The following is a 144,179-nucleotide window of genomic DNA, read 5'->3' on the forward strand; positions in this document are numbered from 1 at the left end:
GATGCAATCAGCAGAGATAGCTAAACTGAGGCCCAACACTTCAGAGAGACAAAGACAGAGAAGGAAAGGACTGAAGCACTTTTCAGAAGGGCTGAAACACTTTTCCATGTCAGTAATACCATGTCAGGAGTGCTCTTTAATTATTTTTCTCTCCAAAATAACAATGTGTGAAGTTGTATGAAGAATGTTTGGTAGGAAACACCAATTGTGTGTAAAGCTACTTCTGGAAGTTCTATAAACGAGCTCTTCAAGCAACTTACAGAGGTGTGAGGTCAATTTCCATCGAATCTTAATGGGATTTGTGCATCTGTTATTTCAGTCCTGAACAAAATTCTAAAATTGTTGGTTTTCACAGGAGCATTGCTTAACTGCCTTCTTTGTACTGTAATAAAAAACATCAAAGTCCTTTAAATACAAATCAATATAATGGACAAAATTACCATTTGAAAATTGTAGGCTACTATAGTAATTTAAAGAAAACATACTTAATCTTGCTAATCCCTATTCAAATAAATCCAACAACTACTTTAAGAGGCACATAATGATCTAATGTACTCAGCCAGCTCTGTGTCTCCTTGAATAACTAAAGGGGACAAAACAAAACAAAATTCCAGCCAATAGCCAGATGGGGATATGGCACAACTTAGTAAATTAAAGTAAGATGGGAGACAGATGGAGGCCTTTTCAGAAGTCAGATTTTGGTAGTTGGAAAGGACAGTGATACTCTGGCTGTGATAAAATCCCAGCAGATTGGACTTAAAAAAGCTGTGGGTAATGTGTGGTCACAGCCTGACATTAAAAGTCTGTAAACTGTTTGTGTAACTCCACAGATCTCCCATGCCTCAGATAGGAATGATTTCTTGGGAGCATTGCAGGGGATTTTGGGCTGAGCAGTGCTGGGACACTCGGGATCCATGAGGATCAGGAGGATCAGGAGGGGTTCCACAGCCTGACTGCCTTTTAGGGCAGACACTGAGGTCCTTCTCCCTGCCCAGTCCAGAACTTCCAGGCTCTTTTCTCTCCATTTCAATGTCAGTGAGCAGAGTCACTGCAAAGTGCTTTCCCACACTCCCCCTTCCACTCCTTCCTTTTCAGCATCGTGGGAAATACTGAGCCCACACTTTTCATGAGTATTCCCTAAATGACTGAGTGTTCGTGTGGGGGGATCAGTTACACCATCCTGCACTTTGAGGGTTTGTTGCTGTTACAGTATTTCCTCTTTGGCTGCACTTCTTTCCCTGCTCTCCCCTTTTTGCTGGAGGTACAGCACATCATGTTCACATGGGAAGCTTCTGCTTTCTCCAAATCCTTCGTATCTCATCAAGCTGAACACGCTGGCAATTACCAGGTGGAATGCTGGCTGCCCTTTTGAATTGACATAATTTTTCATCCAGACTTTCAACCTGCTAACAAAGGCACTCATGGTTACCTGCCAAGGTGCTATTCCCTGTCTTTTCCTTTTCTGTAATGTAGTGATTTAGGTGCAGTTTATATTAAGATACCACAGAGTGAGGGGATGGCCTCAGTATAGTTTATCCTTCTATTATCTCAATTCCACCTCCAGCCACAACCATTATTTCATAAAAAAAAATAAAAATAACTGAGGTTCTATAGCTCTAAGGAACTTTAAAGGAAGGTACTGTGATCTACATGGCACATCTTCCCAAACTGGTTCCCAGCCTTGCTCTGCCTCATGTGAAGTCCACTACAGGCTACAGGTACTTGAGCCTGTATTTCTTGGGTGACACACCACCTCTCCTCTCTTTAGTTCTCCCTGTGGACATCTAGTTCTTTTTCATTTTTTTTTCAGATTAGCAGCTTTCCAAAGGCAGAGGCACTTGATCATCCTCTCAGCTTCACCAAGCATGTTAAGTCTGTGCTGCACATCAACAGATGTCACACTGTTTGATGGATTATAGTTTAAGAGCGAAAATATGGCCATGCTAATGAAAGAGACACTTGTGAAGGTGGGAACCACAGACCATGGAACATTTTGTAGTCATTGACACAGCTTGGCAAAGTCCTATTATTTATTTACAGCTGCATTTTACCCAGTAGCATGAGCCTGATTGTGGTGGTAGGAGGGTGAAGGAGGAGGAATACTGATGATGCTTGTAAATGCTTCAGGTCCTTTCTGTCTCAGAATCTCGCAATGGGTAAGGTTGGAAGGGACCATGTCCACTGCTCTAGCTGTGATAATTGCTCTCTATCTGAGCCATGCACTTTCTTTAGCAAGGGGTTTGAGTTGTGTGGCTGGGTGTGACCTACTTCAACCACCTTTGCAATTTCTGAATTTCCCTGTTTACCCCTTTCATTGTCAGCTTGTTCACTGTTGCTTATAATCAGCAGGCTTTGCTGCCTCTGTGGTTGGTTTCTCCAGACACAATTAAATCATCTTCAATTGACATCTGGCTCTGCTGAGGTTTGGGTTGCATCTTCTTGGCTGCCTCAATGTCCTCCTTGATTTGGGATTCTGATCACTGCCTGCCCAGGCATGGCACATCATCAATGGGTGCTTTCATTCCTGAGGACTCCCTTGTGCCTACAATAAGGCAGTGAAGTGTTTCTGGCTCTCACAGCTCTCCGGAAGGTTATTTCAAGGCAGCCTCAGCTGTTGTGCCTGTTGTGCATGCTGGAGCCTCCAGCAGGACTGCCCTGAGCTATAGGAATCTCTAACAGTCCCCATTCCTATGCAGGAGGACTGTGAGCTCTCCAGGGCTGATGTCTTCACCTTCACACCCAGCCAGAGATCTCATTTGGAGTGCCCCTTGGTCCTTCAGTGGCTGATAAAATTCTGACAAAAAACTGGTTCATGGAAGAATTTGGTTTCTTCCTGCTGTCCATGATTTTGCCAAAGAGTTAAAGCAAGACCTGGTACCTCTCCTGTGCCCCTTCTCTCCTCTGCTGTTTCTTATGGCTTAACCCAAACTGACAGCTGAGCCCCAGGCAGTCTCTCACTCACTCCCTCACCAGTGGGATGGGGGAGAGAATCAGAGGAGTAAAAGTTTGAAGAGCCATGAATTGAGATACAGACAGTTTAATAGCAAAAACCTTCTGTGCCAGCAAAGAAAAGCAAGGAATTCATGCACCACTTCCCATGGGTGGGCAGGTGTTCAGCCATCCCCAGGACAGCAGGGCTCCATCACATGTGACAGTGACTTGGGGAGACAAACAACATCACTCCAAACTTCTCCCCCTTCCTTCCTCCTCAGCTCTGTAGGCTGATCATGATGCCATATGGTATAGGACATCCCTCTGGTCACTTGAGGTCAGCTGTCCCTGCTGTGTCTCCTCCCAGTGTCACATGAACCTGCATCCCCCTCGCCACTGTGTCAGTAGGGAAGCAGAAAAGGCCTTGATACTGTGCAAGGGCTGCTCAGCAATGACAAAAACGCCTCTCTATTATAAACACTGCTTTCAGCAATAAAAAACACTGCCCTACACCAGCCACTGTGAAGAAATGTAACCCTACCCCAGCCCAAAGCAGCACACTGTTACAGGGCTTTCTCTCATTTCATATGTTACAAGCTGTGCCATGCACACTGATCGTCTGCAATGCTTCTTTTAATCCCTTAATCTCAGGTTTGTGAAACATTGCAGGTGGTGACAAGAACAGGGCTCATCTTTTCCATGACATGCCCTTTTGTTTCTGGTGAACAGCCCTGTGCCTTTCCTATGGATGCAGTTGGCCCCTTGCTCCTGGGAAGAATTTTTGCTTTTTATTGTTGTAGCTTTTGGTGATGTGCATCCTCTTGGTCTGGGGCCTAACAGCTCAGGTATATGCAATCTCACAGCCTACAGCTTTTCTCTGTCAAGTTCATTGGCTCTAGTGGATTAAATGACAGGCACCCAATCTAGAGTTGGAAAGTTTGGCACGGCCAGTTTTAATCTTCATACTAAATTTCCTGAATTTTGTGGTCCCGTGCTTGCTTGCCTGGCCATGGTCAGCTGTGACAGTCACGAGATGGTTTCACAAGTGAGAGCCTTGAAAGTTGACAGATGTTCTTCTCAGTGTGCTTGAAGTTGCTCCTTTCTTTCCAGCAAAGACCCACCACATTCAACCTTCACCTCCCAGTTTTTCCCGCTTTGAGCTTCTCGTGATTCTTTCTGGTTGGAAGCTCTTCAAAGTATTCATCCAATCTGTCTTGATATCACTCCTTGTAGGAAAGGATTCCCCCTTTCCCCTGGGTTTTTTATGCACTTTCCCTCTTTGCTCTGGTGTTTCCAGCACATGCTTTTTGGTGCTTTCTAGACACCACATTGCAGATGTGTTCATTCATTTCTGCTGTGCCCAGTGTGATCTCTGCACCCATGCAGAGGCTGCCATGTATCTTTATTTTCTATAGCCCAACAGGAGACATTCTGCATGCCTGTAGGATGCTAAACAAAATGTGTCAAGAGCTGATCAGATTGAAGATGTGGGGGGTTTCTTTAATATGCCAGACTAACAAGGCTCATTATTTCTTTTAAGTCTGTTTTAAATATGTAGGATTTTTTAAAATCTCTGACTTCTTATGCAGAACATTGATCTTTGGTAGATCATATATGTAAAATGTATAATTTCTGAAGTAATGTTCTTCCCTTCTTACCCTCACTCTCAGCTCTCAACTCCCACCACCAAAACCAACAAAAAGTGGCACTGACTGTGCTCTTTCCCATTTTCCTACCAAGAACAGGCCTTTATCTGATTTATTTTTCATGGCATGCTTCCACGTTCCCTATATTTAATCTTTTACAGTCGGTGGCTGATCTGTAGTAAGATTTCTAAAGTAAACAAAGTAAATTCATACAGCCCTCCAAGAGCACTGTGCTCTAGGCTGGGTGTATTTTGGAGCTGCTTCCCAGCTCTGTGTTCAAAGCACTTCCAAAGTCAGCTGGAAGCTGGTGCCCCACAGTGACCCACGAGGAGATGCAGTGGCTCAGAATTGCTGCTGGGCTTAACTTCCCAGGATATAACCCAGGGATCTTCTGCTCTGGGCAGAGACTGAGCCTTGCCCTACAGGGGCTCTTCCAACTTGCACTAAATGAGAAATCTGTTATGTGTGCCAAGGTGGGGAACTGTATTATTAAGTTCTATATTTGCTCTGATCCCATGCACAAAGGCAATCTATTAATTGCACCCTTCCTTGATTAGACAGTCTTCTCCCAAGCACCTGAGCTGCATGAAAGTTCAGGCCCTGCCACAAGAACCCTGAACAGGCCCTGGCTGCATGGTGTGAGGGACAGAGCCCTGCCTGGCAGGGGCTGGAGCTGCTCTGGTGAACAAACTTGTTTAACAGAAGAATATCTACATCCTCAGTTTTGCATCCATGATCCTAACCATATAAAGAGAAATATTTTTTAATCTTGTGGGTTTGGTGCAGAAATCTTTGTATCAAGCTCCCCTGATGATCAGCGTGTCTAATTGTGCATTTCAGCAGTACCTCATTTACACCTGGACTCATTAGTAAGAGCTGATTTACAGGAACAGCCACTGCTGGAGAGACAGGGATCCTCTCTTCCTTCATTTATCTCCCTGGACCTTGACTAAAAGCACTCCTGGGGTGAAGGGAGCAGGCCCACAAATAATTGATATCCAGCATTACTTGTTTTCCCTGGTGGAGCTGCCAGATCAATCAGCAGAAACCAAACTGGGGCCAGTTTCAGGGGGCTGCCGTTTGTTTGCCATCCCTGTCCGAGCTGCCTGGGAAGGGCTGCAGGGGCTGCCGGGGGTGCCAGCGCTCCCTAAACCTGGACGGGCTCCTGTAGGAGCATCGGGGGGTGGGACAGTTGGGATGGATGGAGATGAGAGATCTCCGCAGCCAGGTCGTGGAATTGGTGTTTATTGCAAAGGGCCTGGGGGCAGGGCCCTGCTGGGAGCTGCCAGCCACAGCTCAGAGCAGGACTGAGAGAAGAGAGGGGGAGAGAGGATGAGAGGGTGAGAGAGTAAGAGGGTAAGAGAGCAAAAGCATAAGAGAGTAAAAGGGGTAAGAGGGCAAAATTCCCATTACAATACCATAAATCTTCTTCTGTGTTGAATATTCTGATTCTCACTAACCAATCTAGTACAAGATACAAATCCTAGAGCATTTACATCCAGCCTATAAGAATCCTTACATTACCATACTGTGTTACATTTTAAACCCTAAAAACTCCTCTTTGGGCCCCTTCTGCCGAGCTAGTAGGGTCTGCTCTGACCCTTGGGCCTGTCTGCAAGCAGAGAGTCCTGTATCATCAAAAGGGGATCACCTTCAGCCTGCCACAACATAGTTTTCCCGTTGTTCAGTAACTAAGGGATCTCAAAGTTTGCTTTCATTTCAATCTCGCTTATAGTTTCTATATTCTCAAAATCTTTTTGCCAGACAATCATATTTATAAGGCTTTCCTGTTTCATCTTCCCCAACAGGCTCCGGGTCTGCTGGGGATGCCAGCGCTCCCTAACCCCGGACGGGCTCTGGGGATGCCAGCGCTTCCCTGCCCCCGGACGGGCTCTGGGGATGCCAGCGCTCCCTAAACCCGGACGGGCTCTGGGAATGCCAGCGCTTCCTGCCCCCGGATGGAGCCGCCGCCGTGTCTCACAAAGAGGCGAGAACAACTCGGATTCACGCACAAGGTGAAATGGCAAGTACAACTGTGAAGCTCGAAAGGGAAGTGGCAGAAAGCAGAGCACAAGCTCCTGCTTGTCATTTAGCACAGACGAACACGAGCGCCACCAGAACAACAGAATGATCCGATTAGCGAGCGCCCGCAACGCGACAGGAGCGGGTCTGCAGAGGCAGGGAATCTGTCAGCTGTCATTGCAACACCGCCGCCAGTGCCACAGTGCATTAAGTGGGAGCGAGGAGAGGTGGTGTAACAGGTGTCATTGCAATAGGGCTGAAAGGGACACTGTCACGGATTGCAGACCTGAAACGTGACCTCTCCATCTCCTGCGTGGGTTGTGCGGGCGGTGCAATGTTAGATTGCACTGAGGGCTCCTCTGCCTCGTGGCTCCGTGGTGACATCCAAGAGTGCAACAATCCTGAGCTTGTGAAACTCAGCACTGACCTTGTTTACAGTCCAGAATAAGCAGAGGACTGTGTTGGGTGCGAATATCTCAAACAAAGTGTCTGGTACGACCATGCTTGGGACCTACCAAATCTCTGCTGCCCTAGAGTGCTGTGTCTGAGATCAGCTTTAAAAGCACCCAGACACTTTTAACTTGTCCTTCCCTTGCCACATTCTCTTCCTTCCCGTAAGGCAAAAAATGTATTCAATTTCAATCAGAGTGTAAGTTACACAGGTATATTATACAATGATGATGATGATAATGATGATGATGATAATAAATGGCATAATAGCTGTCTTTTTTACACATACACAGATGTGAGTGCCACCACATGCTTACATTATAGAAAATACTCAGTATATGAACTATCACCTAAGCATGGTTTATCTGGTCATATTTTTACTCTGAAGGGTAATCAGTAAAAATAATGAACATTGATAAATTGGAAAGTGTTTATAGGGTTTTCCATGGGATCTTCTGCTCAATAACTTGCATAAAACAAAGAAGGTATGGTTCACATGAAGGGCTGGTGTATCATGTTCATTTTCCACTTTCAAGATGGTAAAGGCCATTTCATTAGGCTGCCACTAATACATTCATTTTATTATTTAAATCAATCAGCCATGGGTTATTGAGCTGTCTTGAGACTGTGCCTCAGATGCAGAGATGTGCACCCTCACATGTACCTTCCCCAGGTGGCACAGACACACAAATTTCTCAAGAAATCAAAACATTGAAAACATTAATTGGTGGAGAAATTACAAAAAGCTTGGTCCTGGAATGCAGTGCTGAAAATTGCACGGTCAATACCAACATGGGACTGGATTTCTAGAACTGGGGAATGTAGCTCTTGTAGACCTTGGCAGCTTGGCCTCTGGGCTGTGTCCTCCCCAGCATGACTCAGGTTTAGCCAGGTGGATTGGGCTGACTGCAGCATGGCAGAAAAGCCAGGCCAGTCCCTATCTGCACGCTGGCATTTCAGTGGATGTGCTGCAGAAGGGATGAATTTCCAATGTCTTTTGTGTGCTGGGACCCCATAACACCACCAGGTGAAACTGTGCTCTTCACCAGCCAGGGAAGGGATCAAACTCCTGTGACAGGGGAGATATGAGCCTTCCCTGGCCATTTCTCAGCTGCTTCCTGGCGTGCTGGTGCTGGGGTGAGCATCACAGGCAGGAGCAAATTGTGGGTATTGCACCTGCCCTTGCACAGCCACCCTTTGGAGGGATGCAGCCTCATCATGAGATAAATGGAAAGCTCTAGGGATGGAAAGGCCTCCTGCTTCACCTCCTAAATATGCCCTTCTTCAGGCAGCAGGAATCGTGGAATTACAGAACTGTAGTCACAGAATGGTTTGGGTTGGAAGGAACCATAAAGATCATGTTCAGCCCCCCTGCAATGAGCAGGGACATCTCCAGACTAAAGGAGCTTGCTCAGAGCTCCACTCCATGTAGTGCCTTGTTGCAATCCGTGCCTTAAAAGCAGCTTTTTTTTTTTTTCCCCAGAGAGATGACAGAGTTTGCTGTGACTTTTTGGGCACCTGTGCACACAGCATGGCTTGTTTGACCACAAGCAGTGGATTAGCATGACCTTGAAAAATGTATCCTACTTATTAAAAAAGAGAGTCTAATTATTCTCAAATACAAGACAGTGGTTGGCAAGAGAGAATTCGGAAGGCTGAGGAGCCATAGATCTCCCACAGTCACAGCCATAGATTTTCCAGTTTGGAAAAAGTCAGTGACAAACACAACAGCTCATTTGTCCCCCAGGCAGAATTTGCCTCCTGACTGTTGTAACTGTGCAGGGTGTCCAGCATTTGAAACCCTCCTGGGACAGTGTAATGGCTTTACCCAGCTGGCACCTGAGCCCCAAACAACCACTCACCCACTCCCCACCCACCCCAGGGGGATGGAGTGAAGAATCAGGAAAGAAAAGCAAAACTTAACTGTAAGTGAAGATGGATTAATAATTAAATAAATTAATAATTAAAACAAAGTAAACTATAAAAGAAAATTAAAGTGATACTACTATTAATAATAATTGTAATTAAAAGGAAAGGCAGAGAGAGAGAAAACCCAAGAAAGACAAGGCATACACAATACAAAATCCTTGACTTAGTATAAACACTACTTAGCAAAAACTTAAAACATCAGTGTGTTATCCATATTATTCTCACCATAAATCCAGAACACAGACTTGTGCCAGCTACTGTAGAGAAAATTACCTCTATTTCAGCCTAAGCCAGGACAGACAGGCAGCTATATGCAACCTCCAATGCAGGATAAATGCAAATAAAAGAGCAATTCTGTCCATGTCCTCCTTTGCTCTTGTCCGGGTCAGCCTTTGCTCTTGACCTGCTGCTGTGCACAGCTGTGCTCCCAAAGCCCAGCAAAGCCATCCAGACAGGGAACCAGGGGGAAAGGAGGTGCTGGATGTGTGAGCCCAGGACCATGACAGCATCCTGGGCAGGACAATGATTCCTCTGAGGGGCTGAGAGCCCTGGCCCAGGGGCTGCTCAGTGCAGCCTGTGGGTCAGAGCCACCCAGAATTTGCATTTGCTGTGCACAGGCTCCTTCGGTGCTGAATGAATGGGAGTTTGTGGAGCAGGTAATCTCTAGGGAGGGTTGGTGAGCATCTCCCACTCCAGTAGGTGCCCCTGTGTACCAGGTCCCACTGACACCAAACACACCCACCCTGTAACTCCCCTGGTTTTGAACTTTTGTAGCAGCCTTTATGCCTCAGAGTGTGACCTGTCCTGGTGCAGATACAAGCAGTTGGTATTTCTTGGCACTGTTGCTGTGATGGCATTAAAGGATAATGCCCTTTTTCAAGCTTCAACTATTCCTGCAAAAAATTTCCCTTCCTGGTATTGCAGGAAAATGGGTGAGGGAAAATATGGACCCCAGTGGTGTATGAATCCATAGGAGACCTGGCCATGGTCTTGGGCTTCCTTGGTTCTCTAGTAAGAACAAGTCTTCATCTCTTTTGTTTGTTAAAAAAAAATGAAAGAAACGATCCAGAAAAGGGACAAATTTCTAAAAAGCAAAAACTGCAAATACAGTTGCTTTAATTTAAATATCATTATATTACAAAAAAATGTAATCCTAGACCACAGATACTTTAAATGTAGCAGTTAAGTGATTCCTAGTTCATGTTTCAAAGCTAATTGCAGCTTGTTGAAGTTCTGGAAACTTCTACATTGGAAAAAATCAGTTTTCCCCCCTTGGAAAGCTTTCCCCAGAGGTCTGCCAGCCTTTCCAGCAATAACAGAGAATTAAACTGTCTTTACATTAAAATCATGACACAGCATAGAAATCAGCCTCCCCAGGGAGCCCCAATGTCTGTGGGAGCATTCCCTTAATCCCAGGCAGCTTTTCCTTTGGGCCAGGAGCTGAGCAGTCCCATTCCCACCCCATAAAGAGCTGGTGAGCCAGGCACTGAAGGGCTGATGCAGGGATTGCAGCCCTGCTAAGGGTGCCTCAGAGGATGGTTATGGTTCCACATAAAAAAAAAAAAATATTTTCCCCCATGTACTTTGTTTTTGAAGTGAAGTGATTACATCAAAACAAATGTGTACTCAAAGAAGCTTACAGCTGTGAAATTAGGCACCCATAATCTATGAAATGCCAAAATTGAGATTGCCTAAAGCAAGCCTAATGCAGCCCTGTGCTCATTGCACTGATCCCAGCAGCCTCCACACTGCCTAGTAATCTTATCTTTTTTTTTTTTTTTTTTCCCATGGAATATTCCAAGCTGGAAGGGACCCACAAGGATTGTTGAGTTACTTCTCTCACCCCTACAGCCTTAGCTCCTTGGCAGGACTGAATTCCCCTGACATATCCAGGAAAGCTGATCCCTGCCCCTGGAGCAGACAGCTCCGAGATGAGCAATCCTGACAATTCCTGCTCACCCTGCAGAGGGGCTCCTCTCTCTGCACGGGGAGGGAGCAGCAGCCAAGCTGTGCCCACCACAGAGGAGCTGGGCCAGGTCACCAGGGACAGCCTGGGCTGGCTCCAGAGCTGGCTGCCACCCCTGGCTCCAGTGCCACCCCTGGCTCCAGTGCCATCCCTGGCTCCAGTGCCATCCCTGGCTCCAATGTCACCCTTGGCTCCAGTGTCACCCCTGGCTCCAGTGCCACCCTTGGCTCCAATGTCACCCCTGGCTCCAGTGTCACCCCTGGCTCCAGTGCCACCCCTGGCTCCAATGCCACCCCTGGCTCCAATGTCAGCCCTGGCTCCAGTGCCACCCCTGGCTCCAGAGCTGGCTGCCACCCCTGGCTCCAGTGCCATCCCTGGCTCCAGTGCCATCCCAGGCTCCAGTGTCACCCCTGGCTCCAGTGTCACCCCTGGCTCCAGTGCCACCCCTGGCTCCAGTGTCACCCCGGGCTCCAGTGCCACCCCTGGCTCCAGTGCCACCCCTGGCTCCAATGTCACCCCTGGCTCCAGTGTCACCCCTGGCTCCAATGTCACCCCTGGCTCCAGTGTCACCCCTGGCTCCAGTGCCATCCCTTGGCTCCAGTGCCATCCCTGGCTCCAGTGCCACCCCTGGCTCCAATGTCACCCCTGGCTCCAATGTCACCCCTGGCTCCAGTGTCACCCCTGGCTCCAGTGCCACCCCTGGCTCCAATGTCACTCCTGGCTCCAGTGTCACCCCTGGCTCCAGTGCCACCCCTGGCTCCAATGTCACCCCTGGCTCCAGTGTCACCCCTGGCTCCAGTGCCACCCCTGGCTCCAATGTCACTCCTGGCTCCAGTGTCATCCCTGGCTCCAGTGCCACCCTTGGCTCCAATGTCACCCCTGGCTCCAGTGCCACCCCTGGCTCCAATGTCACCCCTGGCTCCAGTGCCATCCCTGGCTCCAGTGTCACCCCTGGCTCCAGTGCCACCCCTGGCTCCAATGTCACCCCTGGCTCCAGTGCCATCCCTGGCTCCAGTGTCACCCCTGGCTCCAGTGCCACCCCTGGCTCCAATGTCACTCCTGGCTCCAGTGTCACCCCTGGCTCCAGTGTCACCCCTGGCTCCAGTGCCACCCTTGGCTCCAATGTCACCCCTGGCTCCAGTGCCATCCCTGGCTCCAGTGTCACCCCTGCCTCAGTGTCACTCCTGGCTCCAATGTCACTCCTGGCTCCAGTGCCACCCTTGGCTCCAGTGCCACCCCTGGCTCCAGTGTCACTCCTGGCTCCAGTGCCACCCCTTGCTCCAGTGCCATCCCTGACTCCAATGTCACCCCTGACTCCAATGTCACCCCTGGCTCCAGTGTCATCCCTTGCTCCAGTGCCACTCCTGGCTCCAGTGTCACCCTAGGCTCCAGTGTCATCCCTTGCTCCAGTGTCACTCCTGGCTCCAGTGTCACCCTTGGCTCCAGTGTCATCCCTTGCTCCAGTGTCACCCCTGGCTCCAGTGTCACTCCTGGCTCCAGTGTCACCCCTGGCTCCAGTGTCATCCCTTGCTCCAGTGTCACCCCTGGCTCCAGTGTCATCCCTGGCTCCAGTGTCACCCCTGGCTCCAGTGTCACTCCTGGCTCCAGTGTCCCACGTTGTCCCAGGGGCTGTGGCACCATCTTCAAGCACCCCTCCTCCCCACCCTGGTGTGGGCTGTCATTGCTTCCCATGAGAGCACAGGGATAGCTGGACATGAGAAGAGGCTGGAGGCATCTTTTAGCTCTGGAGTGAGAATGGGCTCCCCAGAAAATAAGTGTGCAATTGCAGAGGGAGTGTGGGCAAGGAAGGTTTTTCCAGCAGCACACAAATGTGCTGTTGGCCTTCTTAATTAGATCTCCCATTACCCACAGTCTTTCCACAGGGAAAGCCCTGGGGCTGAGCTCCCCAGCATCATCCTGGACCACTTCTTCCTAGTCTGACAGCCCAGCTTGGAGGGGGGGATTCAGCTGTTCACCTCAGGGTAGTAAATGGGTCCTTTTATAGCCTGGCTGTGCCAGCAGTCCCTGGTCAGCAGTGGCTGCTCGGGTTCCCACCAGACCCAAGGGCTGCAGAGGCCTCAGAGGGGAGCAGCAAGGATGCTCTCAGAGCAGGGGTTGGTTCATCTGTCCACTCTGTGGGGGTTTTCTTCTTACAGAGAGCCCTGCCCATGCTGTGCTCACCACCCTGAGCAGAACCAGGTGGCTGTGATGGGTTGTCAGAGCAGGAAAGCCACTGAATTGAGAGGCCAATGTGATTTTTGCACCTGCACTAACACATAGCTCACTAGAAAATGCCGACAATCAAACAGGAGCAGGGGGGAAGGGGTGCTGTCACCAGGTGCTCATTCCCTGTAGCACCAAAGAGTTCAGCAGTGGAGACTGCAGGGACACACAGACCTCTGCCATTTGGCTGCCAAACCCCTGCAGACCATGAAATCACCACCTCCAGACCACCAAATTGTAGCTATGATATTTTCTGAAAAATCTTTTCTTTAAGATTTTTCCTCTTGAGAAGCTGAGGGGCCTCAGGAACAAAATGTAAACAATGATTATCTACTGCTGTGGAATGCAACAGGTGCATCTGGGATTGGTCTCATGTGGTTGTTTCTAATTAATGGCCAATCACAGTCCAGCTGGCTCGGAATCTGTCTGAGACACGAACCTTTGTTATTCATTTTTTCTTTTGCTATTCTTAGCTAGCTTTCTGATGAAATCTTTTCTTCTATTCTTTTAGTATAGTTTTAATGTAATGTATATCATAAAATAATAAATCAGCCTTCTGAAACGTACAATCAGATCCTCGTCTCCTCCCTCATCCTCAGACCCCTGTGAACACGGTCACACCAAATCACCACCCCCAGACCATGAAATCACCACCTCCAGACCACCGAATCACCACCTCCAGACCATGAAATCACCACCTCCAGACCATGAAATCACCACCTCCAGACCACCGAATCACCACCTCCAGACCATGAAATCACCACCTCCAGACCACCACACAGACAGGTCCTGTTCCACCCTGCCAGGCTCTGCAGGCACCACCACCAGAAGCTTGTGGCCAGCACTGCTGCATCTCCATTGGCTTTCTCAGCTTTGACCCATGGAAATGAGACCCTGCTTTTTGTATCAGTTGCTTCATCTCCTTCACAGGTAAGAAGACAAGTCTGCAGTGCCAATCCAAGCAAATTATTAATGATCTTTCATTTTTATACAACCAGCTCCAGTGCTCACTAGAGCAGGCTTGCTTCCTGTTTGTGACTGTCCTGCTGCCTCTGTTGTCAAACAATGTTGTTTTATAACAACATTTGTGTTGAAGTGGATTATTATCGGGTTGACTACCCCTTGGGGTGCAATGAAAAGCATTCATTAATGCTCAGGGCAGGAGGGCTAATTACTTCTTTATAAAAAAACCCGTGCTAATTGCCAATAACTATTTTATTGAATGGGTCTCATAGAGATAATTTTGATTGTGTTTGATTTCCCTCTCATGTTGTAATGCTTAATGCTTAGTCCAAAGGAGCTGGGAACAGCTAGGTTATCCAGATGAGCATGGGGAGGAACCCCAGCAGTACAAAGACCAGTGGACCATGCCAGCCTATGCTCAGTTCAGTGCTCCAGCCTGCTCTGGTGCTGGCCAGGATTTTCTGGGTCTTACACCTTCCTGCTTCCACCAGGCAGGTGGAGACTTGTTTTCTGCCCTTCCCCAGGGCACAGCATTGATTCTGGCAGAGAATTCTGCTCTGGCAGGGCAGAGGGAATGTACAAGGCTCAGGCAGGCTCCCTCCAGAGCTGAATTCCAGCTCCCCTGCAGGAACAAGGCAATACCTGGCCCTGCCAGCACCAGGAATGCACGAGGGCAAAAGGAGAGGCACACAGCAAAAGGAGAGGCACACAGCAGCAACCCCTGGGCCAGTGTACCCATTCCTGTACTTGGGAGGAAAACTCATTCACCTGATCTTTGGGTCACACTGCACTCCAAGATGAAGAAAATTCCAGATAATAATTTGTTTGCTTTTATTTACAGATAAATACAGGGCTGAAGATACCAAAATGTCAACACAAGTCCTGACCAAGTCCTTTCAGTTCTGTTGAGGAAGCAATGACTTACAAACACTGCATTGAAAGCAAACCCCACAGAAGTGCAGTCAGCTTGTGGAGGGCAGAGTAGGAAAGCACCAGGGTCCAAAGGCTCCTGCAAAGCCTCAGGAGGTGCCATGGGCTGCTGCTGGCTGTGAATTTCCCTGGGTGTACTGCACTGCAGTAGCTCCCAGCTGTCTGACACCTACAGACTCCACAAAAAGGCTGCTCTCACCACCCAGGGGATGTAAGAGGTGCCCTGGCAGGGAACAGTCCCTTCCAGACCAGACCTCAGACCCCAGGCTGCAGAGCTGAGCTGCTGAGCCTGCTTACCTTGGAGCTGCTGTCAGACTCACCATCAGATTGAGCTGCTTCCCAACTCCAGCCACTCTGACTGGAGAAGTTTTTTTCCCTCTTTTTCCTTCTGCTGTGCCACCCCATCAGTTTTACAGGGCATCAGTCTTCTCTCACATCATACTTTCTGATTCTTTCCTCAAAAAGATAAAGCACACAAACCATACCCTCCATATGCAAGCCAGAAAGCTCTCTTTCCCCCTGGAAATCACAGTTTTAATAATATTAATGTTTTAACTTGGTTGAAGCATCTCCATTTCAAGAACAGATAGGGCTTTCAGAAATGACTTTTTTCAGTGCCCTGAGAGGTTTTGAGAGGGCCAGATTAACAAAAAGTTGGTAGTTTGGCACTTTCTGAAAGCATTCTGGAAATACCTCCAGGGGTTGCCTGGAATCTACTGCTTCTGCAAGTCTTGGCCAAGTATGGTGAATAAAAAATAGCATTCAGGTGATTGAGTAGCTGCTTTGGGAATGTTTGGAGTTGCACTGTTGCACAGTGCACCGGGATAGAATCACAGAATTACAGAATGCTTTGGATTGGAAAGGACCTTAAAGTTCATCTTGTTCCATCCCCACCCCCTTGGGTGAGGCTGCACAGGGCCCCATCCAGCCTGGTCTGTATTGCCAGCTGGGGTTATATGAACAAATCACAATCGGGACAGGGCTGCTGTGGAACTGCCTTGAGCTGGTTCATTTTCCAGCATCACTCTCATTCCATGGTTGTGACAATGGGAAGATGCCATCAGCTCATATCCCAGGCAGCAGACAAAGGAACTTAATGTTACAACTTACTTTATGAGTTTTTTGACCAATCACACAGAGCAAAAGCACATTGACAGTAGCTCTATCCAAGCACTATAAGCACACGTACCTTTGGTTAAACAATGCTTGCTTATTTCAAATACAATACCTGCTTGTAAGCCTTAAAACAGAGTGCACAGAGCTCCATTATTAAGCTTCAAACTTCCTAATATCTTGTTAGATAAACTTTTCTGTAGCTTAGGGAGTTATTCTAGACAAGCATTAATACACAGACATTGTTCCATTTGTCCTTGCTTTTCTACTTTCAAAATAATTTTTCTGCTGACCAATCTCATGGCTACTGCTTAGCTCCAATCACAGTTCTGCTGTCTCTGATGCCTGCCTTTTGCAGCTTTCCCAAAACCCTCTGATTTTGTGGATTCCCACAGCCTGGATATTTTGGGTCTGTAATATACACTCCCCAGTTATTGATCACACAGGAGGACCAGAATCTAAAACAAGTCCTCGGTGCCACCTACAGACAGGTCCAGACACCAAAAATAACCTCACTGCCAGGGAGCAGAACAGACTCCAGAGCTTAGGACTTGCTGCCTCAGCACAGCTTGCTTTTCATGAGCTTGCACACACCAAATACCTCCAGTCACACTGGACAAAACTGAAATGACTTTTGAATAAAATGTTTTCTGGTTGCAAAGGGAACAGGTGCAGTGACAAGAAAAAGGCAAAAGCAACAGCTTTTTACTTCAAAACCAGGCCAAGCTGGCAGAAACAGCTTGCAGAAAGTTGACCATACTTTACACATTTGGAGGGCAAAACATTTTTACTTACAAAATAGAGAAGTGTCATTTCTGTGTCAAATCTTTATTTTTGGATACAGGATCTTTAGGAGGATCTTTATTTTTGTGATACAGGTTCACAGTGAAGCAGGCCTCACTCAGCCCTGGTGGAAGTCTGATCAATCCTTCCCCTCCAGTGGGATGCCAGGTGTTTTATGCAAGGGGCTTGGCTGGCAGTAAATTAACTTCCTAGCTTTAAAATTATCTTCAGTATTAATGAGCCATTGAAGTCAAGAGAAGAATCACAGAAGACAAAATCACCTTAGGGGCTGCACTGGGTCCTCCAAGGAGCAGCAGCCTGAAGTCCTGTGGCAAAGCCAGTCTCTTCTGCAGTGATGCTTGCCCAAGGATGGCAGCAGCAGCAGCAGCAGCAGCAAGGCCTCCAAGAGCAGCCACAGTTCACTGACACAGTGAAAAATCACCTTCACAGCAGCATGCTGTCTCTCAGCAGGGCTCAGGGCTGTCCTCTCAGCACAAACCAGCCCTGGGAGGCAGCTCAGGATAGCACAAACATCAGCTAAGGCAGCTGGTGCACCTTACAGCCAAACCAAGCTGGCAGCTCACTGGGACCAAAGGTGCTGCTCCTTCCTCCTCCTCCCAGAGTCCTGCTTCATGTGTTGTCATGATTTTGAGGTGGATTTGGCAGTGCTGGGGTAACAGTTGGACTGATCTTAAGGTGTTTTTCATCCTAAATGATTCTATGATCACTCTCCTCGATGCCCAGCCATTCCTCCCACCCCTCCTGGGGCTCATCTGGCTGCCCATCATCTGCTTTCACTCCCACACCTGCCCACCCTTCCTTGGCCCAGCTGGCTCACCTACTGCACAGACACAATTTGCTCAGGCAGGGATGAGCAGCCAGAGCCATCCTGGCACAGCAGCAGCTCGATTCCTCTGCTGCTCATTCAGTTCTCACAGAGGGAGCAGAGGGACCCTGGGGCAAACACCTCTGGAAGGAAAATCCCGCTCGTTCATGCCCGGCTGACACCGACCCGTTCTCTCCTGTTGGGGTCTCTGGCTGCTCAGAGTGACCCTGAGAAGAGTTAAAAAGTCTCTTTTCCCAGCCTGGTGCTTGAAGGAGTCAGGGCTCTTCATTTCTGGGTCTCAAGGTTGTTTATTGCATCTTAGTGTGAAATACAAAGCTGTGTTTCGGGTCAGGTACAAACAGGCGACGTGTGTATTTGTGAGTGCGAAATGTGCAGACCCCGACAATGGGAGAGCTGTGAATTCCAATAATAACTGAGGAAAATAAAGCATGGAAAAAGGCCTTGGAACCTATCTTTTGTTTGCAATTCACCCTGGTTGATTTAGGAGCATTGGAATTAAGGTGTTAAGGATGTTGCTTTTTGCTTGCATTTAATCCATAAAGAGCTCTGCAATAATAACCTTTTGAAGTATAATTTTAGAATATTACTTATATTCTTAAAACTATAGCTTTAGAATATATATAAAGGAAATATGCTTATCTCATGCCTTATTGAAGCAGAGAAAAACAGCTTGAGAAAGGAAGATGCACATCACCTCAAGGATTTATGGTTTTGACCAAAGGGAAGCTGGACATCACTGTTATTATATTTGTAGTCTCTGCAATTAAAAGGTGGACCCACATCTGGAGAGCTGGACTCCACCAGATGGATTCGTCTTTCTTCTTTTGGAAACTGGACCACTACCATCTGGAATACTCCTTTTGAGAAACATCCTGAGAAACCTAAAATCACAGTAGTGTATAGAATTGTGATGTAATAATTAGGAACAAAAATTGCTGATGAGTGAAAATTGGAAATAGAAACTGCTGAAAAAGCTGATGAGTACCCCTATAAATACCTGTAACCCTCAATTATCGGTGTGCAGTTGGAGGGAAAACTTCCCCCACTGTACCCAGCACTGTATTGCTCATACTTTACCATATTAAATAATAAATTGATTGCTGCTTGAATATTGGCCTAGTCAAGCTTCTTATTCATAACATTATCTATAAAATTCTTTCTCCTGTCCAGCTGAGGTCCACTCAGCAAGACAGTCCAGGCACTCACCCTGCCCCCAGGGCAGGTGTTATGTCTTCATACTAAAAACTATGTGTACAATGTTTACAATCACTTTCCACTACCTATCACCTATGTTAGACAGTGAGCTTCTACTCTAAACCAATCTAAAAGTGCCAACATCACAGCAGAAGATGGAAGCCAAGAAGAAGAAGGAGAAAGGCTGGACACACCCAGATTCCTCCATCTTGCCCCCCTGAACCCCCATTCTAAAAGCCCCAAAATCTACTTTTTCACCTTGTGATAAATTCACTGTCATTCTGCTTAATTTGTCATGGCTTGCAGATCTTCATCTAAGGTTGGTAACTTGCTCCATGGGTCATAATCAAAACCACAGGCATTTTGGGCTCTGTGCCAGGGTCTCTGAGCCCCCTGGCAGGGGTCTTGGATGCTCAGGACAGCCAGAGGGATGTCCTGGGTCCTGACACTGCAGCTCCAGCTGTGTTTCCTACATCAGCCAGAACCCCAGTTCTCCCTCCTGGAGGAAGGGAATGGAAGGGAATGGAAGGGAAGGGAAGGGAAGGGAAGGGAAGGGAGCGTGGGGATGCTCCAGCTCCACCCAGGGCTGTCAGGGGGATGCTGCAGTGCCAGGCAGTGCAGCCTGGGTGGTCCCAGCCCGAGCCAGGGGGATTTCACCAGGGAAGCCCCTGGCAGTTCCTCCAGCAGCCGGATCCTCTTCAGGGAAGCTGCCAAGAGCCCAATTAACACACCTACCCCATAAAAGCAGGAGTGGTGCAGCGCTGGGGGAAACAATCGGCCACGCACTGAAGGGCTTTGCTGAATGGATTTAATTCAGCGCTTACGCCTTAAAGCTGAGCTGTGCTCAGCGCTCCTGAATGGGGACAGGCACGTTTGGGGGCCTGCTGACCTGTCACCCAACATCAGCATCTTCAAAAGGAACAGCTCTTGGCACAAACAGCTCTTTCTTTCAGGAAAATGAAAAGGAAAAAAAAAAAAAGAAAGAAAACCAAGGAGAGGCTGGTGCTTTTGTGCTCCGGAAGGTCACTGGTGACTCCTGAAGGAGGCAGGGCAGCCTCACCCACCTCCCTCCCCTCCGAGGGGCAAGGAGAGACCTGCCCGGCAGTGAATAGAGAAGGGAAACTGGGGCAGCTGGTGGGCCAGTTCTTTCTGGCATGGAAAAACATCTCTCTGTGAACATCCTGTGCCTGCAGGAGAAGGGCATCGCTGCAGCACAGCGTAGCCCCAGCAACCAGCAAGGGGCTGTGGCTGCTCTGAAGGCTCAGAAGAGACTGCAAATGGGAGTGTTGTGACCTGACAGTGGCTTTGTCCCCACCACTGTCCTGCTTGACTGCCCAGCACAGATGCAGGACCTGCATTGGCATCTCCACCTCTAAAAATGTCTGGTTCCCTCATGGCAGATGTTTTATTGAGGGCAGATCTAAATTTGGGGACCAGATTCCTCCTCTATTTGTTAAACTCTTTTTCTCTTTCCTGCTCTGGAAGTGCTCTCTGAACAAAGCTAAAGAAGATGCTGCTGGGGTTTTTAAGAATGCTGGCAGCTTTCTGCCCGTGTGGCTGTGAGCCCTTCCAGAGCTGAGGGTGGGAGTGCACTGCCCACGCCAGCACCACCCAAAGGTTCACCAGGATCTGATGCTGGAGGCACCAGGCAGGGCAGCACCACAGGCAGGGGTCACAGTGGCACTGATGGATGGACAGACAGACAGACAGACAGAGGAAGGACTGGGACGCCAGCAGCTGCACAGCTCCCACAACCAGAAGGCTCCAGGAGTTCTCAAGTCTCCCTCTCGGTCCACACTGCCAAGCTAAGGGCTTGCCCCAAAATTCCCAGGTTTAAGCTTCCACGGGTTTTCTGTCACATCTGTGACATTTCACTTACTCAAGTGAGAAACAGACAACTGCCTGCCTTTCCATGAGCCCACCCCTCAACCCCAAAGCTCTCTTCTCTCCTTTCTCACCAAAATCAAGAGAGAAATGCTTAATGCCAAAATCACTCACTGCACTAAGGATGGGATAACTAAACACTGTGGATTTTTAACAATTACAAGAAGAAAACTTGCAAAGCAGAGGGTATTTGTCCCGTAGGTGAAACCAGCTGTAGAAGGAGTTTTGAAACAATTCCAGCTCTTTCTCCTTTTTTTTTTTATTTTCCCAGAGTAGTCACACTTCTCTTTTACAAGCAAATTAGTTGTTAAAAAACACATAAAGACATGTCACGCCAAGCTGTGCCTGGGTGTTTCATGTTCACTTCCCCCCCTCCCAAAAAAAGAGTTTTCTTATAACTAAAGAATGAGACAGAAGCAGCTAGAAATCTGTAATGGTTCCATTTATTAATACGTATATCACAAATACTCACAATATCAATGCATTCTCATTTGCATGCTAGACAGAGGCATTATTAAAAAAGTCCTATTTTTTTTTAAAAAGGTTTTAAACTTTTGCTTTCCCCCAAAAATATTTCATATGCCTGTTATTTTTTTTGAGTTTTTTTTTTTTTGTGTCTCTGTGTGTGTGTTTTTATTTCGATTTGATTCCACAATGTACTTGGTGGCTGCAACCTCAATGCAAAAAAGAAAGAAAGAAAAAAAGAACAGGAAAAAAGTATGAAGGCCGCAGTACAGCACAGTTCAATTAGTTCATAGCTACATAATAAAAATAAAGGGAGCAAAAATTTCTGCCTTCACAGTAAGCAACAACACAGCTTAATAACAGTATTACACAGGATCAGGTTCCGAGGCAAAATGCACTAGACAAAGCCTACCGGGATACGCACTAGGCATACAACACTGAGTAAGAATCAAAGATGTAGAAGAACATCAGGAATAACAGTTCCCTTCAAGCACAACATTTTAACATCATTTTCAAGTATCTTTATGTTATGTTACCTGATTCCTTTGTTTTTGGGGAGAAGGGGGACAGGCGCAGGGGAAGGGGGGAAAGGATGGAAACCTTAGTAAAGCAATAAACAAACCAAGAAATTAAGATAAAAACCAAAAAGAATATATATTTCATATACCGGTTTATATGGATGTGTGCAACACTTATTAACCATGGTGAAAGGCTAATTATGCCCTCCAGTCACTACATGCACAGCCCGATCAATGCTGTTAATGAGTTACCTTTGTTAACTTACGATGCAACTACTGTGTGACCAAGAACATACAGACGGTGCCGTCCCCCGGGGGTGGCGCTGGCTCTGGAGGCCGAGGGGACCCGGCCACACTCCGGGTGGCACCGTGGAACTTCACAGGATGGGACACTAGGCGTGGGACACTTGGGGAGTGGGGTGGGTGCGAGTGTGCGCGCGCACGGGCTTGCTCGTGGGGGTGTGCGTGCGTGCGTGCGTGCGAGAGACAGTGTGTGCTATAACATTCATGGCAGTCTTTCTCCAGCTCTGCAGCTCCTGGTCTTCACACAGGCTCTGGACTTCACACTTCTTGAAAGACTGGAGATGAAAAAAAAAAAACCAAAACAAACAAACAAAAAAAAAAAAAAAAACCAAAAAAAAAAAAAACCAAAATAACAAACCAACAAGTGGGTTGCTTTGGTTGATATCAGTATTCGCAGCAGGTGTTTTGATCTCTCTTTGTTGGAACCCAGGAAATTCCTCTGGCTGCCCTGGAGGGCCCAAGCCCCTGCCTGGGGGGCTCACAGACCTTAGCACAGAACCCAAGACCCCTGTGACTTTGATTTAGCCCTTGGAAAAAAACAATTACCAACCTTATATGAAGAATTAAAAGCCACGACAGTTTAAGTAGAATGATACTGAAAAATAGATGTTAAAAATAGATTTTTGGGGTTTTTAGAATAGGGGTTCAGGGGGCAAGATGGAGGAATATGGGGCGTGTCCAGCCTTTCTCCTTCTTATTCCTAACCTCCATCTTCTGCTGTGATGTTGGCACCTTTAGATTGGTTTAGAGTAAAAGATCACTGTCTAACATAGGTGATTGGTATTGTTTTTTCCAAGGGCTAAATCAAAGGCACAGGGGGCTTGGGTTCTGTTCCAAGGTCTCTGAGCCCCCTGGGCAGGGGCTCGAGTCCTCCAGGGCAGCCAGAGGATTTTCTTGGATTGCAACATCTCTTCCCAAGAAAACTGAAATGAAAAAATTCAACACTGCATTCCCCCCCCCTTCTATTTTTTCCCCCCTACCACACACAAAATGGGGATGAAAATCCCAAAGCAAAGAAGCCCATGGGAAAGCTTAATTCTCAACGAACACGCTCAAAATGAATGAATGAGAACTCAGAATGTAAAATTTGCTCGCTGTCTTCAGCAGAAGCAGCACAGCCACAACACAGCAAGGCTTTTATAGCTTTATATCACCAGGAAAATGAGAAAAGCTCACCTTGTTACACCATCTCGTACTGGTTAGCAGTAATAAACCGGGACAGACAGCATGCCAGCAGCATCCCGATCAACTGTTCCAGACAAGACAGAGACAGAACAGAATTTCAGTTCAATAGAACAGAATTTCAGTTAAATACATCAGTGCAGAGCATTGGTAAACATGTAGTTCATGTTCTGGAGTTATTATGCACAACGTATTTATGCCCTATTTTAAGGACTGCTCTAATTAGAAAAACAGCATTTAAATCTGTTGTCTGTCTTTGTCAGATCTTCCTCTTGATTTTTGACATTTATTTGACAGACAGCATGACTTTTTGGTATTTTTTAATCCCATTGTCAAAGTCTGGCCAAGCCAGATGTGAATGAATAAGCTACTGGGGGTATCAGCTTGTTACAGGCTGTGTTTCACTTGCTCCACCTGCATCCCTCACCACCACCCCTCAGCCCTGAGGGCTGGTGCCTTTAACTTCTCTATCACTGTGCCAGGGAAAAGCTTCCTGATGTCCCACACTGGTTATGCTTCCTTTACAAGTGATGCAGCACTGTAGAAATGAGCTCTGTTAATCTGGAAATAACTTTTAAAAAAGTTATTCACAAAATTCACTATTCCCTTGGCTGTCACTCAGATTATTGTAAACAGATCCCAGGCTTCCACTCATCAATAAGCACTCAGTCTTTTCAATGTTTTGTCTACTGCAGTTTCTTAGTGCTTCCTTCATGTGCCAACAGTGTTAATATGCTCTAAATAATTCAACCTTGCTTTTCTCATTGGGGTTGGTCAATTAATTAACTCCTGAGCACATCCAGAGCATGCCTAGGTATGACTGGCTGGCTGCTCATCCAGACTGGATCCTCCTATTTCACAGCCCAGGATTTTGTGTCCCTTCCCCTAGACCAGGCAGTGCTCCCTGCTAACACAATCATCAAAATACACATCTGTACCATCTTGCTTTGGGCTGGCACCAGCAAAGACCAAGGCCAAGCCAGGGTTAACTCAAATCTGGATAAACTGTTTTCTGTCCCTAAGATGTCACAGTCCTTGTCGGGCCATGCTCTTTGCCAGAAATTTGTTCAGTTTCCTGTTTCAGTGTCCACCGGAGCTCTTCTGGGAATTTCCAAAGGGCACTGAGCCACATTTAGAAGCAGGTTGAACTCCCCTCTTCCCCACATGCACCCTCTGATTTTGGCACCAAGGATGACACTGCCTTGGTTAGAACTAGATGTGGGGCACTGCTATCAATTCCTGACCAGCCTCCAACAAAAACCAAAGCTACCAGGGTCCAGGGCCTGTGTTTTTGGTTGCCAAAACAATACGTTTTTGTCTTCTCTCTTACTTTTTTCTTTTCTTCTCTTTTTTTTCCTAAGATTATCTTGATCTTCTGAACTATTATATAGAAAGCAAAGAGATTTCCATACTGTGGTCTTGCCACAGGTGGAAACCCTCCTCAGCTCTGAAAAATCTCAGCTGATACCAAGAAGAGATTTTAGCTATTTTGTTGCCTATTCTACTCATCACTGGGAGGATGATTTAATAAATTTCTGAAGGTGTTGCTGAAAACCAACCACATTCTACTGGCTACATGACACTCTGTTGTATTGCACTAATGTGAATTCTTACAACACTCCTGCAGCTCGTTCATGCACTGTTTCTTTAGCTCAGATGAATTTTGGAGAATGAGATTTCTGGTTTGGACAGTGCTGTGTATTTCTTCATGCTCTGACAGGCTGAACAGAGTGAGTGTCTCTGGGTGGCCCTGTCCCACCTCCTTCATTGTTGTTTTTCTGTGTTTGTGGTGACTCTGAGTCTTTCTTCACCTTTCTTGGCTGGACTCAGAAGTTACCTCTCTGCCTTACTGCATTTTTAAGTAAGATGAACTTTGCAGTGTATTTAATCCAAATTATTTTCCCTGAGCAAATTCCAGCCCAGACCCAAATCAATTCCTCCCTACAATGGCCAAGAATGTACATTGCTGTTTGTTTATTTTTCCCCACCACAAGCACTCGGGTTACAACCACTTTCTTCTCGACCCCAATCTGCTGCTTGCATCAGGTTTACAAGGGGAAAGATGCTGCAGCCTCTACAAATAGGAAACCACAGGCTTTTCTTTCCCCCTTCAACTGGAGCAGACTTCCCCAGACACCTCTAATTAGGGATTCTTCTCTAACAATCAGTGTGTCTAAACTTTGTAGCATCCGCAGGCTTTTAATGGTGTTTTGTTTTACTCAGTTCACTCCTAAGACGAGTGGCAGGTTACTCATGAGTCTATCTCCATGATCTTTGGCCCAATTATTGATTCTTGGCTCTGACCTTAGGCTGGTTTAGGCATTTAAGTGGTTATAGTGACAGAATGCTTAACTCTGTATTTCAAAAATAATGGCATGCGTGTCAAGCCATTGCACACACATTTTATTCAGCATTTCTAAGCATTACCAGGACATAACAGAGCTATAATAAATAGTCTGGAAACGCTTTGAATGCATATAAAAACATGTGCTTTTTGATGTGTTGATTTCCACATTTAACCACAAGAGCACTGCTCCTCCTGCAGTCCAAAAGAGGCAACATTGTACTGAGCTGCTGAGTTTTCTCCACGGTGCTCTTTCATTACAGGCAGAACTAGAGTCCTCTGCTTTTCAGTCAGGCTAGAGGCTCCCAGACTGCAGCACAAATCAGCACTCTGCACCCTGCCTTGCTCTCTGCATTTGTTCCATCACTTGCCTCCTCTGCTCTTCAGGCAGGAGGAAGCTCCTTATCCCATTGTGCACCAGGTTCCTGCAGCTCCTTTGAAAAACCAGAAGAATTGGTGGTAAAGGATTCCCACAAAGAAACTGCTGCTGGGAGCTGCATTCATTTCCCTGCACTCCCATTGCCCCTCAAATGCCCCATCTCAACTTTTATCCACTTATTCATTTATTTGACTTTAGTCTCTTGATTTTTGAGTGCTAAGTTGTCAGACTTGGTTCTGCATTTGTCTTCTTTCTTACTTTTTTCTTTTCTTCCTTTTTTTTCTAAGATTATCTTGGTCTTCTGAACTATTATATAGAAAGCAGAGTTTTCCAGACTGTGGTCTTGTCACAGGAAACTTGAAAATGCTGACAAATTCTTTGGTTTAGACAAGTGGGAAACCCACACCCCTCAGTTGTTTCTCCTGTATTACCATCCTGCTGGCCACAGGTCACTCCAGCAAGCAGAATGCAGTGAATTTCTCATGGTTTCTAGGAGCAATCTCAGGCACATCTTAGTTCTGGCCATTGAAAACCATCCACAGCATACTTTGTAGCAGTCTTATCCCCCCAGTACACATAATAACCGGCTTTTAAATACACTTATTCTGTAGGAGTTACCACTGACTGGAAGCTGTTCTGCATGACATATTTATTACACCTTATTATACTGAAGAGAAAGAAACTGAATTGCAATTTGAATTTCCATTTTATTTTGGGTCTTGGTATTGTCACCATTTTTCATTCTTTGGGAGAATTTCTATAAATAGAAATGTGTTGAACTAACTTGGGATTCATCAGCACATCAGGTAAGCCAAAACTGGGGGGAGGGTTTAATCCATCAGGAACAATTTTTTAGCTCAATACCTTGTCATATTCTCAAAATGCAGATCTCCAAACGTGCAAGTTCTCTGGCTCTATTTTCAAAGGGAGAATTTTCTGTGTCACATGTCAGTTGTTTGAGTCAGCCTCCTGTGCTGTGGTGTGCCTCTGTCACAGGCCCTGCCTCCACTGAATCCACTGTGAGTAGCTTTCAGAAACAGCCCAGTCTTAGACCAGATTTCAAGTCACATCTTGGGGGCTGATGTGGATCCCATTCCTCACCCCTGAGCCAGTCCCAGCCTCCCTGTGCTCAGGGAGGAGCTGGAGCAGACAAGGGGGATGATTTCTGCACCAGAACCAAATCCACCTTCAGGCAGAGCTGCCCACACTGATGCTGACAGTAAAGAGGGTCCATGGCTGCAGGGGAATTTATCTTAGAATAATGGGACCTGCACATGCCAAACAACTGGTTTGGAGCACATGGAGAGCACCTGATTTCAGCACCAAGGGAATAATGTGAACATTGCACTGAGCCTCCCCTACTGACAATCTCTAAACACCTCCAGACAGTGTCCCTTGCATTCCTTCAGCCAATGCCTGCACTGTAGTTTCATCTAGGCACAGCTCTCCATCATCTGTGCAGCTTGCATAATTTCATTCTCTGTTGGGCACAACACAGCAATAATTTTTCTGCTCTGAAGAGCACCTGCTAAATTCCAGCTGGAAGTGAACATTGGCATCCAAGTCCGAAAACCATCAAATTTTATTTTGTTGTTGTTATTTCAAACCCAAGGAGCAGATCAGACGAGGTCAACAACACAGTGTTTTTTATAAGAACTCTTGACTCTGATGGGGAGGTCTGTGCCAGGCCTGTAAGATTTGCAATGCCATTACACCAGCTTTCCCTATTTCTGGGCATCAGCACATTCTCCATGCTAGTCAACACCTAACAAATCACGTGGAGGAAAGGCCCTTGAGCATGCTTTGCTGTAGAGGAGCAACATGATTTAATTTGTCTTTTATTTAGATTAAACCTATTCTCAATAGGAACAGCAAAACCTCGCCTGCAGCTGGAGCCCTGCCTGGCATTTCTGCCAGACACCTTAACCTGAAATCAATTTGTCAACACTGTCCCTAATTGGGCCCAGCAAAACAGATTACTCAGTAAATTACAACTGGCCACCTTCTATTCTTCAGAGCCTGGGAGAGCTGTGTGTTCCCCCTCTGCAGCCTCTCTCTTCTCTTTTTTTGAGAAGCCTGCTAACACCCCAAGCAGCTGGGCATGTCCTCACAGTGCCAGAGCCCAGTGCCTGCTCTGGGGAGTGACATCCCCACCTGGCAGCAGGGCTCCTGGTGCCACCAGCAGTATGAGATGCCAACACCACACCAAAACACACCTCATTTTTCCTCTCAGTCACAGGGACAAAATGCCTTGCAGCCCTTGCTGCCTGCAGCCTGCCATGAAACACCCATTAAATGCTTTCAGGCAGTATTGGTCCTGACTCTTTCCCCCCAGCAGCATATTTTACAATTCTACTAGTCTCATTTTTCTTTTGGATAGCTTTACAGGAGGCATTTAAAAAGATGCTTTACAGCCTTCTGGCTATCTAGAACCCAAACTGAAACCCGAGCCTGGAGTCCTGTAGCAGCAATCAAACCATAATCAAGGCTGGAGAAGAATATCAGTGCTGTCACCATTCAACAAGAATTAGAATAGCCTATTTAAAAAACCCCTGACCTCCCCTTGTCATGCACAAACAGCTGCAGATTGTTCTCCTTTTCTGGATCCTTGGCATGTGGGCACATGCTCTGGGCAGCTGCTGTTGAGATCAACCAACATTTCCACCCACACCAAACCATGGGCTGCTCACATCCAGCACCTTGGCCACAGGGCATCAGGCTTCCAGACATGCCCAAGGCAGGGCACTCAGCCAGACTGAGCCCAGACAATTTTAGGGCTCCCTCAGGTTGTGTGCATGCTGATGGAGAGGATGTGGGGGCCGTTTCTCACACTTTTGTGGCTTGGGGATAGTTTTGAATTGTTTATATTTCCCTCTCTCTCATTTCTGCATGTTTCCAGTACAGTCCTTGCTGTGACACACAAAGTGACTGGAAAAAGGACACCTTGTTGAAAGATTCAGGGGTTCTCCTGCCCCTTCTTGATCAGAACAATCTGACCAGAGCTATACTTTCCCCAGTTCCTGTCTACATAAACGCAGTTTGGACATCATGGAGCAGAAAACCCCTTTTGGTGCAGACAAGGAGTTGGTTTAACAATCTGATTTTGGTAGACTTAACATTTCTCACTGTTCAGTGTTAAAGGGAAAATAAATCAAATTGGTCACAAAGTGTCCTCTCCAGGCCCCAGGTCCAGGATGGGGAGGCCTGAGGGTGCACTCCTTTGAATTCTTGAGTCCTTTAAGAACAAATAAGAGTACTTGGAAGATAGAAGCCTACCCAAACAATGGATAAGCTATTTGTCTTCTTAGCATTTATGCTCCATTTAAGCCAATGTTTTATTGGGTTAACCTCTATTTGACCCAGTGCAGGGACAAGTTGTTTTCCTTGAGCTAGTCATTAGCTCAACCGTAACTGATATTCCCAAGGAGAAACTTCATTTAAGTTGAAAAAAAGAAAATCAATGAACAGATGACCTCAGGACTAAAGAGCATGCTGAGTTCAGTCCCTTTCCATAATCCTTCCTTCCTTGAAGTCCAGGTAAAGAAAAAGAGGGGAAAAGAAAAGGGGGGGAAGGGGAGTGTTTATGCACATACCTGTGAGAATGCAATCCCAAAAGCCACTCCAGCTATGATTCCCATATTTGTCTCCATAAAACTGGTCACCAAGTCATAACAGCCCTGGAAAACAAACATCATCATTCTTTGTACTGACCTTCCCTGCCATGAATGCATACATACAAATTTCTCATTTGGAATGAACTCTGGCTAGACAATATTTCTGCTGTAATTTCCAACAGTGTCACCTTTTTTCTAAAACAGCAATTCTGAGTGAATGATGTGCAGTTGTGGCAAAACCAATTACTTTTAGAAATGAATGCATTTCAATACTTTTAAAATCTAAATGTGATGTTGCACTCATTTTTATGGGTCTTTTTAAAGAAAGTCAGTTAAAAAACAATATAGCTTTGACCTGAAACCAAACTAGTAACAATACACCAATGTTATAATACAACACAGATGTCAAAAATGAATAAATGATGCTGATTTCCTAATACTCTAGATATTTAATAAAGTGTCCCTTGAGGCATTCTGCTTGCCTTTACCCATCAAAGGACACCAGGCAAGGCACTGAACAGCATGTAACTTTAAACCATGTAACAAAGTTATCAAGGGTTTTCTATGAATTTTCTTGGTTCATTTGCCCTTGGACATAAAATTCCCTGTCCTGCTCCCCAGACTGAATTTTCTCTTTGCTGACTTTCTTTCTCTTTCTCAGGCCTCAATTCACAGCTCAGACTGGGGCCAGAGGATTCACGTGCAATATCTGCCCTTCTCTTGGATAGAATTCTTTGAGATGCTCCCTCTCAGTATAATAATGTTTGCCAAGTTTCTCCCCTCACCTATTTGACCCCTCAAAAAAGCATTTGAAGTTATCTCCTGCTTTGTGGTGCCTAAATTAATCTAAACATGTGACTTGATACATGAATTAAAAAAGAAAGATGGCACCAAAACCACTACACATCTCTTTTTTCTTTCATTATTAACCCCCATTATCTGTCTCCACAACCCAAAGTCACTCCTCAGCCCCTTTTGCCACCCTCCTCAAATGTTCAACACTCTCTAATGACCAACTTCACTCTGGCTGAAGGCCAGTCCTGAGGAGTTTTATACATTATAGCTTTATCCACTTGATCAGAAATTGGAAAACTCAGAAATAACAGTGCGTTGCCTTTCCCAGCTTGGACTCCTGTCCCATAGGAGAGAAGTGTCTCCACATTTCACCCACACCCACACACCCCTCATTCTGCAAGCACTGTAGGAACTCCTGATGGCCTCAGAGCATCAGGTGCTTGTAAAAAATAACAGCAGGAAGGACAAACAATGTTCTTTATTTCAGACAGGCCATTCATTAAATAAATTGTACCATTTCTTTAACTTCTTTTATAACATCACAAAACATTTAATCCTGAGAGTAATGAAGGGCTGAACCTAATAGTAGCACAGCTGATCCTGATTAATTTCTGAAATGTTTATGTGTACATATCAACTTTGTTTACCCAGTGTACAGTAAGTCTGATTCAAGCTTGCTTATTTAACCCATCAAGCAACTATATTTTGTGTGTCTTACATGTTATGCAATGAGATTAGATTTCTCAAGCAGCATTTTCATTCTGTCTGACATGGCTTAATGCTCTCTCAGCTCTCTGAAACCAGTTCTGTTGAAGAGCCTTCAAGAGATGCAACACTGAAGCACAGTGGTAATTTGAGGGAGACAGAAGATCTTGTCAACAAAACATGCAATGGCAGAGTTGTGATCAACCTCCTAACTTGAAGAATCTGTTTTCCCAAGCCACAATAACCTGTTTTCTGAAGAACATTGCTTACATATGGCCCAGTTGCTCAGTCCTTACTGGGCACGGGCAGCACCCACTGGCACAGGGCAGGACAGAAGTGTGTGAGCACCTCTGCGTGCTGAGCAGAGATCCAGAGCACAGAAGGGACAGCTTACAAAGGATCTGATCTTTCTTGACTCCATGCATCTGTTCCTTTCTTAAGATTTTAGAGAGAAATGGTTCTTGAGGTTTCTTAGTAAAGAACTGTGATTAAAAGCACTAGATGAACGTTAATTAGCTAATCCTAATGACAGCCCTTAAAGTTCGGTATTAGTGCTGTCTGAGACGAAGAAACCAGAGAGCCCAAATAATTAACCCAAGGTCACTGAGCAAGTTAGGGTCAGAACTGGCAAAGAAAATCCAGGAATGCTGTCTTTTTGTCCTGTAATTATATTATTAGTTTAATCCTCTTTGGTTAATTCATTATTAGTCCTCAGAAACTGCTAGTAATTTGATTAGCTCATAGAGAACTCGTTTTTCTGATAGTTTTGCAAGAATCCACCAAAAGATGTAATCCAAATGTACTTGTCCACAGGCATGGTGAGATGGGTCTTCCACAACACAGGCAATAAATATTTTCCTTTTTCTCCAACACTCAGAGAGCAAAGGGTCTGTTTCCAAGATGAGCAAGGGGCTTGGGTCAGAGGCAATGGTGTTTGGTACTATCTGAAGTGAAAGGATAGGGTTAAACAACATTTTCTCCTTCTTGCTTTTTGTTCCCATGCATCTTTCAGAAGCATCCCACTTTGCTCAAATGCCTGGGACAACTCCAAGCTCCCACAACTGCTCAACAGAAATCTGCAACTTTTGATTTTCAATGGCTATGTCAGAAAATGAGTCAAAACCACATGAACTTCCAAACATCCAAATTTCCTCAAGTAATAACTTCAGCTATTTCCTGAAGAATTGGCAGTGCTTTTCTGTTAGGTAACTTGTGCATTTGACAGGAGAGCAAGGAGCAAGAATGGCTGGAAATGTGTTTCCAGCCCTGGCCTAGCACTCACTGATCCCTCAGTCACTCCCTACATTTCAGCAGGCATCCTGTGCCACCAGGAACTCCAAAGTGGACAGGGGTTTCCCTGAGCAGGCAGACCAAGACACCTGGGGGAACCACAGATCAGTGCTGGGAGTGCCAATGGTACCTAAATGGTTTTGCAGGCAGGAAAGGTTGGGAGTGCATGGCTGTGCTGAACTGCAAAGCTGCTGGAGCACCAGCCACAGCAGAAAGCTCTCCTGCTGGGAAGGGAAGCAGAAGCAGAGGCTCAGGATGGGCTGCCCACGAGGCACCAAACCTGCTGGGGGTGCTGGCAGTGCTGCACATGCCCTACATACACCCTGCCTCTCACCTTCCTTCCACTTCCACAAAAACATCAAGGTAGTACAAATTCACCAGGAGCAGCTGAACAGAGTGGCTCACCCTCCATGCTCATGCAAGGTCACTCTGCTGGTGGTGACTGTGAGTTACTCAACCAATGGACACTACCAACATTCCCCACACCTGCAACAAGTGGCTCTCATTAAACCATTGCAAAAAAAAGAGAAAGGCTTAGTGGAAAATAATCCTCTAGCATCCGTTTTACAATAGATGCCAGAAAATGTTGTCTACTTGACTGGTTTTCAAAGATGTTTCAGGCTGTGCTCAGCCACCAGTCCAACCTTCTGAGTCACAGGTGACTGAGGTGAAAAAGACAGAAACAGAAGAGAAAGAGGCATTTCCATATTTCCCCTGTTGTCCTCAGGACTTCTATTTATTTTTTAAACAGATCTCTGAAAATAAAAACAGAAAAGAAAATAATCCTTAAATCTGACTAAGCTGCACTACTTAGAATGGTGATTTAGCCACAATATCATTCCTCTTACCAACAAACTCTTCCCTCTCTTGCAAATCTCACGTGAGAAAGAATTGATGAAACACTAGCACTTGAAGCAATAACTTGAGTAGCACTTCTTCAGCACAATGTCTAATGCATAGATGCTGCATTATTTTCTCTTTATTCTTTCCTTTCTTAGCATTTTCTGTATTTTTATTCTCTAATTCATTTTCTTCCTGTTCTCCCTACTTGCCTTCTCAATCCTATTTCTGTCTTCCCAACCCTCTCCTCCAGGTGAACCCAGGGAAGGGGTCACTTTGCAGCCCTACACCTTCAAAGATTTTAACTCACAATAAATGTACCCACCAACCACAGCATTTACTGTCAATCACCTGTGCCACCATCATATTTTCTGAAAAATCCTCTTTGCCCAGGATTTCTCTCCTGGGAAGCTGAGAAGCCTCAGAGAAAAAGGAAAACAATATTATCTCATTTGCTTCTCCCGTGTTTTGCTGCTTTGGGATGTGGTTTGGAAATTGTTTATCCAACATGTGAATTGTTTTGACTTAATGACCAATCATGGTCAGGCTGTTTTGGACTCTGAGGAGAGAGTCACGAGTTTATTATTATTATCTTTTAGTCTTCTGTAAGTATCCTTTCTCTATTCTTTAGTAGAAGTTTAGTATAGCATTCTAGAATAGAATAGAATAGAATAATAAATTAGCCTTCTAAGAACATGGAGTCAGATTCATCATTTCCTTCCTGCCATGGGGGACCCTGAAAATACCCCACACCTGTTTTTCTTCAGAAAACTGCTGGGTCTGGGATTGGATTTGAGAAAGGGCAGCTGAAAGAAAATGAAGCAAGTGCGGGACCAAGCCCATCCTCACCATTACTCCAGCCTCACTTGCACGTTATCAACCAACCATTTGAAATGAAATGCAAGGTGCAAGCAGGCACACGCTCCCCTGGGGTGCTGGGTGGTGTCACAAGTGCCTCTGGCACAAAGTTACTGGTACCTTCTGGTTTACTTTAGTGGCAGCCACGGTCATGTTGCGCAGATCCTGAGCGTTACAGTCACTGGAGTTCATGCAACAGCTCGTAGGGATGCCGTGCTTGAAGAAGTAAGGGCTGGTGCTCCAGTTGGTGTAGCTCTGAATGCCACAGCAGCTCAGCTGGGAGGGGTAAGAGGCAGGTTTAAAACACACAAACAAACAAACCAGAATTCAAACTAGACCAGAATCATCTCAGCCCACTTCATAAGCTCATAATCAAAATAATGACAGGGCACCTCAAGTTTTGAAAAGCAGATAACACCCCTGCCCCATTAATTACAAAAGTACCAGGGATGCAGCTTACAGAACATGGGAGATGATGACCTACTAAAAGAAGGTATTTTATGAGCAGAACTATTATTTGTAACATTTGATAAAGGTCCAGCCATAAACCCATCTTTTTTAGTTGACAGTCTGTTGTTTGTTTTGGGTTGTTTTTGTTTGTTTGTTTTCTTTACTTTTTTATTTGATTAAAGATGATCCTGTAAATTCAAGACCTCAAAGCATTACACAGAATTACATGTAACACCTACAGGTTAAAACTAGTACAAATCCATAAGGTGAAGCCTCTCTAACTCACCAAAATAATTTCTAGGACAATTCACTGAGCTGTGAATAGAAAGAGACCATATGTTCACAGGGTGTATCTAGGAAGTCAGCTAGAAAACCCTAAATTGGGAAGGATGTTCTGATTTAGATCCTAAGCTAGAAGTCAGAGACTCAAAAGTGTGGAGTATGTGCTGAATTTTCTGCATGGAAAGGGCTTATAAGTGCAGTTCCTGTAAAGAGAGAACTATGAATGAAATTAACATTCTGCTACAACAGAAACACTGAAAAACTACTCAGAATTATTTCATTTGGCCAACTCCATGGAATCAGAAATTTAAAATACAGGTTAACATTATGCAAACAGACAATTTGACAGCATAATATACTCGATTTGGAGCACTGCAGTAATCTGCTAACCAGGAGAAGCCAGGTTAGAGTACAGTTTCAACCATGCTGAAGGGTCCAACACAAGAGCTGTAATTTCTAAAGGTCTGGAAATCATCAATACAATTACACTGATAATTTCAGCCATTCATAGAGCCACAATCATATGGAAAGGAAATTGGCTCATGGAATGTATTGCAAACTGAAGGAACAGCTTCTTGCTAGGGCAGAGCTTCCAGTGGGAATTTAAATGTGAATTTTATCACTCTGTGTTGTAGTTGGTGTATTTAGTCTCTTGTGGGTGGCATCCCCAGCTGGTTTGGCTGTGCTGTGGCATTTGCTCCTGCCATGTGTTCTGCTGGAAGGCAAGGCAATTCCCACTGCCCTGCTGCCACCCTGAGGGTCAGAGAGGCTCTTCTCCACCAAGCTCCTACTCCATCCCTCCACCACAGCTTTCACTGCCAACCTCAGCAGTTTTCCCCTCCATTTTCCTCTGGGGAAAAGATACCCAGTTTTTCTTCTTGACTCACCAGGTCTCCTTTGCCAGCCTCTCACTGTACTAGTGAAGAGAACTGCTGCATTTTATCAGTGATGCAGGACACAAGATTATAAAACCCTGTCTCATCCTGCTCAAATTTAAAACATTTTATGATCTTATTGGCAAATTCCCTTAGGATTAAGGTGTGTTCTTTAGGAATAGACCTGCCCCATAAACCTAATTCAAGATCTGGGACCAACAACAAGCCAGTGGGACAGGCCTTGCCTTTCTCAGACAGCTTTTTCACTAAAATTTAGGAATCCTGGGCAAGCATTTCCTTTAGATCAGTTTTGCCAGCCTCTAATTTTGCTTGCAGATTACAGCTTGCAGATTGAGCCATCAAAACTTCATATTTTGGGATTAAACCCGTGCTTTCTCTATTGTCTAATTTTGGTACCCAGTTTGAGACTTACACTTTCCTGTACGTTATCCACTGCATGGCTCCGCTCATCATTCTTGTTGTAATTCTGGATTGCCTCAGTGTATGTCCTAAGGAAAGTATCCTTGATCTGTGAGGGTAAGGAATAAGAAACAGCCCACATGAGCAACAAGAAGCACAATATCTGAAGCAGTTTTTGCAGGAAGCAGATTTCCTAACAAAATACCCAAACTAGCTCTTCCCAGTTGTTTTTAAGGGTGTTTTTAGAGCTGGCAGAGCTCCCTCTTAAACGTCAGGAATAATTTATGCCATTTTTCCAGTGGGATATCAGTCACAGAAAGAAGACTACCCTAGCAAACTGATATGTTAAAAAATACTGTAAAATGACTTAACCTATCAAAAAGGTATCATTTTATGCTTTTCCACCCAAACACTTTGCTCCAGCACTAAGTCTGAAGGAGACTGCATGCTTCTCCCTGCTCATGGATGCCAGGTGCACAAACACACTGGGGACACAAGCCAGTGGCAGCAAAGCAGGACATAAATCTCCTGACCAGGCATCCCCAGCACCAAAGGGATTTGGGTAAGGAACAAGAGGTCCCTCAGCTGGAAGGTGTCAGGCACATCATCAGGAATGGCACTCGGGGTGGGACAGGGGCTGGGAAGCAGATGATATGAGCAACCTACATGGCTGTGGCCTTAACAAGAGACTGCCTCTCCCAAAAGGGAGCAGTCTGACACTGGGGCTGCTGCAGGTTAGGTGGGATGAAATTGGAATCCTCAGCAGCTGGACAGGCACCTCAGGACCACGTTAAAAACAATCCACTGCTTGCATGGGTGAGCAGCAGAAAACTCTATAGCAATGGAAATGTCACGTCAAAAGAGCTGGAAAACCAGCTCACACAAAGAGAGGAGACAAGGAGGGTCCTGGGGCTGCTCTGGTTCAGCACCAGTGGCATGGAGGTCCATGGACTTACAGCCAGAGATAGACCTGATTACAGTGGATAAAGCAGGAGTGTTACTACAAATCTAGACCCTCATGCTTTTTTAAAGCTTCTTCCTGTCCCAGTTTCCTCCCTCACTCTACTTCTAATCTCTCCTTATTCTCAAGATAGAAATGAAATCCCATCCCACTCCCTCCCCACCCTCTCTCTCCCCCCCACCTCCCCCAGGGAAAAAAAAAAGATTTACAAAACAGCAATTCTGGTGTGATGCAGAAGTTTTCTCTGCCTTACATAAACCAGCATTTGCCTGGCTGAAAAAGTGTGTTCAAGAAAAGCATTTAATCTGTTGTGCAGCCCTCAGCATATGTAAAAGAGTAAAGAAGATCTTCCGTGGTGGACACACAAAACCTGATAGCTCCAGAGTAAATCACCAGGCAGCTGAGGGCAGGAGCTTTGGCTAAATCCCCTCATTTGGAATGGCACTGGTTTTTAGGAGCTGTACAGGTCATTGTGTCACAGCAGCCCCATCCCTGGAGATGTGCTGGAGCCAAGCTCAGTGCCCTGCACGTTCTCCACCCTCCAGGGAGCTCCTCAGCAGCTCCTGCCCTGCCAGGGAGGCTCTGCCAGCTGCAAACATTCCCACCTCCCACCTTCCAGCTCAGCACATTTCCACCTACCTCGTGGCGAAAGACAAACCCTGAAATGCCAGCCACCAGCTCAGCCAGGAACACCAGGGACAAGAACATGGCATACTGGAAAGGCAGGAGGCAAGAGAAGTCAGAGCACGACAGGCTTTTGTCTCAGCACAGATGTTATCACATGAAATGTAACCTTCCCCTCTAGGCACCCTTCAAAGATGTTAAGAAACCAAAGGTCTTTTGGAGGAGATACACAGGTCATGGCCTGAATGTAACACATGTGTTTATACAACTCACAACTGATGTATGTTGCTTAATTATTGGCTTTTCTGACATTTCTGTTCCAAGTTTCTCAGCATTCTTATATAAATTAAAACACACTCACGTGCCAGAGGTGAATCCAAGTCACTCAGGTTTTGATCTTGCAACAAGGAATACAAACAGACCCTTCCTGTTTGCATGGTGCTCTGCTGAGCTCAACATGCTTCCCCAGGTGTTTTGGTTTGTGTTTATCTATCTCACTGCCAGGCTGGGATTGGCTGCCTGGTTCCTGAAGTTTCTCCAATGAATGAACTGAAACATTGCCTTGACTGGAAATATTCTCACAGTAACACTAGACATATGCTCCAAATACTTTGCTGAGCCAAGGTCCATGTTTGGCTTTAGGTGCAGCATTTGGATCAGGAGCTGAATAAACCTTGAAAACAGTGCTTTCAGTGTAGGCACTCACCAAGTACTAAAAATATATTGAAGCAGAAATAAAGAAGGTAAAGAAAAATTGCAAAGTGGGATAGTAAAATTTGAAGTTGGGGCTTAATTTTCTGGAGGAAAAATTACCTTTTTATTCCACCTGCTAAGTAACAGTTAATTAAGAAAGGAATTATTTTAAATTCAGTCCTAGCAGGATTTAGTGGAGAAAGGGAAACATAGCTTTCATGAAAGGTTATTGGGAAAAGGAGCACAACAGTGTAAGCAGAACTAGAAAAAACATGTGTCCAGTTAATGCAGCTGTCAAAACACTGTCTGTTCAGGAGAGAAAAGAAGTTCAGGAATATTTCTTATATGTACAATGAAAATAAACCCACGTGCTTGGAACACCACATGCTAGGGTTAGTGGCATAGCTTTAAGAAAGTTATGGAGCAGCTAGCAGAGCCTGATTTCCTATGGATTTATACCATCATTCACCTTTATCCCTTTCCCATCTGGACTGCAGTGACTCCAGCAAGCCTCTGCACATGCCCTGACACCCATCACCAGCAAGAGAGAGCAGTGAGGTTCTTGCCAGCTGGCCACCAGCTGATGGAATTGCAGCTGCTGCATCTCCCCTTCCCCTCCCTGCCATCATTTGGGGAAATTAACTCCCTTTAACATGTTCTTTCTTTTTTAAAATGCAGTTAAAACTGGAGAAAAATAATCCCATCTCCTTAGAAAACCAGTCCCAAAATACTGTAGCAGGAGATGCATTGCACTGTCAAGCCCTTTCTCACTAGTTCAGTGTTTCATAAGTGCTGTTTCCACCCTTCAAATCATTCCTCATGCAGCATTTTGCTCCTAAATATGCCTCGAAACACAGTTTATAATGTAAGTTTGTTTAACCTGTAGTTATTTTGAATTTTAAGGAAATTTTCCAGAATTTTCTGGAAAACTCAGAACAGAGAAATTCATAGAGAGAGAGGTTAAAGTGGACTGAGGGACAACAGCTCCCCCTCTGCTCAGTGCACCTTGAGCCCCTGCTGCTTTTGAGGTGAGGCCAAACATACCATAAATGCCCTTCTTTTTGGGTTGAATTGTTCTATCCTAGAACAATGTTCTCCTAAATGTTAGGAGAAAAAGAAGGGCAGGCTTTCATGAAGTTCCATAATTTCACATCAGGGTATTAAACTGATCCCTTAAAATACAATTTGAAAGAATTTCAAATTGATAATGCTTTGGGAATCTTTCAGATTGTAAATATATTTATCTGTGTGGCTCACAGAAAACCAGAATGATTGTAGAACAACTCACAGAGCAATTCAGCAGCACCACCCTGCTCCAAACACATGGGCCTATGTGCCATGTGTTGCAAAATTCAGTCACAGTCAATCAAAAACTGGGCTTGGTGAAGGTTTTTTCCCCCCCCTTTGTCCAAAAGGCACAAGTGCTGAAAGTAATGATTAATAAAATCTAGCTTATGTGCTTAAGAAGTTTCACCAACATCTGTCAGGGGGTGGGGGTGTGGCAGCAGCTCTCTGGTCACAGAGAGGGACAGGGACAACTTTCCCAGGCATCCTCCTGGGAAAGGCTGTGAGAAGATCAGAGCAAAGAATGAGAAACAATTCTTATCTTAACCTGTTGTTGTGAACATGTGGAGTGTTGTTATGGAGATTTGTTTACCAAAGGGTGGGTTCTTAATTAGCCAAAGGTGATGGTGTTTTAATTAAAGGGCCAGTTAGGTCCAGCTGTATCATAAGTGTCTATAAAAGCAATGGGTTTCTTAATCATGATAACAATAATAATAACGAGATTGATCAGCCTTCTGTGAATCACGGAGTCAGAGCTAATCATCACCCATGGCAGTGACAGTGGGGGGAATCCCAGCTGATCCCAAACCCTCCTCAGGCACTGGGGTTTGCTCACCAGCTTCAGCATCCATGGGCTGCCCCGGCAGGTGGCAAAGCAGCCGAAGAGGCCGAAGACGATGATGGTGGTGCCCGTCCCGATGAGCACGTAGGGGGCATTGGTGGAGTTCTCAGCAATCAGGGAGATGTAGGTGCCAAGGGTCAGCTTGCCCCAGACTCCCACTGCCAGCAGGATAACACCAGTGATCTGCAAAGAATCACAGAATAAAGAGCTTAGAAGAGGCCTCTGAGATCATCCAGTCCAACCCACGCCCTAACACCTCAACCAGACTATAGCACCAAGTGCCATGGCCAGCATTTTTTTAAACACATCCAGACATGGTGATTCTACCACCTCCCTGGGAAGTGCATTCCAGTACTTTATTATTATTTAGGTGAAATTTTTTTCCCTGATATCCTATAGAAGAAGAAGTGTATTGTATTTGAATATCTGTATAGAGGCTTTGCCCCGGGAGGTCCCAGTTGTCCTTGATAAGCTGCAGCTGCAATGTCCTTAATTAAGCTGCAGCTGTGACCAATGAAGATAACTAAAATAAAAGAGAGCAAGTTAGCCAGTCAGGGAGAGCCTTGAAAAAGCCTTGAACTGAGAGAGAACAACATGCAGAAAAAGAAGGGGTCTGTGCTGTGAAGATCTGCAGCTGTAAGAATACACTGAAGAAGTACAGACTTAAGAAATCTGACAACAACAATATCCAACCTATACCTTCCCTGACATAGCTTGAGACTGTGTCCTCTGGTTCTATCAGTTACTGCCTGGTGGAAGAAGGGAACAAACCTGTCAGGAACTGTGGATTTTTGGTTTTTTGGGTTTTGTTTTTTTATTTTTATTTTTTTTTAATTTTTTTTTAAGGTTGGGGTGAAATGTGCAAGATGGTATTTTTTGTTTGGATTTAGATGTTTATTAACTTTTATTTATATTATAGTCTTATAAATTGTGGGTTTTATAGTGCTTTAACATACTAAAGATGGAGTTTATTTTTTTCTTTATAAGGCTTTTTTAAGGCTAAACTGTCTAATTAAGAAATGATATTTAAATTATTTTTACTTTTAACTTAATAACTAACTACTTGTGGTTCCTAATGAGGAGTTTTAAATTTAATTATACAATACTACTTAAACTTATGAAGAAAAAGGTGAAGAAGAAGGACTAGCTTTTGTTTTAATTTTTTTAAATTTTATGTATGTTTTATGTTTTTATTTTGTTTTATGTATTGTTTATATATTCTAAAACTTTAAATTTCAAGTTTTCTACCCTGTCATATTATACACTTCTATTTAAACTACACACTTATAATCTCAGTTTTATCATCCAATTTTGGAAGCCTTCTCCACAAACTCAGGTCAAATGCAGTGTTCTCTTGGGGGGGGGGTCACTGCTTGCCAGCACATGGAAAGCCTAAAATTCTCAGCCAGCAGGGTTCCAACCAGGAGCCACTGGGGAGGGCATCCAGAGCCTTCCAAAGCACTCAGTGATCCTGCAGGGATGTGCTGGTGCCCTGCTGCTGGCAGCAAGGAGCCTCAAGAACTCCAGAGGGACAGACAGATGAATTAAACTCCAGCACCTGTTGCACTGAGGCTGGCACTGAAGGACAAACATCCAAGGGTAATCACTGCCAGGGGAGGATGCAGTGCACCCCTGCAGAACAGCTCTCTGCTCCTGCAGCCCCAGGGACACACAGCCAGCTTCTCCTGTCCCTCTGCCTGAGTGTCCCCTGCTCCCCTTGATCAGCCTCAGCAGGTGCTGGCATTTCTGCTGCCACCTTGGGACAGGATTAGCAGAGACTTCTGCTCTCCTGCTCACAGTGGCAGTAATAATAAATCCAGCTCTTGTCCATCTTTCAGTGCAACTGTGTGAAAAGTGCTGAATCCTTGTTATGGCACCCAACAGCTGAATGTCAGAAAAAATCATTGAGGAGCCTACCCACCCACAGACAGCAATGCCCCTGCCAAGTCTGTCCCATCCCTGCACTTCACCTCTCCTTGGCCTGAACAAAAGTGGATTAATCAGCAAAATCTGAAAGCAAGCTGCCGGGGACTGAGAAATCTGCAGAACAACTTCTGGTTTCTCGCCTCCAGTTCCACAAAGGGCTGGTTTCTGTGCCTAAGCTGCTGAAAGTTTTACCACCATCCCCAGGGAGGCATAAAAGCAGCCTTCACTGCCAAAGTGAACAGGCAGCTTCACATATGAAAGAGAGCTCAAGCCTCCTAATAAAAAGCATTTTTAGTTGGCTGTTTGAAACAATTACTAACCCTTTACTATGCATTTTAAGAGTTTGGTTTCCCCAGGTCTCAGGGGGGGCCTATTCAATTTATGGCACACACAGACTTTGGAAAAAAGGAGGAAAGCCTCTTGGTGGTTTATTCCCCTTCTGCTTCTTAATAGAGCTCTGATTTACAGGGATTTAAGGAAATCCATGAGTTTGTTGGGAGGTCTAAGCCCCTGGGAAGCTTGGCATGGTGCAGAGGGGATGGGATGTTCCCACAAAGACACACTGGAGATGCACCTCAAGCTGCAGCAGTGCTGGCTGGAATTTTGCTCCTGAAGACAAAAACCCATAAGACTTCCCTACAAACCTTTCCATGACCTTTATTCAGCAGAGCACAAGCAGTGGTGTGACTAATGCCTACCTCCACCCCAAGGCAAGCCTCATTTCCTTATTTCCAAGACACACTTTTTATCACTATCTCTCTGTGCCATCACACAGTTAGGGAACAATCAATGTGCTGGTTGCTGGTTTGGTTTTTAGATTTTTCTTTAAAAGCAGGAGAGAAATGGGCAGACAGAAGACCAGGACAGAGCTGGCCTGAGAACAAGGCAGCAGGAATAGACACTGCTCTGGACACTCACCATCAGTACACACATCTTCCCCTTATCTCCTTCCTTTGACCCAAAATCTCTCCACCAGCCTAATTCTGTGACCAGTGACCAGGCTCAATTGTTACAAAAGCAGGGTGCTCTGTGTCCCTTTATGCCTGAAAGGTCTAAAAGGAAACTCAGAGCACCTTCTCCAATGCACAATCCCCCCAACCTCCTCCCCACCCCCCAGTCTTCCCTACTCCCTTTCCACGGTAATGTTTCAATTCAGACAATGATCATACAGGAGATGTACAAAGTATTTCAGATATCCTGGCAGTCAGAGGAGAGTGATTGCCAGCCCTTTGACCTTTAGAGACCCTCTGAGCATCCAAACACCTAAACCAAACACCTTTGTTTATTTACAAACACCTGGAAGAGCCAGCACACATGGAGCATGAGAGCAGCAGTGAAATTCCACCAGTGAATTCCTACAGCAAAACCTGGTCTTCATATGGCCCAGCAAGAATTCTAAGATTTGTCCTGGAGATGCTATGACAGCTACAGCCTACAGTGAGGGAAGAGTGTCATGACCCCACTCCAGATCCTCAGCAGCCACAGAAGAAATTAACTGGCAGCTGCCCCTGTTGCTCATTTGGGGCATCATGCACATCCATGATGCCCCAAATGAGACATCTGGAGTGGTACAGAAAAACCAGCATTTACAAAGGGAAAAAACCTCCCAAAAAAACCAAAAAGGAAGAAGTTTCCCTCTAAAAAGCAACTGCCAGACACTCCTATCTAAATGTAAAGACACATGGGATCCTGTCTTTTGGTGTTTTTAAGAGAAAGCAAAAGAGAACAACTACCCAAAATCCCAAGTTTCAAGGCCTGTCACAAACTTACCAAATGCTTTTGATTCAGAAAAAAACTCTGAAGTTTTCCTTAGACTTTATACAAGCCTTGGTTTAAGCAGAAATAGCCCACCCTGGATAACACAGGCAAAGCTCATATCCACACCCAACCAGAGAACATCACTGGAGAGATTCCTGCCAGCAGCCAGGGCTGGCCTGATTTATCCATGCTTGGGACCAGTTCCTATGATCATAAAAAGCCCCAGAAACTCAGACAGGTTTTGTGTCCACAAATGGGCTTGCAAGTGGTTTGTGCTGGTTTTGGTTGTCTCTTTTTTATGCTTGCACCCTGTCCTGCCCCCTACACTGTTTTGATGGATTTTCCCTGCACCTCCTGTTTCTTTTCTGTGTTCTTTCTGTAGTTTGAAACATTATTAGAAAGCTATTTCATCCTGGATTCCATCAAAGGTAGATGATATCTTCCTTACAAAAGTTCACTGCAGTGGAAGCCCCTTGCACTCACGTTTCCTCAGCCAGGAAACCAGAGATGCAGCATTCCATAAAACATTATTAGTCCTGACCTTCATTTAGGTCAAAATTTTAAAGGTTAAAAGGAAAAAAAAAAACAAAAACCCAAAACACAGGAGATATCCAAGTAGGGCAAGGATTGTAAAGACTGCACACAAGTAGAAATCACATTGTTTAGTCTTAGCAGGTCTCACATTTCAGTGCCTCTGAGCTCAGGCTCAGCAAACACACCCCAGAAGCCCTTGACTGATGAGACGGCAGGAAATGAAGCAGGTGGGCCACCTGGACATTTTCTAACAAAAAACACCACTGAAATCATGGTGTTCCCACAGAATGTTTTAATCTAGATGAATTGGATTCTTCTGGCTTTAAAAAAAATAATAAAAAAAAAATCTGTGAACCAACCTTTCCACCCCCAGCTCTGCCTCTTGCCTCCCCTCAAGCATGGTACCACAGGCACATCCCACCATCACTGATTTCAGGCAGACAGGCTTTCTAGTCCTGTTACCTTCCTTCAGCATCAATACACATGATTCCAGTGTTACCTGCAGTACTGCTCACAGGTCAGGATGTGGTGGTAAAGCTACCATGCTGCAGGCAGGCAGAAATACAGCAGAACTGACTCTCAGCTCTAACTCCACTTGTCCAATGAGCCAGCTGCTTTTTGGAGACACACAGACAAGGATGTGGCCAACAGCACTGACACAAGGGTGTGTGCCACAGCTTTACAGGACACAGGGAGAGTCATGCCCTGGTAAGGATGGGCATTCATAAAATCAGAACTAATACTAAACACATGCAGTTCCTCAATAAAAGGCAACAGAAAAATGTTTGAGAATTCCTTCTTTTATTAGTGCTAAAACAAAGATCAAACTATCAATCCCCTACTTTTAGGTAACAGCAGCAAAATCTACAGAGAGGAGTGTTCAGAAAATAACTTCTGAAAGTGCACTGTCTTTAGTTCTGTCAGAATTAGGCAGGAAAACACTATGCACTCATTTCAACTGGATGCACACCACTCCTAAAAGAGTCTGTTCTCTCCACACCCCAAAACCCACAGAGCACTGGTGGTACGATCTGAAGGTTGCTGCTGCTGATACAGGAGGCATGAAAGGTTCTACACCTCACATCCACAGAGATTCAAGACTCTGGCATTCACATTCTCTGAAAAAATCCCTTTGCCCAGGATTTTTCTCCTGGGAAGCTGAGAGGCCTCGGAGAAAAAGGAAAACAATTCTTATCTCATTGGCTTCTCCTGTGTTGTGCTCACATGTGGAATGTGTTTGGAGATTGTTTACCCACAGGTGATTGCTTCATTGGATTCTGCTGTGAGTTGTTTTCACTCTTTGGCCAATCAGGGCCAAGCTGTGTCAAGACTCTGGAAAGAATCACAAGTTTTCATTATTATCCTTTCAGCATTCAGTAAGTATCCTTTCTGTATTCTTTAGTATAGTATAGTATTCTTTAATATGATATAGTATTATAAAGTAATAAATGAGCCTTCTGAGAACATGGAGTCAGATGCATCATTCCTGCCTTCGTCAAGGCATTCCCTGCAAATACAATACAAGACCCTAATTCAAACCCTTATTTATACTCAGGATTGCCATATGTAATATTTAAAGTTTGTCAGTTAGAGAGATGAAGATAAATGTGCAGCAGGAATTGCTGGTTTATTGGTCCACATAATCCATGTCCTCCTGTTCATTACTGATGTGAGCAATTTGATTCCTAAGGTCTGTCAAAATAAAACTTGGAAGCCAATGCTGATTGCTGCAGAGCACACAGCAATTCCTTCCCCTCCCAAAAGCAGCAGGAAGAGCTCAGCATTTCTCTGGACTGGTTCTTTATCTACAGAACTGAGATGCAGGAGGGCATCTTCATTCATGAGGATCTATCTCACTGTAGGTAGAATTCTTCTATTTCATTTCATATTTTCACCTTGCTAAATGAATGAAAAATGTGGGCAACTTAAAAAGAAATTCAAAGCAGCAGCAAAGAATCAGATACAAGGAAAATAACCACGTTGTTGGTATTTTCAGTTTCTCAATTCCAAATATTCCAATTCCATCCTTTTCCAAACACCAGCCTCCCTGCATTTTTGGTGGAGGCATGCTGTCTCTGCACAGCTGTCCTGCAACCTTCTCCTCAAACAGGCCAGAGAAAATGGATAATGTGCATAAAAAGGATGAAGCCGGGGAAGGCAGACAAGAACTATCTCAATCCATCTTGGCTGAAGCTGAAAGGTCTAGCAATAGGTTTAGCAGGCTGTGAGGAAATGAGAGAGGACCAAGGCACACAGCTAATTAGCTCTTCCAGACATTTCCCCAAAGGAGGGAAACATTTTCATGAAGAAAATGTCTGACCTTGACAACATCCAGAACAAATCCTGCGTTAAAAGCATGTCCAGAGAGACTTAAAAATAACTGGCCTACCTCTGAAAATTTTATAACTTTCCCAAAATAGGCAATGGATCACATTCAAAATGTTCTTGCTTTACAGCTTGTCAAGCACTGGGAGTGGCTGGCTTTGAGTCTTCTCCTTCCTCAGCCCCTGGGCCCTCTTCAGGCAGGCAGGTGACTAAAAGGGATACAAATCTTCCTTTGAGCTTCAATGCCAGCTCTTCACAGGCAGGGGCAAAGCATTAGGCCAAGACACAACAGAACATGGGAATGCCTGTGACCCAGCAACACACCTGAATTCTCTGTCCTCTCATCTGCTGATCTTGACTACACCTGCAAACCCATCTTGGGTCACCTTTGCACAGGGCTGATCTCTGCTGGAGCAAACAGGAAAGGAAGATGCCACCAGCTGTACCTTTGGAAGAAGGCAACAAGTTGGAAGCCAATAAATCATCATTTCTGGCCCCTTGGCAAACTGAGAGACAGCCTGTAAAGGTCACTGTGTTAGAGGAAAACACCTGCAGTGGCCATTCTTGTATGTAACTAACTGTTCTAGTGTCTTCCATTTCTGACTTCACCATTTCTTGACACATCTCCCCAGTACCTAACCTAATTACTTTGTTCCTCTGCTCCTGTAACTCAGGCCTGTCCCTCTCCTTCTTTGTTCCCTACAGTTTTCCATGTAAATAATTCCTTCCTAAAAAGACACAGCCAAAAGGATTTAAAGGAAAAACGCCCTAAGATTAATCCACATTGCTCTCTGAGATGCCTTGCCTGTCTCACCTGGGCAGGCTGCCACACCTTGGGCTCAGGGTTTTCTCTCCCTGCTGCATGTGTGGAATGTCCAGCACAAGGAATCTTGCTCCATCCCTTCACCTCAGGAATCTGAGTTATGATTCCAGCTGCTCAGCATCCATCCAGAGCTAGCTGCTGTCACAACACTGATTATCCACCACAGCCCTTGCTGTTTCTGTGCAAAACTGAGATTCCTGTGTTTAAAGCTACATGAGGAAAGCATCCTCAGGGGTACCAGGACAGGCAAACCACAGCAAGGGGGATGCTGCCTCTGCTCCCATGTCACCACTGGGTCAGAGCTGAGTATCTACCACACTCAAATCAGGGGACAATACTGAATCTGCCCTGAAACACAGTGGAGGAGATTTTGATTAGACACGCTGATATCAAGCTTAACACCCTGTTCTGGCACAGATCCTTTCTGTGAGATGACTACCATCCTATTTCCTTTTCAATAATAGTTTTAATTTTCAGTGTTTGTCCTAGCTGGGACACTATTACAAGAACATGAATAGCTGTCCCAGGTGAGCTGACATCAGATTAAGGTCCTCAGAGGTCAAACTGTAGTGCTGGTAAAAAAAAAAATGAAAAAAAAAATGAAAAGAAATTGAAATGTTGGCTGTCACACAGATGACAAAGTGAAAACCAAATTATCATGGAGCTGATCTGGCTTCTCACCACCAACTCTGCAGACAACAGAGTGTGTACTAATCCCTAACTTTAATAGTGCCTCTATCAACTGCAGAGTTAAATGACCTCTGAAAGGAAGTGGATATTTTATAAACAACCCAGGTGGTGTTTCCCAGCACCCCCACCCATCCATACCAACCTCACACCAAGGTCTAATGGTGCTTTCCTTGCAGGCTGGGGCAGAAATGACAACCAGGACTGAATCACTGGCTCTGTATGGAAAACAGATTAAAAATCACATAGAGGTGAGTGCAACCTTCTCCTTGCAACCAGAAGAGGCCAATGATCATTTAATGAACAGCATGGAAGAAAACATCACAGTAATTTTGTTTGCTGCAGGATAAAAAATTGGACATGGCCCAAGAAGTCCTAGGAGCACTAACAAGGACTGCAGTGGGGAGGCAAGAACTTGAAAACAACCTTGCAGCATTGCTCAAAACTAAGGATTTCTTGCTAATACAGTGCAAATACCTATTTTTAGAGATTTTTTTTTTTCTGTAAGGAAACAATTGATTACATGCCACTTGTAGGAAGATTCAGGAAGAATAAGGACATTTGGGACCTGAACTCTATACTAATATCATGCCAGTGATGAATAATTATAATAAACAGCCATATTCTTATGCTGAAGATGTAGCTTTATAACACCTTGCACTTTCAGAAAAGAAACTGGAAATCTCAGTAAAATTGAGTTCTTTATCATGAGAATTATACTTATTTTTATGTAAGGCACTTCATTAAATGAGAGAAGATATTCTGCTTTGCAGTTTAATCACCAGTGGCTCTATTAATTGATGTATCTTTTAAGCCAGCTGGCAGACAAAAATGTGGTCATCTCTGGATAAAAATAAAACGCAAAAATACATTTCTGCTGGGAATTTTCAGACCTAATTTCTTGAAATGTAGCTTTAAATATGCATGACTGAACATCTCAGGGAAAAGAACTTAGAGAGTGGAGACTTCAAAAGCAGCATCCCACTCTGCAAGGCTAAGGCACGCTCCTAGCCAGAGGAACTGGGGATGTTTTGGAGATCTGGTAGTGCACAGACCAGAAGGAACTAACTGACCATCAGCAAAGTGATACAGCCAGAGAATATTAACCTGTGGGGCCTGAAAGTTTTTGGAAGCTTGAATGCAGCAGCTGTCCCTCATATTCTCACTTTAAAATCCCTTCAGTAGCAATGCAGAGGTGACAGAAACATTATTTACACAGCATGACATGGCTCGGCCTCAAATTTTAAAACAGTTCACCTATTTTACTGAGATAGAAGATCTGAAATTTTAAAAATGCAAGAAAATAAAATGTTTTGAAACAAGACTACCCCTAATTAAACACTTTGTTTCTTAAATGTTCTTGTTGTTTGCTTGCCTCCTAATAAATCAAGGCAAAGTCTAAACTTCTATAATGCTTATGTGGACAAGGAAAAGGAATAAAAAGAAACACTCTGAAAAACATCCTCTAGTGCTGTCCATGCCCATGGCACTCACACTGTGTCCAAAGCCCAGGCTGGGTCAGGCTTCAGGTGAAAGGCTCCCTCAGGACTGACCAGGGCAGAGAAGACTTTGAGAGAGACCCTAGTCAAGGAGTTTTGATAATTTCAATGGATCAATCAGCACATAAATTCCTCCCTACACATGTAACAGCCTTACCAAGTTTGGATTTAGCAGTAAGAGAACTTGAAAAGAATTAAAAAGAGATGTACAAGCTCATTAGTCACTGCACACAACAGCAGTGGCGTGAAAATCCTTCAGAATAATTTTTTATTCAGGCCACTACAGTCCTAATAACCTTCAGAAAAAGCAGAATATGGCACTGAGGTGTGAGATGATAAATTGAGTAGTAACAAATGCAAGGTCATGGTGCTGGGACCAATTCCAGCAGTTTCAAGCCCCTGAATTTGCAACTAATAATGGAGGAAAAGGACTTCTGAATGCCAGCTGACCACGGTGTTGATGAGGAACTGTGACCATGATATTTTCTGAAAAATCCTCTTTGCCCAGAATTTTCTCCTGGGAAGCTGAAAAGCCTCAGAGAGGAATGAAAACAATAATTATCTGATTGCTGCTCCTGTGTTTGCTGCTTTGGAATGTGGCTTGGACATTGCTCACCAACAGGTGAATGTTTGATTGGCTCCATGTGAATTGTTTTAACTTCATGACCAATCACAGCCAGCTGTGCCAGACTCTCTGAGTCGGTCACGAGCTTTCATTATCACTCTTGTGAAGCCTTCTGATGTATCCTTTCTCTTTCTTTAGTATAGCATTCATAATATAATATAATATAATATAATATAATATAATATAATATAATATAATATAATATAATATAATATAATATAATATAATATAATAATAATATAATATCCTCCTGAGAACAGGGAGTCAAATTCTCATCTCTCACCTTGTCCTGGGGACCTCACAAACACCACAAGGAGCCACTCGTGGCACACACATACAGCACACCCAAGGCAGTGGTGCATTTCCAAAGGTGAGGAATTCCCAGAGGAGCATTTCCAAAGGTGAGGAATTCCCAGAGGAGGCTGTTTCAGGAAGCTGAGGTGGTGCTGCAGCAGGTCCCTGGCAGGAATGAGGGATGAGGAGATGCTGGAGAGTCCCCTGAGCAGGAGTTGAGGCATGTGGGGATGAGGAGGGGTGAGGGGATACAAACCTGCAGTGGGGGGATTCCAGTCCCTGGACAAGAGGGAGCTGCTTAAGCCCCAGGACAGCCCAGCCCATGCTGGCCATGGGCTCATGGAGGGTGTAAATCAGGGTGGTGAGGGTGGGAACAGCCTCCTCCTCTGGGAGAGGGAAGGAGGGGAAAACAGCAACACAGCCAGAGCCTGCAAAGGGTGTCAGCTTTCATCCCTTCACTGTGGGATGGGGGCTGCACCAATGGAGAGCTGGGGGTCCCACTGAATGCCTAAAAGGCCGGAGCTGCGAAGAGGAAAAGGGGACAGCAGGGTCTCAGCCTCCATCCCTGCAGAGCCAGGATGCCTCTGGCAAGAAGGTTGTCAGCTGCAGCAATAATTTCAGTTCAGTCCATCCAAAAATCAGCTTGAAGGCACAAGTAATGATAAGGTTTTGTTTAAAGTTGAAAAGGGATTTTATTATTGCAACCAAGCCCCTCATGTCCTGATCCCATTTTAAGGAAAATCACTGGTTATTTACATCCTGATCATACTCAGAAAGGGCTGAGGACTGCCATTCCCACTGAGGGGCTGGTTTATTTTTTTTCCCCAGAAAGGAAACATTTATTCCATCATTACAACTTCTGGTTCTTTCTCTTTCTCCTTTCACATGAGCCATGTTCTCCTCTTGTGTTCTTCAGGCTCCAGTGTTTTCTGGAGGTCTGCTTTTGGAGGCAGTGCACAGAGGATGGATCCCCACTATGCTGTTGTACAGCTCACATGAGAAATAAAATGTTCTCAGTTCAGCATACCCAGGTCAGTCCTTCAAAACCAACCATGTTCTCCATAACCATCTGCATTTGCTCTCACCCACACCTCACCTGCTAAGGATGGAAAAAATAAGGTTTGTTCTACTCAAAACCAGCCCAGTTTTCCCACCTAAGGCCCAGCACTCTGGTTCTGCATCTACACAACAGTTTTCACACTGCTCTGTTGTTCATTTGTGCACAGCTCTGGTTTTCATGTGCTGCTCCTGCTACAGGAGCCAAAGCCAGAAGCTGCTTTAAAAAGCTTCTTTTTAAGTACTTCAATGCTTTTTTAGAGAGAGGAAGGAAATATCTGCCCCAAATCCCAACAGGATTGCACAATCAAAATTTCATACCATGGCTTATAAATATGATTTTGAAATAGTTTAGGACCTGTAACCATTCACCAAAACTCCCTGGATAAAATTAAAAGAAACAACTTAATTGTGTTTTCTATTCCTATACATACATACATACTGGTGCTTAAATGGTTGAGACACGAGTTCCTGTTTGTGGGGATTCACTCGAGCATGTGTCTGAAAATAAAGGCCTATTCCTCACATATTAGCTGGGTTTTGCTACATGTCTGACACCTTTGAGTGTGTATGACTATATGTGCTTGCATGAAAGAAAAGAAATTTTCTGCATGAATGTAGAAATTTTCTACATTTTGAGTGGCCTGCACTCAAACTGCTAAATTCCAGCTGAAACAAAACCAAAAGATGTCAGGCAGAGCAGAAACAAAACTTAAAATATTTCAACGCAGATGTTTGATTAGTAAGAAAACAAAAACAACACTGCAAGAAAAAAACAAACAAACAAAACAAAAAAACCCAAGCAAAAGCAAACTAAGCCAAAAAATTGAATCAAACCAAAGCAACACAAAAGAACTTGAGCGACAAAAACAACAACAACAAAACCCCAAAAGCCATCACCACCACCAAAACAGCAAAACCAGTAAAAAATACCAGATAATTGCAATACCAAAGACAAAAGTGACCTGCAACTCTCTTCCCCACCAGCACAGTGATGCCTTCAGGAAAGTCTTTTAACCACAGGTCTCCCACCAACCTAAACTCATTCTCTGGCATGGGTCCAGCAGCTGTGGGATGCCATCAGGCAGGATTCCCTCACCCCACCCTGAAGCTTTGCCACAGCTCCTGTGGGAGCACAGGACAAATGTCTGAGCCATTTGTGGCTGAGCTGCTGCCAGTCCCCTTGAGAAGAGCCCTGGGAGGCAAAGGCTGCTGCTTCCATCTGCATCCCTGCCACGAGCCTCCACCTGGCCTATGAAATGTCCTTTGGCAAAACCAACAAAATACCCCAAAACTGAGCAGGACTGCTCCTGCTGTTTGAGATGCACTATGAGATTTGCAGAAGGGATGGATTACTCATGGGTTTTAAATCAAACTCTTTAGATTTCTACATCTAGTACTTGAGGCTCGCTTGCTGCTTAATCCTTCAAGTTTTCTTTTCCTGGAAGAGCTGCAACGATGTCCTAAATGACAGACTGACCAAACTGCATGGGATTTTGCATATCTTATTGCTATGAAAGATGATTAATTTTTAAGTACTTTCAGGCTTCTTTATTCCTGTTCATCTCATCAGCTGTAATCAGGTTTTGATATTCAGTTAACATACTTGCTAACCAAATCTGCAATCAATGCAAATAAATTAAGCAAGTGGGTTGTTTAAAGGGAAGGAAGAGAAGGACTTTATCTGATCCTTGGCTCTGGTGCACACAGTTCCAGAGTGCCACGTGCAAAGCCTTTCTGAGCCTCTTGGAGCAGCCATCCCACTGGATTTTGGTGCTGCCCTTCAGTCCCCCAGGCACGAGATAAATTCCAGAGTGAGAGAAGGAGATGAGGTTTGTTCTGCCTGCAGCTCTTCTGAGTTTCCTTCAAAGTGCCTGTGACTACAACAGCTGACTAAAGCCTCTCTGCGTGCTCGGCGTTAGTGCACTTCCATCTTCCCTGGAAATTGGGCTAATAAACCCCCCCATGTTTACATAAAGCAGAGAAGAAATATGTTGAGGAAGCAATTTCATTTTCAAGCCTGAATGGAAGTACTGCAATTAACGGAAAGAAAAAAGACAAATATAAAAAGTAGGCATTAAAAAACCTGTTATGTGTTTCAGAACAGCAATTAAAGGAAATGATTCACTGCAGAGCCCCTGTTGAAAAGATTAAAGAAAACCACTGCATCTTTCTCAAGAAGAATTACAGTTTGGAGGGGGATTTCATGCTGGTATAATGCTAGTTTATTTACAGATATTCAATATTTATCTTACTAGCATTCATAGGAGCAGTAAGGCAAGCTAATGTTACCATCATTATACACATCATTCTGTTTTATTTCATTTGACTGGTTGTTGTAAAATTCATGTTTGCACTGTTGCCAGTTGATCTTATTCAAGCCTCATCTCTGCTCTTTATAGGTTCCAATTTGGGGAACCACCTACTAACAACAGAAAATAGAAACCTTTAAAAGGCTGAGCACGAGCCATAAAAATTCCTAACTGATTACTCTACCAAGCTTTCCTCTTCTACTTCACCAGCTCTCACTACACCCTGCCAGCAGCTGTCCCTAGGACCTGTACTGTGAGTCCAGGCAGGGATGAGGCTCCCAAATTTGCCCTCCTAGCTGGCTGTAGCTGATGCACACTGTTCATCCAGGATGGCACACCAGCACCATGGTGGTTTACCAAATCAAGGAACCAAACAGCAAGAAAATAAAGAATGATATCAGACTCTCTCAGAGAAGTTCCTGTATCCTAAGCTTCTCTCAGCTTAAGATATCAGAGCCTGGGAGCAATGACAGAGCAGCAGTACTAGCAAGGAAGGAAACAAAAATCAAACTGCTACACTCATCCATATATAACAACAGTAATTAAAGAAAAAATTAAAAAAACCTTGGCACCAAAGAGTATGGGAAAAGACCAGACACACCTTTTCCACCTCATGCTGCCAAGCCCAGTGTTAACACACAGCAGAGTTCTCTTCCAAACTCCAGGCACACGCAAAAGGACCACATCTGCCTACTTAATTAACGTACAGAATTATAAGGACCTGCATTTTGAAATGGATTATATTAAAAGGGGACCCTATGGTTTCCCAGCATGCCAGGCTGTTGGGGAGCTCTCCTGCCTGAATGCTGTAGAGGTCAAAGCTTGGGAATTGTGCACTTTCCTAGGATTCACAGGGAGAAAACAAAGGCTGCTTCCAGCTGTGACAGCCCTGCCAAACAGTCCCAGCCAGTTCTGCTTCTCCAAAACCAAAACAAGCTATTCCTATCTAAGTGTTGCTGACAGGGAATGCTCCAAAATCAATGTCTGGAGAAGACACAACCCAGCAAGTAACAGGAACTTCTCTGAGAAAGTCTAATATAATTCTCTATTTTCTTGCTGTTTGGTTCCTTGATTGAACTTCACACAAAGGATCCTCTATAGCAAAAGGTGCTGCTCCTTTAACCCTTATCTTGCTGTTTCTTATGGCAGTTTCCCACATGGGCATTTCCATTCCCACCTCACTTACACTCAACTTGGTACTTTAGTTTCAAGTTTCTACACTGCAAAGTCTTGATGCAAATTCTGCAGTGCAATTTGCACTGCAGCTGTAGAAACCCAGAATCAAGATCAGTAGAAAGCATCCCAAAACATGCCATATCAAGAAATGTGAATATCTAAAATTAACAAAAATTAATCTTCTTCTGTTTGTGCAAATAGGGGCATATTTTCAAAAGATATTCCAGATACACTGTGAATTAAGCACAGCAGGGCTGAAGCTCACTGACCTGTAAGTCACCCAAACACCACGAATGCAACACCAGAGGAATGTCTCATCGATTAAAGAAAAAGTACCACTCTTTACCACAGCAAGAAAGACAAACAATCTGACTTACAAAGCTCTTTGCAAAATGCAAATTGCTTGGAACTGACCCCTTCTACCATTACACCATTTCAAGAGATCAGGCAAAAACCTTTGTCTCTCAGGCCACCAAGTTCTTACCATCCATCTTCCAGGTTCCCACTTTGTCTCTTTCTAGAGAAATTATAGGAGAAACATCCAACCGACCACATCCATGTCCTAGACACAGAAAAGGGATTCAGTGCATCCCTTCCAAGAGCAGTGTGGTGTTGCCAGAGACAGGAGAGGGATTTTTGGGAGCTCTGGATGGTCCCTCTGGCTCAGGGAGTGGGGCTGAACACTTTGGTCAGCAGAGCAGCCTGGACTTAAAGGTTTAGATGCATGTCATTCACAGAGGCAAAGAGCTATGGCTGGATGCTGAGGCACAAATGCATAAATGAGTGTCCAGATGAGAACACATGCCAGGAATGCTCCACATGGGATAAATGATGCCTCTGTGAGATCAAGCTGCCTTACAAAACAAAGCTTAGGTAAGTGCACCCCAGGAGATGCCTCAAAGCAAAGCAATGCTTGAACTATAATGAAAAAATGTTCTTTCTACATACTTTGCCCTCTTCCCCAGTGGAATTGCTCAAACAGAGGCAAATGCTTTATGCCAACATGACAAAGTAAGCTGAACTTGCTTTAGTCAAATTTGCTGATCAATACAGAACTGTAAGGGCTTCTAAAACACATTTACACTTCTGTTGAGGAAAATATTTTCTCATTCAAATGGATATTTTAATGTCAGCACAAGTAAATACACCCCTGATGCATCATTACAGCAACTGCACTGTTTAGGAATGCAAATACAAGAAGAAAGTAAAAAAAAAAAACCTTAGAAATATTAGAAAAAAAGTTAAGTAAATGTAGATATAGTTTTCATTGTACAAGCTGATACAGTGTCATATAAATGGGCAACTAGGGTCCACCTATTGAAAATAAAATAATATTCTTGCACGGTCATACCACTGAGTATGAGCCATTGCCTCCACTTTTTGGAATGGGCGGCATCTGGCAGCAAGGTATTATCTTTACCAGCAAGGTATTATCTTCACTTTTTCTTAAACTCTCAATGTCCCATCAAAATGCTACAATATAATGAAAATATTCCTTTCAAAACTTAAAACCAGCATTAATTTTCATATCCAGATGATCAGTGCACATCTTTAGCAGCATTGCCTGTGCTACTGCAGCTAAATGAAGCAAAACCCCAATGTTTTATTAGTTTAAACAGATGTTCTACTTTGACCACAAAAAAAAAAAAACCCAACAAAACATAAAAATATTTTTTTCTAGTTTGTCTTACTTGCTTTGTTAAATGAAGGCACAGAGGAAAGTAGGAAGTGGGATAAAGCCATGCAGAAAGCAAGGCTCACTGAAGCTTGGTTATTGCAAATTAACCCAAATAACCCTTTCTGAAAAGCTGACTCACTTTTTATACAACAGAAGTACCACAGGAACCATCTGAGCTCCCTGCAGGAAACCTGCTGACAGAGCACCACGTGGAAAACACAAAAAAGCTGCACTGAAACAGCCTGATGACAAAGGAGCTGCCAACACAGGGGAAGCTGCAATCACCTGTGCCAGCAGGAGTTATTAGAGAAATTCTGCAAGCATTGGAGCTGACTTGCTTTTATGAGTGTCACAAAAAATGAGGGACATCCTAAGGAAAGTTTATTGAGGATGAAAACGGCCAGCACTTCTCGGGTAGCTGGTTGTTAATTGCTGCCCCGAGATGTGCAGGATGTCTCTGTTTCGGCCCGTGCAACTGAAGAACGAGTCTGGACTCTTCACTTTTCCATCTTGAGGTTGTTTATTAATTCTTATCTATAAAATTTTCTTTCTGTCCAGGTGAGGTCTGCTCAGCAAGGCAGCCACAGGCACTCTGACCACCCCCGAGGCAGTGTTGTCCTTTTATACTACAAACTACGTGTAACATATTTACACTTAATTCCCAATACCTATCCCCTATGTTAGACAGTGAGCTTCTACTCTAGACCAATCCCAAAGTGCTAACATCACTGCAGAAAATGGAGAAGAAGAAGAAGAAGAAGAAGAAGAAGAAGAAGAAGAAGAAGAAGAAGAAGAAGAAGAAGAAGAAGAAGAAGAAGAAGAAGAAGAAAGGCAAGACATGCCCAAGTTCCTCCATCTTGTCCCCATAACCCCCATACCAAAAATCCTAAAATCGACATTTTCACTCTGTGATAATTTTATTATTATACTATTCAAACCTCTGTGACTTTCAGGTCCTCATACAAAGCTGGTAACTTGCTCCAGGGGTCAAAATCAAATCCCCAGGTGTTCTGGGCTGCATGCCAGGGTCCCCGAGCCCCCCAGCAGGGTCCTCAGCAGCTCTGGACACCCGGAGGGATGTGCTGAGTTCCAACAAGCACTGTCACAAAGAGGACACTGGAGGAAATGGAGGCATTTCACACCAAAACAGAAGGAACTTGAATAACTGTGTGATGTCCAATGTGTTAATATCCTAATATGTATACAGATTTCTGGCATAGCCTGGTCTCAGAGCTCAGGAATTCCAGATGAAAGGCCTGCACCAGCTGCTCAAAAGGTGAATATTAGCTACCAGGGCAAAGAAGGCATGAAAAATGCTTGTGCAAACTGCGTACTTCCAGCACATGGAAATCTGAGTACTACAGAACAGAGCCCTGATGAAATCTCCTCTGGAGCAGAGTATGATTTGAGCTGTCCATGCTCAGATTATTGTACCATGAGTGTGGAAGGCACCATGACTGCTGCAGAAATCGGAGTTTCTGGGCTGCTCAGGGGGTTCCTTCAGCAGCAGCACCAGTGATGCTCACGACAGTGCAAGGTCTGAGGGCAGCTTTATTGGCAGTTTTCAGTCATGCTCTTAAATCTTTTCTTTCTGCAAGCACACATGGCCTACGTGACTCTGTGGATCACACGTAAAATTGGTTACACAGCCAGTTTAAATTAGAGCTGGCTGGGAATAAAAGAGTAAGGGAAGATCTCATTTACAGCTTTTATGTTCCAACTTGGCAATTCCTGCTACACTTGACAATTTTTGCTACACTTTCAATCCCCATCTCTCTAAATCTCTAAATCCACCCAGCATTACTTGAACAGAGCTCTCAGGTGTCACTTTTACTTTTTTAACACCTAAGAGTGTTTAGTTCCCCCAAGGACAAAGAACACCCACACCCATAAAATATTGCCTGAACTGACAGCAGAACTGAAATAAAGAAAACACTCTGTAGGCTACAGGTCACTTATACTAACAGATTTTAGGTATCTAAACACTAAACCAGAGTTGGGAGCTCCCATGTCTTCTATTTCCTTCTTCCATCTCTTGTCCAAAATCCCAGTGTTGACTTTGGTTGTCAACACTGCTAAAGCATGAAGACTGCACCCAAGAATGGGCATCACAGGGCAGAGGATAAAAAACAGAGGCTGCAGATTCCATACCCACTTAAACCAGATTGCAGAGATGTAAAAAGCCTAGCATATAAATAAGGACATTTCAAGAGCACCAAGATATTCAGAAGAGACAATGCAGTAGAAAACAGGCACCCAATTTCCACAGGCTGTCTTTCACTGCACGGAGGTCCAGCAGCCTGACCACCTGAAAACTGCAGGACCTATCAGCACTTTTAGGTACCTAAATGGAAATGTGACTCTACATGAACATCACCTTTTCTGACCACTCTCATGCCAGCATTAATCTGTCCCTTCTCTTACGTCCCTTGACTTGTGTTCATTTTTTCCATTTAAACCATCTTAGAACAGCAAATCAAAGTATTCTCCCTACCCTCAGCCTGTTAATATAGACACAACATTTTTACAGTGGATTTCTAATACAGACATGTAACTAAAACACCAGTGGAGATGGTTGCTGTAAGGAATTTAATATCACATTAAATATCTTCTGCAAAGAACATAAAATCAGTGACATTTTGACCATCAGGCCTTGGGGAATGATCTGTACTCCCTGCTCTCAGCATGCAGGCTGGTGCTGGGCTGATGCTGAGCAGATGGCTGCAGAGCAGCTTTGGCTGGCTCTGAGCCATCATTTTGTTTTTTCCTGCTCGTGAAGGTTGGGTTATTTATTTATTACGTGGCCTGACACCATTGTGATCAGGGCATGGTGGAAATGCAAACCCATGCACAATAAGATACTGTTTGCAGTTGTGAGGGGCTGTTCATGATCAAACTTTGATTTTCTGCTGCCAATTTTCCATTTACCACCTCTGGCCTAATAAAGCCTTCCCTCCAGCTCATTGTCGCTCCAGCTTACAGCCACTAATGAAATGCTCGGGTGTTTCCATGGGGGCTGATATTGATGGGTTTTTCCTGGAGTTTTCTTTCTTTACAAACAGCACTGAGGATGTCAGCAGAGCTCCTGCAACCATTTCTGTTAAGCACAAAGGTTAGGATCTCAAACTAATTGGCATAAAGATGGAAGAGTCTTTAATTAAAGATCTGTGGCAGTGAAAGGGATTAAATACAGATGCAGGATCCTTAAATGCTAAATGTAATACAATTGTTCAGAAAATGCACTTTAAGTAACTAAAAATATGTTCATTTTTCCTTTATAAATCAATCCCTCTAAAAATGGTAACTTTTATTTTAAACTCTTTCCCTATCATTAAGCTTCTCCCAGATGCTCATTTTGACATTGCATTTGAGAAAAAAAGCTAAACAAGATCCGAGTATGTGTGAACTAAAGTAGAAATAAACTCCATTTGACTCCAAACTAAGATCCACACAAATTATGCTGCACAGAATCAATAACCATTCTGCCTTTTGCATGCATATTTAAAAAGGCCTAATCCCACACATAAAGGCAGCAGGTTTAACAATTACAAGACAATCATCAGACAGACTTTAGATCAGCCAGATGTCCAGAAATATATTGTTAATCTCAACTGTAGTTTTACCTCCAAAATTACTCTGTATCCTATCTTCTGCCCCCCATGCCTCATTTTTAAATCCTTCCATTATTCACTCCATAGCTTTTTATTATCCTCCCCTTAACTCAGTGTGATCAGTTAAGTTCCAGCAGATGAACACATTCTCCATATGAATCAGAAATCCAGCATAGCCACAGTGCTGCCTGGTATTTACATGTAAAGTGGTAAATCTTATAAGAAGAAAATTAAAATGACATCAATTTATACTTTGCATTAAGTGGATCAGACATCTCCTCTCTCCCTTCTCCCACCCCCCAAAGCCTAAATGACGACAGCAGTACTTAATCTTTTTTGCTGAAGGATGTTAACAGCACTGGGCTATGTGTTCTGCTCCTCTAAGTTTGTTGGTTATTAAATACTTTTTCTGCTTGGTTGCTTTCAGGCTTAGAGTCAAGTTAAAAATAAATGAATACAATGCAATTATTAATACTTGGTTCTGAACCAACTTTAAGCATTTAAGAGGTAGAGATAGAGATGCTCTAATAAAATTTATTTCCTTTATTTCAATTTAGAGGTGAAAGACAACAAAAATGCAACATTTCTAATGACTGACAGGGAAATGAAAGCTAATGAATGCTGTGTGTAATTGACCTGCTTCTAAATATATTTTGATCAAAACTAAACACCAAGCCACTCCCTTCACTCCATACAAACTCACAAATGAACTTGGTGTGCTTTGCTCAAAAAGCTTTCTCCTACAAAACCCCACTTCAGTATATTCAAGGCTTAAGGTCCTGCTTTGGTTCTGGACCTCAGTCTGAAAATCAAGAGGGTGTTTCCCATCTCACAGCCCAGAGCTGCCCAGGGCAGCAGAGAGATGAGGTCCAGGAGAGGGCCAGAACAGCCAGGGGACACCAAGCCAGATCCTGCTGGAAGGAATTGCCTTCTTCAGGTCATGCATGGTCCCTTCCCAGGTCATGCACAGCCTCTCATCCTGGAAAGTGGAGACAAAAACCAGACTTTGGGTTGAGTGAGCACATGACAGACCCAGCAGGTGTAGAGCTGCACGAGGTGACTGGAGGAAAGAAAGTGATGGTGCAGCCTTGCTCGAGTCTCAGGTGGAACTGCAGAACGTGGCAAGGCTTCAGTGACACCTCCACTCAGCCAAGCACTGCTCACAGCTCCCACACACCAGCTGCACGGGCAGGTGGGACTGAGAAAGCCAAGGAAAAGCATCCTGTGGAAGAGTAAAGCCAAAGGAAGGGGCCACAGGGATTACTCCATCCAACCTCCTCCCTCCCTCCCTCTCATCCAAACCAAACCAAACCAAAGGCACTGAGAACTGATTCAGCAGCCAAAGCTGTGTGGGAGTGTGATGGTGTTCACAGGGGTCTTAGCATGAGGGAAGAGACAAGGATCTGACTCCACGTTTCAGAAGGCTGATTTATTATTTTATGATATATACTACATTAAAACTATACTAAAAGAATAGAAGAAAAGATTTCATCAGAAGTCTAGATAAGAATAGAGAAAGAAAAAATGATAAAGCTTTGTGGCTCAGACTCTCTCTCTGAGCTAGCTCACTGTGATTGGCCTTTAATTAGAAACAACTGCATGAGACCAATCACAGATGCACCTGTTGCATTCCACAGCAGCAGATAACCATTGTTTGCATTTTGTTCCTGAAGCTTCTCAGCTTCTCAAGAGGAAAAATCCTAAAGAAAGGATTTTTCATAAAAGATGTCTGTGGCATGGGAGTGCCTGAGCATTTCTGCTGAAAGCCAAGGTGTGAACTTTGCCTCCCCACCCCAGGGGCCCCAGCTGCACAGGAATATTATTTTCCCCAGATGGAGGTGGCAGAACCCAAATGCAGGCTCAGCCTCCCACCAGCCAGAGCACAAGGTCTGGTGTGTGAGGACATGATTGCCAGCCCAGGCAGGGTGATGGAAAGGAGCCCTGGAACCCTGCTGGGCTGAGCAGGAAGGCAGCAGAAAGGCCCTCACATGAGGTTTTAACACCAAGGACACAATCCATAGGAAGAGAATGTAAGGCTGCTCTTCCATCAGCCAGGGAATAAAAGACAGCAGCCTCTATCCTTCCACTTTTTGGGGAAAGAAGGAGACAGAAGCAAGCAATGAATGATGAAGGCACAGCATGTGCATGGTGAGGATCACAGTCACGGATCCAGGACCAAGCAATTCTTCACCTCACACCAACCACTGGTACCTGCTGGCTCCCTGGAAGAGAAAGCAATACAATTTGCACTCTGCTGAATAAATTCCTCATTTCCTTTTCCAGCTACCTCAAGTGACAGTCATTCCTCTTATCGTAGCAATGTGCATTAATAGAATGAACATTACCCAAGGCAACTGGGTCAGCTTGGTTTTTTTTTTTTTTTTGCAGGAGGAGGAGCTCACATCACAGCAGCTAGCATGAGGGATGCTGGCAAGAAGGTATAAAGCAGCTCTAGGGATGGCCAACAGAAAACTGATGATAAAGAGAATGCCCTCAAGAAGTCTTTGGGTTATTCTGTGGAATGCAGTCCATGGCAGGAAGAAAGCAGAGGGAATTTTAGAGGGCTTTAAATGAAGAAGGCAGGTCAGTACATGCTGCAGTGATGGACATACATGGACAACCATCTGTACTGGTACTCAATTATCCCTCTTACAGGTGCTGCTTTATACCAAATACCATCATTAAGTCCTTTAAATTGTGGCAAAGCACATGAAGAAAGATTGAAATGACAGCAATCTGTACCTCACAACACATTGGCATCACTCTAAAGTGGGGCATGGGCTGAGTTTGTCAGCTCCAAGCTCTGATTTCCCAGCAAACATCCAGGTCTCACCCATGGCCACCCAAAATTCCAGTTAGCAGGCATGCATAATGCAGCATAACTTGACAAAATAAAGGTGGGTGAAATCCAGTTGTTACTGGATCAAAATGCATCTTTTCAGACAATGCAGTAAGCATGTTCATGGCCAGAATGGCATTTGCATTTTGTCACAGAAACATGGTGGCATAATGTGGTTTTCCTGTATGGATTTTTGTAGCCATGATCAAGTTTTGTTTTTCTTCTTCAGTGGAGAGGAGTAATTCAAGCTTTCTCCACAAGCTGCTCTTTCATGCCTGAACTGAATTTTCTGAAAGCTACACCTATGCAGCATCTCTTCTGCTTAGGAAATTTAAGAAGAGCATCCCTAAGAAAAGTGTCCTTTCCATACTCTTCCTCCTTGCAAGGAAAAACCCACACCACTGCTCCAGCAGGTCACCATGGGCTGACCAGAGACAACCCTGTCCCTCCAGCATTGTCATCCCAAATTTGTTTCCAAGCACATAATTAGTAACTCAAATGTTTTTCTGGAGTTTTTCTTTCCCTCTGTGTTTGCTTTTATTCTGTTTCCTCCCAAGTGTCCCAAATCCATCACTGGAAAAGGATCCATTGCCATGATGACAGCAAAGTGAATTCTGGGCTCTCCTCCCTTGTTGTGGACTGCATTTTCTGCAGCTCTCAAACAGCCAGGCTGGCTGGGCAGGTGAGGGCACCACTGCATGAGCATCACCATGTGATGTGAACCATCCACTTCCACTCCAAATAACTCTGCCAGCAAGGAGCAAAGCAAATAGGGAATGACAAGACAGAGGGAAAAAAAAAAAAGGAAGAGTGATGGAGAAAGACAGAAAATGAAAAGATGGAAGGAAATGACACAGCAGACACAGCTACAATGTTCCTATTGTTCTTTTACAGCCCATCTGTGAAGCCCTACATGCTTTGTTAGTGCATCTCTTTTGTAGAAAGAGATGCTAGGAAAAAAATCAATCTCTGGTATGCAAATGCTTGCTGCTGTAACTACAACTGGGTAATAAAAATCCTTGTTACACCTTTAACCTGCCCCTGTTTTACAGCGAACCAGTAAAACAAAGAAAATTCTAGGAGGTGAGATCACAAGGGTATCAAAGAGCCCTCTGCCAAAAAAATACACAAAGCCTGTGGCCCTCTAAAAACAGTAATCTGATTTATGGCCTTAAATGCCTGGTAGATTACACATAGAATTGATAATGTACATTTAGGATGGCTAAGTGACCATTTTATCCTTAGATACTTGCACATGATGCTTGCACTGTCATCCTGTGGTGGTTTGACATCTTCTAAGCAGAGATCAAGCCTCCTCATGGATTCCAAACACCAAGAGATAGCTTAAGACAGCCACTTGCCTCTTAAATTGATGTCCAAATCTTTAGCAGGCAGTGCACACCTGCAACCTGCAAGCCAGTCTTGCTGAAGCCTCCTCGCCAGCTGGTCCAGCCACAGGGCACAGAAACAGGAATCTGCACAAACCTCTGCCCAGCCCAGGGGTCTGTCACACCTGGTGTCTCCTGCATCTGGGCTGGCTGGGAGTGCCAGGCAGAGCTCAGAAATCAGCACATGGGGTGGCCCAGGGGCCTCTCTGTGCCCCTCCATTCATCCCCAGCCTCTGCTGTCACAGGAGGCTGCACAGAGCCACCAGGCAATTAAAATAACAGCATTGCATTTGGGCATGTTCACAGCTCTGTGCAAATAGAGGGATTAATTAATCCCCACCACAGCAGAGCGAGGTAAGCACTGCTCTCCAGATGGAGAAAAAAAATGACAGAGGCAGCACAGAAAAGCCAGGAATAAAATGCAGGTCTGTGCACCTTGTCAGACTTGATTTCAGTCCCTTGGGCCACAAAGCAAAACATTTGCCTTTAAAGGGAAGTGATTTACAGTGATCTGGATCTCAACCTTGACCTACTTTAACAATTATAACCAGTCAGGAAAAAAAAAATCTCTCTCTCAAATGCTAAATGTGAAGGTTATAAATCAAAAATCATCTATTCCAATGCAGAGATATTTTCTGTACAGAAGGAGCAGCAAACCCCTCCTGGCTCCATGGTGGCAGGGTCCTGAGCTCATTTACCCCAGAGTGATGCTGAAAGGCAGTGCTGGGATGTTTTCAGACACAAGCAGAGCTCCTGGCTCCCAAATCATACCTCCTGTGTGACAGCAAGCACAGAGCTGTCCTGCTGCTATTTAGAACCAATTGCTAAATTGCAGCAAATGCAGCTAAAATACACAAAATTAGTGCTTTTGTGCAGAAGTGCCTGGTGTAACCACCTCAGGGGTGCTACACAATATTGAAGTGCCATGAAACAACCCCTCTGCTGAGGCGTGGGCTGCACTGCAGGATTTGGAGCCACTGCCCTGCATGAAACCTTCAGCACAGGGAGTTTATTTCACTTTCACACAAAAGCCAGCTGTCAGGAAGGAGAGGACAAACTACTCTTTGCCACACAGAGGAGAGCAGTTGAGAAGAAGAAGACACCATTCTCCAAGGCAGGAGGTGGAGTCCCCCTGGGTTCACTGCAAACCCAAGATCTTTGCACTCTCTCCTTCCCCACAAAAGGATTGAGCAGACTTTCATGTGATCACTCATTCTCTGGTGAGCAGGAAATTTTTGCTATATAGGTTAAGATCCAGTCATCTTCAACACCAAAGATTGCAGAGTGCAGTTTTATTGCTTGGGAGATGCTGTGGCAGTTCCCAGGCTGATATTGTCCCTTAATGCTGCCTCTGCCACCAACCAAGAGCCTCCCTTGGACTCCTCATTCAAAACATCTGAGCATTTAAACATCCAGTCAAGTCCAGCTGTCATTCCCTGTGGGAAAACACCTATGGTAAATATTTTACCTGATAAGCTATGATGGAGTTGGGTATAATTCAGACTATGAACATCCCTATAAAGTGCAGGTTTTAATTTTTAGGGGTTTGTTTTCTGCATGGGATGGCACACTGACACCATGAACAAGGCTGAAATGACTCTGTCTAGCTAAAACAGTGTTCTGGTATTATCACCAAAGTCCCTGTGGAAAATAATTCCAAAATCATGGACTAAACTCATGGTCTGATCAATGACAGGACAAAGAGGGAAGGAAGTACTAATTTGGGCACCTTCCTATGGCATGGTTTCTGTTAAAACTTTACAAAGCAAAGGATGGGGATGATAAGCTCAAGGAATCCTCATGTTGCTCTCTTTTTTTGCCCTTTCTCCGGAGCTCTCACTCCTTGTGGTGCCAGCCTGGCTCCATCAGCCAGAGCCCTCCCAGGGCTGCCCTTCAGGATAGGATCTTGGTTCATAGGCAATATATCTCCTACTGTGCTGGAGCATTTCTGCTCTCTCCAAAACATCCTCTGTGCCACTGGGAGGTTGGGACTTCACAGGTATTTCAGGGGATATGGACACACACTGGGTCTCTGGTGAAATTCAGGCTGCCACAGAACTGTCCCACATGCTGAACAAAGCCAGTGTTTTCTGAAGTCTCTCCTGTGCAGAATTCAGCCCTGCAGTGCCAATGGACATAAACCTTGGCCCTTGGCTCAGGTTTTCTTTGGGGGCAGGCAGCAGCTGCTGCTCCTGCTCTGCCCTCCCTTCAAGCACTGAAAGCTGGGATGTGTGGCCATCTACTCATGGAGTCATGGAGATAAACACATGGCAACTCTGCCTGAGTGGTACAGGTGGGAAACCTCTCAGGCAAAATCCAGGATGGAGGGGCTTTGGAACAAGCAAAGAATAAACCCCAAAAAACCAAGGAGGAGAATAAAAAAAAGACACTTGTAGCTGTTACCTCATTAAACTGACAGAGAAAGATGGGACAAGCTGCTGATAATTCCATCCATATAAAAGAACAGCCAAGATGGCACAGAGTGCAAAGCAGGAGAGATGGTGGAAAAGCCCATTCTGGAATAGAGAACTACTCACTGCACAGGTGAGTATATATCTATATATAGAGAGATATATCTATATCTACACTACAAGCTGTGGCTGGTTTCTTACCTTGGGACTGGAGATTGGAGAGGAAAAGAAAGATGAATTTTCAGGCACTCTACCTAAAATTGGAACAAGAGTCCAATCTGCAGAGTGCCACACAAAATTAATCACTATCAGCTCACATTCCCACCAAGGTCTCACCTGCTCCTACCCAGAGAGGAGGCAGTAACAGGTATTACAAGGGGGACTTGTGAACAGAAAACAAACCATTACAGAGCAAGCCACCCTTCCTATTAGCAATGTTTTATCCATTCATTCCTGGCCTTCACAGAGAAACCTTGTTATTTCTAGGTGGCACAGAACTCGAGCACCAGGGGGAGGTTCACTGACACCTTCTTGGCAGCCACACACAAACCCCAAGCCCCTGAGCTGGAATTGCAGGGAGATCATATACTGAAATCACAGAAATCACAGAATAGTCTGACTTGGAAGGGACCCAGAGGGATCATCGAGTCCTACTCTTAAGTTTTGCTGCACCTGCCACACAAACATGTGCATTTACTGGCCATTCTGCTTGTTTTATCCTCATTTTTGTCCTTACTCAGCACTCTAGAAAGGGAGGAAAGATACAGAAAATACTCAGTTGTTTCTAGCAAGAGTATGTTTCTCTCTAGCTCAGAATGCAGCATAATTTTCCATTCCCAGACTTGGCCATTTTCTCAAAGCTAAGCAGCAAAACTCCAACTCTTTTGGGGAATTAAATGCTAGAGCAAGAGAATATCAAAGAGCCAGCCAAAGGCATTCAGCTCTTCTGCAGCACTGGCTGTCATCAACCTCCTCCTCTCCAAGCATCAAAGCAGTTCTTAGTGAAATTTAGTGAAATTTCACTGGAAAAATTTTAAAACAGAATGCACCATGTTAGTGCAAGCTTTTAATTTAATGTATAAAATTATATATATATATATATATATATACACACACATATATATATACACATATTATATATATATATACATATATATACACACATATACATATACATATACATATATACATATATAATACATATATACATATACATATATACATACATATATATATATATATATATATATATATATATATATATATATCTCCACAATTTGTTGTAAGTTCTGGCCTCTTCAAAATCCTTCCTTAGAGAAGCGTTCTTCCCCATGGGGGGGGGGGGAAATAATTCCAAAACACAATAGCAACAGCTAAATGAGTTTCTTTTCCAGCAAAGCTACTGAAGATTCAAAATCTCATGTCAGAGCTACTCTCTTGGAAAAATTTTAAGCAATTGACTGCATTACCTGGTGCTGCCACGAGATGTCAGGGAGCAATAGAGAAAAATGAGTGGTGCTGCCCTAAATGACGGAGCTGGCGTGGTGAAGGGGAGGTGACAGTCACCCGGCCATGGCAGCTCTGACAGGGATGTCCGCATGATTCTACCCCTATTTACTGCAACGCGTCTTATCACACCGTGATATCTTACAGGCAGAGAGTCTTCTTTCAAATAAACAGCCCCAGGTTTTGAGAGCATCGTCAGGGGATGGAAGGAAAAAAGGAAAATCAAGCTTGGTTTTCTGAAGCTGGAAATTCAAAAGAAAAACCCTAAGGTAATGTAACAGCATTATGTAGGTCTTAAAGGCACAGGGCTCAGAAATACCCAGCTTCCAACACTAAGATCAGCCCTGCTTTGTGCACATGTAACAATATTTTTACATGTACTGCTACCTTCTCTCTTTAATTATCATGCTGTTGGCAGCAAAATTTTACACATTTTATTCAGAATCCCCACCCTCTCCAAATCCTGTTTCAGTGATGAATAAAATGCAGAAGGATGCATTAGAGGCTCTATAGCAGCCACACTGTTCCTGCCAAAATTGAAGAGTCCTTTCAAGTCACTCTGTAGCAGAAATTGGAATATGTGATGGGGAGGAAGGGCATACAAGGTGACTGCAGCAGGAGATTGAAACTGTGGATTGTTCACAGGTGGTGAAGCCACAATTGGGCTTGGATGGTGAGATGGAAATGTTAAAAAAGAGCTACCCTGTACTATCCATATGTCACCTTTCCAGAAATGCTTTTCAAATCCTACCACAGCTAGTTTTCTGTATCCCTTTAATGTGATGGATACAAGGCTTGGAGCATGCTGAAGTCTGTTACATGATGTAGAACACTTACACTTTCCTGTAAAAAGAGTAAGAATTTTAAAAATGGGTATCTTGGGTCCTCTCCAAAGTAAGATGGAAGCGCTACAAATCCCAAGGGAAGGGGAAAATTCCCACTTCTCTTGCAGAGCACATCTTGTAGAGGAGCAGGCCAAGAACATGCTCAAAGGATGTTTAAATTACATATTTGACTCCCTTCAGGCACAGGAACTTGGAGGTCCAGAGGAGAAAAACGTTTCTATGGCAGATTGAGTGACTGAAAAACACCTCTAAGGCTTAAAGACACTCAAGGCTGCAACAGGGCTGAAAGCCATCAGGTGAAGAGAGGGAAGCCTGGTAAAGTGGCCAATAGCCTAAGGCAAATTAATTATTTTTTGTAGGAGCTGTGCACATATGATTTTATACATTGCATTCAATGATTCTACATACGAGTACAAAAAATAGAAGGAACAGTGTTTCGAAGGGGTAACCTGCCACCCCTTAGGGCTTGGATTAGTGGGCAACTCCTCAGGAAGCCTGTCCCAGGAGCTGGGTGGTCTGTGAAGAGGACCAGCAGCTGGGGAGGCAGCTGATGCCCTGGAAAGCTGGGAGCAGATGGGAAGTGGAAGGATGGATGTCAGCAGGGGAGCGGTGTGGGCAGCGCTTTGTTCCGGAGATTATCGCTTATGTGAGCAGCAGATAGATGGGCAGCAGCTCCTGCTCCAGTGATGCTCTGCTTCCCCTCATAATCCCTCTCCCAGGTGATGAGAGCAGCTGACCCAATGCTTTCCCTTCCTCTCTGGAACACAGAGCAGTGTGGAGTACAAGGTAAACAGAGCAACAAATTGGTTTGTGCCAACCTCGGCATAAAGCACTCGGTACACACAGCATGTGACACATGAAAACTGCTTCAGAGGGCTCCAGTTCCAAAGCTCTCAGTGAGGAGATGTCCCCATCCTTCTGTTCAGCCAGAACACTGAGGAAATCCCACGACACTGAAGAGCAGTTCTGCTTGTTGTGGTGGATCTGGCTGTTGCGTGCTATAAATGCAGCCACTGAGGCTGTGCAGTAGTTCCACAGTACATCAGGAGCAGACACTTCTAGTATCACACACTGCAAGCAGTGCTGCCTCCTAAAAATTCCTTCAGGTTATGGCAGCTTGGGTGTGAAGCAGGTCCTCAGGGTTCCAGTCTTGTTATCTGACGCCAAAAGCTTTTTAGAGCTATCTTTTTTACCAAACAAATTTCTTCTATAAACAACACATGAAAAGTCTCCCAAAATGTACTTGCATCCTTACTTATTTATAAATCAGTGAGTAACTCATGAAAGGGGGTAGACAAAGGGGAAGAGAGAATGGTGCCCAGGATTCTAACATATGTATGGATTTGAAGAAAAAACTTTTGACTTTGAAAGATGAGACTGCACAGTTGTCTGAAAGCCTTATGATGTCATTTCACTCTTCCAAATGCACATCAGCAACCACAGGAAAGATTAGTGGTTCAGAGCCTCACCACAGAGATCCAGGCACAGACCTGCTGAGTTTGCTGTGGGCTTTTCACAGAAATGGCTTTATTCTTGTGTAGGAGAGCAGGAGGCTGCATGAAGGCATTAGAGGAGACTCCATGCAAACCAGTAATTGGAATTAAAGGCAAAGCCTGGAGAGCTGTGCTTCAAGGGCTGATCACAGCTGCAGACAAGGGCTGTCAGTGCACACCCCAAATCCTTCAGTAAGCAAACTCGAACTTACTTGATAGACTGAGGAAAAAACCCACCCTTAATAAAGAAGCCCCCAAGTTTGTTAGTGCCCAGTTTACTTCCAGATGCTGTTTGTCCATCTCTCTAGCCAAGTGCAGGGCAGGCTGATCGTACCCTGCAACTGCAGGCACCAAAAGGAGTTCATGTTTCCAGCTCCTACTGCCAGCACTTGAGTTTGATAGAATCAGGTCAAAATCGGTCTTGCCCAGTCTGACGTAATGCAGATTTCTGGATCCTACCCCGCTCCCCAGGATGTGAGACCTCATTCTCCCTTCCCACAGTCAAGCTCTTAAAAACTGCCAGAGAACTGCTTATGCTGTATGTTGGCATATCACCAAAAAACCCCAAACTTTAGGTACAGAGATAATTTTCAGAGGGGGGAAGCACATTTCCTACCACCACAGAACAAAATAATGGAAATGGGTAATGTGCCAGAGCAGGCAGGTACCTTAACTGAGAACAACTGGAGTTAGCTGCACTCCCAAAATCTATTAAAAGCCAGTACAAATCTTGATGTCCTAGCTTATCACATTGTAAATAAAAATAGAGTGAGCAGAATGTGGTATCCTCCTTTCCTAGCTTTGGCTCCCACAGAAACCATTTGGTGGTGTGCACCGTCACAATCTCTTCTCCATTCTCCTTGTCAGGTAGATGATGCAAGTCAGAAGGTCAGGGGGATACAGAATTTTGCCAGTCAATCAGGCCTGAGAGCAATCTTAGCTAAAAAGGACCCAGGAACTTCCAAGAAATGCCGTCAAAAACTTCAAACCCCATAAGGGTTCCTGTATTCCTAAGTGGTTCAAGCAGAGTGAGCTAACATGGGAAGGACATGGTTAAAGGAATGTACTGAGGCTGTTTCTACAAATGGATCTGCACATATTCCAATCAGTGAGGTCTTTTAATTGATGAAAGCTTCCTGTAAATTCAAGGGGCTGCACAGAAATATCTGTCAGGTCTATTAATGCTCCAGCACATCTCCTAGAATTTACTTGGGGAAAGCAAAGACCGATCCACACCCGAATCACAAAAATTAAGCCTCAAATCAATCTGAAATGCAGGCTGAAAAGTCAGCTGGCTTTGGCACCGGGCAAGCACAGGCATTAAAGCAGGAGCTCTGTGCATTCACTGCTCCAGCCAGCCTGAGCCCCTGTGACAGCAGCAAGCAGCGCTGATTGCCACCAGCTAATTATAGAGCTGGGCTCAGAGCAGCCTGCTGGGGCCATGTGAAGGCAGCAGCTCCCTGACACATTCACCAGCAGCTCTCCAAAAATGACCTGACCCTGCCCCCTCCACCTCACAGCCCCATGGCTGACCGACCGCGCTGGGAGCGGCGCAGGAGCCCTGGGTGGTGGCCTGTCGGTGCTTGGATGCCCAACGGGTGGGAGGAATGATGTGTAGAACTCCATGACATCAGAAGGCTAATTAATTACTTTATTATACTATATTATACTATAACTATATTAGAGAATGTTATTGGTATTACCGATATTGTGGACGGGACGTGCCTTGGCTTGTCTGGCCCCTGCGGCTGAACCAAATAGCGGCAACTGTGATGTTTCAGCCCAGAGACACTTTTGGCCAGCTGGATGTTGCAGCTGGGCACTTGGGGACAAGTCCAGGCATGCAGGAGCTATGGTGGTGCTGGGATGGAGCTTCCCCCCATGGAGGAGCCGCTCCTCAGGTTTCCCTCTGGTGGAGAAGCTTTAAGGCGATGGTGAAGGAAAGGAGTTGGTTCTGATGGAGGGTTTGGATCCAGAGCTTTATTCTGGCCCTCAGGCCTCTGAATCCAGCACCAGCTCCAATAGAACTCCTGACTGCATGGTTGCTCACCCTTTTACCCGGGGGAGGGGAGGAGGGAAGGGGTAGGAAGCCACCAACAGGTACAGGAGGCGAGGTCTCAAGGGACAAAGGACACCTGGATGGCCCAATGCCCCCAGGGGGTAGAGAGCATCTTTTGAATCTGCCCAATCACTCAACGCACTTCTGGAATGCCAGGATTGACAGACAGTGCTTGGCAGGGGTCAAGGTGGGGAAAAGAGGGGTGATTGACACACCTGGGAGGGAATCTTCAGGGGAGAAACCCAGGGTTCTGGGGTAAACCATGAAATCACACTGCAACAAATATTACACTAACAAGAACTATCACTAACCAACTAACTCGTGGCTGTCTATCTCCAGACCAACAGTCCACACAGCTTGGACCTGATAGGTTAATTAACATAAACAATTTCTACTAGAATCTAATTACTAAACTCTTCCAGGTAAACAACTTTTTTAACACATTCTACATAGGAGTAGCAAACGAGATAAGAATTGTTTTGATAATTCTTTTCTCTGCTTCTCTCATAGCCTCTCTCTGTTCAGAGGGCATGTGAATACCACATGGCAGCCCATGGCAGCTCCTCCAGCCCCACGTCGTGACGGGAGCACCTTGATGCAAGAGAGCTCAGGGCAAGTTATGGCATGGAGAAAGGGACAGGTATTCCAAGCCACTCCACATCTGGGGAATCTTGGAGGAAGAGGAGCCTGACAGGGCTGGCAGGGCACCTGCTGCCTGCAGCAGTTTCCACAGGAAGGCAGGTGACCAGAGAGCAGCACAGCTACCAGGCTGCACCCCCTTCCCCGGGGCACTGGCCATGAAATAATAACTGCTGCACACTTATTCTCCAACCCCCACTGTTTCCCAAGAATGAGAAGCAAAATAAAATGGGGAGGTTATTCCACAAATGTTTTCCTTGACCTGGAGAAAGCAACAGCTTGCTACAGACTTCCTGCTGGCCTGCCCTCGGTCAAAGCAACCCAAAGGGCGGCTGCACGTATTTCCATCTCAGAGTTATTTACAGAGTTTTGTCCTTCCCTCAGGCACTTTCCTACCCAGTATTAGCAGTGATGTGTGAAGATACTTTGGTATCAGTACTCTTTTCCTGGAAGTGTTCCAGTCCCTCAGCCCCAGTGACTGCTCTGAAGGGCAGCATTAGTCCCAGCCTCTGCATTTCTCACCCTGTACAGCTCTCCCAGGTTCCTTTCCATACAGAGCCAGGCAACAAGGCACACATGGGTTTGCAATTTGACTCTGCCAGAGTAAGACTCATATTTAACAAGAAGACTGTTTTCCCTGTACTTGTGATAACCAGGCAACCAAAATGATGCTACACAACCTTAAACATTAAAGACTGCAGAACAAGACAATTCTAAAGAGATACTTAACATAAAATCAGTGCTAAGTAGATGGGGAAACAGGGATGAGGAAGGAATGAAAAATAAAGCCTACAAGATAGCACATCTTAGTTACTTTTCTATCCACGCAAGATGCCTCTCTTGGAATCAATTCTAGTTGCACCTAAACTAAATCTGATCAAAGTTGCTGTAATAATTTGTATACTTAAAGTATCAACTCATCAGTAAGAATGAAACACAGCTCATCAAATGCTTCTCATTATTACAGTCTTTCACAGCAGGAGCCTGCATCTCCCATCCCTGCAGACATCTGCTGTGCTCATCAGAAACCCAAAGAGAAAGTGGCACGAAGACTCTTCTCAGGATTATTTCAGTTTGAGCACTTGTCTGTGCCACACACCCCATCTCCAATCTCCCCAGCTGTCACACATGGAGAAGTGCAAAAGTACTATGAAAAGAGCCTACTGCAAAACCCACACACTGGCAAGGGATTTGGGGACCTACATAGCACTTGAACCTACATTTGCCTTCAGTCTGTGAAATAATTTAGCTTTCAAGTCTATGAGGCCTTTTAACATGGGAGCTTTCAGGGCCAATTTTCCTGAATGCCAGCACCTAGTTACCTGATTTTGAACATTTTGAACATAAAGGCAGGAGTATGGCCATTTTAATGTCTGCTGCTTCCCAGCCTCCAAAATCCTTATTTTTATGACTGATTTACACTTGTCTGCATGATTTTTGTCTCATATGAAGATTTTCATATGAGGAACCTGCACTTACACCCCCACTGTTTTGGACAATCACTCACTGTTCCAACTTGACTATAACCAAACTGAAGAGGAAGAGAGTATATTGATGGCCCATGAGTTTTCACTTCTACAGGAAGGCTCCAGATACCTCTGTACAAAAACATTTTTATAGTTTTTACTTCATGTATAGCCACACTTCCTTGGATGCTGCACTCACAGATGTTCCAATAAGCAACCAAGAAGCACAGTCTTAGTGAAACCAGCAACAAATGGAGGACCCACATGGGTGTCATTAATGGGACACTGTAAAAGCAAAAAGAGATGTCAACTAGGTTTCCTTCTTTTTTTTTTTTGTTTCTTGGTTCTATTCCCTGCTAACATTAGTGAAGGAGAGGAGGAAGTAGAGGACATGCTTATTAAAATTTGCAGCGCACAAGTCTGGAGGGAACGCAATTACACCAGAGGACAAGATTAAATGAGATTATTTCATCATTTGAAGACATGCTTTGAAATTCAACACGGCCAGAAGTGCAGTTACTACAGGCACTCAGGAGCAACCAACAAAGAGAGGTTGGGGAAAACTGTTCTTAGTGTTCAGACAACAGCTCTTCAGAGGAAGATTTGGACTGTAGCAGGCTATAAGGGGAACATGCCTGGGTGAAGTCATACTGTTATGAAAGCTGAACAAGCTGGGATTACTAAATACAGGAGCCCACATCACCTACAATACAAGTCATTCTCCTGCTCAGCTTTCTGAGTCCCTGGATGAAGAATTATCTCCCACACTGAGTGCTTTAAGTAAATAAAAGGGCACCAAAGGAAGAGAGTACAAAACCCAGGAAAAACATCTAGAAAATAGGACTTGTCAGGAGGCAGTGCAGCAAATGGCATTGTTTTTATCTAGTGAGGAGAATGCTATGAGCAGGGTGATAATGGACTGCTATGTACATAGAAACGTGCTACAAAAGTCAATAGAACGATCTGTTCTCCATAACCACAGCAGATAAGGAGTAATGGGCTGAAATTGGAGCAAGAATGACTCAGATCAAACATTATAAAAACTACATATAATGATAACAAAGCACAGGAATAGATTTTACTCAGAGTTCTCCAAACACAGGGTAAATTAACAGCAGTGGTGCATCCCTGAAGCACTGCTGATCATACTCAGGAGCAGGAAGAGGACCTTGGCAATCTTGTGGCATTCTCCCCCCATCCCGTTTTTTCCCACTTTTCCATATATCTCAAGCTGTACAGCTGTAAGCGCTAAGAGCTACAACAATATTATAACCATAAGAGCTACCACAAACCTCAGTGAAGTCTACATATATTGAGTACCTCATTCATGCCAACCATTAAATCACAAATGATTTGTGCTGTCTGGTCAGTGTGATGGCAGGGAAGTGCCTTTTACTAAGGGCATGATTCAGCTGACATAGGATTAGCAGAAGAAGAGAAATTTCAGCCACATATCACTCTCAGCTCTCAGCAGAGCCAACAGAGACAACTGCCCATGGTGTCAAGACCTGTTTTGGGATAAAGGCTGTGCTCTGTGCTGGCTGGGCAGGCACCCTCAGGCTGGGTCAGGGCTTGGCTGGAACTGAGAGATTTCTTGTACAGGTAATCAATACAGGATGATTTGTCTGTGTGCACTGAAACACTCACCTGTGCACCCAGCTGTGACAGTGTTCACAGGGGTCTTAGGATGAGGGAAGAGATGAGGATCTGACTCCATGTTTCAGAAGGCTTGATTTATTATTTTATGATATATATTATGCTAAAACTATACTAAAAGAATAGAAGAAAGGATTTCATCAGAAGGCTAGCTAAGAATAGAAGAAGAAAGAATGATAACAAAGGCTTGTGACTGACTGAGACAGTCCTGACAGCTGGACTGTGATTGGCCATTAATTAGAAACAACCACATGAGCTCAATCCCAGATGCACCTGTTGCATTCCACAGCAGCAGATAACCATTGTTTACATTTTGTTCCTGAGGCCTCTCAGCTTCTCAGGAGAAAAAGTCCTAAGGAAAGGATTTTTCATGAAATGTGTCTGTGACACCCAGCCCCTCAGCCAGAAACCCATGCTGACACTTGCAGAAGCTGCCTGATCAGTGCAGCCAGAGAAGATGCTGCACAGCACCGGCAGGTCTCCGACAGATTTTACATTTCTCTTCTAAAAAGATTTTGGCTGTAACCTTTACTACACAAGGGAGCAGAGCATACTTCAGGGTTCTCATTGATGTTATTTCATATGGGATGTCAGTATATTTTTAGAGAAACACTTCTTTGAAAGATGTACCATTAGCTCTGGATTCAGAGCCTTTTTTTTTTTTTCCAAGACACAACTTGGGAAACTTCCAGACGGGAACAGCTCATGTAATATCCTCACTGGAACATCAGGCTTAGCTTCTTGCAGGTAAGAAAAGCAGAACCCTTCAGATTACATTTCAGGTCTGGGATCTGCCCATTTGCACTGGGCTGTCTCCTGGTGGGGCATGGCCTCTCTGGAAAACACTACAAAGCCAGGGCAGCGCTGTCCCACAGCTCATGGGCCTTTTGCAGGGTGCAGGAGTTGCTTTCTTACACCCCAGCATTCATTCCAGCCCCCTTGGGGCTGGGAGGGCAAGGAAGGCATACACGATTCCCCTACTGTGGAGCACAGAGATAATTTCTTCTAATTAGAGAACTCTAAATATTTGGAAGTCAGCATCCATTATTATTCTGGAAACTTCACACGGCAATAAAAGATGGGTTGATTCTGGCAAACATTCTTCATAGCAAAAGAGCATTATCAGGCAAGAACAGAGACATTTTTCTGTTTTTCAGTGCAGTAATGCCAAAAGATACATTACAGCCAGTCAGACAACTCTGCTATCTCTAAGGGGGAAGAAGGGCAAACTTCTAAATATGAAAATTCCAAATGAATTGCATTCAGATATCCCCCCTCCTCTCAAAGATGAGCCTGTGAAAAAGATTTCTGATAAAAATGGGACAGAACATCAACTGAAAAATAACCATGAATTCGTATTCAGCTACATCTTTCAGATGCCAATGCAACTTGTGTGACTTCTCTTCCCTGAAATGGCTTTGGGGAAGGAACAGAGAAGGGAGAAAAAAGGGAAAACGGAAAAAAAATTGTCCTGGAATTGACTTTGGGAACAAATGCTATGTCAGCTGGAAGAAAGCCAAACTTGAGTTGAAATAGCACTTTGCTATATTCAACTCTACAGATTTTTCTGACTGGAGATGGCTCCACTCAAGGACACTGCCATAATAATTGGGAACATGCTGACATCTGCATCTGAGGCTCAGTCTAGTCAGAAGTTGAAGTATGAGAAAGAGGCAGTGAGATCACGCTTAGGGACCTGGAAAGCTTGCAGTCAGGACAGCATTTTGGGGAAGGTTACCTGATTAACTCCAGAATGTCTTCCTAGGCTTGCTGAAAATACTGAGAAACAGAAAGCTGATCCTTAACTCAAACACTTGTCTCAGCAAACCCAAGCTACCCACTTCACTTGATTAAAATGTAGTTAATTCGCAGGCATTGCTCAGGCAGTACCACAGACTATATTTGTTGGCCTGTTGCTGGGACAGGGTGATTCCTTCACCTGTTTATTAATTTTTCACAGGTCTAGTTATGTTTGAAAGATTTACTTTCAAATAGCAAAATTCCTATACGAGATAAAACCAGAAGGCTTAACAAGTAACAATTTGAGTCATGCTCTCTTCTTGCCATCAATTTGCAGTGTTGGGAGCAGCAGAAAGGGAAGATGCAAAACAGAGATGATGCACAGATTTGTGAGAAATTACTCATCAATCCAAACCCCAATATGCAGCAGGGCCAAGAGGAATTCATTTTCAAACGAAAAATGTCCAGTCACCAGCGCATAAAATTGCTTCTCAAGAAGTGGCATTTCCAGTTGCAGACTGTGTTCTGCTTAGACACATAAAATCCATTGTATTCCTCTTCCCCTTGGTATGCAGTGCACACATGAATGGGAGCTGCTGCTGCAGAGGCTCATTTGCTCCCAGGGTTGAAGGTGATCACATTCCTTCTAATTACGTAAGAAAATTCCACTGTCATGGTGATCTTTGTGACAGGAACAAATGTGTAATGCATGGGAACAACAGGGCTTTGGGACCTCAGCAGATCACCCCACTCTGTTCAGAGGATGCTGGGACCTCTCTTTCTGGTACTCAGTTCCAAACACATCAGGCACCAAACAGGCCCAGCTGCTATTTCTGCCTTGCTTCACTTGCTGTGATGTGGCTTTCTTTCAGTTTGCTTCCCTGCATCTATCAGTGATGAAGGAAAGAGATAAGAGGATTTACTGCATGGTTGTTCTAGCTCTGTGTACAGGATCCACATTCCCACTAAAATACAATAAATAATTGGTTTTCTGTTACTTTTCTATTTGTTTTGAAATTAGGAGTCACTTTCATTCATTCATAGGCCAGGAAGATAAGGGCTTGCTCTGCCATCACATGTGTTGGTTTAGCATGGTTTCAGGATACAGTGTCTGCTGAGTTTGTTTGAACTTTCTTTTGATTACCAGGCCTCCATCCAAAATGTTCTTCAAACAGAAGAATTTCCTCTTTTCCTTATACTGGCAGCATCATAGCCAGTCTCCTGTAGTGCCCACCAAACCAAAAGCTGGTGAAATCTAGAAGAAAGCAAGATTTTGCTTCCAGCACATACAAAAAAACTCGAGGGAAGTTGGATGGAGAAAACAGTTTTCTTTAGGAATATACCCCTGGTTTGCAACTGACTGTGATTCCACCTGGGACTGTCTAAATCTAGAATTAGATCTTTGTCTTCCAGGACAAGTGGGCAGACAATGGGGGGCTCAGAGGAAAATGACAGTACAGTACAAGAAATGGGCATCTTCATTCCTGTCATGGGGCTCCCTGGGATACCAAGGTAGGAGCTGCTTTGTCCTGTTCCTGACTTGGCTCACACAAATGGTCAGGCACTCACCCTGGCCAGGGTCCAGCAACCTCCTCCTGATCTTCATTTTCCTCACTTGAAAGAGTTTGGCACCACATGAGTTTAAGTGCAGAGAGGGTTTCTAGGCAGCCATGCAGATGACCCTGAAGCAATGAAAACCAGCCAGGAACCTTTCCTCAGCAAAACTACGTTTGCTCTTGCAGAGTTACATTTTCTTTGCTGTCTCCATCAGGGACTGATTCGACCTGACACATGACCTGCAATCCTCACCAAAACTGCCTTTTCTCTGTTCTGTGTTTTCCTTTCAGGCTGACTGTTTGATCTCACCTTTACACAGAAGTCTCCAAGGGCAGAGGGCAAAAGGGAACTGCAGGAAGGATGGAGGAGAGAAAAGTCACACCAGCATGTGGACAGCAGCAGAGACTGCAGCCCACAGCAGAACAGTCAGAGCTTTCTCTTGCTGGGGGGGGACAACTCACGTGGCAGAAAATGAAAGTTGGTGCTGTTGAACTTTACATTAATCACTGTCTGCCAGGAGAGGAGCTGGGGTAGCCTGGCTGTGTCAGTGTGGAGCACAAGGAATCGCTCAGGGGTGCTGGTTTCTCCGGCCATGGGGATGTACTGCATCAGCAGTCCCAAAAACAGGACCAAGAGACTTGGAAACTGCTGCAGTTAAAGCAAGGAAGGATGCAAAATGACAGGATGTACAACCAACACCCTCCTCTTCCCAGAAAACCACAGAGCAAACTCAGAAGATCTTGAACAGGAAGGTACTCATGAATTCAGTAACAAAATTACTTCATATTGTTGAAACATCCTTCCTTGTCCCCAAAGGCTGCCACTGTCTCACCAGCAGAGCAGGTGAGGACACTGCACTCATCTGCACATCCCCTCAGCACTGAGGATGCATCACTGCACCATTTTAGGAAAAACAAACTGCATTAACATGTCAGGTCTCAAATGAGCAGCCTTTTAGATTTAGGGCAAACCCAGCATTTTTGGTTTAAAACAATTCCACTTTGGGAGCTCCTCATTCATGGGGTTCCAAGAGCATGTGCCATTCCCTAAAAAGCTGAGCTGGCTATTGCTTCAGAGGCAGCTCTGCACAGGCCATACTCCCACAATGTACTTCACATTTCTCTGCCCACACCAAACCCCCCTCTCAGCCTGGAAGAGGGCAGGCACCAGATGCTCTCAATGCAACTCTCTGTTTCCTAGCTCAACATTTCACAGCCAAAAATAAACCAGCCCCAAACAACTCACTGGTTTGTAGGTACTGCACATCCTATCTGTTTCATCATCTAAAGCCAAGCTCTGTGCTGCAGGAAGAGTTACACCTCAAAAGAGAAACGTTCACTGGGGTAAAGAAATGCAAAGGCAAATGAAAGAGGGCAGGGGCTCTGTAAGGAAAGCACTCTGGCACGTCTCCTCCTCAGTGGCTGGGCCCCCTGAGCAGAATACAAATGAAGAGCATCTCTGACAGCCCAGTCTAACATCTCAGCCCCCTTCAGCAGCTCAGGGCACAGACACAGTGCAGGCATTGTCACAAATACACTGGGCACAAACAGACTGAGAGCCAGGCCCACAGACAAACATCACCCTATTGAGACTGAACACAGCCTTAAAAATATACTAACAGATCCAGCTATTAACATGCCTGCACAGAACAGAATAGGGGCAGAGCACTCAAAGTGCTTGTTCATCCCTCATCCTCCATTTCAAGCTATAACGTCACCCTGCAATTAGCTGAAACAACCTCTATTCTGCTCAGCTTTCCACTGATGAGAGGTTCACAAGAAGCATGAATCGTCAGGAAAGGTTTTAAAAAAACGTGCAAATTTAACAGCAACGACAAGAGACATAAAGCACTTGCTTTTTCTTTGTGTCTTTTTTGTTTGTTTTGGTTTTGTTTGTTTGTTTTGTTCATTTTTGTTGTGTTTTTTGTTGTTGTTGATGTTTTTTTGGGGTTTTTTTATCTTGCAAAGGCTGATTAGCAAGGATGTCACCAGTTTGGTTTTGCAAGTTAGTTCATAAGAATTAAGTGGGAATAGACTCATCCTAAGTGGGAAGAAGAGACTTTTCCAAAGCCTCAGTTCCAAGACAAAACGACCATGGCATTGCTAGGAAATATATGGGCATTATATTCTTAAACAAAGGTACATTGTAGAATCCAGCAATGCTGAGCTTTAAAATAGATTTAGGACAAAAGAAAGCAAAACATCAAAGCAAAAGAATTGGCATAGCAAAATTTCCATAAGAAATAAAAAGTTGAGGATGTCATATATTTTACTGATTGATCATCCTTGCAAAAAACATGGGTGAGAATTAACTGTGAGCAAATGAGAGAATCTACATTTAAAGAGCAGATAATTCACAAAGTTTTTTCCCCCACCTCTATTACTCTGTGAGCATCTGATTCTCTGGGCCTTTTGTGTTTTTTCTTTAATTAAACATTTCAAGCCATTCACCACATCTGACTAATGAACCCTGCATATTTCATTCTTGTTCTGTGTGCAGATGGGTTGTACACACAACTGTGAGCACTGTGGCTTATGATGCATAAAAAAACAAATGGAGATTCAAAAAATAAGAAAAAAAAATCGAATGCAGTTTCAGAAACTTGTGAGAAATAAACAGTCTGAGTGCTGGGGAAGCTCAGGCTGTCAGAACACCAGGAGAACCTCCAAGAGTCATGTATGAAGATGCAAAAGATAAATACACTGGGATAGCAAAATTATTATAGGCAGAAATTGCTCTTATATAGAAAATGATGAGCTGCACAGGAACAGCAAACTGTTCTCAGGCCCAGATCACGTTCCTTAGGTGCTACATTTACACAGACTCTAATGAGAAACACAGACTTAATTAAGCTTTTTATTTAAAGAAAGAGCTGATAAAACATGAAAAAGAGAACCCCACATGTCTGGTATGCACTGCCCCTTCTTTTAGCTTTGCTTGCTCAAAAATCAAACACAGAGAAGATTAATTTATTGGTAGGAACATAAAACCAATTAAATAAATAAACAGCTTGTTACTCTGACTTCAGAGTGAATCTAGTGGAAAATTTTTTTCCCAGGAAACCTATTTTGGGAAAGCAATAAACCACAGGGAAGGGCAAAGGCTAGAGAAAAGGCTAGAGGCATAAAAAACCCCACCTGGAGACACTGTGCTATTTCTGATATTATTGAGGACTTTTTTGGGAAGGAGCCTGCAGGAGCTCTATGCTCCAGCCCTCCTCCAAGAGCAGCCACAGCTCTCAGGTGCCTGGGCATCTCCAGCCAAGCAGCAACACTGCTGTTCCCATCCAGATATCCATGGGCTGTGCTGTTTTTCTTCAAACAGAACTTTTTTCTCTCTATTATTTCGCTCCTGATCTCTATGACTACAGACAGAGAGTGGATTCCTCTGCAAAGGTACAAAGCAATGAAGCTGTGCTTGAGCTTGATGGAATTTAATCACTGGTGAAGGGTCCAGTTCAAAGTGCACCATTACTACCCACCCCTGTGAGGAGGTGAGGAGCAGCCCTCTTCTGCTGCCAGCCCAGACTCCAAAGTAGAGAAAATCACTTTACACAGCACAGAAAATGTTTCCTTTGGCAGCAGTTATGAAAATGCCATTCATCCTGTGCACAGCCTGTATGCTCCAGCATAATAATAAAGAGGGTGATTGAATTGTCTTTTAAGGAGTTTACTGGGTCATATTTCTCCTGGACCAAGGCCAGTGCTCCCATTATTCCCCAGTGCTGGGTGCACATCGCACAAATCCTTTACTGGTCTCAACCCTTGTTTCTTACTGATGCTGACAGTGCCTGAGAACAGAAATAGGAACCCTGACATTACTTCTAGTGTCAAACATGCTTCCAGAGGTTGTCTAGGATACATTAACAATCCTGCCATCCTTGATTCTTAGGTGTCAAGTGGCCAAGAGGAGTGGAGCCCGCACACTTGTATCTGTGTCATCCAGCACACACCTCTCTTCACAGGCTTGCAGAAGGATGAGAAGCAAACTAAACCACAGTGTGGGGTAGGATAATGTGAGAGCTTGATTATGCAAGCCATTAAAGTTAATGGCACCAGTCATTTAAGGACAAATCATGCCAGGGACGATGGTTTTGCAGAGAAGTGCACTGACAGTAAATTGTACTTTCCAACTGGACACTTGAGCAGCTTCCTAAGGCAGTCAGTCCTCCTCTCACCACAACCAAGGAGCCACATTCTCCCAAAAACACTGAATGCTGGGGGCAAGAGCCCGTGCAGGAGCACTGCTGTGTCCTCTCCACAGAGGAGCTCCATGTCTTGAGACAATCACCTGGTGCATTCAGGGGTTCTCCTGAAAACCAGCAAAACACAGAGACATCAGCAGTGCCACAGTCACTGTCTGAGGCTCTCTAGGTCACCAGGAATTGCTAGCAAAGAATTCATCTTTTGCAAAATGAAGCAATTTCTTACAAAAGAAGGAAAACAGAACAACCGATTTTTTCCTTCTCCTTAGCTGTACTTTTGGATTTCTCATCTGTTTAACCTATAGGTCTCCTAGAGAAGTTATTTTCTGCTTTATTTAAATGATTCAAACATTATTTTAAGAAGAATTGAATATTTTAGTGCTTTGGGTACTAGTACTTAAGCAAATCTCATCAAGATCCACATTTCAGCAAGCATTTCCATAAAGTGAGGGCAATAAAGCTCTAGAGAATGGCCTGTGCACACTGGGAATCAGCAGCAGTCACGCTTGCAGAGAAGGGTGGGAGCAAAGAAATGACCATAAAACCCAGGATTCATCCACAGAAAATCAGCCTCCCCCAGCATCCCAGCTGGCTCACTCTGGGCATGGTGGGCAGAGAAGAAATTGCAACACAGCTCCTTCAGGAGGCCTTTGCTGCACACTTGGTTTGGTGACTCTGCAAGGCACAGTGGCTTCCCCAGTCCAGGTCTGAACACACAAGACCTCAGGTGGCCAGAGAGCTGTCCCTGCATCAGCAGAAGACACCCATGGAAGGTAAAGACTCCACAGGACACAAAATAAATAGGCCCAGAGGTACATTTGCAAAGCCTGGCAAAGAGTTTCACTCCTCACTCCCATTAGACTAATGGGCACAAGAACAAGGAGGCATTCTTTGTGCTGCCCAGATCTGGATAATTCTGCCCAGAAGGTCCATCTGTGGCAATTTTAAATCATTTCAGATGTAAAAGCAAAGATGAGGGGGAAAATAGCAGAAAAAGCAAAGCGGGAAAGAGCCTTTGAATCTCTCCTATTAACAATGTTTAAAAGTCCAAATAGCTTCATTTCAGACCCAAGACCTAATTTAGTGTGTGGTAATAGCACTGTCACTGTACTTATCACAAAGAGCCATTTTGTCCCAGTGAAATGTGCCCTTGGAGGCATTACTGAGAAGCCTGCAGGACAGGAGATTCACTTTCTTGTCTGGAAGAAACTTTCAGCCTGTGAGCCTTTGACTGAGGTAGCTATGCACAAACACAGCAAAATGATGTGCTCTCTTTTGCTGCTGCTCCTGCAGGGGCTGTAAATCAGCATTAACCAGCACCTCCCCTAATGCTAGAGAGGCAAACAAGCAGGATTTTGCTTTTGCAAGAGGCCATGAGCTGCTGAGAGCAGCAAAGCAGGAGCATTCTGGCAGTGGTGATGGCATCTTTGGAGGGCAGTGAGGTGCCCAGCTCCCACTGGCCAGTGGAAGGGGAGGCTCTGCTCAGCATCCTTCTGCAAAATCCTCTTGGCTCCTGCAGTTTCAGGAGCAAAAAGCCTCCTTTCTGGTCTGCTGCACCAGCAAGGAGCAACTTTGAGCCAGAGATCCCTCCCAAAAGCACCCCAGAGCTGGGAGAGCTCAGCTCCAAACAGACATCCTCCCAAAGAGATTTAAAACCAGACATTTGTCCAGGCAAGAGGCAGCATGACAGATGCTCCATGGATTTTCTCATTGCTCTGAGTTACATTTTTGAGCCTCACATAAGCTTTCCCTGCTGGGATCTCCACTGAAAACTTGGCTGTGAAGAGGCTGCAGCTGCGTGGGACTGCACTGATGCCTGGCAAAACCCCCAACTCCAGGGCAAGGATGCAAAAACCAGAAGGAATTGTAGACACTGCACCACAGGCACTTGTGATGTGCCATTTCTCTGCTTTCACACTGCAGTGGTTGGGCTCTCTGGTGCTCCCAAAGAGCCACCAAACCCTGCCAACACTCTCTTTTTCTGCTTGTCCATTGGTAAAACCCACTGGTAAAACCCAGTGTTTCTACAGTGCCACCAGCAGCTGTTCCCAGAAGAAAATCCAAGCCAATTTTGACATGTCTCCCACAAAAGAGGTAATTTTAACCACACTGGGTACACTGCAGGCAACATTTATATTTGCACAGGTCTAAATGAGCAGAGTGCAGTTTTCAGTACATGCAGATCAAGCTGTGGTAAAAACTGAAGCTTGTGACACTTGTAGGAAGGAAAGCTGGACTGATAAGTGGTGACTCAGAGAAGCTGTCACTGAGGAGCAGAATGACAGAACATTTAATTAACAAATTAACTTTCTACTCTCTTAAATAATCATTACAGTCCTGCAAACATCCAAGAATACAGCATTCAATTTCTACCTTCAAGGCTGCCCTTGACATTTTTCCAAGCCTTACCTCCCAGTTTCCATTAAAAACAAGTTTGCCTACTGCATCACCAACCGTTCTGCTGACAACAACATCCTCCTCTGAGCACTGCTTTGTGGCTGCAGGACGTATTGGCCAATTCCTCTGAGTCACTTCTAGCAGGGTCTCACTCTATCAGCAGCACTGATTGTGTGAGTGTCTGTTTGCTTGGCTGCCCTCCAACCACACCAGCTTTTCTGACTAAATCCCCTGTTCTCTCTCTGAGCAAATAGGAGTCAGGAGGCTTGCAGAAAGTCTTCTCAGAAAAAAAAATCCTGGAGACCTTTTTTCTGAACTGGCTTGGAAGAAGGAGAGGAAAATGGACAAGAAAAAGATAGAACCATGTATGTCACCATAAGAGTCCTAAAACCTTTGTCCCTTCATGAAATTTTCAACCTTTCAAATTTGGATGGTGTGTGGCGTTAACCAGAGCTGATACTGATTGTTGTAGCACATTTCCAGAAAACACACAACTAAAAGAACTGGCTGAAGTTACAAAAAGGCATTTTTATGTGCTGACTTGATCCCCTAAGACACTGGATTAAAAACCTGCCCAGACAATTTGGACTCCTGCTCTCCTTTTTTGTCACTGTTGTTTCCCCACTCCTGCACACAGGCCTTGCTTCCCACACTGGAAAGAAGATTTACCATTAGCAAATGTAAAGGGCTTTTGCAAGAGATTTGGCTCCTGTTTCCCAAGATAAGCCATCTGCAAGGTCAGGCAGGCCCAAGCACCCATTTTTGTCTTTGAGCATCTGCTCTCACATCAGTCAGTCCTTGAACACAACAGCCCAAATTTCTCCAGCAGCCACCATTTGGGTAAAATAATGAGTGTCAGTGTTTAACAACCAGATGGGAACATCAGCTCCAGACACCATTCAGACAGGTCCCCTGGGCTGGGACCCTTCTGCAGCCCTTGCAGAAGCAAGTCACCTATTACTTATACAGGGCCTGTAACAGGCATTTAATTGTAATTAACAGTTTGCTGAAGGAAAGGCAGTGGTAGCAGGGCCAGGACACAAAGGGAAGAGATTCTTCCCTCCTTCCTGGGACAGGGAAAAGAAGCAGAGATCTCCAGAGATTTAAAAAAGCAAACAGCAGCCACTCCAGGTACCTGGGGGAGCCCTGTTGGAATGGGGAAAAGGTGTCTTGGCCAGGAAAAGCAACCTTAGAAGGTGGAACGTCCCAGCAGGCAGTGCTAATTGCAGAAGCCCTGAGGTAGTGCTGGCTGGGGGTCCATGTACAAATCACAAACAGGACAGGACTGCTGGGAATGTGCCTCAAGCTGTTTTATTTTCCAGCATCAGTCTCATTACACGGTTATGACAATGGGAAGATGCCATCAGCTCACATCCCCAGCAGCAGACAAAGAACTTTATGTTACAACTTACTTTAAAAGTCTTTTGACCAATGACACAAAGCAAAAGCACATTGACAGTAGTTTCATCTAACCACTATAAGCACACGTACCTTTGGTTAAAACAATGTTTGCTTATTTTGAATACAATACCTGCTTGTAAGCCTTAAGATACAATACACAGAGCTCCATTACTAAGCTTAGAACTTCATAATATCTTGCTAGATATACTTTTCTTTAGCTTAGGGAGTCATTCTATTGAAGTGTTAATACACAGACTATTGTTCTGTTTGTCTTCACTTTCTACTTCTAACTTTCCTGTTGACCAATCTCATGGCTACTGCTTAGCCCTAACCACAGTTCTGCTGTCTCTGAGGCCTGCTTTTTGCAGCTTTCCCAAAACCCTCTGATTTTGAGGATTCCCACAATCCCCCCTCTCGGTCCAACTAAAAATAAACCTTTGTAACTGCGTCGTTACAAAGGTTTATTAACTACTATTATTAACTACTTTGTGTTTTATAATTTTAGTGGAATATATTTGTTCATTACTTGCTTAAAACATATTTTTTGCTCACGGTAAGCATTGCCATATAACAACACAGCAACAGGGAATAGAGGAAGCAATCCCATCTTTCCTGGCTGCAACAGGGAACAGAGGAAGCAATCCCATCTCTCCTGGTTTTCCCCAGGGCACTCTTTCCATCCTCTGCATCTCGGTGCCCTGCGAAAGCTTCCTCCCCTGTGGGAGCTGTGGGATTGCTTAAGGAATAACCACCAGCAGGGACACCGGGGTTGGTTATTGTCCCTCTGGAGTTGGTAATTGTCCCTCTCTTGCCCTGTTACCACCAGCAGGGACACCGGGGTTGGTTATTGTCCCTCTGGGGTTGGTTATTGTCCCTCTCTTGCCCTGTTACCACCAGCGGGGACACCGGGGCTAGTTATTGTCCCTCTCTTGCCCTGTTACCACCAGTGGGGACACCGGGGCTGTTATTGTCCCTCTTTTACCCTGTTACCACCAGAGGGGACACCGGGGTTGTTATTGTCCCTCTGGGGTTGTTATTGTCCCTCTCCGGGAGGGCGATCCCGTATTAGGAGGATTAAGGTCAGCCCAGGAGCGCATGACGGGATGATCCGCTGCGGGCGTGGTGACAGGGTGTCCTAGGCTGACTAGATGATGCTTTTAGCCCCAATAGTCTCGTTCTGTTTTATGCTGAATAATAAGTTTTGCACCTTTCAGACTTGTTCCAGAGAGTGAAGGGAGGAGAGGAGAAGCTGCAGTTTGTTTTCAGACCCTGCACTCACTCCTCCACAGTCCTGCTCCTGACTGTGTTGTCTGCGGATGGACAGACAGCAGGACAGAGATCTCCTTTGTTTTGGTTAGTTTAGCTAGCTGAGGCAAAGAAGTTCCCTGGACTGTGGGGGTTTTTTTCCCTTTTCTTTGCCCTGTTTAACCTGCTCTGGCCTGAACACCCAGGGGAGCACCGGCAGCTCCACCTGTGGCCACCAGGCCGGGCCTGGGCCGCGGCATTTCCAGCACCGGAGGGACTGAGCAGAGACTGAGTGAGCTGAGCTACAGCCCATGGAGGGACTTTCTCAGTTTGTCATCTCTTTTGGAGCAGCAAGGGGTTTTATTGTTTCATATTGTTTAGGTTTTATTGTTTAATGAACAGATTTTTTCCACTTTTCTCCAAGGAGGTATTTTCTCCTGGACCAGTTGCGGGGAGGGAGAAATTGCCCATTGAATCTTGCCAATTGAATCTCTTTTCCTAGAAGAGCCCCTTTGGGGGTCCTCTCCAAAATTTGCCCTGAACCAGGATACAGGGACACGGCACACGGCACACAGGGACGTGGCACACAGGACACAGCACACGAGACACGGGACATGGCATATGGGACACGGCACAGGGACACAGCACACAGGGACAGGACACACAGGGACATGGGACACAGGGATATGGGACACAGGGACACAGCACACACAGCACACAGGGACACAGCAAACAGGGACACAGCAAACAGGGACAGGACACAAACCTGCCTGGCCCCATAGTGGCTCTGCTCAGCCCAGCTGTCCCCGGAGCTGCTGCCGGGGCGGACCCCAAGAGCCCCATCCATGGCAGAGAGCTGTCCCTGCATCAGCAGAAGACACCCATGGAAGGTAAAGACTCCACAGGACACAAAATAAATAGGCCCAGAGGTACATTTGCAAAGCCTGGCAAAGAGTTTCACTCCTCACTCCCATTAGACTAATGGGCACAAGAACAAGGAGATATTCTTTGTGCTGCCCAGATCTGGATAATTCTGCCCAGAATTATCTGTGGCAATTTAAAATCATTTCAGATGTACAAGCAAAGACAGGAAAGTAACCATGAACCACACACCGATGGCGAATCACTGCCAATAGGCCCCGTCCTCAGTCCTTTCCCAGCAAGACACAACATTTCGGTCAAAATATTCCAGTGTTGCTTTGGCATCCCATCCATCCCCCTGGCACCCTGAAATGTGCTCTCCTGTACCTTCTGAACAGCCTGTGAGCCAAGATCCTTTAAAAAATGTTAAGGAAATTACACCAGAAAAGTCATGAATGATTCCAGTGAAGTGTGTCTGGGGGGGGGGAGAATCTTTATTTTCTGGGAACAGCAGCTGTTATTTGGGTCCTAAATGAACAAGCAACACTTCTGCACATTTTGGGAAAGCAGAATTGCAGCTTTTAGATACTAACATTCACCTCATGAAACTAAAGGAAATTTAATTTCATACTGAATAAGGTAGCTAAACACAGACCATATTTTGAAGCACAGCATCACCCACAGAAAAAACCCCAAACACAAAACCCCCCCAAACTGAAGACTTATTTCTTTTCCAGAATATCACTTTACTGCTGACTCAGGGCAGAAACATCAAGCTATTCTTAACCAGCCTGGTCATAGTCATTTTCTTCAACAGCAAAGCAGAATTTAAGTTTCTGGACACTCAGCAACTGCAGCTCACAGCATTTTTAGTGTTTTGCAAGCAAAGCCACAGGATTCCCCTTGCACAGTGTCCTGAGGAGAGGCCTGACAGTGCAAGAGCTGCCTGACATGCAAACCAGGCATGCTGTAGGCAGCCAACACAATGTCCAGGTATCCACAGTGTGAATCCCCTCTATGCTTGTGGCTGTTTAATTTCTTTGATGACTGATGGTCTCCACCCTACTTAGCTCTACCTCTTCATCAGCCCTTCCTCCACTCACAGGGAGACCCCAGCCTGCAGCTCTCGTGCACTCAGGGGATGCAGCAATGATTTTTTGCAACCATTCTCTCTCTCCTGCTCTTGTTTCATGGCTGAGCAGCAGCATTGAATGCTTGTCTTCTCTCCAGACACTTAATTGCTTGATGTATTGAGAAACTACCTCTTAAAATTACTATGCAGCTCTGTATCACTTGATCTCCATCTCCCAGCACCAAAACCTGTCATGCACAATCAAGCCAAAGGAATCTTTATTTGTGGCATCATAAGGAAAGATGTAAGAACCCTATAAATTAGGAAAACTGCTCATATTGCAGTGAGTTCAGAATGGTTGATACTTTTTGTCTCAGCCTTTCTTCTTTAGAGCTAAACCCACTTTTCCCAGACCTGCCTGCTACTGATTTTCCACCAGTACCTCAAGTGTGGAAATCACTCTGTTCTTTCTCAAAACCTCAGCTTTATCATAGGTTCTGTACCTAACAGCAAGAAAAAAAAATAACCCTTAGTGTGGTTTTGAAATCAGTGCAAATGCAGTTAATATTTACATAAGAAAACCTCATTAAGCAAATCTTTATGTCTAGAAATCCAACCTGTTGTGATTCTCCTTTTCCAATCCCCCTCCCTACCTCCCATCTCAGCTAGCAAAGCCAGCTGGAATGATCAGAATGATGGTGCACAACAGTTTGGTGCACAAAACAGCCCCTCCACTCCCAAACCTCTCCCATTGCTGAGGGCTGTGATAAGACCCTGGGTATGCCGGGTATCTGCTTAGCACCAATCTCAAGGTCAGATTTTCTTTTAAGATCCACTTCCTGCAGAAAACGATGAGTTCACTCTACCAAAGGTAACTGGAAATCCAATCATCTTCACTGCACAGAGAAAGACAGGGGTGTCAAGTGAGAAAAAGGAATGGAGCCCCCTTGGAGAGAATCACAGCGACCGCTGAAATATTAATGAAGCTCTTTATTTGAGAGAGTCTAAAAAGGACTTTGAATAATGCATTGCAAGCAAGGGTACATCAGCACTGGCTTTTTTATCTGAGAGGCAGCTGGCATTTTAAAAATAGACAACTTTCAACTTGATGGGGGTAGCTCACCAGCAGAGGAAATTATCCAGAAATGCACCATCGTTTGAGAGAACAAAGCAGACAAACAAGCAGAGCACAAAGAAAGTTCATTAGTACAAATGCTCTGAAGAAGTCCTCTTTTCTCAGAACAGACTTGCCCACCGTAAGCTCAACTTCACTATTGTTGGGTGTCTCAACATATTCTGTCCTTTAATGTCACCAGAAAAGTCTCTTTAAGGAACTCCACAACATGCATGGGTCTGGCAAAGATCAAATGATTTGAGCTTGTAAACAAAAGAGATGCTCTGTCCCACCCAGGCAGCTCATGAATTTCTGAAACTTACATTTAAAAATAGGATCATTAGTGATACTGGCTTTTTCATTCAATAGAAGAAAAGGAAGTAGGAGAAAATGGAATTTTGATAGGAATGGAAAGTAAGACCCTTGAAGCTTGCTCTCCTGCACAGCTCACTGGGCATGTGGAACCCCTTGGCTTTAGGATTGCACTGAAGGCCCAGCCCCACTGCACAAACACCTCCAGCACATGGGACAGACACATGGGGTGCAGCCAGTGAAGGGCTTGGCTCGTTGGGGGGTTCAGTGCTCACTCTCATTAACAGCAATGTGGCTGATGACAAAGATGTTGCTGTAGCTGGCTTTGTGACAAGTCCCCAAGAAGGTGACAGAAGATCTTCCAGCCAGAGATGTCTCCTAAGTACCCTTGATATGCACTCCTTTTTCCTGCACAAAAAGCTTTAAAATGCAGTCTCACAGGCATTTCCAAAGGCGTGGGGTTGGATTCAAGGCACAGGTGTCCTTGTAGTGACAATGTTCATGGCCAATGCCATTGGCACCGTTGGCTTGTTGGTGAAAACTCTGTGAATCGTGATGCCACCAAGAGGGACAACATGACAAAGCTGTTTGGGGAAGGGACTGATGGGGGAGTTTCGCACCCACACAACTGGAAATTTCCCTCCTTGCTGTCAGTGCCACGCCGCCTTCCCTCCCACCAGACCTCTGCAGATAAAGGGGTTTTATGCCATGATGGCAAGTTGAAAAGAAGCACAGGGATGTCCTCCCCTGCCCATTTCCCAGGGTTCTTCTATCCCAACACAACCCCTGAGATGCACAGATCTCCCAAACTATCCTGCTCCCACACCATTTCCCCTTTGCCTCCCCCACCAAAGAGTGGGGTCAGTGGGGCAGCAGCTCCTCACTCAGAGGCACAGGGAGCAGAGAGGGGCATGAATAGGCCCCACAGTGAAGCACCAAACTCAGTGATACAGAAGTGAAATGTCCCAGAAAGCAATGAACAGGGCCATAAACCAGAATGCCCTGCCAGCCTTATCTCCTCTTTCACCTCCCTGATTTATTCTGCCTGGCCACTTATTGTACTGGCCAACAAAACTGACTGGTTGGTTGCCTCAAATACCTGTTTCCCTTTGCCCTTCTCCATTAACTTCTGCCTTCCTTCTCCATACTTCTCCACACTTCCTTCTCTCTCCTTCTGTTAGCCCACCTTTCCTGCTTTGGCACCTTTGCACAGCCACATTTCACACAGTTGGAAACAGGCAGCACCAGCACCCATCCTCACTCCTGGCAGGTGAAGGAAGAAAAGCCCAAAGGAAAGACAGGAGGAATTCCTACCCCAAAGGCATTCCATGCTATTATTGCCTTAGAGAAACTCTGGCAATGCATCGGGGGTTGAGGGGCAGGGATGCCCAATGCAGCATTGCTCTGGGGCTAAGCAAGGGGTGCTGCCCCACCAGAGCCCCCTGGCACCCCGAGGCCAGCAGCATTCACTGCCTGCTGCTGGAGGACAGCACAGGAGCACACAGGGCAGCTTTGGACTCCACCTGTTTCCAAAACGAGCTTTGCCCTGCCTGGGCACAGGGGGAGGCACTTGGACCCCACTAAAGCACGGTGTGAGCCACACCACAGGCAGCCTGCCCACAGCAGCACCCCTGGGGATACCTGGGTGCAGCTGCCAACAACCCCACAGCGAGTGAGAGCTCACTCAGCTCTGCACAGGAGACTGTGCTGTCCAGGGGGGTTAGGTGTGAAGGACATGAGGGGTGAGGCACCAGCATGCACAGAGGTGTCAGGGGTGCAGCCCAGTTTGCACTGCTGACATCTCTGGGTGTGCTGGTGCCTCAGCTGATGCCATTCCCCCCTGTGTCAGCACACAGTGCAACAAGGTGTACGCTTCTGCACCTCCCTTTTATTTTCTGTTTTAAAAGTGTGTGCTCCTGCAGACCTTTATTTTCTATTTTTTCACCTCTCCTCACTCCTTCCCCTCCTTTTTTAAAATGCAATGCAGCCTTTTTTCCTTTTTTTTTTTTCTTCTTCTTCTTTTTTTCCCTGCACACTGCTGGATATAGGAAAAAGCTCAAACCAGCACAGCTGAAGGGCACAGCAGGAGGGTGTGCAGGGTGTGCAATGCTGCTCAGGGCACAGGTGCTGGTGAGGGCAGGGCAGTCTGCCACACTGAGCACTCACAGTAAATAACTGCAGCCTCATTGGGAGGGCATTTAAATCCCAGCTGGCACAGGATGGTTTAGTGTGGTTGTGCTCCTCAGCACTGATGTAAACCCTCCATGCCCCACAGCTGGATCCCCTGCCACTGCAGTGCAGCAGCTCCTTCTCTTGTTTTAGCAATTCCCAAGAGGCAGATCCCTCCCAAAATGCTGAACAAGGACAAAAGCACAGGAAAAACAGCCTGCAAGTGAGGGCTTGGATCCCCAGACTGTACCACAGCCTAAAAGTCCCAGCATCTGGACTTCTGACAAGCTGGGAAGAGCTTTAGATAGAGAGAGCTCAAAGGGGGAGGCAAGTTTTTCTGAACCAACCCAAAACCATAAGGTAAACCTTTAAACTGGGGGGAGGAGGGAGGGAATAACAAAGAGAGAGAGAGAGATGATTTCATCAGTTTTTTTTTTTTTTAGAAAGGGGAAGTGCAAGAGCTCATGTTGTTTAGGATGAGGCATTCCCTGTGGAGCAGGTCATAAAATCAGAGGGAATCTGCTGGTTAGCCAGAGAGAAGTATTGAAAAAGTGCTTCTGCTGAGCTCAGAAGCAGGGTGAGCTCTGAACTTCGGGATTACATCCAGGATGTTCAACATTATTCCTGGTGTTAGTATTTAGGTCAGGTATATACACAAATACCATTTTATCATTAAGTGTTTCAAGACAAAGTGTTCACCATTTGTCTTCTACTCCTAAAGCTGGGAGCCTCAAATGTGCAACCCAGGTGTGCTGTAGGAACATGTAGGAACACTGGCAGCTATGTCAGGAGCAAAGACCTATAAAACTTCAGTAGCGGGATATTTGTGAGCAACTATGTCCCTTCATAAAGAGAGTTTCAAAACAAACAATGCTAGAGTTTTTCTTTGTTCAAATACCTACATCATCAGATTAAGTTACCTAAATTCTTCCAACTTTTCTGTATGAATCATCTTTCACATATTGTTTGATGTAACAAAAAGCATAATAAAATCTCCTGTCTCTACAGGCCTCCTCACCTCCTCTGACCAATTTGAAATATGTAAAGTGAAAATCCACATCTTCCTACAACAGGAACCAAGTACAAACACTTCCATTTTACAGTCCTCCTGTGGTTTTCTTGCCAGTTTCAAAGTCAGGTAAAAAACTGATGTTTCATTGTTGCTGTGAGTCAGAGACAAGGCCAGCAATGGATGGTGTTATGACAAGGATATTCTCCTTCCTAAGGAGGTGCTGAACTGCCTTTTCCTCCAGCAGTGCCTGCCAAACCCATTCAAAAGGAACCTGCCAATTTCTATCTGTCTGCAAGAATGATTTATCAGGTCAAAGTATTATGATAAAGATCTTTTTGCCTGTTACTTGTGATATACACACAGGTCTTTGAAAAGGAGAGGAAAGTTCCACATTTAAACTCTGGTGTGAAGTTTTGGGAGGAATGTGGCAGTTAACTTTGGAATATGTGTAAGTTCTACAGCCCTTACATCATTTCTTTGGTAGCTTGTCATGTCCACCAAGAAGAAATGTTATATATAGCAGCCTGTGTATGAGCAGCAGCCAAACCAGTCTGTGGAATAACAGGGGAAGGAACTTCCTCACCATCCAGCTCCTCATCTCCCCACTGGAACAAGGGGGGAAAGAGCAGGTTCCTCCTGCTACAGAGAGACCTGACCTGGACCAAAGCCATTTTTAGTGGCTTTCCACCCCCTCCTTTCTCATCAAGCCACTAACAAATTAATGAGCTATTTCTCAAGAGCGGAGCTTAAGGGAGGGAAGTGCAAGGGAGAGTTATCAGTAAATACTTTGATCCCTTCAGCAGCTCGTATCTAAAAGCAGGTGCTCCCTCCTTTGCTGTTCTCCAGGAGGAATGCCATGGGACTCCACACCAGAGCTAACAGGGAACAGGAGAACCAGGGAATACCCAGCTGCCACCTCCATCAAGGGGAAATGCATTTGACCATTCTGCACAGCCATATATTCCATATATTCCATGTCTCCTGGAGAAAGTGGGGATAAACTTACCTTTCCTTCTCTTGAGTGACCAGCCATGTGTTTCTAGTCCTCTCTCCACACACAAAGTTGTTGGTGAAAAAGCTTTTAAGTGAATGCAGAATCTGGCTTTACCCTAAACCCAAGCAAGTTGGTGTACATGGGCCAGGGGGAGAGCAGGAATTGTCACCACCTTACTTGGTTTCCTCTTCCCTCCCAGGGCATTTTAGAGGCATTCTTCATGGATTTTTTCCTGACACATTGCCAACATTTTCTGCTTATGCTCAAAAGACACACACCAAGGCAGCAGGAACCATGGTAAACACCGTGATGTAGCACTAGGAAAGTGCAAAATTCATAAGGGAAGTTGTGAGACAAATCCTTCCAGGCCAGGCTGACAAGAAGGGTCTTCCCCGTGCTCAGCTGCCCAAGGATAAGGGCACATCCTGACAGGTTATCTTCCAGATCATTCTCTGGGCAGTTGTAATGTGTTTTATCTACCACAGGTTATTATTCTGCTGGTGAGAATAGAAGGCAGAGGGTGGTGAGGCACTGGAAGAATTTGCCCAGAGAATGTGGCTGCCCCAGCCCTGGCAGAGTTCAAGGTCAGGGCTGGGTGGAGTTTTGAGCAACCTGGTGTGGCAGGTGGCATCCCTGCCCTTGGCAGGGGATTGGAAGCAGAGGATCTTTCAGGTTCCTTCCAACCCAAACCATTCTGTGGTTCTGTGCTTACACCATCCCAGGACTGACACAAGCTCTTGGTGCCTTACACAAAGCAAGGACTGCTCAGCCTCTGTCCATGCAGGGGAAGGGAAAGGATTTAAATGTCAGAACCAAATGAAGTGTTATCTTCTAAACTGAAAGCTTATAGGACAGCAAAAAACAACAACAACAAAAAACAAAACAAAACAAAATAACCCAAAAACCAAAAACCAAAAAAAACCACACAAAAAAAACCCAAACAAAAAACCCCAAAGACAAACAAAAAACCCAACCAAACAAACAACAAAAAAAAACCAAAAACCCCAGCAAAAAAACAACAAAAAAACCCAAAAAACCAACCAACCAACCAACAACAACAAAAAACTAAAATAAAAACAACCAACCCCCCCCCAAAAAAAAATCCCAAAAAAATCACAAAGTAATGAATTTCCCATGACTTTCTGATAGTGAATTTTTCAGTAAGAAGTTTCTCACATTTTTATTCATGTTGTGTCTTAGTCTCAAGAGAAGACAGGTACCAGTACATACTCCAAGAGCCCTCTGAAAGGCCTGATGTGCCAAATCTCAATCACGTGGCCATGTCTGGGATCTCTTGGCCTTTTCCTGCTGGCACCTGGACAAACATCCAATATAATACATTACACAAAGCAAAGGTGGCTGTGGCTAAGCCTTAGCAGAATCAAATTTGGCCTCCACAGACTGTGTTTAAGATCACAGCTTTCTTCATTCATGCTTTTTCCCTGCCCCTTTGGAGATGTGCCCACTGCTACAGATGAAAACCAGGTCAAAGCATAGGGGATGCTGCCAGCCCAGCATTAGGAAGAAAAAGAAATTTGCCCAGAACACGAGCTCTGCAAGGCAGCCACTTTCTGACACATCCCCCTCTCCTCTTTGGCCCTTTGCCTAGCAGGGTACTCAAGTATTTTAGTGCCAGAGGGGGAAATAGTGGTCAAACCACCTATGATTAATTCTGGTTTTCTTCCTGCAGTTATGTATTGGTTACTCCATTTTCAGGCCATCCTGTGGTAGAGCACACATGGAAGCAAGATTACATCATGGACCTGGCTGCTCTCTTCTGTGTATTTTCTATCACACAGTACATTTGATTACAGGATAAGCAAAAAGACAGAAAGAAAACTAGCAAGCAAACTGATTTTATCCAAGAAGAATTTCAATATTATTGATCTGGCTCAACATGAACTTGATTTTCACTTATGCCAAGACTTCAAATAGAGAATACCAAAAATCAGATCTCTGCAATTCCAGTGGCAGCTGTGCTTCCTCCTGGGAAGCATTCATGATGCAATCCAAAACACATATTCAGATAACACTGGCTCCTACCCCTGTGATCCTTCCTGTCCTCACTAGCATGGGCCATCTGGTCCTGCTTAGCAGGCAGCCCCACCAGACACTGATTGGTACAACTTGCATGAAAAGTATGAAATAAACTGCCAGGAGAACTGGCATTAAGAAGTCTTTCCCAAGCAATTTACCATTTGAAAAGTGTAATTTAAACTGCACCACATAAGGCGATAAAAGAAAACAAAAGCATGAGCTAAGCCACAGAGCAATCTCTGTCCCTACATGATACCCACTCAGGGGGAAGGAGAAGTGGGAAACAGAAATCATGCTGTGGCTAACCTGAAAATTCTCTCTGCCTGAAAGCAGCATGGTCCAGGAATGCCAGAGAAATTAATTACCTTCTGCTGAGTCCCTGCTGAGCCCTTTGCCCTCTTGTTCCCCAAGCCATAGGAGAGGGCAAGAACAAAACAGTGACTGCTTTAAGGCATTCTGCTCTGCTCCCAGCCTGACCAGCTGGGCATTACAGGGGTTTTAGATAGAAATGCACAGGGCCATCAGAAGAAAACCAGCCTGTCATTCACCCACTCAGATGCAAGATGCATGCTAGGATGAATGATCACATCTTTCCATGAGTTGTCACCGCCTACACCCACCAAACACCAAAATACACCTTAATCCGGGCTAGTGAAAAGCCTTAATTTAACTCTGACACAAACCCAAGAGCAGCCAGCATTAATTTCTTCCAGAAAGGGCTCACTGGGGTGTGGGAGAAAGCACAAGCTACAGAATAGGCCTCAGCATGAACAAACTCCCTTCTACTTGAAGAAATCCCCAAATTAAAAGTTTCCTCCAAGCAGTAAGTTACCTGATACCCTTTTCCTTAGAACATGTTCTAGCCTTAAATGACAGCTTGGAAAGCTCCCACTGTCCTTCCCAGCACAGCCTCTGCCCCTGTAGGTGCTAGGGTCTCTCCCTGTGCTAAAGCAGAGTCCTGAGAGCTGCATCCCCACACAGAGTGCTCTTTTTAGCTACCTGATTACAATTTATCAAACAAAACTGCTAATAACTCTTTGTAGCTGTCAAAATATCCACTGCATGAGTAAACTAGAGAGAAACCCTTCTTGATCCAGTAAGTCAGTCCAGTTCCTAGAAGCACTTGACAATCCCACTCACAAGACCTGGCAGAACCCACAAATGACAAAATTCTGCATATTGGTCATACAGAACTCCACATTAGCAAAATCTTCCTCTGGGTCTTCATGTCCACAGCAGGGTAAAAGCAAACAAACCACCCTGTTCTGGAGGTCACCACTAAAAGCTGATCCTGGCTGCCACCCTTGGAACACAGCATGGAGATAAGAGATCACTCAGCACCAAGAGGAGGAGGACATTCTTAAGCAGGTACACCAAGTCTCCTCTCCATGGGGAGCTGTGTCAACATGCTTGTGGCCCAGTCAAATATCTTCCAAAATAAAGGTGGATATCCATCTACAGAAATGTGCAGCTCTTTCCCTGAAGAAAAACTATCCCCCACCTATGCCCTGCATGGCAGGAATATTTTTTTTTCCCCACAAAAGGGTTTTCCTGTGAAGTCAGGAAAGTTGCATGGATAATTCCCAGCTGTGGAAGCCCACTCACCTTGGGGTTACTCTCATGCAGCAGCAACTCCACTCTCTCTCCCAAGATGCTGGGCAGCTTAAAAGTTTTTTTTCAGAGCATTGTCTATGCAGCTTCAGAATAAAGAAGCATCATGGTGTATGAATTTCATAGCTCAGATACAGCCAGCTGCTCCATCATAATCTGTCTTCACAAGCAGAATTCATTAAACTTCTCAGAAGCATTCCCATACTCTACAAGCAACATCAGGTGACCCTAATTATTATTTCAGCTTTCTACTCCTGCAATTGAAGTAAGATGTCAAAGTGAATGCTACAACATAATAATTATTATAGTTAGGGACTTAATAACCAACTCACAGCTGGGCCACATCCTAGACATATTGCCTGACTTGCAGCAGTGGCTCTGTCTTATCAAATGGACATACCAACTGTATGAAAAAATACATTTTTCATACATTTCTTTTTCTAGGTATTACCACTTGTAAATAAATCCAAAGGTTTAGTGTTGCTCTAAGTAATTGCACAATGCTTCTCAAGAATAGAGAAAATATAACATACAGCTATCAACATTTAAAAAATCCCATCTTATCAACATACAGGGTGCAGCCAGGGTCCAGTTTTTTCCGGAATTTAATCTAAATAACATGCACTCTGCCATGCCCTCTGATGCCAGCCACAATACTCAGCATTTATTCATCCACCAGCTGACTCAGGTGGTCACACACTACTCCATCTCATCCACACAGAGATAAGTCTTTTGCTCTTGTATTCTCTTAGTTTAGGTTTTGTTTTCATAGAAGCTGTGAAATTTTAAACACAATTTTAGGGTCCATCTGAATTCAGTGGCATCACCACACCAGAGGATCACATATCTTCTTGTAAATGATGCTGTGCTGCAAAATCACAGGGTAACCAAAGGGAGTCTAGAGACCAGAGGCAGAATTTAACTTGGCAGAGGAAGGGGAAGAAGGTTTATCCTGCTGAGATATCCAGCACACGAATGATAAACCCTCCCATGCACACACATATCTGTGGGAATTCTGAGGAATCCAAGCCAGAGTAACTGCCTGTTTCACTGAACATGAATATTAAGCACAGTGAGTTTCAAAAACCATTGCCTGGCTGCATAAGACAGTTTGGTCATGTTTGTTTCCCACTGAATTTAAGCAGGGAAAGATGATGTTGTAAGACATTTTACACCTTTCATATGGACCAAGCTGAGTCCACCCACATGTGCCCATCAACCAGAGCTGATGTAATTCTTCTTGAAATGTATTTTTATTCCATATTCTTTTGCTTACCAGTATTGCACTAACATATGATGTAGAGCAAATATGTTTCCAAAAGGGAAATTTTAGTGCCACACAGACTTGAGCTTGGTAAACAACTGATAAGCTGGTTAATGGTACCAGAAGAAAAACTGGGTAATTGTTTGCTCCTCACTGATGAGGTGGCTCTTATTCTTATATCATTAATAACTTGATTGATTGCCTAAGAGCTAAGACTTAGCATGAAATTCTTCTCTATATCCTTCAGATTTAGAAGTCTTCACTCTTAAATATTTTTCATATTCAATAGTGCTGGAAAAAATAGGAAATAATTTTGGTCTAATACCTGCTATGACACTGGAAATTAAGTGAAATTAAGGGTAGAAATCAACTAAGTGGTTGTGGTTCAGTTATATTCTTTATCATTTGGGGATTGCATTGCTCTAGGAAACAACCAAGCTCCTTGCTTTAATACTGGATAGTCTTCATGGCACAGGGATTAATCCTGTCTGGTCCCCCAGCAATTTGAGGTCAGTGAGCAGGAGGGAAGGGAACATGTTAAATCTGATACTTCTGTTAAAAAATAGCTATGGTGCAGTATGCTCAGGTTTCTGTACAACAGGGACAACTTTGTTTTGTGTTAAAGAGTATTACATGCTTATCATGCCAGCTCACAGAAACTCAGGCAAATTTTCCATATCATTCTGATAATTCCATGAGCTGAAAATTCTCTCTACCACAGACATACCTATATTGAGCACAACCATCTTGTCACAAAGCTGCTGCTTACAAAACACAAAAGTCCTGGGAGTGGGAGGCCTTATTTTTGTTGCTGGTTTCTGTTGAAAATTACACAAGTTCTGGATGAAATACTGTTTATGACCACACTGGCTGGTCCAGCACATCTCCTGCAGTTTGTAATTTCACTGGTGAGTACAGAGCCCACCCACACCTGCCTGGCAGTGCTCTTGTGCTGGCCAGGAGGCTGCTGGCTGTCCCCTGGCTGTGGCAGGGACCACCTTGGATGGGACAAGGACCAGTGGCCCTGTCTTGCACATCTCTCTGGTGAGAATGCCACTAAACACAGCTGAGGGGGGATGAGGTCAATGCTGAGCAGGCACAGAGGGCACTGAGCTGCCCTTTCCACGCTGGGAGGATGCCCAATAAAAGCATCACTTTGGAAACCAACAGGGAAAGGTTTAGAAAGGAGTGGGTTTTTTTTCCATAAGGAACTATTTATCCACAAGGCCATGGGCAAAACCAGCAGTTGCCCCATCCTGTCAGTGAGAGTTTTGCACGAGTGCTCTGAAAGCTGCCCAGACATCCTGCACATATTCAGTAACTGCAGCAAGGTCACTCTGCCTCCTAGAAAGGCTCTTATGTGTCCCCAGTACGACCTGCCATGACAGAAATAAACCTGTAAGGTCATCTCTGTGAACTACATTTTTTTATTTTTAAATGGTGTGACCTTCTGTTGGAAAATCTTGATTCAATCCCTTTGCATCAGCTCCTGTTTTGTGAGAACAGGAATCAAGGAATATACCCAGGGCTGGCTTGTATGATCCAAGAAATAAGAGGGAAACATTCCTGAAACTCAGCTCTCCAACATCTTGAGGTTCTGGTTCTTTCTTCAGGAGGTTTTAGGTCACACTTGCACAGAAAAAAAACCAAACCCTGAAGGTGATGCACAGATGGCCTATAGGTTATTCAGGGACAAGAGGGATCAATTTAAGCCTCTAGATTATTTGAACCCACTCAATTTAACTCAGCAGTTTTCCTGAAGTATACTGGAAAGAGGAACTCAGTTCCAGGTGACACTCAAGCTGACCTCAACATTTACAAGCAACTGCACACTGGATCAGCTTTAACTGACTCAAAGCTTCAGCTAAACAAAGGAAGGAGCTCTGGCATAGCATCACTGACCTGAAAACAGAGGAAATTTGAAAAAAAAAATTCTCAAAGACATGCAATAATATCAGCTGCTTATTTCCTCTAAGACATTATTTTGCAGGTAAATTGAATCATGCTCTGTCTGCAGTCAGTGCACACCACAGAGCAATAAATGCTACATCCAGCACAGGGCAGCTGCACCAGTGAAAATGAACCCAGCCATAAGATGCAGCCATCAAGGTACTGAGGGTAACCTATCTGCATTTGTTTCCTTTCTTTGTTTTCAAAGGGAAACAGACATGCTCTTAATTATCTTCCCATTCCAAGCCTAATTAGAGCCAGTTAGATGTTAAGTACTATTGAAGTGAAACAGGAAGATTGAGTTTCTATCTGTTCTGTTAATGCATACCTGGAAAGTGCCTTCTCTTCTATCTTAACCTATTCTCCAAGAATGAAAGGCACAACTTGTGTGACACATTTCTGGTGTGTTGACTGTCTTTTAATGCAGGAGAGGCCACAGCAAGTTGTAATAAAAATGTTTTGGGCAGGAAACTATTAGGGAAGATAACAAAAATCATGGGCTCTCCGTTGCTGGAAACCTGCAGCAATTCTCTCAAATAGCTTTTGGGATTGACTTGGATGTGTTTCCATAATCTGTTTACAATGTCCTCCACCTTTTCTTTGGCTGAGGTCACAGCAGAGTATCTTTACAGTCCAAGCAAGCTGCACACTGCCATGCACCTTTGTATTATCTTCAAGCATGGACAAACATCCCACTCAGGTGGATATCCAGGTGCAAATCCTTGCAGGCTACAGGGGCCTGCAGACCCCAGGTGCCCATCTCTGCCACAGGCTTTCACCTGTGGCTGGGCTCCAAGCCCCAGACACAACTTTTGAAGCCTTGGTGCTGCCCAACTGGACTGATGCCACACTGATGCCATGACACAACCTGTCATGCCACAAACTGGCCTCAGTTTCAAGTCCAGATACAAAAAAAATTAAAAAGAATTTCAGTGCTACCTGCATATTCAGGAAATTCTCACTTATTTGAAAAATTCTTTTTTTTTTTAGAATTTCCCAAATCACTAAGTTTATATAATTGAGAAGACTACCTCCATCAAAAATGTCAGGTTTTGATATAGCTCCCATTTACTTTCAGAAACATACAAAAATGAGCAATTTTTCATATTCTTTTGCCAAAAACTGCTAAAAGGAATTCTCCAAACACTTCAAAGTTGCTTCCAGATGGAGGCCAACCCAAGAGAAACTCCATCCAAATGACAAATGTTTTTAAAACTTATCAAATGACGAAATCAGCATGGCCTAGCTGAATCCTCAGCTGCAGGAGATGTACTCAGGTCCTTGCAGGCAGAGTTTCCTGTGTGCTGAGCTGCAGATGAGCTTTGCTGGTGGCACTCAGTGCAATTTGCTGTTCCTGTCCTGCATTCTCTGAAGCAGTGCCCATAATCCAGTCAGGAACAAGAGCCTGAGGAACTTGTCAGCTTCCCTGGCAGCTCCAATCCCGTGGCAGCAGCAGGTCTGAGCTGATCCTTTCTGTTCAGAGGCATTAAGGCACTGAGTGGTTATGTGGGTCAGACAGCAGGGGCTTCCTTCTCTTCCCACTTTAAAGGGAAATGTAAGTGCTCCTCTTCCTATGATATTTACAGGGTTTCACTCTCTTTTCTCCTCTCTGACTTCTCTGCAGAACCTTACAAGCATGCCACCCTTTTCCTTAGCTCTGCTCCCAAGATCCAGAGGCTTCTGCCAGATTAAGTCCATCGCGTCGTTACTCACCCCATCACATTCTCCTAGCAATTAAACTCTTGAAAAAGACTCTCTTTGAATATAATGACAAAAAAATAAAAAAAACCTCAGTTTGATCCATCCAAATCCACACTCAGCCCAAACCAAATCCAACCTTCCCACAAAGCTCTCAGCAAATATCTCCCAATAATAAAGGATGGCAAAATTTCAACCTTCTGCTCAGCCCAGGCTGTTGGTGAATGTGGTGAATCCTGCCTGGTTTTTGGGAGAGGGTCACTGCCAGCATCACACTGTGGCCAGCCACCAACTGAACTTATTACAGCAATTTAGGGAGATGGGAAAAGCAAGAAACAGAGAGGGAAGGGGGGCTGCTTACTTCTTGTAAAGATTTTAGTATTGTCCCCAGAAACACAGAGATGAAAAAAGCACATCTGGAAAACATCTTGCAAAACACTACGTGGAAATTACAGCAAAATTGATATTAACAACATTAACTTCCACTCTTTCATTACAGTAGCTCCTAAAAATCCTGTGTCCTCCTGCCAGAGCTCAAAGAACCAGCTCAGCTATGAAGTAATGATAATCCAGTAAGACACAAGTGTGCCATGCTTCAGAGTCCATTTAGTGCAAGGGAAATTCAAATGCTCCCCTCTGCTAACCCAGAACTGTGATAGAGACAGAACATTTCAACCATCTGCCCACCACCACGAGAGAGAGCTAAGATGGAAAGAAGCCTGCTCTGCCCATCTCTCATCTCTGAGAGATGATTAAATGCTAATTAATAGAAATGAGCCTAAAGAAGTGACATCATGCAAAATAAAAATGGCTGCACAATGTCTGTCATCTGCTGCCCACAGTCACTTCTGAGTCCTGTATTTTATTTTAAAGATTCAGTCCCGAGGTTTGCAAGGCACTGAGATCAGCAGGGCTGAAAAGTGCAAATTTGGTGGCTGCAGAAGGGACTCAGCACTACAGCAAAGCCAGCATCTCTCTAACAAGCATCACTGGGTTTAAACAGCATGTGAAAAATTGAAGGAGATGCTTCTGCAAGCTCACATGCACAAAGAGCCTTTCTAGATACTCATCTATTAACTCACTGGCACGTAAATTTGTAGGACAGTTGCACCAACAGAAGAAATGATGATAAAAATCCAGAGATGGAGACAACTAACAGTACCAGGTAACCTAATTTCCCTCCCTGACAGCACAGGGAATTGATAAATAGTCACAGAATCAGAGATAAAATCAGATTATTGGATCCATTTTAAATTCCCTTGGTTTACCTACGATAATTGCCTCCGTTTCCTTGACAAGCAAGGCTGGAATGAGGCAGCATCCAAGGACTCTACTGCTGTTTTCATGGAAAAGTGCTAACAAGGCCTCCCCAGCACCTTTCCGTAGAATTTATATTTACCCTGTTTAGCACACAACAGGTTGCTCAGAGCAGGAGGGAACACTAAACAGCCAAATGTTTACTACACAAACAGTGGCACTCCCCCACAGCCTCCTGCCCTTCCTTGTGGAAAAAAAAGGGTTCCTGCCTCTGCTGGGTTATGAATGCATCCTGTGCCTTCCCAAACAGAGCTGAAACAACTTCCAAGTCCCCCACTATCCCCCTTCACCAGTCCAAACTGACCCATTAATGTGAAAATGTCACCATCCTCAAGCCACAGAATGGTCCTGATGCAAACTCCAAGGTCAAGGGGTGGCACTTGCTGAGATGCAAGCACAGCTCCACAAACAGGAAAGAAGGAGGATTTAGCCAACAGCAAAATCAATTATTCCATTAAATGAGGTGTAAAATGCTAATTTGTACCAAAACCACACAATTTTCAGAACGTGAGAAATCCCAATCAAAACCCCACTAAACTAAGCCAAGCTGTGTACACGTCCCGAGAAGGAATTTACAAAGCTGACTGCAGTTATGGTTTCAAACACCATCTAGCCTTTTTTGTTGTTGTTTTTTAAAATCCAGTTATTTATTTAGCCAACAGAATTCACCTTGGGCTATGCTTACTAGAAAACACCATTATCTTTAATCTTACATGTATATCATTATGAGAACAGAACAGGGAACAACTGACTTCAGGAGAGAACTGCATGAGGTTTGTGCTGAACCATGGAGCACTTCAAATCTGTCATGATGGGGGGATACTGGGCATTTTTGAGATCTTGGGGTTTTTTGGGATTTCAGGTAACTACATATGAGTAATAACACTTCTTTCTAAAAGTATAGCAATGTTGACTTTGCAATCAAATGGAACCACCAAGAGATTAAGCAATCTAAGCCACATGGGAAAGCTAAAAATTTCCCAAAATATTTCCTCTAAAACCATCTGCTAACATATATTTTAAAAGAATTAAAAGAAAAGAAATACAGGCATGGTAAGAGGTATTAAAAAGACCAGAAACATGCAGGAACCAATGCAGAAACACTGGAAAGAAGATTTGGGGAGAAAACCAGTTATTTCAGCAACCCAGCTGGACACATATAGGGGAGATGAGTAATGCCACTAGTAACTCAAAGGGACACACAAATTTAATCCCACATTGTAATGCAGAGCTCAGATGGCTGCATTTGAGGACGGGTCAGGAGTTGAGCCATAAATCTGTGTTCCCAAGCAGGCTGCCACACTCGCTCTTTGTCTCAGTCATTTCCTGGAAAACAGCTCTGTGAGCCCTGGAATGGCAGGGAAATGCCCCCTCCACCCTCCTGCCACAGTGGGAGCTGTCTGTCCCAACAGCAGAGCCACTCCCAGCACCCACAAGTGACCCCTTTCGGGGGAATTCTGAGAAGATGAAAATGGGGAGGCACTTCAAAGCACTCACCAGGACTTCCCACACCTCCCATGCCAGAGGGGCACTGAGCCCATCACCCTTCATGGGGCCATCTGCAGACCCCCTGACCTCCACCAGTGACACCACATTCCCAGAGGAACTGGCTAAAAGAAGAGGAACTGGACCTTTTTTGAAATCACAGCCCTGCTGTGGCCTCACAGCCAAGCAACACTCACCTGCCTCACCCCTCTCCTGCCCCCTGCTAACTTCCAAGGGATCACACCAGCAGGCACAGGTCTATTTTCAAGGCAACAAAAACTCAGCAAACCAAACTACCACTACAGAGCTAAGCAGGTACCTTAGCTCTGATTTTGTCACATAGCCAAAGACAGGCCAAGCTCTAAGAACCTAGTGTAGTCCCCACAAACTTTGGAAGATGCTCTTCAGATCAGTGACCCACCTTGGAATGTTATCTAAATGGGAACTCTACTCACATGCTTTTATGACAGCAAGAAAACCCCATTCCAGCAGGACAGCACACACAAAGCACTCATTTGGTGCCAAGTGTCTCACAGGGCCTGGGATCAGAAAATAATCACTTTGCTACGGTGCCTATTTGGGGCAACAACAAGCTTTGCATGGAAGAGAAAACCCATCTTCCTCAGCCATATAACTTTAAGGATGAGTGCATGCCCCCTTAAAGCTCCCTCCCAAAACACATTGGGGCAGGCAGTTAATTTGGTAACAAAATATATTTAGAAGGCTACAGTGAAATATTAATTATACACATGTTTTAAGACCAAAGGTTACTTAAGTACTAGACAAATACAAGGTACTGAGGGGTGCTTCAAGGTTTCTCTCTCCTATAAAAAATTCACTTAGAATTCTAATTCAAAATTCATTTTCTCTTAAAAACAAGACAGGCTCTAACTCAGATTTCTATGCAGGCATTTTATGATACCCAAAAGGAAAAAATAAAAATAGCTAACAAGCAGAGCAGAGCTTTTATCAACTTTTTTTTTTAATCTGCTAGTTCCAAACCAGATGCAGTCAGTATAGAATTCTGATTAGGAAAAAAATGGCTGTTGAATTTTTATTACTACATCCCTTAAGGACCAAAAGCGGTAACCTTAGGCATTTAATGTGTTCTATGAATAACAATGCATATGAGCACACAAAAAGCTTGTTATCTCTGTTTATGGATTTTTTTTTTACCATGTTGATACATTTACAGAAAGAAGTTGGAAAGTATGGTGAGGGGGAGGAGAAGAAGCTATCAAAATAACAAGTTACATTAAACAAAACCTATTTGGAAAGGAACGAGCTACGCAGTATGAAATTTGAATGAACTGTGTCTCCCCATTACGGTCCTACAGCTCCCATGAAATCTGTGCAGCCTCATTTAATGCTCATACTAAAAGCCTTCACCTATACACATCTGTCCCACAAATACAAATGCAATTCATATTTAAGCCTGACAAAAAATCACTTGTTGGGGGAACATGCTGCGTACACAGACTTTCTTATTTTATAAACAATGTGAAACACACAGGAGTCCTTCATGACGGTTCAGAACAGCTCACTGGATGCAAAGAAGCACCTTCTCCCCACTGCCTCACATCTGTAACCACCTGACCCACCAGGCAAAGGGTTGCCACCACACACCACCATGCCACAGGACGAGTTTCTGCCCTGTGCTGTATCACAGCTCCATTCCCACAGCTAGAAAAAAAAAACCCATACAAACTGCAGCTAAGCAACACAGAGCTTTCTCCTTCAGAAATCAGCTTACAACCTCTCCAAAAAATGTGGGAAAGCCGTCAGAATAAAAATTTACAAACCAGCCATTTGTGGTGCTGGCATGGTTTCCTTCTGGTATTTAGCTCAGTCCAAGAAAAAAAAATTAAAATAGTTGCCTCCAATAGAATCCTTCCCATATTTTCAGCTCTGAGAATTCACAAGGACTCAAGTTGAGTTACACTGACTCTGGAGCCAGCAGATTCTAAGAGTACAAAAATCACTCCAGAAAATAATGGAGTGGGGTTGAGGGAAGTCCATACATCCCTCAGCTCTCAAACTTGCCTGAAAAAAACAAAATGAGCAGACAGCCAGAGTATGCCATGTTTTTGCTCTCCTCATGGCATCCTGCTCCAATTTATTCTAAATGGATTCAGAGCCCAGAAAGAGGACAAAAATGGATTCAGAGCCCAGAAAGAGGACAAAAATATGAATTAGATTTTAGCACAGAAGAACTGATAAAGACTTAGAATCTGCTGTCAAATCCTCTGGACCTTTACCAAATCCTTTGCTGTCTTCTCCCACTGACACCTGCCTATGTCCCTTGGCTGGTGCCTTGAGAAACCAGATGCAACAGCAAGCATGATTCTTCATTCTCCTTTGATCATGGCTGCAGGATTCTGTCCCCAACCATTGATTTCCTCCTCGTTTTCCAGGCTCAGGGAAGAGGACAAACAGAGACTCTGGTAGCCATCAAATGTTAAGTAACTGGAAGAGTGGGCCATGCCCTTGGAGAAGATCTGGAGACACAGGAGCCTGACCCACAGCTCAGAGGGAAAGAATTCACAGCAGAGCATCCCAGCAGCACAGCTGTGTTGCTGGAGCCCGTTTCCTGGGTTCTGACAGAGCCCACCCCGAGCTCAGCTGTGTCATCTACCCCACGAGGTCCCAGCTGTCAACCTGGCCTGGCATCCTGACAGCCTCCAGCACAAATGCCCTCGGCCAGCTGCTTGGCTCAGGGTACAATTCTCTCTTTTTAAATGAGATTAGCGTTGGTGAAATGTGCTAGCTCAACGGGCATGCTGATCTAAGCCCTCTGTTTATTCGGGCTGCAGCAGATACAACGATCACTTTAAAAAAAAAAAAAGACACAATTTTAAAAGATGCCATGAATTCGCCTGAGCTCCTGCAGTTGCTCACTCATCACAGAATGAAGAGGGGTTTCTTACAGATCTGCTGAGAACTGGAAAGGATGAATCTTAAAACTGTGGTAAGTATATAAACTTAGCCACCTTGAGACTAATGTGAAGAATCTACTTGCCAACAAAAACCCCAACAGATAATTCTGGCTTCCTATCCATTTCAGTCATCAGACACCTCTGCTGCCACCAAGATTATTAAAAAAAGGAAGAGGGGGGGGATATGTTAAATATTGGGGGGGAGTGTACGAGGTATGAGGGAACCAATAACACCGAGGTACTGCCATGAGTATGGAAAAACAAAAATGTGTTTTGGTTATGCTTTAAAAAAAAAAAAAAAAGGAAAGGCTATGAAGTTAAAGTTGAAACAGCTGAAGTCCTATGTTCACTGTAACGATGTCAAACGCTATTGCCATGAATAAGCAATTCTTTGTTTAGAATGCCTTTTGAAGCAGAAGGATGAAGATTTGAGCCAGTGTGTTTCACAGACACTTTCCACAGCGCAGAGCTACCGAACCGAGAGAGCACAACCAGCTCCCCCGGCTGGGAAGTGACAAATGCGCCTCGGTGCGCTGTGCCGATGGCGTGCGGAGCAGGTCCCTAACTGCACACAGCGGGGCCATTAGCGTGTGTTGTCACCGTGTGCCACTGAAAGGTCTTTAACCTGCCGATCGCCGCCGCGATGCGCGGCTCCTGCCGGGGATCTGCTGACTAACAGGCCGGGGCGCTGCGAAAACCTCCAGCCCCCGGAGGGGGCCTGAAAAACACGGCCGGGCCGTGTCAGGCAATCGCGGCAACTCAATTAATGCATCTGGGTCAGGAAAATGGTTTGCGGGAGCCTGAGCCCAGTTACGAAACGCGGGTACAGCGGCGGGGCTCGGGCAGCCCCCGCTGCGCGCAGGTACCGGGGGGGCTCGGGCGGCATCGCCCGGAGGGACGGGGATGCGGTGGGGACACGGTCCTGGAGGGTGGGGACACGGTCCTGGCGGCCAGGGGGGCGGCGGGGAAGGCGCAGGCTATGGAGGCTTTCAGGGAGACCCCTGCAACTTTCCCCCGCGGGGGCTCGGGGGGATGTGCTCGCCGCGAGAGGAGGCAAAAGCCATCATTTTTTATACATGGAAATGTGTGTATATATATACATATGTGTGAGCTCATATATGTGTGTGTGTGTGCATGCAGATCTGTATCCGGCGGACATGCCCCGTTCCCGCTCGCCCGGCGGTGCCACCCCGCGCTGCGGAGCCCCCGGTGCCCCCCGCTCCGGGCAGGTGGGGCCGGGGGGTGCCGGGCCGTGCCCTGCGGTGCCCTGCGGTGCCCTGCGGTGCCCGTGTGCCCGCGCCGCGCCGAGCCGCACTCACCCAGAACACGAAGGAGTAGATGATGAGGAGGGTTTTCAGACACGTTATCACGGGTTTGGTCTCCATTCTCCTCGATGCCATAATACTGAGATCCCGGCTGCAGGCTGGGCGCGGGAGGAGGCGGAGGAGGAGGGAGGGAAGGGGGAGGGAGAAGGGAGCGGGGGGGCGGAGGGAGGTGAGCTCAGCGCCCGGCTGCCGCGGCCGGGCTCACCGCGCCTCCTGCTGCCGCCCGGGGACCCCCGCTCCGGGCACCGCGCACGGGCTCCAGCAGCGCCTGCCGGGGGGCGGCCGCGGGGGTGACATTCATCTCAGGGACGGGGGGAGTTGAGGTTTTGAAAGATGAGCTGAAGGACACCCCCCGGCCGCCCCGTTTTGTCGGGAAGATGCTCGGAGGCGTCGCTGCTTGGGCTGCTCAGGGGTTTGGGGATGGAGGCGCTGCACGGTCGGAGCTGCGGAGGGAATTGCCCATACGGGAGAAAACATCCTTCAGTGTCACGATTAAAATGTGTGTTCCTGCAAGCTTCAAAGGTCTGGAGACCACAGCAAGGGCAAGTAGCGCAGGTTTGACGGTGCTCTGGTCACAGCCACGCAGTCTGGCTGAGCAAGAGCTCTGCACCGAAGCTATTTGGGGGCCGGGGCTCCTCCAGCTCTCGGCCTATGCCGTGCCTCTTTTGCGGCTCTATGCAGGTGCTTGTGTGGAACTGTAGAGCTGTGACCTATGGACGGTGCCTTACAAGAGCCTGGCCCCTGGCCTCGGCTTTATGCCTCGAATCTGAACTCTATGTTAAAACTACTCTGGACATTGAACCCCAGCTATACTGATCAGAAACCTCACACTTCTATGTCTTTGAGACCCTCAGCTTCGGCTGGAGCAGAGCTGAGTGACAGCGCAGCCCGGAGAGGGCACACAGCTCCCGAGAGAGCCTGCCCCTCCTCCTTGTCACCGCAGCCACCACTGGGGAATCCAGCGAGGGATGGACAGCAGGGAAATAACCGGGCTAGTCTGGGCATGGAAAAGGAGCTGATCCTGCAGAGCCCTGGCACCAAAGCAGTGGTGTGGGAATAAAAAAGGCTTGTGGGCTGGCTGCCTCCAGGAGAAGCATGGCCAGAATGAGGGCACACATGTCCTGGCTGCTGTGCCAGGACCGTGGGCAGGCACAGAGGGGATGCCTTCAGGGCTTTTTCTGTAGTTCACATTTTGGAGGAGGTTATGTGTGCATGGGAGTGGATGCTGGAGCACTGTGTGTCCCTCCTGAGTGGAGTGGCTGCACACAAAGCAGGGATCTGAATTATGCCTTTAACTGCATTAAAATCAAAACAAGGTCAACACTAAACAGCGAATCTCCTCAAGCTGCAAAAGTAATGTAGTTTGTGCAGCTGAGACATATCAAAGTGATTAAACAGCCCTTACCATTCAAGAGACAGTGTTTGAAAAACAGAGTGAGAAAAAAATGGTTCCTGAGCAAGTGCTTTTGTAATATGCAGAAGTTTTGCCATGAAGACTGATGCAGGATTTTGCTGGGTTTAACTTACGACTTTTAGAGCTGTAAGCCTACTGTTTCCCAAAACAATGAAGGCATCTAAAAGATGATTGGAGAGGGAGTATTCTTCAGGAGGTACTGGGGTTTTTTTTAAGCAATCACCACTTTTGTGGAAAATTCAGATGACAGGTGCATAAATCTTTATTGGCTTGGCCATTAAAATGTAAATAAGTGCACTAACTGCAAAAAATTGTATTGACACTAACAACAGTTATAAATATTCACTGTACAAAAATTACACTAAGATTTTTGACAGAAAATAGCTCCAAGCTGGAGAATTCTCTTCCTTCCTCTCACACATGGGCTGTAGAAAGATAAATGCTGCTGTCACAGCCCAGGGGACAGCAGCCATTTATTTCAGTAGCTATGGTTATACTTCCCCTCCCCTTCAGGTGTTTTTAAGAAAGCATGAAACAAACTATAATATCAATCAGAATGGATATTTTGGTAGATGCTGATTTTGACAAAGACTCCCATTTTCTGCCAACAGCATGTGATTTTAGGTCACTCTGTCCCATAGTGCCTAATTTGGGATACATCCCCCGAGTCTTCTCAGAAGGATGTGCTGGGGATCTAAACTGAATGAGTGCCTACAAAGCCTCCCTTGACAGTGCTGGTAAAGCTCATAGGATTTTGCACCAGGGAACCAGAGAGAAAACAGAGGTGCAAGAAGAAAAGCCCACACCAGGAAATACAGCTCCATTTTTCACAAATGTCAGGCCCTGGAGGGGATGATGTCCTGAGAACTGAGAAACAGAGGCTTCATGATATCTCCACCTGAGCCTCCACTCTTCTCACCAGGCTGTCTGTGGAGGAACTCTGAGTTGCTTTTTGGCATGCAGTCAAGGAGGATATACTTTATTGGATGTAGATGCAAATTTTGGATTAAAAATGAGAATGTCTGAACAGAGCTGAACAAAAATCTGCCTGATTACAGCAAATACCATTAAAATATGACAAGAGCACCGAGCCATCAAACATTTTAGGCTTAAATGGAATTACTGAACAATTGCTAGCCTTTATGTGTGGCTTGGAAACACATCTACCTTTTAAAAATATTTTTATCGTAGTTTTGCAGATTTGGGAGGGCAGATTCTCAAGTATTACTTGAACAAAATCAAAGCAAGCCTTTCTAAAGCAAAATACATTTTCAGTTCTGTAATCCACATTTGCAAGGTTGGGAACATAATTGCTCTTCACATCTCCCCACAGAGAGAACATTTTTGTAGTTATTCAAAACAGGACATTTTTGCCTAACTGTGTCATTTGAAAATATTTCTTTAAAACACTGGCAGTTTGCAGAGATTCTTCTTTAATCTGTAAATTCCTATTTCTTCATAAAGCACAGGGAATATCCTGTTTTACTAAGTCTGTTTGCAAAGCATCAGTCTAGAAGGAGGTCCTGCATCCTGTGGCAGAGCATTGAAAGTGAAAATGAGGACTTCCATCCTTACCTGGAGCTGATCTTGGCTATTTGATGGGGAAATAACTTCTTTCTGGGAGTAGTAGAGGAAAAATGTAAAGGTCTCACACCCTTCTGCAATTACAGCAGGTGAGAAATGTGGTGCTTTGTTCTCTTCATGCCCATTCTGGCCTTTCACAGATTTGCTGTGGTGCTGTCGAAAGTAAAGGCAGCAACCTCTGCTATCATTTATTGGGCATTCAGGCTTATAATCCACACTCACTTCATCCTCCCTGGAGAGCAGAGGTTTGAGGGTTTTTTGTCCTTTTCCCATCCCCCCTATCTCCAGGTGACCTGCCAGTGGCTGTCCTCCATTGGAGGGTAACCACATCACTCCATCATCACTCCATTGCAGAGTAACCACAAATTTTGTGGCAAAATGCAGGAAGCAGAGGAAAAACAAGTGTCTGATACTTTTGCTGCACTGAGGGGTCACAGGTCAGTTCAGGTAACTCTGTACAGGTCCCACTGCCACCTCTGCATCATGCATCCTTCAGCTCTAAAAAAGCAGAGCTCTCACTCACACAGCAGCCAGTTTGTCACATGGCTGGTGGCACATTTGTCACATGGCTGGTGGCTTCATGCTTTTGGCACATGCATCAGTGGGACCAAGCTGCCAGGCCCAGGCCCCAGAGTGTGTTTTCTAAAGATGCCTCAGGCTTTATAGGTCCCCAAGGAAGAGATGTGGGGTTTCAAAACCAGTGCCAGAGAATGAATTGCCAGAAAAGAGCCTGTAAGGAGATGAACGTCGTGTTGACAAAGTCAACCAAGGTATTTCCACTTACCACAACTTGGAAAGAAAGGCCCAGTCTCCTGCAGCACAGGCATAAGGGAGCACACACAGACATCAGGTTCAGAGTTTGGCAACACATATGAGTTAGGATGAAATTCAGATTCAGCACTGATTCAACATAAAGGGCTCATGGGATGGCTCTGAAATACTGAGATCGTGGTGCTGACACTGATGGGCAGCAGTACCTGTTTGCAGAGGAAGTAGCAATGTTAGGAAACTTTCTTAAACCTTTTAAGAAGGTCTTTAGGATGCATTGTAGGAAGCATCTCATGCCTTATGAACCATGCTCATTTTATGCTCTAATGTTAGGCCAAAAAGAGATGTCCCATTTCCCTTCAGAGCAGGCATGTAATATCTGGTTTTTATCAGTAACTTTGATACAAATAAGCTTTTCATAACTCTTCATATTTCTCAGAAAATGCCTCGATTGAAAAGGGAGGTTTACAGCTGTTTTGTAGGCAGGTATTTCTCATGGCTTGTGATGACTTTCCTGATTACTCCAAAGCTTTGTGAAGTGTCCTCTTGAAGGGAATGGAACAGAAATACATTTGTGACTAAGCATAACTACCACAACAGGATAAATTAAGATCACCAGCATTTACAGAGGGTGGGTGGAGGACTTGGAAAAGATAAGAGGTCAGAGAGCAGAAAAATACACAAAGGGCATATAAACACACAAAGAACAGGTCTATGTTATTTCAGGAGAAGCATTATTACATCTCCAGATGATAGGAGTTTTGACACACAGCAAGAGGAATGGAGCATGCAATTTTATTATCTTCATCTATAGCAATAAAGTGACAATTAACCCTGCACATTTGCCAAGTCACTCAAATTACTTTGTCACACTGTATTTTATCTGGTTTTTCTTTACTTTGTAGTTATGAGTAACAACACCAGATTCTCTCTTGTGTATCCCTGGAATACCTGGACATTTTCTTAAGGTCAGTAGATAATTTACAATAATCTTGGGAGGAATTAGATAATTTCTTCTTCTGGAAGGATCAATGTGAGGAGCCAAGAAACACCTATGAGGTCCCCCTCCTCCATGGTTTTCTGTTATTTGCTTCTGTCAAGGAGTGTGGTTGGGCTGCACTGGGTTAAACTGTGAACACCAAAGCATTCAGTACTGGTTTTATTTGCCTCCTTCTCCTTTCTTGACTGTGCCATGATTTGTTTCCACTAGATTTCTCTTTTGTCTGCCCTGAAGCAAAAGCAGGCAGAGCTCGGCCTCTTCTCCAGTGCTGGCAGAAGTTACCCATTGTCATGGCTGGTCTGTGAGAGTTTGCATAAGAAACAGGGGCAGGAGAGCAAATCCCAGCTTTTCTGTCTGCAGCAATCCCCCAGTGGGACAGACACAGGCCCCTGGCTTACGTGGGAATGTCTGGCTGAATACTGTGTGGTGTTTTCTGGGCTGGGTGAGACTCTGGTCAGCCTAGCACCTGCAAGGACCTGCCAGGCCCTGGACCTTGGCTCTGACAGCAGCCACAGGTGACACATGGACCTCTTGCCTGGGGTGCTCTTACCCTTATCACCCCAGCTGCAGACTCTGGATTGTTTTGTGTCAGCCATAAGAGTGTTCAAATCCTTTCAGCAGAGACCACTCCAGCTTGCAAACAGGTTTGGGAAAACTTCATGTTGTTGTTCTATTTCTCTAGAGTTCTATAATGATATTCTCAGACTTCTAAAGTCCATACCTCTTTGGCATATTCTCATGGCTGCAGCTCTGCACTGACTCCTTCTTCTGCATGCCATTCTCTCTCAGTTCAGGACTCCTCCAAGGCTCTCCCTGACTGGTTAACCCACCCCCCCTTTTATCCCAGTTATCTTCATTGGTTACAGCTGCAGCCAATCAAGGGCAACCGGGACCTCTGGGGCAAAGCCTCTATACAGATATTCAAATACATTTCCTCTACTATAACTTCATTTTCCCCTGAGGCTTGCTTTTCCTTGTATGCATCTCAGGCCGAGTTCCAGAGGAAAGGAAACCATAACCTAAGTGTTGGAAAGGGAATTCTGGATGTCCTCAGCTTATGGACAGTGGGATGGGGAAAGCTCAGGAGGGACAGCTGATGGAGCATGGGCAACATGGGTGCTGCTGAGGGAGGTCAAGGTGTGGAGTGTGATAGTCCAATGTGAAAAGCACCACAGAGGCTATGGGAACACCAAGAGCTCGTTGGTAAATAGCCATGCTCAAGGTAAAATAAGTATATAATCATACCATGTACATATGATAATCATATCAGATACATAATGAAAGGATTTTGAGGTGCACTGCATGGATTTTGATCCAATGTGTTTTCTCTCTATATGATGTCTAATTTTCCTTCTCCTCCTCTAAACAATGGCTCCTCTTCTTATCTTCAAAAAATGAGATGATTGATTTTTAAAGCTGCCATGTTTCTAACAACAATTTGCTAGTGATGAAAAGAGAAAATGACAACAAAATTGTCGCATGTTTTAGTAAATAGAATTATGCTGTATCAAGCAATACCATTTAAAAAACAATTCATTACAGGTGAAGTGTGGGACAACAAATCTTAAAACAACCAAAGAAAAAAGACTGACTAGCACATCCTGTGCCCACATCAGTGCCAGTGCAGGCAAAGTTCTTGTTTTTCAGGGACAGCCTGTTGCATGTAGCATTCAGGTATCTCTTACATGAGCACACAAAAGCTCTGGCCCCAGCTCAGAGGCCCAGCTGCCCATTGTGGAGCAGATTCCTTCCCTGTGATGCTGGGGAATGGAGCAGAGCTGCTCACTCAGACCCTGCTTGTTTCTTGGCTCAGCTGGGAGGTGGACGAGAGCAGCCTTGCTTCCCTTGTGCAGGATTTTCTTGCTTTGTGCCCACATCCCTTCCTTCTGGAGGAGCAATCTGTTCCCTGGAGACACCCACTGCTTGTCCCTGTCAGCTCCCTCATGAGCAGCCTCCTTTCCTCCACAGCCATCCAGCAATTCCCTGAGCCATTGGGTGAGGAGCTCTGCTCCTCCAAGACACAGTTGTGTCTCAATTTGTGCCAGTCTGCCAAGCACAGCCTGTCTGACCCTGACCCTGAGCACACCCTCCTGCTCCTCCTGGGCTCTGGACTGCTTGGGCTTGGGGCCAGCTGAGGCGAGGGGTGCAGGTGTCCCATCCTGAATCAAACCTTTGGGAAAGCTCTGGGAGAAGCCTTGGTGGAGATGGAAGGGCTGCCCTTCTCTCTGGAGGAGCTTTTAGGCTGGGCACTCTCCTGATCATGCTGCAGCCACATTGCAGCCATGCCTGTGGCCATGCCTGTGCTCCAGCTGGCCACCCACCCACCCGAGATGGACTCAGGTCAAGGAATGCAAGAAGCACCCACAGCTCGTTCACAAAGCCTCCCTGGCACTGGGAGCAAAGCACCGTGTGCTGGAGCAGCAGGAGTGAAAGGAGGAGCCCAGGGCAAAGGGAGGTGCACAGGGAAAGCACCAGGACATCTTGCTTCATGCTGCCCCCATCCTCCTTATGGGCACTGCTGGATAACTGAGGTACCTCCTCTCTCCTCTCCCTCTCCCTCTCCCTCTCCCTCTCTCTCCCTCTCCTCATCCAGGCTCAGACTGGAGATACAGAGATTTTTAACTAACAGAGAATCAGCTAGGACTTTCCTTTTTAAGGATGCATAGTGAAGGGTGATAAAATTTTTATTGATTTATTGCCTCTGAAATCTGGGATGTCCATGTTTGTCCTAAATTGTATGTATTTGTTAAAATTTCTTCTTTTTCTTGACAGCCCCCCAGAAATATACCTGTATTAGGAACTGAGATAAATAGTTTATTGACTCATTTGAAATATTTTTAATGATGTCACTTGTATTCAATACTCAATTTCATACAGCAAAAGAGAACATAAAACCAGGGCTGCATAAACCTCACCACAACCACAGCCTGTGGAAACAATCTCTGCAGAACCCCCTACATTGTACAGCTCTCCCTGGAGCTTCAGACCCAAGAACCCCAGAACTTCCCATATCTCCTTGCTGGCATGCTGGCCTCATGGATGAGGGACACAAAGCCTGCCCTCAGCCCCAGTGACACTTGTGTGGAATGTCCCCTGTGGGGAAGAAGAGCTCAGCAAGTCTCTTACTCATCACTTGGGTGCCTGAGAACCTGCAGGATTTAGGAAATGACTGTCCTCTTTTTCCATTTCATTGTTTTCCTTCCACCTTGCATTTTGCAGTCCTCTCCAAGCCCAGGCCAGCCTGCAGACCTGCACAGGATCTTTTCTCCCTCAGACCCCCTTAGGGAGGTTGTCATGAGGCAGTTCCATGATGTCCATAAGGGGCTATAAGGACTGCACCAGTCACACAAACCCAAACTGTCACCAATTCCCTGACTTCAGAGACTCTGGCTGGGCCCTCCCAGGGGCTCCCCTGTCTGGGATAGACCCTTCTGGAGTGGTCTTGTGTCAGGAAAGAGAGTCACAGTAGATTTTTTTTGGTCTTCAGGTTCTTGTTTATTGTTATCTTATCTGGAGTTTTGCACGCTGCCTACACCAGGCTCAGTGCACTGGAAAAGCACCACAAAAATGGCCAACAATCTTTTGTTCCAAGGTCTTTTAAAGCTAAAATATCCAATTAAGAGCTGATACCTAGATTATTTCCTTTTTAACCCAATAACTGATCTCAAAGAGCTGCAATGGGTACTTTTCTGCCCAATTACAAAATGCCACCCAAAGCCATGGAGAAGAAAGAAGAAGAAGCATGAAGAAGAAACCCAGGACGACTGTGATGGTGTTCACAGGGGTCTTAGGATGAGGGAAGAGATGAGAATGTTGATTCCATGTTTCAGAAGGCTTGATTTATTATTTTATGATATATATTATGTTAAAACTATACTAAAAGAATAGAAGAAAGGACTTCATCAGAAGGCTAGCTAAGAATAGAAAAAGAATGATAACAAAGGCTTGTGACTGACCGAGACAGTCTGGACAGCTGGACTGTGATTGGCCATTAATTAGAAACAACCACATGAGCCCAATCCCAGATGCACCTGTTGCATTCCACAGCAGCAGATGACCATTGTTTACATTTTGTTCCTGAGGCCTCTCAGCTTCTCAGGAGAAAAAATCCTAAGAAAGGATTTTTCAGAAAATATCATGGCTACAGATGACGCCCTGTGCTTTCCATCTTGCTTCCATCCACAGCATACTAAAAATCCCAAACCCTAAATTTCTCACCAAGTGATACACCTACACTGCTCTCTATAATCTATTTCACACTTTTGTGGATTCCAGTCTATTCTGGAGTTTAGGAAACTTTCTCCATGAATGAGAATCAAAGTCAGTGCTCCCCTGGGGGTCAGGGCACCCCAGAGCAGACACAGAAATATTCCCAGTGTCCTGGGTTTCCACACCAAGCTAGATTGTAAACTGCCTTTTACTGGGTTCTGGTGACTTCACAAAGCACAGCAAAGGCCTCTATGATCCTTATGAATTACTGACATTGTGTTATTTCTGTGCAGGAGCAGGACAATAAAGACACAGGATGGGTTCACCAAGGAAGGGGTACCATAAGGAAAGACTTCCCCATTTCCATGCAGGAATAAAAGAACCAGGCACACTTTTCTGGGATGTGTTTTGATGCAGGATTTGGCATTTAGTGCCTGGATAACATTACTGACCTTCAGAGTTTTGCTGTAGTCAGTAAAGTAGTATCAAATAAAATAAAACTTCTACACTTGCTTTCTCCTGAAGATTTTTCTGTCAAATTGGGTCAACTTCTAAGTAAAGTAGGAGATCATTTTAGTCTGTCAGCATTGCAAAACTAGCCTGGTATTTGAAAATTTGAAAATTACTTGTGCTTGAAAATGATGTGGACTCTGGATTTGGCAGGCAGTACTGTTTAAGATCTAATGGTATATAATTCAAAACCTGAACCTTTCTGCTTTGCTGAGCTTTACCATTATTTTAGCAAATGTTTGTTTTGGTGGGGTCTTGGGGGTAATATGAGCAAATGAAAGCTCCATAATGAGCTTTTTTTTTTCCCAATATTTTTCCAAATATTTTTTTCCAATACTGAAAATAAAAAATAAGCCAACATCTCCTCGGTGTTTTAAGTAGTAACATCTGCCATCTTTATAAAAATTCTATTATAGACATGGAAACAGATCATAAAACTGCTCTGCCCAGATCTGCAGGGGAATCAAACAGATGGCAGATCCCACTGCAGTTTAGATGAAGATTTCAGAGCTAGATATGGAAGAGAATAGTCAAGGTCAGTGATGAGGTGAAAACCATGCCCAGATTTTTTTTTCATGTATGTGGCATGTACATCCTTCTCATACATTTAGAGGAAATGCACCAAACCCAGAAATTTTTTCACAATGAGGAGCAAATGCCCTTAGTGTAAGACAATATTGCAACAGGGAAACCATGTGCTTGCTCAACAGTCATTTCTTAAATTAAAATTAAAATTAGAATTAAAACTATTTTTTCTAAATTTTTGTGTGTATGTGCTAATATGTATTTTTTAATTCAATTAAATCTGAAGGTGGTCATACAACAGGTTGTAAATGATATTATTTGTGAATTCTGGCAACCAAAATGATTCTCAAATAAGGGTTATTGCTATTCAATCAGTTCTGGGACCAACATGCATGTGGAACTCTTAGCAGATGATTTTTTTCCTCCATGCTTCTGTCTTTTATGCCCTCGCAAATGTCTGAATTGAGAAGTTATGGCTTTAAGTGGAAAACTTCCTCCCTGATTTGTTGTGTTCTTTTAAAAACAAAAACCTCAAGCAATCTAGTTTGTGATATACATCAGACTCAGCTACACAGATCTGGAGGCTGTATTTCTCTCTTGTTTATGTCATCAGTCTGGTTTTAGTTAATTTTCATTTCCAGATGTCTCTTGAGCATGTTGGGTTGTTTTTTTTTTTTTTTCTTGTGATTAACAGGATATAAATCACCTTGATAGGACAGAGCTGTTTGCTCTGTTTTACTTGTTTAATTTCTGGATACGTTTTACTGAGCCTGATCCCTCATCATCACAAAATAGATTTTACTGGCTTAGAACATAGATTTTACTGCAGTTATTTACTAGCATGAAATATGCACAACTCAGTGAAGAATCACACTTGCAGTGTGAGTGCTTGTTTTTTGTGTCATTAAAAGGGCACAAAGAGCTGCTCTGGCAAGGGCTGGGCTCAGCTCTCAGAGCACTGAGGAGCACAAGGTCTCCAGTCAGCCTGGCTGAAGGAACAAAGCTGTGGGAGGCTGACTCCTGCTTGCTAGGCTGGGATATCACCTCAGGTGGCAATGCATAACACTGCCAGAATCAAGCTGGTGAATGGCTGTATCATTGAATTTGGATGCAGAGCGAGGGCCAGGTTGGGAACAGTCCAGCCATAGGCCATTCATGCAATCTAAGCAGGATGGGATCAGGGCATTTTGTAATCAACACTGATTAAAGCCCTGTTTTATTCCAAAACTACAGCCAGGGAGGCTGACTCCTACTTGCTAGGTTGGGATATCACCTAAGGTGGCTTCCTGTTTAGTATCTGCCTTCTGTGGGAGGCAAAGGTTTTGGTTTTATTCATTTCCAGTGGAAGAGGTGCTGTAGAACAGCAGCTTTAGACCTGCAGTGGGGTCTCTGCCAAGCAAATCACTCCTGCACTGCATCATCTGCTGAATCACTTCTTGTCCTGAGGTTTCCCTCCAAGGGAGTAAAGGACACTGCCAGTGTCCAGGCAGCTCCTCCAGCTTTTTCCCTGCAGGAGTGTCTGAAGAGGGGTGTTTGGGGTGCAGTGGTGTCTCTTGTGCCTTGATGGACTTGAGCAGAGCCCCACAGCATTTCTGCAGTTTCAGGGGGATCAGGGGTGTGGGTAGTGCTGGGTTATATAAGGCACTGCAGCAATCCATTACTTCCTAGTGCTTTCCCAAAGAGCTGCTTCAGGGACACTCACAGCTTGCACACAGGGCACCTTGTGCTTTCTGCTGGAGCCTTTGAGAGGTTAAAGAGGTGAGATCCAGCAATCTTAGAAAAAGCCTGAGAACTGATCCTCCAAGAAGAAAATCTGAGCATCAGGGAGATCCCCAGGTCTGTCCTGTGCTGCCATTTCCCCATTGGTAGCACAGGGGTAACTAATGTTGAACTCCAGGCCATCAAAAACAATAGAAATGCTTCTAAAACTTTCCAGAGCTTAAAAACTACACACAGTCATTACTACTGCTTTTCTAACCACGAAAAAGGCCCTGATTTAGGGGCCTGCTCTTTGTAGTTACCATCTCCAGACAGGCCTTGGTGGGACAAATCAACTTACTGCAACATTTGCTTAATTTAGGGACCAGATTCAGCAAGTGCTTTTAGGGCATGTTCCTCCTGCTGACCAGCTCCCGTGAACACAGGTGGAGAAAAGCAGTCCCAGAGCACACACCAACTGCTGTCACTGAGGTTCCATATTCATGGTTATTCAGACTTGCACTGACAAAGACACTATTTTTGGCTCTGTGCTAGTCAGCCGAGGTGCTGAGCTCCTGCTGATCAAGGATCACAAAGGAGATGATGCAGCAAATGAGATTTGTATGCTGGAAGTCACTCGTGCTTTGAGAGCCTGCCAAAAATAATGTTTCAGAGGGCATGTATAACACTGCCAGAATCAAGCTGATGAATGGCTGTATCATTGAATTTGGATGCACAACGAGGGTCAAGTTGGGAACAGTCCAGCAATAGGCCATTCATGCAATCTAAGCAGGATGGGATCAGGGCATTTTGTAATCAACACTTATTAAAGCCCTGTTTTATTCCAAAGTGCAGTAGAAAGAGGGCAGGGAGAAATTAAGTCTGGAAGGTAGATTACAAGGGAATTTTAAGGCTCTATGGTTCCAGGCTTATCTGATTTTTTGGGAGTTTCCTCTAGTGAGGCACAATAAAACAAGGAAATCCTAATAGGCTCTTCAGAAACCTGTATCCTTCCAGGAGTGTATTCAGCAACACTGGTGTTCAGTCTTTTCTTCCAGTAGAATTGTTCATGGTTAATATTAATTCAAAACATGGGAATAAGAAGTCTGGAGATTAAATGCTGCATGCTATTTTGCCTGAAGATGTGAGGAGTTTGAATTTAAAAAATGAGGCTTAGCTCTGAAAGAGTACAGTCCCTGCTTTTCATTTTTTAATTGAGGAATTTTATCTCCCTGGGTAACAGCAGGTGCAGGAAGAAGTGCATCACCTTTTCCTATCTAGAGAAAGGTGGTGAAAAAAAGCACAGATCAGGCACAGAGAGTGTCAGGTCTTAACTGAGTACCCTCCCCTCTTAGCTTTTGCTTTCCAATTCTGTTTACATTTTCCCCTTTAACCAGTAGGTGCTTTCCCACTGATATTGCTTGGAAGAGTTTTTTTTTATGACAAGTCACTTTGGAGCCAGTTTTAACCACTTTCATAGTCAAGGACCCTGTGACCAAGAAGAATATCATGTTCAGGTCCACCATGACAACTGCTGAGAAAAAACTGAGGGCTCACATCAGAGACAATGCTGCCTAAAATAACCACCGAGCACAGTTCTGCTAATTGCCATTATCTTATGAAAAGTGCAATATCATTTCTAGCACACAAACAACAGGACATGGAGGTGTGTTGGGAATGTCACAGACAATTCAATTTAAGTAACTGGAGGTGTGGTAATTGTTGCTCTAACCTTCTGTGGTTTTTGTGACCTCAGTGGTATCTTATACCTCAGTCATGAGCTCCCAGGGTGACAACAAGCCACTTCCAATCCACAGAAAAAGGCCAAATCCATGGTGTGGAATTATATCCAGATGGGAACATAACAGGCAGATGACTAAAAAAAACCACTTAATGTAAATTAGTTGTTTATGCCCAGAAATCTCATGTGAGAGAGCTCTTGATGCACTTGGCTCAATGGAAGACAGATAACAGTAAGAGGAAAAAAACCCTGTAATCAAATAGAGTTTACAGTTGAGGCTATCTATCCAAAATCATCTGCTTAGTGTTGCCATAATACCTAGTGATGGACAAATCCACCCTATTGTACCTGGACATACTGGTTTAATAGATATTTGTCAGTTCTAAATCCATGCTTATGTTACTAAATGACTCATATGAGGCAAATTAAATCTCATGGCAGAATATTACATTAGAAACATTAGCTAAGCCTTATAGACCCGAATAATTGCAGAGCTATTCCAAGTCACAAGTGATGATTTATACCTATCTCTTTATTAATTTATTGCCTGCCCCTAAATTGAAGAGTTGCTCTTCAGGAAAAATCTCTCAGTTAAAATAAGAACTGAACTCCAGAAGACAGAGGATTTTGATTCAAGATAGCAAAGAGGGTAATAAGGATTGAAGAGTTGCAAGTGATGAATTACTTTGCAGTTTGAATTCAGCTCCAGCAGAAATCTTGCCAAGATACCCAATTCTCTTTCCACACTTATCTCTTGACAGCAGGGCTGGTAGCTGTCCATTTCATCCAGACAGGAGTCAGGCTTTGAACCATGTACTAAATAGTTATCAGTGTCTCCCTCTCTCCACCAAACAACTCCATCTCAGTGATCTTTAAGGTCAAAGCTGAAGTGGGGCAGTGCACATAAAGAATTTTACTCATCTGCACCCTCCCAGCTCCTGCTCAGGCATCTCATCCTGTGCTCCTGCTCAGGACCACAAGCACCTTGATTCTGGTCAAGGACTTCACCACTTCTCAAGAATTCCTCCTCTTCCTCACCACTGCCAGGCATCCATCATGTGGGTCTGAACTGAGAGTGTTGCCTGCTTTGTTCCCTGGTCTCTCTGTGCTTCCTCACACTCTCCCAAACACCCCCTGCCTACACGGTGAAGGTTAAAGCACATTGGTACCAATTCCTGTGTAGGGGAATACAGTATGGATAGATGAAGATGGTATAGAATGTAATCTTAGCCCCTAAAGAGTTGCAGCTGAGCCAATTACTAAAGATTAGGAGCAGGCCTGATGTTAACAGGCCACAGCTGTAGCCAATAAGAAGAGTGTTATAAAAGAGTGGATTGGTGGGAACTGGAGTCAGTTGGCTGCTGCAAGGATAAGGAACAGTCAGTGCTTAGAGGAGCTGCCTATGAGAAACATCGAGGAGGTACTGAAACTCTGGTGATATGGAATCCTTGCACTATAATAATAAGAGAACTCTTGATGTGTAAGAGAACAAATGGTGATGCTGATGTGATTTGGGAGAAAATAGACTTAAATTCTAAACTATATTGCCCTATGGATTTGGGATGACCTGTGGATTCAGGGCAATAAACTATATTGCCCTGTGGATTTGGGGAAACCGGATTTGAATACTGAACTATTGGCAAAATATATCAATTACAGCTATTAGTGTCTGTTAAATATGAGTACTTTGTAAACTGAGAAAAGCTATAAAACTGAACTAACATTTAGAAATATATATAGGTACTATAATATGCTGCTTGAACACTTGTATTACTCTTAGTTCTAAATGAAATGTATAAATGCTTCACAATGTTTATTTGAATATGTCCTTCCAGAAATGCTGCAACTCTTTAATTAAAAGAAAAAGGGGGAATTTAGGGGGATACAGTAAGGGTAGATGAAGATGGTATAGAATGTAATCTTATCCCCTAAAGAGTTGCAGCTGAACTAATTACTAAAGATTAGGAGCAGGCCTGATCTTAACAGGCCACACCTGTAGCCAACAAGACCAGTATTATAAAAGAGTGAATTGCTGGGAGCTGGAGTCAGTTGGCTGCTGCAAAGGCCAGGAAGACTAAGTGCTTAGAGGAGCTGCCTATGAGAAACATCAAGGAGGTATACAAAACTCTGGTGATATGGAATCCTTGCACTATAATGATAATGGAACTCTTGATATGTAAGACAACATTTCTGCAGTGTGGATTTGTGCATGTACAAGCACTGATGAACAGTCTCTCTCCACATTTCCCTGTGAACAGACAGTGGCCACTCAAATGTTTGCTTAAACACAAGTGGATTTAAGCCTGGCTGAGCAGGATCTCTGTCTGCTTAGGCACAAATATTTGAGGGGATCTTTCTCCCTCATTTTCCTAGCTAATTTCCAGCTTTGTACTTAACTGATTGATGACTCACTGTCAGTGTCCATGACCAAGAAATACTGACAGTCTATAGAAGGAAGTTTATTTCATTCTCCCAGGCCACACTGAGGATGATGATGTTGCATAGCCCGGAGGGTGAAGGTTGGCCTCCACAGGAGAGAGGAAGAATAGGTGGCTATCTTTCATTAGACAAAGAGGACACATTTTTAAAGGTCAGATCTCTCATCAATTTCCTAGCTACAATCCAACCAGTGCTTTGAAATGCATTGCTGCTCTAACTGTAAATAACAAAACCTAAATTTAGGCCAGTTTATGAAGCAGCACTCAACACCATAGCTTTCATGGCATCTCCTTGTTTGAGACCTGTAAAAAGTAAATTAATTCCATGAGATGCTGCCTTACAACAGGTGTCAGATTCCCTTAGAATCGAGATTGGAAGTGAACACCTTGGCAATGGTGAAAAGTGTTTTGTGTTTGGAGAGCAGCAAGTTAAATGCCTAGCCTGCATCCATTTTTCCTGCTTCAGCTGAGCAGCAGTGCTAAAAACAGCCCAAAACACCAACAGCTTGCCTGCTTTTATGAATTCAGGTTGCCCTTATTTATGAGGCTGTATGTGCATACCCATGAGCAGCTACTGTGGGTGAATGGGGATCAGAACTCCACCCAGAAATACTGGAGGGTGTTTGTGGGCTGGTACTGGTTTAGAGGGACATTGGCACAGGTTGGTTAATGCAGCTGCAAAAAATGTGGCTCACACATCAGAAAATAGAGCTGTGATGCATTTGGAGGAGCCAGCTGTGCTTTATGAATAGGGGAATGGGTAGTGCTGCTGGACAGAGTAAAGCTGTAAATATTGTATATGGATAATGTGGAAGAAGAGCTGCATGGATAGACTTGCCTTTGCCATGTTAGGAATGGTCTAACCTAACCAGATCAGTGGCCTTTTTTTGTATAATTTATCAAACTGAATAATAGAGCAAACATAAATTGAAAGCAAGCATGCTACTTGGTTTATTTACAAAGCTAATAGAAATGCAAAAAATACAGTAATCAAATTATGTTCTCAAGTAAAAATGAATCAATAGATTAATAGCTTCAAAGTGCTTCCATACCAAATTAACACAATAAGCAATCAAATCAAATGATGAGGCTGTCACTTTCACTCTCAGTCCTTGTCACTAATGAAGTTATGCTAAGAGAATCAGAAAAAGAGTTGTTTTCAGACCACAAGTGTCTGGCATTCAACACAAAACACTCCTTTCACTTGTCTGGGGAGCAGCCCAGGTCACACCACCTGTTTGATCTGGACTTTGACCCTCACCAGCAAGAATGAGAGAGGTGAGCAATATTCCTCTTTCAACACAAGAAGTGCTCAGCTATCCAGGAGTAAACAGTGATTCTTGCCATAACATTTTTAAAGCCCCTGTGGCTGTTTCAGGGAGATGGGTGTCATTACCAGTTCCCCTGTCCTTGCACACAGTTTGTGGGATAGTAGGCCCACACTCTGGCACAGGTGCGATTGCTAAATCCTGCATGATGCAGCTTTAGAGCAGCTTTTGTCCTCAGCAGAACTTCCTGACTAACTCAGTGTCAGGCTGACATCATTTATTTTTATGAAGCTGTGAAGGTGTTTCTCCTTGAGCTGTACACAAACATTCATTTGTAACTGGGGAGGAGGGTGGCAGGTGGAAGAGAGAAAATACATGGACTAAAGTCAACCTGGAAGTGGAGCAATTCAGTGAGGAACCTGCAGCTGTGTCCAGGAGCTGAGCAAGGGCACTCTGGCCTGTGCTGGACCCGCCCCAGGAGCCAGGAAAGTGCCCACTGGCCCAGGCTGGATTGTGCTGAATCCCTGGAGAGGAACTGCTCAAATGCCACTTGATTCCTGCTGCTGACACACAAATTAACAGGAGGCAATATGGAAAAATAGAGAGAACTGGAGAGCATATTGCTCAACAATCCCCAGGCAAATGTGCACTGGAGAGGCTGTGTTTTCTGATGACCACAGTATTCCCTTCCTGAAACAAAACTGAACCCCAGTGAGTGCTGGGGACAAGAAGGGCTGGTTTATCCTCCATAGGGCAATGCTGAGAAAATGTTTCTGGATGTTTCTGTCACTAAAATATCTCACTAGGAGAGAACAAAGACAGATACTAGTGAGTTTATCAAAAGAAAGAGCTTTCAACCCATCAGGGAGCAACAATGTGCTGTCCAAGGAATATGAAGATAAGCTACTCTAATTTCATGCTGTGTTATTTTATTCCATAAGACAAACTATTACTTGCTTTCATAAATTTATAACGATGACCATACAAATTATGGTTTGATGTCACAGTCAGTCTCTTGGCTTAGCTAGCAGGGGAGAGGAAAAAGGTAATTGCAAAATGTACAATGACAATAAAACAGTAAAGCTAGGTGGTTATGTTAGCCATTATTTCTGATGTGTGAATGTTTCCACTACAGCTAATTTTCAAGAGGAAATTGGAAATTTCTTTTAAAGAAAAATCCTTCCTGGAATCCTAATAAGGGCCAGAGGAAATGGATGGGAAAGCCTCTCATGGCAAGTTGGGTGAGCAGCGTGAAGGAGCAGTAGCAGGGGAATCTGTTGGGATGTCACTTGTTGCTTCCTGACAGCTTCAAGGAGAGGATGTGAGCCAAGGATCAACTGTGACCAGAGCAGGGATCAGCCTGGTGGTCCTGGCTGGGGGAGCAGCTGGAGTGTTGCAGTCTTCAGATAGACATGTTCCAGATTGCAATGCAAGATCTTTTCAGTTTCCATCTGTATGGCAGTTGTCTTTTGTCAAGTGGGCAGTTTGCCTTATCTCTCTCTCTGAGTGATCACATTCACACCTCCCTCGGGAGGGGACATCTGCTGATAACAGCCATTGAATGTCCCTGCATGGCTGATAAGAACTGTAACATCCCATTGGGAGATGTGAGCCCAGAGGGAGGAGCCAAGCATTGCTACCCAGATATAATCCAGAGGTTTTGAGACACCAGCATGGCTTCTCCACTGGATTCCCCAGAGGAACAGCAGCTGCCTCTTCCCCTGGATCTTCAGAGGAAGAACACATCCTTCTCTACAGGATCCCTGCTGCAGCAGAACCACCCCTGACACTGCAGGAGGGCTGAGCCACAATTCCAATGGGACTGCTGCCACCAACACCCCACAGGGTGCCAGGTTGGGTTCTGACTCTGTCAGTGTTGTTCTAGTGCACTGCATTGTTTATTTTACCTTTTATTTTCTTCCCTATTAAAGAACTGTTATTTCCTGCTCCCCTATTTTTTTGCCTGAGAGCCCCTTAATTTAAAATTTATAGCAATTCAGAGGGGTGGGGAGGGTTTACATTCTCCATTTCAGGGGAGGCTCCTGCCTTCCTTAGCAGACTCCTGTCCTTTCAGACCAAGACAATACAGTAAACAAACAATGCAAGAAATCAGTTCAACAACTCCTCTGAGCAGATCAACACCAGCAACAAGAAGAAATTTCCAGCAGATAGTGAGAGGAAAGCCCCCACATCAAATCTGTGTGGGTGCTTAGCAGGAGTGCAGTGACCTGCTTCTTTTGGGTATTGTTCTAAAATATTGGGAAGTCACTGAGAACAACCTCTCTGGGACCATGGCATTGACTTTAGTAACTCTTTAAAGTGAAGATGAGCCAACAGAAGGTGGGTTGTGGTATAAAATAAAATGTTCTAGGGTGTTCTGACTATTGAAGTAGGTGCTTGTTTAACATGGCTGGGAATACTGTTATTAAAATAAATATTTGTTGCTAAGATACCCTGTTAGTTCAATAGCCTTGAAATCTAGTTTGTCATTAGACTGGAGGTGCAGATATTTTATAAATATGTCATTGCAGGGATTGCAGGCAGACCTGGGAGGCAGGGAGGGAACTCCTCAAACACTAATAAGAAATAAAACAGCTGCTGGCAGCAGCTCTGACCTTCAGGGCAAAGCTATCCTTGGAAAGCAAGCAGCTTGCTGAGTGGGAGGAAGAGCAAGAAGGAAAACAGTGGTAAGAGAGAAGGGAGAAAAGGAGCAGGATAGCCACAAGGGAAGGCAGCAAACTGCCTCATAAATGCCACCTCATTTGGGCTTTGTTCACATCAGCCTGTGAGGAGGAGCAGCAGAGGCAGGGCCTGGAAACAGAGGGGTGGAGGGGTGGTCTTCTGGCAGCCAGAATTCCTCACCCTTGCTGCAGGACACTGGGTCTGCCCTGGGCTGGTCCCATGAGCTGGGCTCCAGTCAGTGGCTGGAGCACCACAGCTGGGACTTCCAGAGGGGGCATTGTCCAAGCACCCAGACATCAGCACCCAGATGTCAGGTTCTTCATCCAGAGCATGGCTGGGCACTGGCACAGGTGCCCCAGGGAAGTGGTCAAAGCTCCAAATTTGACAGAGCTGTCAGGCACATGGAGGAATTCTTGGAGCTGTTCAGTGTGGGGCCAGGAGCTGGATTTTGGTGATCCTCGTGGGTCTCTTCCAACTCAGAATATTCTATGGCTCTGTGATCTAATTTAGGTCAGCACCAGCCTGCTTCTTGGGCCTCTAGCCCATGGTATAGAAACATTTATTCCAGCCTTCCTAAAGAAAATTCTCTCTGCCTTTTAGAGAGGGCAGAAGGCATCCCTAGAAGCTTCTAGATATTAATTCAGCATCTTTGATTGAGCATCTCTCTTTCTCTCCATTGAAAATTTAAGAAATGAGTAGGAAATGCTGGATGACTCATTCCACCAGAGGTACTGCTTTTCTGAGGAGGATCAGCAGCTTTTTAAAGAAAAGGCAGTGGCATTAGCTCATCTTTTTCTTCATCTTCCATCTCACCATATAATAAGACTAGGGGGTGGAAAAATGTGCCTTGAATGAAAACAGCTTTGGCTCTGTGCTTTCCTGAGCCCAAGAAGATCTGGATTTGTCTGATATGAGAGCATGCCAACCTCAGCATGGAGGGGAGCCAGGGAGAGAGCGAGAGGAATCCTCTGTCCCTGCTGTTGGCAGGGGATCTCTGCAATCCTTAAAGGGGTCTAGCTCCCAAAGCTCCCAGGGCTCAGCAGGAAAGTTAGCAAGAGGGAGACTGAGTCTCATCTGGGGAGCAGCAGGAGGCTCTGTTCCCTGCAATATGTCAGCAATAGCAAAAGTGGTCACAGAGCAGGACTCAGGGTGTTTTGGGACAAGGCACTGACTGCCCTTAACTAGAACAATTTTGCTCTTGGCCCTTCTGGCTGCATCACTCTCACCTTCCAACCAGAGACTGGTCAGGGTAATCAGAGATATTGTTTTCCTGTTCAGGTGTCTATCAGAACAGGTCCCAGAGTTGTTCTGTTCCTGCTCACACAGGTGAGCACCAGAAAAGCCCCAGGTCTGCAGATCTCCTTAACAGCAAGCACAGGAAAGCTTGAAAATAAATCACCCCTCCCTTGCTAGAGACTGACTGAAAAGGGAAAGCACCAGGGTTGAGTCCTGGTTTCAGCCACAGAAGTCCTGGGGCAATGCTGGCCCACAGAAGAAATTTACCACATATTCTCCCTATTTTTTTGTGCTTTAGCAGATGATGTTAACATCTGTATTTCTCAAGTCAAGATACACAATTTCATTACAAAGGGGTTTGTCAGATGGTAACCCTTGTGTAGCAGTTTAAGATGTTATTGCCTCCAGCTCTGTGCTCTGTCCCTCTGTTCAAAGTCCCAACTTTTAAGAGCCAGCAGAAGGAGATGTGCAGCCACCTACACCTGCTCCCATTCCCAATCCTGCACATTAAACCTTCAACTAAGGCTGTGGATCAAAATTTGGAGCCACCAAAGAAGAGGTGACATTTCCTTCACCTCACATTGCTAAGGGGGCAATAACCTTACTGTGAATGAATGACAGCTGGACCTGGTCACACATTAAAGCCGTTGCTCAAGTTTCTCAAAGCTCATGTGTGGCAGTCAGAAGCTGTGCTGGCCGTGGAAGGAATTTTCTTGCACAGTAGTGCAGGTACAGTGATTTGAACAACAGAGTTTGTTACTGGCTGTGTAGCTGTATCACCATTTCTGCTCTTTGTGCTCCTAAAAAAAGCAAAGCTATATTTTACGAGCAAGCCAAACTATCCCAGAAAACACAAACTCTCACCAGTGTAGCTGGATCTGCACCAGAGGCTTCTGCTGACACAGTTAAGACAGCCAAGGATTATTCTGCTTTTCTCTCCTATCAACCCACCAGGCTGGAAAATATCTGCTGTAGAGAGCAGAATAAAAGAGATCACAATAGTTTGTCTTTTCTGTGGTGCTCCAATTTAAACAGGATCACATGGGCAGCATCCGTGGGTGCAGCTTTACTGCAGAGATCGATTTCAGCGCCCTGAGGAATTTGACCAGTGGTAATGTAGCGTGGCTTTAAAATTAGAAAACCCAATTACAGCCAGGCTCTGTCTGCACAGCTTCTGCTTTGGAGGTTGGGGCCACCAGCCTGTTCATGGGAGCAGAAACCTGCCAGAGGTGCCCCATGGCCAGCCCTTGAAAACAAAATATTGGGAGTGCACGTGAAGAGGAGCACAGAGTTACATGGAGCTGCTGGGCTGTCTGCTTGTATAACCATTTTCTACTCACAGAGAAGTGATTCTGGCAGAGTATAAATACTGCCATAACAGTTCTGAGAGCACTGCTGAAGGAGAAATATGTGGTTTAGCAGGGATGGCTAGTGAGGCACTTATGTCACCTCCTTGCAGGGTGATGGAAGTATTGTATTATTACTAACCTATCCTAGGAAATGGAACCCCTCCATCATTTTCCTTGTCCCTGTGCTTTAAAAAGGAGAGTGGTGAACCATATGGTGTCCTCTACAGGCTAAGAATTTGTAGACAAATTACTAAATTCATTAAAGCCAAGCAGATAAAATCTTGATCCTACTGACTTCAGTGGGACCTGGATTTTGCTTTATGTTCACAAACTTGCCTGTGTGTATAAAGTCCTTTTGTACTGTGTTCTGCTCTTGTGTAATAGTTAACTTACTTCACAGTATTAATGTTTAACATACATTTTTTTTTAAAAATGTAGTTTTTAATGTAGAGCTAATTGATTCTCTCTGTGCCCTGAGTTGCTGGTAACTGAACCATACTTCCTTTGCAGAGGGGTGATGCATGGGGATGTTATTATCTGACCCTGGGACTGAGGGGCAAAAAATCCACTGTGTCATTTCCCCATCATTCCTGCAACTATTTAAAGCAGCCAGCAGTAGTGGAATACTCCCCCATTTCCCACTGGTGGTAGTTGTGCTCACCTTCCAGTGGAAGGAAGAACAGCCCGTTTTGCTCACCAGTGGAGAGGATGTTCAAAGATAGCCACTTTCTCATCTTGCTTCTCCTATAAATCCTCAGTAGCCTTGGGCATTTCACTTCTTGTCCCTCCCCTTTTTCTCAAATTTATAAACAAAGGTTAATATTTATACAGTCTTTCAGCTGTTGTGATGGCTATTAATTACTGCTCTGAAATTAATGTATGGTGCAAGTACTAAGTGTCATTTAATTATTGAATTTCAGAATTATTTGACTCTATGGGTTATTTTTAACTCTTGCTTCTTAGTCTATATAGAAAACAGATTTATTTCTTTCAGTCTGCAAAAATCTGTGTTAATGGCAAATGTATCTACTTGAAGCTGGATGTTACAGCAATATGAGACTTTCTGGATGCCTAGAAAACAGAGTAATGTTTGCACCATCCTCTATACCCACTACTGCACCTTCTTCCTTCCTGTCTCCTCCCTCCCTTTCTTTGCACTGAATGGTGTGGTTTTCCCACATTGCTATGTTAAACCTACCTGGAGGTTCTGCCTATCTGCAAACAGCTTGGTCTTAAGATTAACCTGACCCCAATCTTACCTTCAAAACTCAGTCAATTCCTGTCCTCTAAACTCTTGACAAGTTCTTAATTTCTTTTCAAGCTAAGAAAAACAAATTCTGGGTTTTTTAATGATTTATGACTGAAAAATCTTTGGGGATTTGGCTGAACTCTATGTGGAGGGCCCAAATAGAGGGTTTGTATATTGTTAGATATGTCACTCATGGTTGCACTGAATGGGTGTTGCTTGGTCTGTGCCTTCACCGACCCATGACATGGATTTTGTGTGTGTGTGTGCTCATGGAAAGAGGCAGAGAGCTGCACTTCTCCCAGCTTTGTCCTGCTCCCTCAGGAACATGGAGAAAAAGCAGTGCTTGTGCTGCAGGGACCATGGGGACCTGTGTTTGCTGCATTCCCCATTGTCATTCTCATACACCCTCTGCCTGGTGTGTGCTGGTTGTTTCCATGGTCTAGAGAAGAGCAGCATTTTATCTGTGAAGAATTCAGAAGGATCTCATCCCCAATGTCTCCAGCAAACAGGGACAACAGGGTCCTAGTATTTGTAGCTAGTTAAAATTAAAAAAAAGAACCCTCATACTCCAAAAGTCATAGGGAGGATTTAGGGGAAAGGATGAGAGTTGCATGCTCAGCTGCTTGTCTTTAAAACCTGATAAGATCAATGTTCAGTCAGCAAAAGGTTGTAATAAATTTCTCTGCAGGATATTTCTCTTCTACAGACAGTTTTGGTGAGTCTACAGAGGCTAACTCAAGAAATGCCCATAATTTCTCAAATTCTCAAATCTGTGCACTGCCAATAACTCTATTCAGGGAGCACTGGGTAATATCTAAAAGGCTCAGTGACCTCCCTGTGCCAGACAAATAGCACAGCTGCTGCAAATGAATCTGAGGAAAAGGAGGCCAGTGTGTTTATACCAGAGTGCAGGGAGGAGCAGGAGGCTCCTCAGATTCTCTCCTAACCCAGCTGTTGCCCCTGAGATCCCCCTTGCCCCAGGGAGGGCACGATTCAGGATGCTAAAGAGCCATGGCCTCAGGCAGAATCTTTTTCCAGAGGAGCTGTAGGAAGAAAATATAAATGTAGAAAGTTAGGGAGCAACACAGAGCCATCAGCAAGTTCCTCTGGCCTAGTCCCTGAGGAAGAGGCCAGAGAGGCAGACCCAGACAAATGACCATTGCTCCACCCTTGTCTTGCTTTATGCACTGAGCCAAAAGTCAATTTTTTCTATGTAAAAAAAAAAAAAAAAAACCAAACAAAAAACCAAACAAAAAAAAAAAACTGTACAATATTTTTTGTTCTAGAAAAGCCAAAATACCTTGAAAGGGCTTTCTTCTCTCCACTAGAGGGGTGGTTCTGAGCAGGCTGAGAATGGCAACACTGGGGAGAGGAAAAGCTTTCAACTATATAGGAGCAAAAATGAAGGGAACTGATGGCAGCCAGTATGGCTCCAAGCTTGTTAGGAGAAATGCATGGAAAAGACAAGAACAACATAGGAGACAAAAATAGCTGTATACTGTACCCAGTAGCTACAGAAAAGAAACCCCAATACTTTGAAGCAGTAAAGCTTCTGTCTTGCTGGTAAGAAAAAACCAAGCAGAAGGGTTTTCCACTAGAAAATGAAGGGGTGACCATTTGACAAGAGGGTGTCTTGGATGGCCTCATATTCTTTTCTTGGTATGACAGTTACTGTGTTGAGTCTTGAGGTATGAATCATGCTGCAGTAGGACAAATAGTTAAATGGGTCTGAATAATTCAGCACATCTGAACAGAAAGGAAGGAGTGCTGGAGATTGAAAAATGGGAAATTGTCATTCCACAGAGAAAAGGGTTTGAGTAACAGTGAGAGTGGCTCTTTATACATTCCCAGCATGTCCATGCAGCAGCTACAGCAGTAATGTAGTAATCAGTTAGAGTCAGGGTGCATTTGAGCTGTTACAAAATACATGGTTTGATTTGGTTCCATACCACAGCTCTTCTTCTATTTGCTGTTATGGTTTTCCATCAGTATATAATATTCTGCCTAACTGTATTTTAATAGCACACTATGGGCAGCTCTGTGCTCTGCTGAAAACAAAATATTTAAACAAAGAACTGAAAATTTTAACCCATTCATATTTCATGGCTAAGTTTATTGAATTTTTTATAGCACTGCAATAGTTTTCTGCAGAGATCACAGTGGCCTTTTGCTAATAGGGAGCATAACAAGTTGATCCATTATAATATGGCTCCAAAGTCTGAAATATGGCAGCTCAGAAGTAGAAAGGTAGACAACAGCAGGGACTTTCCCAGAGACTTTTTGAGGGGTCAGACATGAATTATTTGTAACACAGGCAGAAATGTGCAGTGGTTATTGCTTCAGCTTCACATTGGTGCCTGAGTGGACTCAGTCACTGTTTGGCCTCAGCCCCAGCTGAGCTCAGCATCACCCAGAGCTGGATTCATGGGTCACTCCAGCTGGAGCACACTGTCCAGCCCACTTCCCAGACACCTCTGAACTGCCTTCTAGCCCTGAGCATGCCGAGGCTGCACATGAAGCAAAATGAAGCCATTCACAGCTGGCATGCTGTGGAAGCTTGGAAGACAAGCCCTATGACTCTGGCTGCTCTGCCACTGCCATGGCAGAGCCACCAGCCTGCTCCAGCTCCTGCACAGCTGCTGCTGCCAATGCCCAGCAACAAGGGTACCCAAAGCTATCATTAGCAGTGCTTAAACACAGCAGTTGGGAAGCAGCACAGGGAAACACAAAACCTCTGATTGCAGGAAGCTGGGATAAAGTCCTAGCACCCTGGGAGAAAGCAAAACCTGTGTTCTAAAATCCCCTTTCAGAACAAGTCAGGCTCTCAGCTGCTGGGGTGACTCGTGCCTGAGGATGCCATTAATAGGGAGGGTGTGACACCCCACTGGAGTCTCATCTCCAGGCTGAACATAACTAGGTGAGCATGTCATCTGCAGTTAAACAGGACACAAGCAAGACCCTGAGTCAGAAAGTGTTCCTGGATGGCACAGTCATGGAAGTGACCACCTGTCAGCTGGGCACATTTTGGGAATGTGGCAGCAGGGCTTTGTCAGCCTCGAGGACGCGTGACAGAACATCAACCTGGGGTGCTGTAGACATGCCTGGAGCATGACTAAGAAGGGATGTCCATAGACAAACTTGGCACATTCTAATTCAGGACAGGGCCAGACTTGTATCAAATCATGTGATGCCCCATTTAAAATAATTTTTAACCAATTTTTTAGTGCTTAAAAAACCCAAACTTCTGTTTTATGTGGATGTAGCTATATTTTTGTAAGACAGCAATTGTGCCTTCTATCGTCTTTGGGGTTTCCATTTTGTACTGATAAAAGTAAAGCAAAGCAAAATCTCATTAGTGTCTTCTGGAAATAGTTCACAGAGTTGTGGTTTCCATCAGAGAAGCTGATTTTGCATTCCAGGCTCGGGGAGCATCACACAAACCAGCACAGGGGCTTGGCACAGCAACACTCACCACTTCCAAGATGATTTGCCTGTCAGGCACCCATGCAAATGGCATTGTGTCTGTGATAAGCAACTCTCTCCTCATTATGCTCTCTAAAAAGCTTAAACAACTTTCTGATTAATTCAGGAGGAGTGGATAAGGGCCCTGTCATTTTACACTGCTTAATGCTTTCCATTACAAAAGACCATCATGATGTTTCACCAGAAGTTTTCATATATTCAGTGTTTTGCTGTGGGGTGAGGGGAGCTGGATTTTCAGCAGCAGCAAAGGCTTTTGGCTGAAAGAGTGAAATTCTTGCTAGGTTTTTGTGAAGAAGTATATTGCCCCCAAAATATCACCCTTAATTTTAGTCTTTGGGAAAGACTTGCTTCCTTGCCAGCCATCAGCTTTCTGAGGATAAGCTGTGGCTGTAGCAAAACCACTGATTTACTCCTCTTGGGAGGGCTCAGTATCTCTGCTGAAGCAATCAGTGATGAGAAGAGAGACAGGCCAGGGGCCTTCCCTCTCCCTGTGCAATCACACATAACCAACAACCCCTCAATCAGTCCAAGCTGCAGGATAAGGATCCGCTGCCAATGACACCAAATAAATAAACACCACCAGCATTGCCCCTAAATAAACCATAACCAGCACCAAAGACACAAAAGAAACCCCTAAACTCACCAATCAACCACACCCTGCAACAGCTGCTACAGCTAATCCCACCACTCCATAACAGGGAGACTGATCAGACTGCCAGCCCCTGGACACAGCAGCAGAATGGGGCTCCATGTCAAACAGCAGAACTCCCCCTCCTGCCTCAGCTCCTGCCTCCCCACACTGCAGGGCCCTCCTGTCTCCAGAAGGTGACCAAGGAGTCCTGGGTGTGTCCATTCCCCAGCCTGGAGGGGACACTCAGGACTCAGTTCTGCTGTCCCAAGATCCCTTGTGCTATTTCAGACACCCTCTTCTCTCCTGCAGGTCTCTCTGGGGCTGAAGGAAAAGCAGGAGACCCACAATCTTCTGGAGAGGTGGCTGGAGAGTAAACAAGGTTCCCTGGAGTGTGTAATAGAGCAGCAGAAGTCCATGATTAGGGAACAGATTCAGATGCTCCTCTTTATCTCCACTTTCAGACACCCAAACACACAGGTACCTGCAGGTGGAGTGAATATCTCAGCTCCTGTTACTGTCACTGGAGAGCCATTTAGTAGGATCTGGGGAGCTGTGAATTCACCAGACATCCCATTTTAGGGAAGTTCTGTAGAACCCAATGACCACAGTGGCAGGACAGGTAAGAGTTTCACTTGTAGGCAGCTATTCCAGCAACACCCAAATTTTGGGGTCTGGGCCTGGAGGCAAGTCCCATCCTCTGTGTCTGTGTCTGGAGTTCAGGTCCTTCTCACAAGGACAGCAGGTTGCTACAGTTACATATCATTTGTTCTTCATCATCTTCTACACTAGGAGAAAAAATGGAGAATTACATTTAAAAACAGAAGCATGCAAAAAATTTATGTTAAGAAACAAGTTGCGAAGTCAGATACTTGAAAATTAAAAGTTCTGTATGCAGAAGCCATTCTGCAAAGCCTAATTCGGTTACCTTGTGAATATATTGCAATTTTCCACATTTTACAGCAGTATAATTTTTTCATATCCACCTCTCTCTTCATTTTGCATTTCAAATTACTTTCCTCCTATGTCTAACAATACATTATTAATATAAATATAGCCATTCAAATGTATTACAAATACCTCTGTACAAACATTGTATTTATTTAGGCTGCATAGTCAAGCACTTGAAAGCCAGGAAATGCCAGATGTACACACTGCAAGCACAGTGAGATACATTCTCTAGCCCAGAAATCTTATGAATCAAATTAACACAAGGTGAACCATCTGCCATGGGGATAGGATGGGAAGAAAAAAATAATAGTGACCAGGACATGTTATATAACCTAGGTATGATCACTGAGAGAAAATGAGTGATTGCCTTTGTTTTCTGCTAAGAGGTTTCAAGAGACCTCTTGGCCCTGATGCTGTTGACATTCCTGGAATAAAGTTCTGTATATTGCACATATCCCTGGATCTTCTGAAATGGCATCATCAGAAGCAGTGCCTGTGGGGGCTCAGAGAAGCCTTTCTCCAATACTTGTTAACAGACAAATTCCTGGTGTTAGGACTTTGCAGTACTAAGTGGGAGTTCCTCTAGAAAAAGTGCTGCAAGTTTTTAAAAAAGGATATTTCATGTTCCAGAGCATGACAGTGGGCTCCAGGATAAGGGTAGCCTACCCTGAGCCCACTGTGCTGAAAAGCCAGGGCCTTGCAGTGCAGATCCTGCCCTGAGTGGCCTCACATCACTGGGAGCTGGCACATGCTTGGATTAACCTTCTTCTTCATGTTCAGTGTTCTTTTCAGGGGTGGATATCTGAGCATGGGTGTGTGCCACAGCACTGGATGTTGTATGCAGAGCTGTGATCCCATTCTCTGTGTCTCTGAGTACCTCCTGCTGACTCTAGTGACAGGGAATGGCACTGACACTGCCTGCTGTCCCCATGTGGGATACTTTAGACATCCAGGACAGAAAAACGATGAGATAAAATGGAATTAAGTTCTCAACTTGATCTCCTTGCCAGTTGTTCCACCAGATCATTACCTCTGCTACAACTCCTGCTCTCTGTGTGATGCCTCTGTTTTTATGCTCATGCTAAAATATCTCAACAATGTGAATGTAGGAGCAGACAGTAATGTAATTCCATGCCCCTTTTGCTAGACTGGCTGCAGGCCACTCTTTTGCCCCAAATGCATCTTTCTCCAGCAGGCTCTGTGGAGCATCCCAAGCTGCTCTGTGCTGCAGGTTTCTGATGCAGGTACTGGTGGAAAGGCTCTTGAAGAACACTGGCTTTTCAAAAACTATCTGGACTACTGTTTCACCAATCTGCCTGCTAATTTCAGATTCAGATTCATGCCTCTTCTGTGGGATCCAGGGGTATTTCCCAGCTCCTAGATCTGTGTCGGTGTGTGCCTTCTTCCCACTTCCATTCCTGAGGCTGAATCACAACTTGGATATTTGTCAGGCCCCTGTCTCCACATTCCAGAAGCCTGCATGAGCTGTCCAGAGAAGGAGCAGTGACACACTTTCCCTGTCCTTCTTTTGGAAAGAAGAGGAGAGAGAGCAGGCCTGCAGGGCTCACCACAGGGCCAGCATGGCCTGTGCCACCTGAGCAGCACCCTGGCATGAGCCCTTCAAACTCTGCACAATCTGTTCCCAATTTCTGGTGTGTCAGATGATTCATGACACAGAGGAGAAGAATAAATATAAATGGCAACTCTCTCCATGCTGCTGTTAATCATCTCAGAGTATTGTTGTGCCAGCACTCTCCTCCCACTGGCTGACACCCCTCCAGAGTGTTTGTGTCTCATAGGCTTGTGCAGCAAAGGGGGGTAAACACCAGAGAGGCCACATCCCTGCACATTTGTGGTTCTAATAGCCAATGTTCTCCCTTGTTACTCCTGGAAACTCTGCAATCCACTCCCCACCCACGTGCCTGCCATCTCCTTCAGGCTTTTTGGTGGTGGTTCTCACCCATGTGAGAACAACTGCACACAGCTCATCCTCAGAGTCGTGTCAAATGCTGCTTTCTTTCTAGAAGGAGGAACTGTGGGAAGGGTGTGGAGATCTTCCCTTTCCTGGTTTCTTTTGAAAAAATACCTTTTCTGTAATGACCACAACAAAATGCTCTTTTTCTTCTCTTTTATACATGCTTCAAAGCACACTCCTTGCCCTGATCTTTCTTTGGAGCATGCACTTTGTTCCTATTACTCTTTGCTGTTGTTAGTATTGATCACTATAGTGGATTTTAAGTTTCCTTTCTCCAGTAGGTGGAAAAAACCCACCACTCCTCTGACCTTTAGAAATGCTTTTCTTAGCTATCAGCATAACTCAATGTGCAAGATTTTAAAAGGGCTGGAAGAAGATACATCTCTGCTGGTTTGTTAAAGTGGGGTCAAGTGGGTGGAGGAAAAAAAATATATGAATAGAGAGGTGTGAATTTATCTTCTTTATGGTGTTTGTTGTATGCATTCCACCCTGTCTCTTGGCCTGCACAGGAACAGGCAGGTCCACAGTTACCCTACATGTGCCATTAACACTAGAATATTCTCTGAAATCTTTAATTACCCCAAGGACTTCAACACAAGCTGCCAAACAGAGTTCTATCACTGCAGGATTTTTGTCTAACTTAATTGACACTCCTTTTAAAAGCACCCCTAAGCCACCCCAAAATGTCATTAGTTAAAAATGTGATGTTTCTGTGTTTGGCACAAAAATGGAGGAAGGCATTTTCTCACTGCAGGTGTGTTTGAGCTTCCCTGTGGTAC

General features: G+C 44.7%; 1 protein-coding gene and 1 long non-coding RNA gene across 2 annotated transcripts; one reads left to right on the top strand and one right to left on the bottom strand.

Annotated features, from left to right (window-relative positions):
* Positions 1–21,308: 21,308 nt before the first annotated feature.
* Positions 21,309–112,918, bottom strand: TSPAN7 (tetraspanin 7). The gene is made up of 8 exons (XM_036384549.2): positions 112,687–112,918; positions 40,380–40,568; positions 37,802–37,876; positions 36,215–36,310; positions 34,295–34,450; positions 29,666–29,749; positions 23,344–23,416; positions 21,309–22,442 (listed from the first exon to the last, which is right to left on the bottom strand). Exons 1-7 carry the CDS (start codon positions 112,765–112,767, stop codon positions 23,348–23,350), a joined length of 750 nt encoding a protein of 249 aa, XP_036240442.1. The 5' UTR covers positions 112,768–112,918; the 3' UTR covers positions 21,309–22,442; positions 23,344–23,347.
* LOC118687578 (uncharacterized) lies at positions 112,050–117,686 on the top strand. The gene is made up of 3 exons (XR_004980354.2): positions 112,050–112,229; positions 115,571–115,779; positions 117,364–117,686. It is a non-coding gene; the product is annotated as an uncharacterized LOC118687578 (long non-coding RNA).
* The last annotated feature ends 26,493 nt before the right edge of the window (positions 117,687–144,179 follow it).

The sequence above is a fragment of the Molothrus ater genome, chromosome 2 (assembly GCF_012460135.2).
Source record: "Molothrus ater isolate BHLD 08-10-18 breed brown headed cowbird chromosome 2, BPBGC_Mater_1.1, whole genome shotgun sequence".
In the NCBI taxonomy this organism is placed as follows: domain Eukaryota; kingdom Metazoa; phylum Chordata; class Aves; order Passeriformes; family Icteridae; genus Molothrus; species Molothrus ater.

Bases quoted from the DNA above. Each gene is read 5' to 3' on its own strand.
- TSPAN7 (XM_036384549.2), bottom strand. From the start codon at position 112,767: ATGGCATCGAGGAGAATGGAGACCAAACCCGTGATAACGTGTCTGAAA. The intron at 37,877-40,379 runs GTGAGCAAACCC...CTGCCTTTCCAG, and splicing joins GCCCATGGATGCTGAAGCTG to TATGCCATGTTCTTGTCCCT. The intron at 34,451-36,214 runs GTAAGTCTCAAA...TACCCCTCCCAG, and splicing joins TGGATAACGTACAGGAAAGT to CTGAGCTGCTGTGGCATTCA.